The sequence below is a fragment of the Triturus cristatus genome, chromosome 11 (assembly GCF_964204655.1).
Source record: "Triturus cristatus chromosome 11, aTriCri1.1, whole genome shotgun sequence".
Taxonomy (NCBI): domain Eukaryota; kingdom Metazoa; phylum Chordata; class Amphibia; order Caudata; family Salamandridae; genus Triturus; species Triturus cristatus.
Genome location: NC_140594.1, coordinates 1,050,233,279 through 1,050,348,687, shown reverse-complemented (window position 1 = coordinate 1,050,348,687; position 115,409 = coordinate 1,050,233,279). Strand labels below are relative to the sequence as shown.

General features: G+C 45.3%; 2 protein-coding genes and 6 non-coding genes across 9 annotated transcripts; 1 reads left to right on the top strand and 7 right to left on the bottom strand.

Annotated features, from left to right (window-relative positions):
- Positions 1-18,081: 18,081 nt before the first annotated feature.
- On the bottom strand, positions 18,082-39,535 carry EIF4A2 (eukaryotic translation initiation factor 4A2). Of its 2 annotated transcripts, XR_014970831.1 has the most exons (12): positions 39,127-39,277; positions 35,840-35,885; positions 35,613-35,745; positions 35,254-35,393; positions 33,667-33,835; positions 25,136-25,245; positions 23,945-24,088; positions 22,125-22,262; positions 20,188-20,277; positions 19,971-20,050; positions 19,198-19,344; positions 18,082-18,850 (listed from the first exon to the last, which is right to left on the bottom strand). XR_014970831.1 is itself a non-coding variant. In XM_085635341.1 (11 exons), exons 1-11 carry the CDS (start codon positions 39,156-39,158, stop codon positions 18,706-18,708), a joined length of 1,227 nt encoding a protein of 408 aa, XP_085491467.1. In that variant the 5' UTR covers positions 39,159-39,535; the 3' UTR covers positions 18,082-18,705. The 2 variants fall into 2 exon arrangements, 1 of the variants encoding a protein (XP_085491467.1); XM_085635341.1 differs by lacking the exon at positions 19,198-19,344 and having other exon boundaries at positions 39,127-39,535.
- LOC146785965 (small nucleolar RNA SNORA63) lies at positions 20,352-20,479 on the bottom strand. The gene has a single exon (XR_014971287.1). It is a non-coding gene; the product is annotated as a small nucleolar RNA SNORA63 (small nucleolar RNA).
- LOC146785964 (small nucleolar RNA SNORA81) lies at positions 22,315-22,483 on the bottom strand. Its single transcript, XR_014971300.1, has one exon. It is a non-coding gene; the product is annotated as a small nucleolar RNA SNORA81 (small nucleolar RNA).
- On the bottom strand, positions 35,471-35,542 carry LOC146785963 (small nucleolar RNA SNORD2). Its single transcript, XR_014971472.1, has one exon. It is a non-coding gene; the product is annotated as a small nucleolar RNA SNORD2 (small nucleolar RNA).
- Positions 39,057-98,405, top strand: LOC146785959 (uncharacterized). The gene is made up of 4 exons (XM_085635342.1): positions 39,057-39,188; positions 71,164-71,589; positions 83,880-83,957; positions 97,476-98,405. The coding sequence occupies exons 2-4, from the start codon at positions 71,459-71,461 to the stop codon at positions 97,582-97,584; spliced, it is 318 nt and encodes a 105-aa protein (XP_085491468.1). The 5' UTR covers positions 39,057-39,188; positions 71,164-71,458; the 3' UTR covers positions 97,585-98,405.
- LOC146785961 (small nucleolar RNA SNORA63) lies at positions 91,225-91,351 on the bottom strand. The gene has a single exon (XR_014971280.1). It is a non-coding gene; the product is annotated as a small nucleolar RNA SNORA63 (small nucleolar RNA).
- LOC146785960 (small nucleolar RNA SNORA81) lies at positions 91,562-91,732 on the bottom strand. The gene has a single exon (XR_014971296.1). It is a non-coding gene; the product is annotated as a small nucleolar RNA SNORA81 (small nucleolar RNA).
- A 5,825-nt stretch (positions 98,406-104,230) lies between the features above and the next one.
- LOC146785958 (small nucleolar RNA SNORA63) lies at positions 104,231-104,357 on the bottom strand. Its single transcript, XR_014971286.1, has one exon. It is a non-coding gene; the product is annotated as a small nucleolar RNA SNORA63 (small nucleolar RNA).
- Between the last annotated feature and the right edge of the window lie 11,052 nt (positions 104,358-115,409).

Sequence of the window (115,409 nt, the reverse complement as noted above, 5' to 3'; positions counted from 1 at the left end):
TGTACTACACTGGAGGAGACAGATGTGGTTGTCTTCTCACCCATAGGTTGCAAGAGACCCGACAGAAGCAGGGGGTTCGGGAGATTCAACGGGGCAACAGTCAGTGAGTTTCCAAGGACTGAGACGTTCAGAGACTTCTATGCCCGTCTAGATGCAAGCACACCACTGTCTGCCGCAGACGGGGCTGCCTTTCTCAACTCTACTTACTTACCAGCCTTGACTAAAGCTCAAGCCGATCACCTAGACAGGGACAATAGAACAGAAGAGGTCATCGCAGCCATCTCACGTCTTAAACCTGCCAAGGCCCCTGGGCTGGATGGCTTCTCTGCCATATTTTACAAGACATTCTGTACTCTGGTGGCCCCTGTTCTCACCAAGCTTTATAACTAATTCGCCGAACCTGGAGCTATACCAGGGGAGATGCTCGAAGCTACCATAGTAGTTATCCCGAAACCGGGTTAAGATAAGACCATGTGCGGAGCTTATCGCCCCATATCTCTCCTAAACATTGATCTCAAGCTATACACTGGGATATTGGCAGCTCGCTTAACGCCTCACATGAATGGTCTGATTGACCCAGATCAGGCAGGCTTTATTCCCCAGCGACAATACAAAATGGGCCCTTCCTTTTTAACGAGAAAGCCTCACGGACTCCAGGAGAGTTTATGATGCTCACCATCAATGCCGAGAAGGCCTGCGATACGGTCCACTTGCCATATTTAGAACAGGTACTTGAGCGGGTGGGGATGGGAGAGAAGTTTCACACTCGTGTTTCCAATTGCTATAGGTTCCCGACAGCCACAGTCCGAGTAAATGGTTGCAAATCTTCCCGATTCCCCATAGAAAGGGGCACACCCCTTGTCCCGTCCCCCCCCCTTCTTTTTGTTTTATATGGAGCCCCTGGCTCATAGTCTCCGACACACACCAGCAATCACCGGGATTAAATTCAGAGGCTACACCCACACGATTAGCCTATACGCAGAAGAGGTTTTGATTTAATTGTCAAACCCCATTCTCGCACTGCCAGCATGCCTCACAGAACTAGAATCCTTTGTGCACGCCTCAGGGTTTAAAGTGAATATGGATAAGTCGGTGGCACTTGACTTCTTCCTAACCCGCGCACTTCTCCAGGGCCTTAATCCCATTCAGTGGGCAGCAGACAAGACTCCCTACCTAGGGATCCAACTAGCTCCCTCCTTTCCCAGCCTAGTGGCTACTAATTACTCACGTCTTCGGCAGACAATTCGCAAGAAGCTGCGCCAATGGAAGCACTACGCGCTTTCCTGGCTCGGTAAGATAGCGGCGGTCAAGATGACCGTCTTGCCTCAGATCTTATATTTGTTTCAAACTTGGCCTCTCCGGCCTCCGAAGGGGTGGATATAACAGACTCAATCGGACCTCGCACATCAGACAAAAAACTTATTTCGGACTTGTATAAAATGTTACTGGTCAAAAATGCACATATATGAAATGCTAGCCGAGCGGGAATGAGGTAGAACACTCAGTCACAAGGAATGGGAGGGGGTGTATCATAGAGCTCACCACTCAGCATATCACATGGGGCTTACCAAAACCCTCAAACTAGTCACTTATTGGTACAATACTCCTGAGCACCTTCACTCAATGGATTCCACACAGAGGGAGACTTGCTGGCGAGGACGCGGGACCGTAGGCACCCTGGTACACCTGTTGTGGGACTGCACACACCCCCAGACATACTGGAAGCAGGTTCTGGATGAAGTGGACAAACAGTTAGAATCCTTTGACCTACCCGCTCAAATCCCACAGCGGTCAATTGATGGCAATACCACTAGGCTCAGCAGTGCAAAACATACTAACACATTGGCGTACCGCCCAAACACCTACCCTCAATGGTTGGCTGCACCGTCTATGGCATGTTCTGGGGATGGAGAAATTTACCTCGACATTGGCAGGGAAGGGATCCATGTTTAAAGAGCTCTGGCAACCATTATTGTCCCTTCTTTCCTCCAAATTTAGGGAAATCACCTGTCCCAGGTAGCTCCCCCTGTTACGGTTATCGGACCCACAATTGGTAGGGAAGTAATGCCCACGGTCACATAATGAGATTCAGGCACTGCCTATGATCGTTTACTTGGTGGACAAGGAACGGGGGGGGGGGGGGGGGGGGGCAGTTCTGATAGGTTTCCTTTCATGATGTTATGCAATGTTTTGCTTTATTCTGGTATGTTCTCTCTGCTCACCGTGCTAGGTCACATGTCAAACGAGTATCCGAGGCCTTGATAAGGCTCTTGTAATGTCGAACATACTGAATGTTGATAAATTTCAATAAAAAGATTTAAGCATAAACGTGCATGGTGGTTGCCTGCACCACCAAACTTTCAGGAACACAGGGCCAAAAAAAAAAAAAAAAAAAAAAGTGGGGTGTTGCACTATTTGTCTATTGACGGGAGGGAAGAGGGGGCGCAAAAACAAGGCTTGGCCCAAGCCCCCTATAGGGTATCCGTTAGGGCCACATTAAATGGAAAAAAGGTCTCAGAAGAGGCCTGCCCCTGCCGAAGCACGACCTGCAGAGCAGTTTACTGGAGGTAAAGCACTTCAGCCACCACACATTACCATGGAGTATGAAGCGGATTCCTTTGTGGCTGGACCAGGCCGGGCGGGGGGGGGGGGGGGGGGGGGAGGTTCAGGGGGTTCCCATTTCAGGGGAGGAATGAAAGCCATCATACCAACTGTCTTGCGGGGGGGGGGGGGGGGCGTTTGGCGGGTGACTGGCTTAGAGGGTTCAATTGACACCGTAGGATATCCATTCAGTCATACTCCTGGTGGACTCTCAGCTCCTTGGGACCCAAAGGCAAGTCAGGGGAGGGGGTTGGCAAGGATCCAAAGAGCCACCGTTTGAACATGCAGAACTCTTCATCTGTTGAGAGTGCTGGACGGCCACCAGAAGCTCTGGTTGTTGCAGAATGAGCAGCAGGACCAGCTCTAGTCAAGTAATGCCAAGATAGAGAGCCACTGCACTGCACCCACACCAGCTCAGTGGAAGAGGGCAGAGTCCCACTTACATTTTTTTTTTCTTCTTTAACTTGTCTGACAAACCGGGCAGACCAGCGGCAGACTTAAGAAGCTGCACTTCACTGTTATGTTCCTTCTGTAAGTTTGCTAAAGTCTATAAGCATGTGCACATACAACTCCTGCTCCTGCCGTTGTTGGGTGCAAACTGCAAGGCAGATCAGGAAGTGGGTGATAACGGAGGTGCGCACCACTGGATGGTCTTTTCAAAATTATATAGTCGGACAAAATTCTTCTGTATTTGATTCCCTTTATTTCAACGATATCATAACATAGGCTCCAGCCAAGGAGATTCAATAAAGAATCAACTTCATCAGGGCTTGAATAATATATAGTTGGTAGATATTCCAATGATAGGGTGTCTGGATTAATTGGCAAGTACAAGTAAACTATAGAACGCACTATTACCCCAGTGTTCCATGTGTTGGAACCAGTATCAATTATATTAATAACTGCGGATGTATCATGAGGGGGCTCCCAAGTACGGGCTCAGCATCAATACCTGGGACACGTGCCAAGGAGTCCGCTCTCCTGTTCCAGAAACCGGTCTGACAATTTAGATCAGCGAAGACAAGCTTGGAACAGGACTGAACCTTGGACCACAACTGTTTCGTCAAGGAGTCTTCATGTCCTCCGCGATGTACAGCTTTGCAGTGCCAGATTGCTTTCAGGTACACCTGATGGAGATCTGTCAAACATTTGGTTTTAACAGTTCCTACAGGGCTTAAAACTGGTCTTTTTTGGTGCAACATCCCTTACACAGAGAAAATCTGGACAAAAATATTGAGCCAACAGTCAGGTGCATGAGCTCCAAATCGGAATCGGGTGGTGATGAAAAAAGGAACTGATGTCAGAACACACGAGTGGCACCAATCTAGGCTCTGTATGCCAGATCAGAACAACATCAGTGCGGTGGCGGGAGTCATAGCAGGAGGAGCCTGCAGCTATAAATGTCAGAAGCATAGGATAGTAAGACTTCCTTCAGAGGACTTTATAGAGCCAGGTTGTGAAGGGTCTAAAGAACTGTATCTAGGTTGGACACTGGGTAAAATCCCGCTATGTCTTGCTTGAGACACATGTGGATAGCCCATGGTGTTAACACAAAAGCGCTTTCGTCTTGGCATTGCTTTGTAAAGGAGGGGTCCAATTGTGCCTTTGTGGATAACACGGTTATATACCAGGCCCGTTGGTTGGGTCCATACAGGCTGGATACATCTCAGACAGCCAGGTCATTGAGAGGGGTACTAGACAGGGCTACCTTCTCCTGTTTGCGTAGGCTATGGAGCCTGTGGCAGAACAGTTACGCAATGCACAGAGAAGGGGTCCAGCAATGGCAGTATAGCATTTGTTACATAAACTTGGATGTTTGAGCAGCTCCCTGGCTTAAAGGTAAACAATGACAAGTCGTTAGCATCCCGTTGGCTGATTTTCTTGCACGTGTGACACTACTGAATACTGGGCGGAGGTCGGAAACTGAAAAGCAAAGTTATTTGGGAAATCTAAATCGCAAACACAGCAGACAAGCATTGGCATAGCCAATAGGTATTGCCTTTGGGACCTTATAAATGGTTAGCCAGAGCTATTGCCTTTGTTAACGTAGTTAATCTGTGTCGAGTCTGCCCCGACAAAATAAAGAGAAATGTTGGCTCCTTTTAAAGATAGGAATCATCGCTAGGAGATGCAAATGTGGCTTTGATGCAGTTGCACTTATGGGTGATGTTTAAACAACAATCTGGCAAGTTTGTACTAGCGTTAAAATAGTTTGAGAGATATGTTTTTGCGCTGTAATAGTGTTTTTGTAAACTTTAAAAAACACACTTTGACCCACTGTTTACACCTCCATGTTAACATTGAAACAGAGTGCCCCAGCCAGTTACAGTAAAATAGCTTCTATAAGCATCTTGCATCCCTTAACCAGTTCCCAATTAAAATATACACCAAAGGCAAACAGATGCTGAGGAGGGACATGGCACATAACAGTGCATAAACGTTTAGGAAATATAGATAAGCATGCACCGAAACGCAAATTATAAACAGTTGGCCTCAAAAACGTGTGCGCATACAGCAGCGACAAGTTTAAATGAAAGCAGAGCTGACTAACTTTCATGCTTCATACACAGTGAAAGCATTATTGTAATACTCTTGCGTTACATTATAATGACACAACAAAGTTTTAGTAGCCAAAAACAAAACCTTTTAAGAAGCGCTATATAAAAAACAGATATTAGCAAGGGTAATTTTTAGACAGCAGCTTAAAACACAAGAACACATTCCCTTTTGGAAGGCACGGGGAGATTAACCGATTTGCCCAGAATCACAGGATGGTGAGCCAACGCCGAGACTCAAACATGTTGCCCAGCTTCCCGCTCAGCAGCTCGTCATTACCCACATCTTTGTGCTTCAGGGAGATTGCCTACCGTTGCGTTGTGTGGCTATGCTCTGTTTGTGTACGGTTCTATTGGAGAGAGGGCTTCTGTGCCTCTAATGTTATGTGCAGTGCGCCACAGTGATGCAGTGCATAAGGTGTTGGTGTGGAAGGAGGGGGTCTGGGGACACAGTGAGGAGCAGCGGGTTACACAGTTTACAGAAGTGTGCCTGAGGTGGTGTTGTCCCCCTCGTTCCTTAGTATGTGGCAGACTGAACACTCTACGCAGGGCACCGCCTATAAATATAGCACCCCATAGATTAGCAGAACTGTTCCGATCTTAAACTCTCAAAATAAAACTCAGACAAAGTAGCGTTTCAATCTGTAAAAGTAAGACTTGCATTGTCTTACCACAGCACAAGTCAAACTTTAAGAAACAGGAGGAGCCGAAGAGTCGTCACATGCAACCAAAAAAAAAAGTTAAGAAGTACGCGCAGTAGTATCTCGAACACAAAGGGCGCTACACATTATGAATAACATAAACCGCGTCATTCCATTTCTCAGGCTGCTGTAGTGCATGGATCCTCCCTAACCACAAGCAGCTAATTTGACAGAAGTGTCTGCCTCGAAGAGCAACAGTTCGTAACAACCCTGGGTTTCCAGTAACATGCCCCCCTAAAAAAAATGTCACAAGTGAGGCGCCCTGCGTGTGTCACGGGACTCAGCGCTAGAATCGGTGTCCCGTTCAGCGAGGTCAGCCGTGCAGAGATGAGGCCTAGTGTAGTGTGTTTAGAAGCGGCGCGCGTTTGTATAGGGTCTGCCCTAGTGTGGGATTTTATTTTGTTGCTTTCATGGATCTTAAACTACGCTCATTTTCTTTTGCAACTCCCTTCAAGTTAATGGTGGCTTTCAAAATGGAATAACATAAGCAATAAAAAATATGATGCTAAGTTTAAGAAGTGAAGCAGGGCTGACTAACATTCATCCTTCATACACTTGTGAAAGCATTCTGGTTATATTATTGCGTTAGATAATAAAGAACATAAACTTAAACGAACACCTTTTTAAGAAGCGCTATATAAAAAGCATATTTTATGACCAAAGGGGATTTGTAGACAGAGCCTGAAAATCCCACCAGTGCTAGTGAATAGTTTTAGAAACACAAATAGCCCCAGAAACGTTTGCGTATGCAGCAGTGAGATTAACAGATTTGCCCAGAATTACAGGATGGGGAGCCGAGCCATGACTCGAACATGGTTACCCAGCTTCCCACTCCGCAGCTCTGGTGATTACATCAAATCCTTGTGCTTTAGGGAGATTGCCAACCGTCTTATGGGCCTATGCTCGGTTTATGTATGGTTCTGTTGCAGTGAGGCCTTTTGTGCCCCTTATGTTATGTGCAGTGCGCACTACTTAAATTCCGCGTATTATTTTACTGTGCGCTCGCAAACTCACACCGTGCAAGTCTAACTGTGCTAAATTAAGCTCACAAAACCTCTGGGATCTCAACCCCCTCATCACACGCACTCAAGAAATCCCAGCCTCTAACTGCAGTTTTACCACACTTTAAAGAAACCTATCGAGCCATGGAGTCACGTGTTACAAGAACTGGTGAAAAGTACGTGCAGTGATATCTTGAACACAAAGTGCGATACACAAATGTAAACATAACAAACTGTCGTCCCATTTCTCAGGCTGCTGTAGTGCATTAATCCTCCCTAACCACAAGCAGCTAATTTGCCAGAAGTGTCTGCCTCGAAGAGCAACAGTTAACAACCCTGGGTTTGCGGTAACATGCCCACCTAAAATAACAAACTTCACAAGGGAGGCGTCCTGCGTGTGTCTCGGGACTGGGCACAAGGAGCCGTGCCCCGTTAAGCTAATGGAATAAAACATGGTGACATGTTATAAAAGCGCGGCCTGTCATGGGACGTGAATGGCTCTTTACAGGGAGGACAGAAGATGTGCACGCAGGGACTGCCTTTACTGGCGGCGGGAAGGAATATGCTACTTACCAGTATGCATCTGTTCTTGGCATGTAGAGCTGCAGATCTACACACTTTTGCATGGATCGTCATCTGGTGTTGGGCCCAGATGTTTGCAGTTTGTTTTTCCTCTTGGAAAGTAACGAGGTCGGTGACTCCTCCCTTGGTTCGTATTGCACATGGGCTTCGACTCCATCCTCAGATTGTTTTTCGCCAACAGGGAAAGATGGAGCGTAGTAATAACAGTGAAGAAACCCAAGTGTGTTGTATCTAAATAAGATAGACTGGAACAGATACAGGTAGCCGGGGAGGCAGGTGGGAGTGTGTAGATCTGCAGCTCTACATGCTGCATACTGGTAAGTAGCATATTCCGTTCGAGGCATACGAGCTGCAGATTACACACTTTTGCATAGACTATATAGCAGTTCCCAACCTTAGCGGCGACCACCGGTATCTGCTGCAGTGGTTTGAAATAGTGTTTAGTACAGCCTGGCCCACACTAGCTTGTTGCTTGGTTTGCACATCTACACAGTAATGTGCAGTGAAAGTGTGCGGTGTTGACCATGTAGCTGCGTTGCAGATATCATCTAATGGGATATTCCCTAGAAAAGCCATAGAAGCCCCTATCTTTCTTGTAGAGTGGGCTTTAGGGGGAACAGATGGCGTGCGTTTTGCTTTGTGGTAGCAAATCTGTATGCATACAATCCACCTAGCTATCCCCGATTAAGAGATGGGGTTGCCTTTATGAGGTGGAGAGAAAGAGACAAACAGTTGCTTGGTCTTTCTGAAAGGTTGTGTTCTCTGGATATAGTAAAGCAAGGCCCTTTTAACATCCAGTGTGTGTAGAGCCCTTTCTGCAACAGTTTGAGGTTGCGAAAAAAAAGACGGTAATTCTACCGATTGGTTTAGATGAAAGGGTGAGATGACTTTGGGCAGGAATTTTGGGTTGGTACGGAGGACAACCTTGTTCGGGTGCATTTGGAGAAAAGGTTCTTGTGTATAGTAAGTGCTTGTATTTCACTGACCCTTCTAAGGGAGGTGATGGCTACAAGGAAAGCTGTTTTCCACGTGAGGAATTGCAGTTCGCATTTATGCAAAGGTTCGAAAGGCAGTCCCATTAGCCTTGTGAGCACTATATTTAAGTTCCACACAGGTGAGGTGGCACTCTGGGGGGAATTATTCGTTTTAGGCCTTCCATGAAGGCTTTAATGGCAGGCACTCTGAAAAGTGATAGGTGCTGTCTGTTTTGTAGGTAAGTGGCAATTGCTGCAAGGTGTGGCCGAATGGATGTATATACTAGGTTACATCTTTGTAGATGAAGTAAGTAGCATATGATGTGCTGTATGGATGCGTCTAGAGGGTTGATTGTGTTATGGCAATAAGCAACAAATCTTTTCCACTTGGCAGCGTAGCAGGCTCTAGTGGTAGGGCATCTAGCCTCTCTGATAACGGTCATACAGTCCGGGGGGGGTGGGGGGGGGGGGGGGGGGGGAGTTCAAGGTATCCGAATTCTAGGATCTCAGGAGCCAGATCGCAAGGTTGAGCTGACCTGGGTCTGGGTGTCTGATCTCTCCATGGTTCCGGGTTAGGAGGCATGGTGAGAGGTGTAATTTTTGGTGTGGCACTACTGAGAGTTCCAGCAGCGTGGTGTACCACAGTTGTCTGGCCCATGTTGGAGCTACTAGAATGAGTGTGAGGGAGTGCTGCTGTAGCTTTCGCACCACTACTGGAATTAGTGGGAGAGGTGGAAAGGCGTATGCAAATTTGCCTGACCAGTTCATCCATATCGCATTGCCTTTGGACAATGGGTGTGGGTATCTGGCGGCAAAGCTAGGGCATTTTTTGTTTTCGTGGGTGGCGAATAGGTCTATCTGTGGAAGCCCCCACATCTGAAAGAACGGGTGAAGAACCTGCGGGTGAAGTTCCCACTCGTGGATCTGCTGCGTCTGTCTGCTGAGCAGATCTGCCATGGTGTTTTGGACTCCTGGGACATGCTGGGCTAGGAGAAAGATTGTGTGGAATTGCCCATCTGCATATGCTCTGTGCTAGTTGAGAGAGCTGTGGAGTGTGTGCCGCCTTGTTTTTGGATGTAGTACATGGCGGTCATGTTGTCTGTGCGGATAAGGACTGCCTTGCCTAAAATCTGTGTGTGAAAGGATTTTAGGGCTAGAAAGATTGCCAGTAACTCCAGATGATTGATGTGGAGTAACTTCTGTTGCGGCGTCCATGTGCCCTGCACTGTGAGGTGTAGTAGATGAGCTCCCCAGCCGGAGAGCGAAGCGTCTGTTGTCAGGATTATTTGTGGAACCGGGTCCAGGAACGGTCGACCTCTGGAAAGATTTGTGGTGTTCCACCACTGCAGAGAGCGATGGGTGCGACCGTCTACCAACACCAGATCTGTCAGTTGCCCCTGGGCCTGGTTCCATTGGCGCGCTAAGCACTCTTGGAGTGGACGCATCTGGAGTCTTGCATGAGGCACTATGAAAATGCAAGAGGCCATCATCCCTATCAGTTGCATAAACACTCTTGCTGGGAGGGAGTGTTGAAGTATGAATTTGACGCAAAGCCTGAATGCTTGCAATCCTGGCCGGATTGGGGTAGGCTATGGCTTTTGAGGTGTCCATGGTGGCACCGAGGTATTGCTTTATGTGGGATGGTGTTAGCTGGGACTTTTGGTGGTTCACCGTGAAGCCTATTTGGTGAAGTAGTTGGATTGTAGTGGCGGTGTGGTGTACACATTGGTTGTAGGACACGGCTTTTATCAGCCAGTCGTCCAGATACAGGAAGACGTGAATGTGCTGTCTGAGATGTGCCGCCACTACACCAAGTGCCTAGCGGAATACCCGTGGTGCTGTTGTGACCCCGAATGGGAGCACCTTGAACTGGTAGTGTTGCCCGTCCACAACGAATTTGAGGTACTTTCTGTGAGCATGGTGTACCGGAATGTGAAAGTATGCGTCTTTCAAGTCCAGTGTGGTGAGAAAGTCATTCTGGGAGACGAGCGGAAGTACCTGCTGAAGTGTTACTATGTGAAAATGGTCCGAATGTATGTTTGTGTTTAGAGGCCATAGATCTAAGATAGTCTCGTCTCTTTTTGGTATCAGAAAATATAGGGAATAGACCCCTACATTTTGCTAATCGTGGGGGACCTGTTCTATTGCGTGTTTTTTGTAGGAGGGAGATTACCTCCTGTTTTAGTAACGTGGAATGTTCTTGCGACTTTGGGCATTGTCTGGGTGAAATGTTGGGGGGGGGGGGGGGGGGGGTAGATGCGAGTTCTAGGCAGTACCCTGAACAAATAATTTGGGTCACCCATTTGTCTGATGTGATGGACTCCCAGACGTGAAGGAAATTTTGTAGTCTGCCCCCGACCGGAGTGGGATGGTCTGGAGGGAGCAGGGGAAAGTCATTGGGTAGGCGGTGTGGCAGAGCGGGCGGTATTTGTTTTGCCTCTGACTTTGTTATTGCCTCTATATCCGCCTCTTTGATAACCTTTTGTGAAGGTGGACTGAGGAGGGGATTTGTAGGACGTGGACGCGCTGAGGAGTAGCCTCTGCCCGTGCCCCGAAAGGAAGAGCGGCGAAAGGAGCACCTAGGAGGGTGTGACTGTAGGGCTCCCATAGATTTCGCCGTATCTGTGTCTTTCTTCATCCTCGAGGGCCTCGTCTATCTTTGGACCGAATAAATGTTCCTGATCAAATGGATGGTTTAATATGGAGGCTTGTACCTCAGGTTTAAAGCCTGAAACTCTCAGCCAAGCGTGTCGACGGAGGAGGACACTAGTGTTAATGGCCCTGGAGGCTGTGTCTGCTGCGTCCAAGGCACAGCGTATAGAGGTATTAGTTATGGTCTTACCCTCTTGAATTAATTTATTGGCCCTATTCTTATATTTTTTTGGGAGATGGTGCATGATGGTTTCTAGTTCATCATAATGCGCTCTGTCGTATCTGGCCAATAGCACTTGAGTGTTGGCGATACGCTATATATTGGCTGCCTGGGACGCAGTGCATTTTCCTGACGCGTCCAGGAGCTTTGACTCTGTCAGGCGGTGGTGCTTCGCCTGATGCCTGGGAATTAGTGTTTTTTCCTTGCAGTGGACACCACTAGGGAATCCAGTGGCGCTGGCCCTTTGATGTATGCAGGATCTGTGGGGGGCGGCTTTATACTTTCTCTATGCGTGGGTTTAGGACCCTAGCCCTGACTGGGTCTTTAAAAACCTCTGGCGCATGTTTTATTACCCCATTGAGCATAGGTAGTATAGCAGTAGACCTATGTGCATTATCAAAGGTGTCTAGGAGGAAATCTTCCTCTACTGGGTCAGCGTGTAGCTCTACCCCGTGATAATGTGCCGCCCTCTGAAGTAGGTGGTGAAAACCTAGTGAGTTTTCTGGTGGAGAAGGCCTGGATGGATAAAGGTCATCTTGTGGGACATCTGGATTATTATAATCATCCCAGGGGTCTGGGGATCCTGTAGGGGTGGGGTCTTGTAGCACATCTGCTGGGTCGTAGTATGGGTCCCCCTGATCATCATGGTCTGTCGACGGGGTCAGAGAGCGATGAGGCAGGGGTGGAGGGGCGGAGGTGGAGAGGGTGCAGGAGGTGGGGGAAGGCACTCTGAAAGGGGAGGTAGCACAGTCCTTCCTCTTTGGAGGTGGAGCTGGTTTGTCCAAATGTCTCTTTTTCGAAGACAGTGCCAAATGTCCAGTTTTTGGATCCTTGGTAAGTGTCTTTTGCCAAGGATCCAGTGTAAAAAGTTCATGCGACACTGGTTGTTCGGTCGGTGCCGACGTTTCGGGGCCGATGGCTTTTTAGGCTTGTCTGTGCCGTGCTTTTTTGGAACCTCCGATGTTTTCTTCTGTGCAGAGACAGGCTTCGGCGCGGGAGTGTCGGTGCAGAGGGCCTTATGATGTTTGGTCGGCACGGAGGGCTTTGGTACGGGGCTCGGTGTCGAGGTAGAGGCCGATCTCTTCTTCGGTGCAGAAGGGTGTTTTTCGGCACCGCTGGCAGACTGGCTCGGGCCCGAGCCGCCGGAAGGCTTACTTGGCTTCTTCACCGGGCCCGAAGGTGGGGTGTTCGAAGCAGTGTCTTTGGTCTTGCCTAGGCCCGGAGACAAAGGCGTGATCGAAGCCTTTTTGGGTGTCGGCGCAGGTGTGGGAGGGGGTATTTTACTCACGACCCTCTGCGCCGGGGTGATGTCCTCCACATCAGAGTTGTCGGCTTCGGATGCACTGACTAGTTCCTCTTCGGTGTACTGTTGTCCCGGAGCTTCGACGTCGTCCCCAAAGAGGTCGACTGGAACAGAAGTCGAGGAGTGCGCCATTTTCCGTCTGGCCCTTCGATCTCGAATAGTCTTTTTGGATCTAAAAGACTTGCAGGCGGGACAGTCTCGAGCCTCGTGTTCAGGGGAGAGGCAGAAGTTGCACACCTCATGAAGATCAGTGTGGGGGAATTTGGACCCACATCGAGGGCACTTCTTGAATGGAGTTCTTTCCATCAGCCGGGACCGGAGCCTGGATAGGCCCGAAGGCTGCCGATGACTGGAATCGAAGGGGTGTCGAAGAAGAAGGTGATTGAGGAGATCAGTATCTAAACCATACCGCGGAGAGCGAGGATTCCGCTTCGATCGTCGAACTGGAATGTTCGGAACCGGAGTGCGAAGTATTACATCCGAGCCCGATGGCGGAAAAAAACCAATCTGAGGATGGAGCCCATGCGCAATACGAACCAAGGGAGGAGTCACTGACCTCGTGACTTCCAAAGACTTTCCAAGAGGAAAAACAAACTGCAAACATCTGGGCCCAACACCAGATGGCGATCTATGCAAAAGTGTGTAATCTGCAGCTCATATGCCTCGAACAAAATGTACCCAGTGTATCAGGCCGCCAGTAAAGCATCCAATCCCCACCTGGACATCTGTCTAGTTTGTCTCCCCGCTGGAATCATATCGATTCCAAAAGACCTCCACATGGCAGAGCAGTGCATGCGCTGCTTTCGCCAGGCCGAGACCTAAAAAACTAAGAGTGAACATGGGAGGAGTGCTCTGAGGCATGCGGCATTTAGTGGCCTTTCGGAACAATCGCCCACCTTCAGTTGCTGGTAGAATAAAAATTGCGAAAATGGTGTCTTGCCTCAGTAGGGATTGTTCTGTTCCCCAGATTGAGAGACAGGGAGATACTAAAAATTCTCCATCTACCCTCAATGGGATAGTATGTCTCTTGTACAACCCTACCAAAGTCAAAATAAGAAGAGACAAAAAAATATAATCAGGGAAGACAAAGAATGTCTCAATACTGCCCTCACACACTTTGCAGTGTCATGCTTCATCATAGGGCCGCATCATACATCCAGGTGCAGACCAACACACTGGATGGAGCGCAAGTTTTTTTTTATATGAAGAATAGTGGTGAGAGTAGGGTAAATGTGAGGAGACACATAACAAAACGCAAAGGCGTGACAACTGAAAGTAAAAACATTTTCCCCTTACAGATGGGACCAAAAGAGTGCAGATACAAATAGTTAAGACTCCCTAGTGGTCAACACTCGATTTTTTATTTTTGTTAACCACTGGCAGGATTAAAACTTAAGATCTGGGGTATTCAGGGAAGGTAACGACCCTTTTATCCCCACCGCAAATACCAACATGTTTCTGCCAGCTTTTTTTTTGTGCTTAACCAGGTCACTCTGGCTTTCGTCAGGGTGTTGGTCCCTATTCTATGGTCTTCACCCCCATTTGTGTGTTTTTACCTTTTTATTTTATGCGTTAGACCATGTCCAATTCTCGCGGACTTCCAGAGTCTGCGAGAATTGGACATGGGCTAAGATAATATAAAAGACTTGGAATTTCTGGAGTGAAAGGAAATAAACAAACGCCCAATTTAGGTCAGAGTGACCGCGTAGGAAAGCAGTAAACGTCCTTTTCATCTCAAACAAAATGGGCATCTGCATACTTTGTATACAGAAAACAGCATGTGCACATACCAAGTGTATTCTAGAGGGAGCATGCACAGATGCTAGTGTAGCAACTGAGCAACACATTGATCATTGTCCCTCCCAGGTTGAGCAATCACTCTCCTGCCAAATAGGAGTCTGAACTGGAAACAGAGCGAATAGGTACTTTAATGATAACTGAGGAATTAAAGTGTGTGCCTAGGCTCTTTACCTTCTGTGCTCAACATTAAGATAGATGTGTACACAGGACTGTGGGATGTTCACAAAGAGGGAGAATCTACATTTGGGAAAGAAGACCTTTCTAACAATGACAGCTTTATATGGCGGAATATAAGCACTCTAAAGAACGATTGTTACTATTACCTAATTTAGTACAGCATTGCTTTGCATGGTCACGGAGAAGGAGATGCATGAGGGGACAGGAGCAGTTTAATGGTAAAATTTGCACAGCCGCGGGGAGGAGGGAAGAGACTACGTAAACCACTTTACAGGCAAAGCATTAAAAAAAGTTCCCCGCAAATGGAAACAATACTTGGGCGATGGGATACTAATCAGAAGCACGCATGGTACAGGCATTAGTATGCTACAGCCAATAGAAACAGAGGAAAATTAAGTGGCAAGCACAGGAACAAATGAAAAGCAAGGGGGCAGGATGTAAGCCCCTTTTAAGATTCATATGAATACAATAGAATTCACAAGCATGCAGGCAAAACAAAAAAGGGACCACACTCCGTGAACTTGAAAACATTGCTTTGTTCAAATACAGCACTTCTCCAGAAAGCACTCAGTTGGACAGCACAATTTCAGTTGAGTTTTAGGTGGCGTTGGACCAACACAAACCAGCTAAATAAACAGAACTAATTGGTTTATAGCTTTGTTAAATCAAGACACTCGCCATCTGATTAGGTTTGCTCTACGACCACCTTAAACAAGTAAACAATCCTTGTAGTAAATCAAACCACTATGATTATCAAACACTTCAAAGAAAAACTTGATACATCAGACGCAACAGCAGCACTTTCCAACATCAAGCACAAAACAAAAAGGTCAAATGAAGGTTCTGCTCTCAATGCATGCCATTTGAAGACACAAGGCAGAGGGCAACAAATTGTAATAACCCAGACATTTCCTACAACTTGGACCCAACTTGTTAGTCGATCAGTAGTCAAACAGTATTTTGGCACCAGGTCCTTATTCGTCATAGGACGAGTGGCAAATTCAAATACTTAAGGGGTAAAATAAGATCTTACCAGAAGGAATTCCGAAAGCGAGAGGCATCACGTTAGGCCACTGCATGCAGTGTCATTAAATTATCAACCAGACCTTTCCAGTCCACCCAGAACATGTGAATTGGCAAAATAAACAGTAGCTAGGGCAATAAGTAACATTATGTCCTAGCTCGCAAGGAAGTGTCAAAAAGGCCCTTTAAACGACACACAACCTCAAACCTTCTATTCAGAAAGACCCAAACTATAAATATCTAGTGTGATCTATCACAGCAAGTTGGCAAGCCTCCCACGTGTACTCGAGGATAGAAACATAGCTGCAGCCCTCGACATTTTAAATAGTTTCATAGCAGCCAAATGGCTAATCTTGTGCCAAGTGCTGATATTTAAGATAACACTACATTTTGGGACCATTAATTCGTGCAACCTAATGATGCAAGAGAAGGCGTCGTGGCGGCGGCAACAGGACAGTTCTTTTGAACTTCTACCAAGTCATCTTATTTTTGTTGGACTAACTTTCTGTATTTTTCACAAAATTTGTAAACTGATATAACTATTGCAAGTCAGCTGTTGAGGGTTTGCTCAAGAACTACAAAACATTTGCTTTTATCATTTGATACGGTTGAGCGAGTTCCATCAAGTTAAGTCATTATATATTTTTTATTAAACAACCTTGCAAAACGTTGCAGATTTGTTGGGGGGACGCAGACATTTTCAGAAAGGAGGGTGTTAAAAGTCCAGTTGACAACAAATTCTAGACTTCGTTTAGATTACTAGTTCGCCAGAAATAATCAGCCAGAAATATTTCCAGTGTACCCAAGTGTGCAAGTCAGTCAATGATGGGGCACATTCTCGCATGAGACCAGTTTGGTCTCTAAACCACTTTACTGTAATAAAGATTGGTAAACATCTTTTGTTAGTTACTCTGTAGATGATAGCACACTTTGCTGACCCCCCCCCCCCCCCCAAATGGGCTCCAAGTCTGTAGAGCACAAGGGTTATGCATCAATCATGCACAAAAGAAACTCAGAACATCTAGTAAGTAGCAAACTGCACCCGCCCCCCCCCCTTCCACAGGTTGCAGAGGAAGTGCCCATCACATACGATTAGTAAAGCTTTAACTAGAAAAGCCCACACTGATGGACCATTGCAATGGAAATGCTCCTGCACGAGGCAGGACACAAATCACTTTCAGCAGTCTTTCGACTAGAACAGGGAGGATTTGCAACCCCTAAATCAAATAATTAATAGGATGCCCTTAAGTCCGGGACGTGGCTATCATCAGCTAGGTAACAGTAAAGCCAAACAAGCATTTTATTGACCTCAAGTCGATTAGCATTTTAACATAGGACCAATACACCATATATGCTCTGCATCACACGCAATCTGGGAAAACCTACAGCAACATATACAGCAACCTTGCTCGTTACACGTTCCTCTGCGGGGGTGAGCAAGGCAAAGCCATTTTACATGCTCTCCTGGTCAGCCTATGTGGCTGAAAGCAATAAGAAGCTCAATGAAATGATATTTTATCTAATAAAAAAATATTTGGCGTTTCCATCCAAGAGTTGGACATTGGACAGGGCCACTGGACCAAGTTGCAGAATGATATATAAATTCTAAAAGGCACTCGGTTATCAGACCATAAGAAAAACAAAGTAGTCTTTTTACACATAAGCAGATGTTTCCACAACATTAGTGGTTTGGCAGCTACACTGTTGCACTGTTTTGTATGCCTCTAATACACACAAACTACAACCAGTGACCAAAACTGTGTGTAGGGACATAGCAGAGGTGAACCAATTTGCACATAAAACCGCAGCATTTGGAAAAATGCTAGTATAGCACTGGAAGGGGCCAACAGACATCCAGTCTGGTAACCAGAATTTTGTCTGCTGTACTAGTGGTATGAATGGACTAGAAGTAGGCACACAGAAAAGTTCTTGCTGCGTTAACTCAGCAATTGTGCAAATCCAGCCTCCTTTGGCAATCACATAGCCCCAAGTGCAAGAACTCAAGTTCACTTGGAAAGAATATGGTTATAGGAGGTCTACTCAGATCAGAATCTCTACCATTTAAAACTATAGATTTGAACGGGTCTATATCCAGACACTGGACCAGACTGGTTTGCACTACACAGCAGTGACCAACACGTTTTAAAGCATTACATCTCGAATCCTTGTAAGCAGGCATATTAAACACATTTTGGGACTTGCCAATGCAAACTAGTTTGCTACCAATTCACGCATCGCATATTTAGCGACAATCCTACGAATAAAACAAATCCAAAATGGCTGCCCATGTTTCTGGCTTTAAAAGAAACCATTAACAAGCAGGAATCAATAAAGTGGCATCAGCAGAGAAATCCAGATTAAATTCACAAAATATAATTTTACCAACTGCTGGAACTGGTCATCAACATGCTAAAGTCGAAATCTTCAACAAGTCTAATTTACAACGCGAAGGTCATAGCAATGTGCAAATCACAATTATTGGACATTGAAGGTATGTTGGAAGTCAACATGACTAGTTTATTAACATTCAAACTTCATTAAGACGTGCAAAATGTGGCAATTTCACTGGGATTTACCCTAACTAAGACATAGGATAGGTTGATGGGGCTTAGCAATAAAGGGTCCAGATCACACTTAATCACTCCTTAAATACTTTGAATAAATACAACAAAAGTGAAAAAATAAATCTATATCAAGGCATTTCCAATTTAGACTAATATTCAATAAAGGCATGTATGCTTGTTTAACATAATTTGCTGATTTTATACAGCACTTGTATCTTTTAGTCCATAAGTAAGTTATTAAGTGATAAAGAACATCCAATACAAACACTTCAATAGAAGTAAGGAAAAAAAATGTAAATATGAAAAAATGTAAAGACCCCATGTCTATACAACCCACCCAACAGTCTAAACTCTGCAAAGAGCACAAAGCCAATGGCTTTCCCCCACACTAGGTCACGACAAGTCACGTTGCTTGTCAAAAATGTGTATTTCTGATCCGTTAGGAGCATTGAGACGAGATTCAATAGATTTCCGATGCAGATGCAATGCACGTCGCGACAGCCTCCGCAACAACTAGCACTGCATTCAAAAATCACAATCTCATCCAAGGGACTAAATTAGATCTGCCACATTCATAGGCATCTCCTCCACTGTAGTATTGTAGAAAGTCTCAATGTCACGAAGAATCCTCTTGTCTTCCTCTGTAACAAAGTTTATGGCCACTCCTTTTCTGCCAAAACGTCCACCACGACCAATTCTGCACATAAACAACAATTTAGAAGTTAAGATATGAAAACCGTGAAGCTTCAAGTACAGGTTGCTTCACCCCATGCACTAGGACACTACATGACTGTCAGATAGCAACTTTTTTTTCCCCCCACACACACCTTAGCTAGATTTGTTAATTGTTTGCACACGAGAAATAAAATGTCACATTAAACCTAGGCAGCAAGGGTGCCATTGCCATGCTAGTATTCACAAACAGATGCACTCAACACATTAACATTTCCCCCTCTGAAAATTTGATTTTTCTGTAGTTTACAAAAAGGCGCTTGGTCATTTCACTACGGCCAAAGAAAGCCTTGACAAAAAAAAAAGTTTTACCTTTCAAATTTAGAGTCCGTGTTGCACTGGCGCCACCATACCGCCACCAGATCAGGGTTCTTGCTCCTGGAGAGCCAAACCCCATGACTTCAGTGGGCCATTCTCAGGTGTTGAGGAATTCCTTAGATCTGGAGCAGTTCAACTTATCTTACATAATTAAAAAAAATTGTTTGGAGAGAGTATTTAATGATTTCAGCTTCTCTATAAATCATGGTGTTTATTAGCCAACTTAGATATCTTCCCAAAGAACTGTAAGAGACCAAGCATTTACATCTGTTATAAAACAGATGGGGATAGTATGAATCAAATTTTCTTTTAGCTGGGGACCGACAAAGATTCAGCAATACTGCAACGTGAATCTGCCATATGTATCAGCATGGCTTGGCTCACAAAGTGCATTGGAAATGAAGCACTGTAGTTATAAAATTGCACTGGTCTGCTAGCAATTCAGTGTTACTGCAGTGTTTACCCCCGTCGGTTGTACTCCTCTCCTCTCCCCCCCCCCCCCCCACCCCTTGAAGTTAACTAATTACTCCAAGTGACAGTAAACATACGGTAAATGGGGCGGGGTAGTCTGGGGGGCATTGCACTTACTCTTAATAGCCACTTGCCCTAAAGACTGCACAGGCACACGTTGAATCTTACAATTGCTACGTGACCAGTGCAATATTAAAATGTTTTTATAATGATGTGCCCTTCACTGCCTAGTTTTTATGTGAATGAAAAAATTGCGTATGTATTTAGACGATAATCTACCAGGAGTATAAACTCACCTGTGAATGTAATTTTCACGATTGGTTGGTAGATCATAGTTTATGACCAAAGATACTTGCTGTACATCGATACCACGAGCCTGCATAAATGAATACACATTTCGAATAAGCGACTGTACTTCAGGCACCAAAACACAAGGTTGTCAACCGCACAAGAAGGTAAAGTACCCTATAAATTGAGCCTACAAAAATGTATAACGTGCAGGCAGAGGTTTACCAGCAAATCTGTGGTGATCAGCACACGACTAGATCCAGATCGGAATTCCCTCATAATGACATCACGTTCCTTCTGATCCATGTCACCATGCTGTGGAAAGAGTTGTAAAAGCTTAAGTGCCTTCATAATTCTCGATTTGATGCCAACAAAAAACATAAAAATAAATGTCAGAGACCAAGCGTCCCCGTCTGTCGATGCATCATAACAGAAAGGGATAGTTATGAATCTATTCAATTTTTGCAGGGGGAACGACAAAATAGCACTCGTAGCTACGTTGTAACTTATCCTGCTTCTCAAAATGGCGGTTCAAAACAAACATGCCATAACCTAGGTCGTGGTGCATGTACACTTCTTTAAAAAGTAGCAGTTCAGTGACGGAGATAGAACTTGTCCCAGTCTACTTGAGGGGCAGCAGCTGGTGGGGAGGATTTACTGCAACAAGTCCTAAGACCTACCAAAACTTATTCTCTCTAGACAGGGCAAAGAAACTCATGGGACGATGATCATACATGAAATATGGAAGATGCACCATCAGTGGCTGGAATAAGTTGCCATTCAAACCGGTTCACATTCAGGAGGTAGCGAACAGAGTATAGTTACAGAAAGTGCGTCGTTGGCACACCAGGGATTTCACCCAAGGGGTCGCTCATAGTCCCCTTCTGTAATATGGAAGGAGGCATGCAATATGGCTTTGCATTACAATAGTATGACAATTCAAAGTAAATGAGGCAACATTACACAGGTGCCAGGCGAACCCATCCAATAGACGCTGCCAGTGTGGCTTAATGAGGGTAACATTAGGGAGGGGAATACCCCCCGATCCAAGTGTTTTTAAATAACCACTTTTAGTCGATGGATTAAATAAAGTGTGGGTAGGCGGATTCTAGTCGAGGAAGTGGGAAAGCCTACATAGGATTGCACCTTGGCACTAGCAGATTACAGGACAGACAACTCCACCCTTACCATCTAGGTTCTCTCAGCTCGGTGCCACCCCTTCACTGGAACTAGGGTCTACTCCCCCCCCCCCCCCCCCCCCGGCCTGATCCATTGCTGCCCCATCTAGCATAGCACACATCACTTGGCACAGTCCATGCTACTGTCTAGATAACCAACAATTTCCACTCACGTATGACACCCACTGTCAATCCTTGCTACCGTCTCACTTCCCCTCCATTAATTCAAACCTCTCCCCACATAACTACCTTTCCTCAGGCAATGCCCCTACCTCGTTACGGTCTTTCACTTCCTCTAAATGTGGCATCACCTCATGAAGCCAACAGTACTTCTGAGAGGTTATTGGTGCTGAACAGCTGACCAGACACGTGAAAGGCTGCAGAAGGTGGGAGTGAAAACGCTGTTGTACCTTATGCACCCTAAATTCAAAGAGGCAGACTACTATAGCTTTGATTCGCAGCACTCAACCCGTTCTGAAGAAGTCTGCTCTGGACCGTAAGAGACCTTCATAACAAGAAGTAATAACGGAACTCTTCCCCCCCCCCCCCCCCCTTTAAATAAACAGGTAAGTGTATTGCCAACATTGGGTCAGCCAAGCTTCCTTGAGCATCCTTTTATAACCAATTGTACTTGCGCATAATTACCTTGCAACTAAAGGGAAAATTCCTTTAGAAAGGAACTTTGACCCCTCACAGCATTCATGGAGACATCAAACCACCCCTAAAGATCATACTACATTTTTCGAAAAGCACTTACTCGGGCCAAATAAGATAAAGCCAGGTGTAAAGGCACATTTGAGGTTATACTGTACTCCCATATGGATGTCCAAAAGGAACAAATGGGTAGCTCAGATGTGTTTGATTATGCACTGCCACATACATAAAGCAACTCGATCAGAGTAAGATTAAGCCACCCTAAAAAAAAAAAAAACGTAATTTCTGCCAATTGCTGATGTTTCGATGAAGACTCATGCAGTTGCTTACCAAGGCAGATACAGTGAAGTCTCTGGTATGCATTTTCTCCGTAAGCCAATCAACCTTTCTCCTCGTATTGAGGAAGATCACCGCTTGGGTAATAGTCAAGGTCTCATACAAGTCACAGAGCGTATCCAATTTCCATTCCTGAATAGACAATGGAGAATTAATCAAGCACAGGTGGAAGACAACAACATGCATTTAAGTTTCACATTTGTCGCACCAAACTACTAGACATTAAGAAAGAGGTTAACCCAAGTCACATCAGCTCACCTCTCACCTTGCTGTGTGCACTTGCTAGCATTGTTATAAAGACCAGGAGTAAACCTGGTTTTATTAATTTTAACACGAGGCTTGAACAGGAAGAAAGCTGCATGCCCAACATCGAATTGGCCGGCACGTGTCACTAAAGAATTGCAGTTTAGCAGTACCTTGCAGGGGCCTCTATTAACCAGCTCAGCAGTAGTCAAGGTTTTAAATAAGATGGACTACATGGGACCAAGCAAAAACATGGTAAAGGAAGAATACTTCAATTTATCTCAGCCACTGGCAACCCCGGAGACGGTATGGTGTACAAAATAAAGATGTACTGGGGTGAGACCCCAAGCAATTACTAGTGGCTGAGAACAATTCAAACATTCCACCGACCACTTTAGTATAGATCAGTACTAAAAGAATCGAGCACAGACAAATCAAAATGTCAATGTCCTTCGAGACTCTTTACATTTTATACCAGTTCAATTGAGGACTGCAGTGCATTAACCACTTCCAAGAAAAAGTCCAGCATCACTAGCACTTCCAATGCAGCTAACTTTATGTACTCATTTTTGCATCCCTAAAAGTTTGAAAAATCAGAAGACATTGGAAAATTAGGTTGGGTTTACTTTCAGTGAACCATTTTCTTAAGTCATCTTATTTAGAATATGGCGCTCGAGGTTGGGTCAGTAAGGCTGGGATATTTTGCATACAAGCCTAATGAAAGAAATACTGAATAGCATACAAGAGATTGGTCTACAACAAGTTATTAATAATGGCTTAAAGTTTAAGACAAACTAAAAATTTAATAAGAGTGCAATCTGGATTTGAATTTTTATTTTCCATTAAATAATCACTATCTGAACATAGTTTCAGCTAGGATAATCTGTTTACAAAACCAGTCGATGCAATCTCAGCACACGAGGCTTTTATTGACGTGTTTTATGGACCAGTGTCCAATGTTGCTCGGATCTCACTAGTTTAGGCTGATCCAGCCTTTCCTACATCCGACAACTTAGTGTCCGCTATTCATGTCACACCAGGTGTGTATTCCACTTGTGACCGTGTAAGAATCCCAAACCTACTGTAAGCCTTTTGAATGGCTGCAATCCGAAAATCGGGCTGAAGTGATTGCGAATAGTACCTCGAATGTGGAGCAGAAAGGCTTCACACAACCTTTAATTACCACAGCACCAAAACTACTAGCTCTGGTCGAAATTACACAAAATACACGCCTAAAGGCCAAACGCAGGGTAGTACTTTCTGTACAGTACAAGCCTGTTGGGCATAAAGCATTCAACATCAGACAGCCTTTGATCAAGTGGTCCTCAACTGATGACATCTTAGGCGACGCCTACGGGACTCCAAACTGCCAGTTGCGGCTCCAGCATTAATACAACCAGACATCAAAATAAAGAGGCGCGCAGTAGAGCCATATGGAAAAGCCAGTTTCATTTTGCTTGTGAACACCATATCAGCATTGCTGCACAACTTGAATACAGTCATCAATATCCTTGCAATAGCCACTCTGCAAAATGCCAAATCCCAGAGTGAAGTAAATCTGACAACCATACCTCTCGTTCTACATTAATATAGAACTGTTTGATGCCTTCAAGGGTCAATTCTTCTTTCTTGACGAGTATGCGAATTGGGTCTCGCATGAATTTTTTGGTCACCTCCAAGACATCAGAAGGCATTGTTGCAGACAACAGAACCACCTGAAAACACAACAAGCTACTTGCTTTAGACTTGCGGAATAAAAGCAGGTTACTAATTCAGAACGTACTTCGACAAGACTGAAGTACTGGCTATTGAAAATAAGGCCTACCCCCATAGGACCACATCTGGTGGCTGAAGGAACACTGACCCACTCTAAAACCAATCGCCCACTCTAGAAGGAAGAGAATAATCCAGGACAACAAGCGCAACGTGACTGCACAGGCCAACATACCACATCCTATGAATGCTAGGCAAAATCTTCAAGTGGCTCTTGCAGTACACCAGGCGCAATGTCACGCAAGCACCCATCACAAGCAGACTACTACGAAGTGCACTGTATTCTGGAATCTGCAACAGCTGAATAGACTTCTGGCCCTTGAGAACACTGCCGCAAGACATGCTCCACTTCTATTTCTGCACCCATATCTCACCTCAAGTAACTCCACTGGCTCCCCATTCACAAATGCAGCCATTCAAACTCCTCACACATACCTACAGAACCCACTTACCTGAGCTGCATACATTTTCACAGCCCGAGACGCCTGCGCCCAGCCTCACTTGTTTGCACACACCCCCGGCATTCACAAATGCGTAACAGGTAGCTCATGCTCTTATATAAAACATGGAATGACAACACCTCAGACCCTCCTCGTTACTTGAGTTTTGCAAGAAGCTTAAGACCTGGTTCTTCAAATAATGCAGGGGGCTTCCAGTTTACACCCCTGCTCAAGCACCTCGTGGGAGATTAGTGTGCAACACGAATAAACCCAACCATATTTATGTATGCAATCATCTTGATCTGATGGACCTGCTTACTACCTGCCCTGCTAATGTGGCTGAGCAAAAGGCACTCATCGAGACCCAGCTGGATGGACCAGCAGACATCAGCATCTGTTAGTCTATATAGCTATACATACACGTTACACTCCGAATGCTGCTTTAGCCCCCCCCCTTAATTTCCTGCTTTGCGGAAGAATTGGAATACAATAGTCAATTGGTGCAGGCCAATTTGGATTAGAAGACAGTTTCAGCCGTTAAAGCCATACCTGAATGTTGGTGCTCAACTTTTGAAAAATCTCGTATATTTGATCCTTGAATCCTCTGCTCAACATTTCGTCAGCCTCATCCAAGACAAACATCTTTATCCATTTTGGAGCTATTGAACAGAAGTACAAGTTTACGGTTAAATTATCAGCTCAAGAAATTAGTTTACCAATTCCACCAGTGACATTTTACAACACTGCTTAAAGTGAACACCAAAATGTTGATCATTACACAGTCCTGAAAGTTAGAAAACAAATATTTGCAGTGCATATACTGGAGTACACTAAACAATAGAGTTAATATACCAGCATTTCCTAATTATGGGTTGCCAGCCAATTTTTGGAGGGTCAGGCAAGACCAAGCAATAGAAGATTTTAAATTATTTGGCACATTTGTGATGGTGTTTCAAACAGGTCAAAAGGGCTTTAAGTGGGATGAAAAAAACAGGGGGAATCCTCTTAAAGGGGCGTGGCGAATTGAATTAAGGGCGTGCCTTAAAACATGCAAGCTAAACATGTGCTCAGCATAGTGTCACCCAACTGGTATTTTGCCGTTTGTCATTGCATCCAACTATATGATACAACAAGGAATATTATACCTACAAGCCAGGACTTCTGGCTTTGCCAACGGTAGATCGCTTCAAATAAATGAGCAACAACTTTGGCTTATTGGATAGAATATTGAAAATTCTTCAGTTCTGAAATGATGAGCCTAAAATAACTAAAAAACGAGTCTCTGAAGTTACAAAGGCAGTGAAGGGTGGTACTGCTGCAGCGGTAAGGTTTTTTTTCCTCCATGAGGGGGAGGGCAAAAATGGAGAGCCCGTAGGGGCCCGTCTCAGTACCTGCTTTTAAGAACTGTCGGTTCTGAGTAGCGGCAGAACACAGCCCACTTAAAGCCCCGGTCAAAAGCCCAGCGATTTAGTCTGACAAACTACTGCCGATTCTTTGTAACATGGGTAATGGCGTTTAATTTTCTTTGACTGCAAAGAGACGTTTTTAAAGAGAATTATGCGACAATCTTGCTGGAGATAAGAGTGTGTGAAAAGAAACAAAGGGTGCTTGGGTGACCTAGCTGAACTGCCTCAGGCCTGTGATATTGTTGATTTGGATTAAAGCCAGGAATCCAGGTAAAAGTAATAGTCTTAGAGTCTACCCGGAATTACCCTTCTTGCCAACAGCAAAAGGCACTGGCAAAGCAGTTAGCTCCCGACAATGCCGAAGATAGTGTTAGTGTGAATGTCTTAACCATGTTGCATAGAGGCACATCTGCTGTTCAGCATGGCTGAAAGTCAAACAAACAAGCATTTGCAATGCAATAGGTCTTGGATTTACGCAAGTTTGATCTATTGGCATTATAAATGACAATGGCTTTAAAACCAAAACATAAAAGGCAATGTCATATACTATTCTAATAGCTCAAACCTGCGTTAATGCGAGACCTATTGCATTGCAAATGCTTGTTTAAAAAGCCATAATCGCTTTATTTTGGCTATCTCCCGCCTGAATTGCCTCACTTTCAATAAAAGTCAAGGGAAGAAATACATTCTCCCGATTATTATTTTATTTAAATCTCCCACTTCTCTACTGTCCCTACATCAACGAAGTTTACCTTGCGCAATTTAATGTGGCGCGCGTGTGAAGTGCTCTTGGCCTAGGTTCATGCTATAGTATCTGTAAATAATGAAAAACACAGTAAAAATAACAATTCGACACCGTTGAAAGATGGAGACACTACTTGCCCGGAACGCTCACTTTAAGCAGTCTGGAGGATGTGGCCGGACTCCCAGCAGCCTGTGCGGCTGTCAGTCGGCTGATCACTTCTCCAACCAAGTCACCTGGGAAAATAGGAAACAGCTGATCTGCCGGCAGCGCCGAGCCAGTCTCAACAGCGGAGCCTGCTGTACCAAGCTTAGGAGCCTAGACCGCAGTCCCAGCAGCGGGTCTCCCAGCGCCTGCCATGGCTAAAGTGGCCAAGAAGCTGTCCTGGTCTGGGCACGGGGAGGCAGAGAAAGAACATCGGAGGCAAGAAGAGCTACGGAGAGACGGAGGCCGCACGGGAAAACGATCAGAGCAAGCGCACCCCCCTGCTGAACGGGAGCCCGGGTGGTGACAGGAGGGCTAGGGAGGTGAGAACAAGGGTTGGAAGAGAGCTGGTTGAATTTTGTGATTGCGCCCCTGGCCTGGGTATGCACTGAAGTAGATTTGTTGGCTAAATTGTGATTTATGTACTGAATTGTCTTGGGTTTATTAGGAAACTAATAGAATGGCGTTTGGGCAGTATGTAGTAAGATTTGGGACAATTTTGGGTTTAGAATGTAGGTGTGAAAGTACATCACATAACAGTGACCCAAGTGTGTTTATTAGCAGGAAACTAACAAGTTTGGCAGGTCCACATGTGACTAGTTCACCCAGTCTGGATTATATCAGCATGACTGCCTCTCAATAGCATTATTTTACAATTACCATTTTAGGTAGAAAATAAAAAGGATGGTTTTAGACAGCATGATTGCGCCAGTAGGGAGATAACACCTGTGTGCAGTGTCTACTGCTTTACTGGTTAGCCCCGCTACCACGGCTAAATGAAGTAAATGCATCCCGTTGGCAGGACTTTTACTTCTCCCAGTTGTCTATATAAAATGAATCACAGTTGCCTGTAATCCGTGCAGACCAAGGGTTCATTTTCTGCACCCCAGGGTGGACTGGTAGAACATTCGTATCACAATCCTCAATGAGGACCATCTATTGGACATGCCACCATCAGCCCTTCTAAACAAATCCTACGAGGACACAAATGCAAGAAGAGAAACTATCCATTACAATTGGTTTCTTTAAATGAACAAGAACTCTACATTAACAATATATTGCGGATGACTTCAATATAGCCCATCTTTGTAGTTCCCACACCTGCCATTCACCAGTCGCTCGACTGGGTGCTTTGAAACATTATAAACTCTACAATACAACTAGTATTTTTGTTCAATATAGTCCATCCTTGCAAGTTACATGCCTGTCACTTGGACACTTTAAAGCATATAATGTAACGACAGGTTCCAGATTGGAGGATTAAAAATAGCCCATCCCAGCGGATCTCTAGTGAATTTCACCAGATTCTTATCTGGACTGCTGCAGCCTGTATCCAGCATAGGACGGGGTTGGTGGCTCGGCTGTCACCATAGAACTCTCCTAGGGGCCATCTGCGCACTGTTATTTTTCTTCCTAACATCACACTATAAAGCACTACGACCCAAGACAGCACCACTCGTGTCTCATCAGGAGACCAAAATGCTTCCCATATACACCACACTACAATGCAGCTCCCCTACAACCAATCACAGCCCCCACGTTGTGTGGGACTTGTCCAATAATGCTCCTTGGCACCTTTTCAAAGTCAAAAGCGCTAAATAAATGTGTACAGGGACTGAGGAGATGAGTTCCGTTTGCAATGCCTTTCTATCACAGCATGTGTAAGAATACCACAGAGACAGACCTTTTTCTTTTCACTTTGCAGTTCGGTTTCTAGCACACAGTTTTTAAAAGCCGGGAAATCCAAACTTGCAAAGTGAAGCTGCATTGGGGCCCAGTGAGGTGTGCAGGAACTTCGCTTGCAAGTTTTGGGATGCAGACAAACACTACGTGGGATTGCAAGCTGCAGTTGCTAAGAAACTGAGCTCCACAGATCTAGCCTCAAGCGGTCTGCTACAAAAAGCAGAGGAGAAGATTGTTTGCTTGCGTTGACTTTCATGTCATGGCGTACGTGAAAGTGGTAATTTAGATTGATTTTTTTTTTTAGGTAAAGCCTAGACAGCACTTGCGCCGTCTGAAGACCTTTTTTATGTACTTTGTGTGGGCTTTAGACCATCTACCCATGGCTTGTTTGCTTCCGCTTAGGGACTATGTTTTCTAGCAACTGCCTCTATTTCAACAGTCTTGATAGAAAACGACCAGCAGAGGTCACCAAAATACCAGAAACGCCTTACCCAGGATAATGTGCTTCATAGCTAAAAACTTAGTCCCAAAGGAGAGACCTATTGTATTGTAAATGCTGGTTCTCAGGTGGCATCAGAAAAAATTAAAATAAAGCGCAGCAGTTGGTTTGCACCCTTGTGTAAACGTGAAGCATGCAGGTCAAGAAACATTTTTGCTGTTTCAGATACTGTAAAATATTCCAAATGCATACAATGCAAGGTTTTATTCCTCTCAACACATTTGAGCAGGTCGGTTGCAAACCGTGTTATCTTCTGTGTTGCTTTCTGGATAAACCTTCAAATCTACAGTGCTCCAAGCCCATGAAAAAAAAAAAAAAATAATAATAATTATATTATATATATATATATATATATATATATATATATACACACACACACACGCATCTGCTTTTTAACATTTTTTGTAGTCTAGTATACAGCAATAGCCGAATATTAGCATAATGTATTTGTTTTATTAATATACTTGCTACACTAACTAGCGTTCTGTATTGCACAATGTCCACTGAGCGTTTAACAGGAGTTTATTTCAAAACACGCAGCTGGGTCTCTAGGAAGCTTTTCACGATTCGATAGAAATAAGAATTGCCTCTTAAAAGGATTGTGGGAAAAATATTAGCAAGCATGAATGAGGGCGGGAGCTAGTGAAACGAGCACTCCTAAGAAGTGCCTAAAGGGGAAGAAGCTCGACGCTCCAAAAACGGGAACTGTGGATAGACAAGTACTTGGCTCATGCTCTAGGGAAGGCCCAATTACAAGGATAGGCATGACCCGTACATGCCACTGCAAATGGGAACAGATTACAAGAGTGACATGGTGAGAACAAACAGCAAGCCTGTGGGCAAGCTGTAGCCACTGATAGTAAACAGGTCTCGAAGAGATCGCATATGCACTATCCAGCCGAGACCTAAAAAGAGTGGCTAGATGAACCACTGCTTTGATCTAAATAAGCATAAACAATGCTTTTTAATCATAAAGGGCTATAACTAATAAAGAAAACCTTTAAAATCCCTTCATGTGACAATGGAAATGGTTAACTAGCACAAACGCCATCTGGCCGTTCAGTGATCTCTCCTAAACACCATGTGTGTTATGGGAGGATTTGTTTGGAGGACGTGCTTGGACAAATTCTCTTCCTCTCAATGAATAGAGTATTAAGGCTTTTTTTGCAACACAAAGGAAATACCAGAAAGAGAAGTGTATGTACTATGCAATTAGAAAATCAACAAGCATTTGCAATGCAATAGGTCTCGCATTTGCGAGAGTTTAAGCTATTGGCATTGTAAATGGCAATTCCTTTCATTTATGTTTTAAAAACCAACACATAAATTAAAGGCATTGTCATTTACAATGCCAACAGCTCAAACTCTCGCAAATGCAAGACCTATTGCATTGCAAATGCTTGTTCTTTTTCTATGTGTGATTTGGAATGCTTTGGCCCATAGAAAAAGGAAGTAAGAAGGAGAAATAAAGATATTTCTCCATGTTACACCTGAGTCCGGGAGGCATACTATTTTGACGCATACCCAGGTTTACTACTGCTTCTGAATCTTGGAATGTGCCAAAATCCATGTGTGGGTGCCTGGGAACGCCGACACTTCACACATGGAACGGTTCCCTGCCACAAGGTAATGCAAGGCGGCAAAATGCTCTGCCTCGTGTTACCTTGAATTTACTAAACCACGTAGAGCCGAGCAAGGAGGCTTTGTGTGGCTTAGTGTATCCCAGTTAAGGAGTTGCATTGCCTTGTGTCATCTTGCGTGATGTAAGGGCAGCACAAGCCTTTTGTAAATCTGGCCCTGGGTGCACAATGGAAGAGGCTTCTGGTTCACCCTTCTGGATGAAATGTTGATGATTGTAAATACAATAGCACTGCCTCCCTGGACATAACACGTACTTCATGGATAAAGCACTGAGTCAAAGGTTTAAGGCACAATCATTTATGGAGCTGAATTGGGAAACTACGATAAAATCATAACCTAATGTATTCATAATCATAAAAGCATTGGCATAGCCAATAGGTCTCGCTTTTGGGACCTTATAAGTATTTAGTTATGCAGCACAATATCCTTGGTGCAACAACAGCTGTTGCATGGCAAAACACTTATAAGTTCCCAAAGGCGAGACCTATTGGCTATGCAAATGTTTGTTGACGTTTTTATGGTACTGCAATATATAGGGATGTTATTTGTCACAGTTTGGATTAGATCATTGATGACACTATTGTTCATAAGATCACTAGGTCTCCAGTGACAACTTCTTGCTGCTCAGGTCGTGCCGAGGGGTTCCTTTTCCGGTGGTTCTGCTGTCCTGACCGAGCCAAAGTTCCTGCTGCAGTTGTCTCCTCCATTTGTGTGTGTGGTTGTGGTTGTGTGTGTGGTTGTGGGTGTGTGTGGTTGTGTGTGGTTGTGTGTGTGGTTGTGGTTGTGTGTGTGGTTGTGTGTGTATGTGGGTGTGCGTGTGCGTGGTTGTGTGCGTGGTTGTGTGCGTGGTTGTGTGCGTGGTTGTGTGCGTGGTTGTGTGCGTGGTTGTGTGCGTGGTTGTGTGCGTGGTTGTGTGCGTGGTTGTGTGTGTGGTTGTGTGTATGGTTATGGTTGGTTGTGTGTGTGTAGTTGTGTGTGTGGGGTTGTGTGTGGTTGTGTGTGTGTGGTTGTGTGTGTGTGGTTGTGTGTGTGGGGTTGTGTGTGTGGGGTTGTGTGTGCATGTGTTGTTGTGTGTGAGTGGATCTAGAAAGCTACATCTGATAAAGTGTATAGCGCCTTTTCTAGCGATAATCTAGCAAAACCATGAAAAACTGCTGCGTTAGGCACCAGTAGATTTGGGATTTGTGGTTGCATTTTATGACATGCCTCTTCAAAGAACATTTATATCAAAGACAGAACCAGCCCCAAGCTGTGCGCCTACATTTATACTGGACTAACACTAATTCCGCACTATAATTTTGTAATTTTATTTTACAATGCTTGTAATAGGGTTCCCTAGTAGTGTGCTCAGTATAGTAGCCCGTAATCGTATTGATTGTTTTCGTTGGTGCCAATATGTGATAATCCACACAAAGTATGTCTATGGTTCGTTGTTTCCTCTATGCGCCTAGAAGTTCTTAAAATAATTCCTATCTGTACGAAGTTAGCTGCAGATCTATTTAATTTACTCAGAGCATAAAATACCCCAAACAGGATTTGTGAGGGCGGTGCACTACGGAAACAGCATCGAGTGACCCTGCCAAACGCCGTGCTGTGTATGGCACGTAAACTGTTTTCTTTTGCAGGATAAAGATGGCTGGACTCTGACCTTTGCTCTGCTCCGATCTTGACCTTTGTGGAAATAACCAGGAAATAAAGAGCGAGGGTCCCTTGCATTTTGGACGGTGAAGCTGCACTTTTTGTTGAAAAGCAGATCTTGGTGCAATGCATCAGGTCATTAAAAGCAATAGCAGGTAAATTCGAAATCGCAGGACGTCAGGATTATAATTTCGTTGCATAATGCACCTGTCAGAAAATGCTCTTTAAAGCTGCGTTGATTTACCCTGCATATGTTTTGGCTACCAATGCATCTTGCAGCCCTTCGAGGTACATATATATTAGTGATTACTGAACTGTGTCACTTGCAAAGTACAGGTTGACTGCTGAATCTGGACAAATAACTACTTTCTGCGAGCCAGTAACTGCCTTTTCCCTGGGTATGCTGTCCAGAAGGCTGGTGCTACCGGAATGGATGTGCAGCGGTAATTTCTGACACGGAGCCTTAGCTCTGTACGTTTGCAGCCCTTTGAGCAAATCGAATATGCTCACAACCCTGAAACAAAACGTTAACAAGGATGCGGGGGAAAAATGCTACCGCCGGCCACATCTTGCAGTGCCCTATTGCATTGCAAAGGCTTGTTTTAACAGTGAAGCGTGATCAAAAGATCTGATTGTGTCTTGTGACAGAAATAAAACAAACGGCCAAAAGCAACAACACAGAAAATGTATTGACATGAAAACAAAGCAGAATGAACATGTCCCAGACGGGATATTATTTATGTACTTTACTTTCGCTATAATCGCGGCACCGGCGCTTTATTTTTAACACTAAAAGTAAAGCGCCGGTGCCGATTATAGCAAAAGCGCCTTCATGAAGTACAGTACCCGTGATGGAGACTTTTGGCGGCTGCGCGCGTTCACGCACACATGCACGCAGGCTTTAGGCCAGCGGCTGCAGCACTTTGAAAATCCCCTTTACAAAAATTCGAGCAACAGCGCATGCGCTGTTCTAGGCTCGACCTAAAAACGAAGCACTTTGCAATTCTAATGTGTACTGGAAAAAGACTAAAAAAAAAAAAAATCAAAATTAAAAACCAAGACACTTGACTTTATGATCAAATGATGGAATATCCAGAGAATCCCGATTTCCACATGTGTGCGCTATGTAGTATCAACATAACTGCATGTCTGTCAATTTAGTGGCCATTTCAATGGAAAACATGCTGTCTAAATGACAATTTACTACCACAAAATGCTTTAGTTACATGTGTGCTAGGTTACATACATAAACCCCGAACATACTTACAAAGATATCGCCTATTCAACATGTCGAAAACACGGCCAGGAGTGCCAACGACGATGTGAGGTGCCTCTGCCTGCAGCTTCTGCATCTCATTGCGCACATTCGTACCACCAATGCAGGCATGGCAGGTTGCGCCCATGTAATCCCCAAGAGCCAAAATTACTTTCTGGATCTAAAAAACAGGATCAGTATTAATACTAAAAAAGGGATTGTGTGGCAAACAAACAAAAAGGTCTACCAGTCTCAGCGTCCTAATTTTACAGCAAACCTCGTGGCAACCACAAGAAACTCAAAGTCTGGAGCACTGCAAGAATAACCAAACATTTGTATGAAGGTTTGAAGACCACTTCACTCCATCCAGTAAGATCTCTAGTCACCTACAGCGCTCCAGCCCCTGAATTATGGAACTCCTATTAAGGAGTTCAAGAACATAAGAGTTGGGAGGAGAGTCCTACACTAGAATACTCTTCAGCTGCAGAGTAGTCCGAGGTAGAGATAAATTTCAGTCTGACTCTTAATCCCCACCACAGCCGATGGCACTCAACAATGAAGATAGGAATAGACTTACAGGTTTGTCAATAGTAGACTTTACACTTGGCCCCCCCACCTCCTTTGCTTACTTTCAGTAAAGAAAGGTTAGGCAAATGTAATACATAGACCAGTAAAATGGCACAGTATCATACACAAATTCACAAGAAAACCATGCTTTAAACCACAAGTAGGGAATTTGTAATTAACTGACTCCAATACACCCCGCTTCAGTTTAAACAAATGTACGTGCAGCCCAGAGTCAGAATTTATAATTGCCACCAGCTTTGAGAGAAGTTGTTGCATTTTACACAGCACTCCTTAGAAGCCCAAGAGGCCAGAGTGTAAAGAGTAAAGGAAATTTGTGGTGCGGAAACCATACTTTTTTTTTTAGATCCGCCTGGAACTTCAACAGGTATGGCAACAGTCAATAGGTTCGTATAACCCATTAAAAGTCGTTATTACGTTCTGACAACACTAGGTGTTCGGCAAGTTAAATAATGCTTTCAAGTTAAAATACAAGTGAATATGAAGACAGATCTGTGTTAATGCAAAAAAAGCACAGCTTGTGTAGCAGACAGGCCAGTTTGGCAGCCTTATGAAAGTACGCCAGAAGTATACTGTTTACAGACAGGAAGGAATGACTGCAGCAAATCTGATGCAAAACTGCAGACTAGTTTACAGTAATATACATGTATGCAGCTGAACCACTCCATGAAAGGCAAAAAAAACACAAAAACCGCTTTAAAGCAAATTGCGCGTCATTAAAAACTATATAAACATTTGTAAATTACAGTAAGTGCACTGCACTTTTCATTTTGCACAACTGCAAACAAATGTACAGTGACAAGACAACGCCAAAGAGGCACAGCACAATTAAAATATTCCAATCACCAATAAACCCACTTAGTTTCATTTCAGGAGGAGCCTTTGATAACCCACATCTGGGTGCTGGTTTTGTAAATTAATTGCAGCCCTGCATTTGTTTTTGGTTAACATTAACAGTTGTGAAACTTGAAACTCGTGCAGCACACACGTGTATGTCTACTACACTATCAATACCTGTTGAGCCAGTTCTCTGGTGGGGGCCAATACTAGAGCCTGGGACTCCTTGAGATCAATCTCCAACTGCTGCAGGATGGAAATAGCAAATGTGGCTGTCTTGCCAGTACCTGACTGAGCTTGCGCAATCACATCATAGCCTAAAAAAAGTAGGATACACATTTACTGCTCCCTCAAAGGTAACTCAGCCTAACAAGTTCAACATTTTTATTTAAACAAGTGATCAGTATTAGGAAGGTTATCTCCATTTCAGGTCAGTCCCGAAAGATGGTATGCCATCATATCACTTGATATACTACAAGTATTGCTAGTGCAAACATAACCCACCCCTCACTAATTCTCTGCAACATAGAATATACCTTTAATGCAAGGGATTATCGCTCTCTGCTGGATAGCAGACGGCTTCTCAAAACCATAAGCATATATTCCCCTCAGAAGAGATTCCTTTAAATTCATGTCATCAAAATTATCGACAATCTCATTCCAGTTGCTCTGCAAAAAAAAAAAAAAAAATAAATGTCAGGAGTGACCAAACTAGTAAGGTCTGCTTTTACTAGCGCATGCCAAGCGTCGACACAGGCCTCACCTCAATGACACCATCGGGGTCCATGCCTTCTGGGCCGCCATGGTCTCTGTAAAAAATGAAAGAAAAAAAAAAAAAAAAAATGAAGAGGGGGTTGTCGGTACGTTTAAAAATATGGTGCATTTCCAAAAATGTGACTAATACTAGCCAAAGTTCATCTGACATGCTGGACCATTTCGGCATGAAGGGTCATTACAACTATCATGGGTGGTAGAAACATAGAGACCTGTAAACACTAAGAATACTATATATTAATGGTTTAGCAATTGTTCCACAGAAGGGGCATCGTTGCTACTAGGTACAGCATTGCTCATTTTAAGAGGCTATAAATGCTAAGTAATGCTTTCAGATGTATTTAGTAGTTGCATAAATCTCCAGGTCATCAATAGGTACCCTAGAGCTTTACATAGAAAGTCTGAATATAACCAGAATTCTCTGAATAAAAGGTTGACTCTAAGGGGCTAGGGTAGGAGAAAGGGAGATCGGAAGCAAGGCTTAGTCTAACTGAACATTACTACAAATGTCTAGATTTAGATGATCGTTTGACACAAGCACGCAAATGAGCGACAAGGTAAGAAACAGGCGAGCTGCAAGCACCCCTGTTCTTGGTAAACCACAATATGCCACACAGTAGGCACTACCTAAAAGTGACGGCATAGATCCAACCAGTTGTGTCGTACTGCTAACCCACACTAAGCCATGTTCCACATGATGCAGCTCCAATTGTAAGGAGTCCCGTTTTGTAGGATTTTTTTCTTACAGTAAAATACAGACAGAAAAGCATGTATTTCTAAATGTGGATACAAACAGAAGCTTGATTATTTCTGTATTATTCTACATGCTGTCATGCATGACTGCTTGATCAATAGCTGTGCAGATTGACAGGTAAGGTTAAGACAACGAATTTTAGTAAATAGCCTTTAACAGTAGATGTGCACAACCTTGATAGTAAAATGTTCATGTTCTCACATACCTGCATTGATCTATCATGTGTGTTAATCATTGAAACCTACAAGGTGTGCAAGCATGACTGCATATGCAGCATAAGTGAGGTAATATACTAGTCTAAACTTTTGACAACCCAAAATAAATTATATATATATATATATATATATATATATATATATATATATACATACACTTAAAAAAACATAGGTTTCACACGTTATAGTTAGGTGGATATTTCACTCGTAAAAAAAACAATGAAATTCCCCCGTTATAGTTACTTCAGATAACTATAACTCGCGCCCCCGCAATCCTGTGCTCATGACGTCACATATTACATCACTCATGACATGGTCAGTGGCATCACTCTTGACATCACTGATGACATCATCCTTGTGATAGAGAGGCGGTCGCGCGAGTTAGTTATCTGCAGTAACTATAACGGGGGAATTTCATTGTTTTTTTACGAGTGAAATATCCACCCAACTATAACATGTGTGAAACCTACGATTTTTTAAATGCTAAGTTATGTATGTATGATTTTTTTTATAGATTTATTTTACAATAAACTACGTATTTAAAAAATTTTTTTTATGGTTTTTCACCTTTTTTAAAAACATTTTTAAATGTTTTTTTCTGCCTTCGGGGTCCTTCAGGGACCCCCTGACAAAGGCTAGGGGGTCAGGAACTCTCTACCCTGCCCGCTTTTCACGTTCGCCACCTTCCTTTCCACTCTCGCACTGATGACAAACAAAATGGCGGCCGACACTTCCTGATTTCGACCGATTCGAACGTTGACTGACATGTAACCACCAATCAGAATTACGCTCGCGCACGTTAGGGTGCGCGGCTATAGATATGTATGTGCTTTTAAATGCAATTTTCTCAGGCACTACTGAACAGATTGACTCCATATATGCAAAAGGCACTTCCCTGACCTGAGGACTACCTCTGCCAAATTTCAAGTAATTCTCTTCAGCCTTTCGGGCTGTACCTGCGACTAAAGGTCCTATGGAAAAATGCATGGGGAAAACGTGTTTTGAGACCCCCCTTTTTTCTCGGCCCCGGCTTGACTAATCACCCCGAGACTTTCAGGGTCGGAGCGGAGCGCCCCACCTATTTTGAAAAATTCGTCAACCAGCGCCAAAGTTATTCAAAATAGAATTTTCAGATTTCCTATGGAGACACGGTCCTAACTATAACTATCTACTGGCGACCGCCAGAAGATATATACACACACACACACACACACACACACACACACACACACACACACACACACGAAATACAGACGGAAATGTCCAAAAAATAAATACCATAAAACCGGGAGCGCTAAATAGAAGCCAAAAGGAAGCAGGGTCACAATAACCCGATTTATTCACCAGACCAGCTTTACGACGACCACACAGTTATGCAGAAGCAAGTTGACATGCCCTGGTCCTGTTCTCAGTAAGCGGTATAGTTAAACAAGGGAACCCATCTGTTTTCTTTGCGCTCTCTACTATACCCATGGAAGAGGAGTCTACGTTCCCCGCATATTAATTATTGGCATATCGTCCAGAAACCCAATACCATGTATTAGGAAAAGGATTTGCTGGGAATACCATTAAAAGACCCAGTTTCCGCAAGTGAGGCAGGCAGGCGCGGTCGGCTGGAAACCCACAGATGTCCACGGCCCCCATCCCCATCTCCCCCCGCCGCAGTTTGGTCTTTGGCACCGGGCTTGCTCTGGATCACCGCCCGGCTCGCGCGCAAGGAAGACCGGGCAACTTTCCGTCACCGGATTTGGCAGAACCGCGGCACGTTCCAGATGAGCACGGCAGAGGGCGTCCTCCCCCAGGCTCTGAACAGCTAGTTACCCCCCCGAACCCACACGCAAACAAAATAAAGAGTATAAGTGCTAGCCAATGTATGCGGCCGGCTTCTTCAATAGGCTACACCAATACAATTGCATTAAATAAACCACCAAGCATGTATACACAACACGTACCAGCACCCTTTGCAACAAATCCCTGGGTTCAACAAAATCGCAAAGACAACCAAACCCACAAAACTACGGTCACAAGTTTGTCTGCAGCCTGCCGCTGCTTCCTGCGCCCACATTCTGTGGCTCCCCAAATCTGCCCTTAGATGAGCAGTTCAATGTCATGTCACTGTGGAGAATGGAGACAGATTACTCCTTTAGCCTCCTATAAACGATACGTAAACACAACCATCTGCTATCCGTGTACCCGGACCCAGCTGTCAAACCTGCCCTCTGCCCCCGCCCCCAACTGTCATCGCGCTGGAACACTCCAGAAGGCGCCACACCCCGCTGCCGGCGCTCTCCCCACCCCGGGACATACCTGCTGTAGTCCGCGGAACCGCCTGACATCATCCGTCTCCGACTCAGCGCTCAACTGAAAAGGTAGTACGGCTATGGCGCAATGTATTTATCTCGCCGGAACTACTTCCCCGGGCCGCCAGCTCTGGGGGTGTGGCCCGCTCACCGCTCGGGCTCTCAACCGGTCGACTGCGCCCCTCCGCCTGTGCTACTGCTTCGGCCGGCATGCAGGGGGCGGGCATGGTCCGCTCCCTTAGTTTTTGCGGTGAAACGAGGTGTATAACGGGGCGGACTGCGGCGGGACTTTTTATTCACTTAAAGTGACCTACGGCGGAAGGATACTTGCAGCAAAAAAAAAAAAAAAAAAAAAGGAGTCGAGAGTGACGCGTCCCACACTAACACGGGGTTTCTAACTCCGGCCCTGGCTCGTCAGAAGGCAGATGCGCCGCCTTCCTGTGACTGGGGGCCGCTGTTTGAGTGACGTGCGCAGGCGCGCGCCCCTGACATGAGATGTGCCCTGGGTGATGCGTGGGCCGCACGTCACTTGTCGGTGCTATTGTTGCATGGCTGTGTTTGACAGTTTACCCAGGGGTGAAAGGGTAGCCCAGGCCTTTTAGGAAGAGTGTTTTCTTGGTGTCATACCTCCACACTGTGCTAGTGCACCCACCTACCTCAATTTTCTTGCTAAGCAGTGGTGTAAATGCAAAATAAAAGTATGGGAACTTTGATGCATGGCGTAAGTCCTGGGTGTGGGGGGGGGGTTGTTTGGAGGAGGGTGCTTTCCAGAAATACCACAGAACTTAAGTAATTCTATTTAAATAGCGCTTAATATACCTTGATGAGGTGTCGAAGCACCTTTCGGTGAGTAGTGCGCTACTTAGGACCCCCCCAAAAAATTAGTGGTAGACAGGGGTGCAACTAGATCCGAAATTCAGGGAGGGGGAGCTAAGACTCCTAGCCAGGGCTGGCTCAAGCACTGGTGGCGGCCGTTACGACAGTCTTTTTTGGTGCTCTCCTCCCCATAACCTCTTTCCTGATTTCCCTCATTACCACTCTCCTACAGTGAACTTCATCTCTCCATAGCCTCTCTTTGAAGTACGTTTCATTTTTTATAGTGCTACTTACAGTTTAGTCCTACTCAGTTCTGTGATCTGTATGGTACACTTTCGTTGCAGCAGGCACATTAACCCTCCACACTACTTTACAATGAGCCATAACTGACACAGGACACAATTCTGAACTCTTACTAGTAGGAACATTAATCACCAGAGTTATCTTGACATTTTATTGTTGTCTGATAACTGCCTGATGCACAAGGAAGTTCATGTACTTTTAAACCAAAAATTATTTTTAAAAACAGCGCCCCCACAAAAGTCAACGCGAGGTGCAGCTTCACCTGTCACACCGTCCTAAAGCCAGTCCTTCCTCCAGCAATGGGGCAAGAAAATAATTTCTAGAAATGGGGGCAGAGCTAACCTCATAAGCCATTATTTGAGGAAAAATATCTATGTAAGTGGTGGAGTGTGATACTTCCCCCGAAATTCCAGCAAGCAAAGCAATTAAACATATTTAGATGATTTAAGGGAGATTAGACTTCTTCCCTGAGAATTTTGTTGGAATGTTTGGGATACAATTATTGAAACTCCGCAGACCCTTATAGGACATTCATAAAATATTCCAGTGCAACAATAAAAGTGTCAAGATAACCCTGGTGATTAATGTACACACTAGCGAGAGATGGGGGTTTTGTCCAGTGGCAGCTTCGACTCACACAAGCTTTCATGGAGCACCAGAGAAGCCTGGCTTTCCTAGGAGTAGATATCATTTTTGAAAAATGTCTTAAGTCAGACATTACTTCCACCATACCACGGTCATCGTTTTTTTCATGGGTGTGCCTCTTATGGCCGGGAATACATTCAATATGACTGTACCATAATTTACCATGGATACTTCAGCCACAGTCATGGGTACCACAAAAAATTCACTCCGGTATACAAGGGTCAGCATTTTGCCATTGACACCCCCTATAAAACGAGTACAGGAAATCTTATGGCAAGTTACCTCAAATATCAGTTCCAACATTTTGAGATGAATCCACCCCATATGCTAAGAATTACGTGCATCATGTCAGGGCCTTCGGCTAGGTATGGTGGCACGTGTTCTGCTATGTCTGCCTTGTCTTTCAGGGCGAGAAAGCAAAAGACACACAGATGATGGACAGAATGCATAGAAAATCAAGCATTCACCCCTAGTCAATAGATCTGGGTTAAATCTATAGTTCTCTTGTTCACCATGCCACCCCAGTTTAGACCCAGCCAAATGCAAATCAGTCTTGACCCTGTGCCTCATGGGACCAATCCATCCTGAACTTCCAAGCCAGTCCCTCCCTGGACCAGAAACAAGCATCCTGGGACCGGTTTCGGGGCATCACCCCTCATCAGCCAGGCTAGCTTGAATCCGGGACCCACACCTGGGCATACCCAGCACACTTAGGGCGAGAAAGCAAAAGACACAGAGATGATGGACGGAAGGCAGAGCAAATCAAACATTCACCCCAGTCAATAGATCTGGGTTAAATCCATTGTTCTTTTGCTCACCATGCCTCCCCAGTTTAGACCCAGCCATATACAAATCAGTTATGACCCTGTGCCTCATGGGAACAGGCCAGCCCGAACTGCTAAGACAGGTCCTCCCTGGACTGGAAACAAACATCCTAGGACTAGTTTCGGAGCCGGGGACCCACATCTGAGCATACCCGGCACACTTAGTGCAAGAAAGCAAAAGACACATGTTGGACTAGGTCCTTTTTGGCTAAAGTTCCTTAAACTTTTTGCTTTCCCCTAGACCTTTTTTCTGACATGGTTTTGCCAACTTAGATGCTTTGGGCACTTTGCTACTGCTGATCAGTGTCAAAGTGCAAGTGCTCCCTGTGTAAAGTGTAATGATAATTGGTTGTCCATGATTGGTATGTTTTCCTTACTAGTAAAGTCCCTAGTAAAGTGCACTATGTGTGCCAGGGCTAGTAATGCAAATGCTACTAGTGGGCCTGCAGCACTAATTGTGTCACCCACACAAGTAGCCCTAAAGAGAGAACTCAGGCCTGCCATTGCAGTGCTTGCGCGCAGTTTAGTAAACTGCCATGTTGTCCTGACAAGTGGGCCCACTTGCCAGGCCTTACTCTTTCTATGCACATCAGACACCCCTATGGTAGGTCTGGGGTACCCCCCTGGGCAGGGTGCAGTGTATGTGAAAGGTAGGACATGTACTTAGGTGTATACGATGTCCTAACAGTGAAATACTCTCCATTTCGTTTTTCACTGTTGAAAGGCCATCTTGCCCGTAGGAAACACTGGGGAAGGCTGTGTAATATGTTTCCAGCCTATCTTCCCAAAGGCTTAAGATGGCGAGCTGAAGTTTAGTGTGCCTGAACTCACAATTTAAATAACTCATCTTTCTGTGAAGGTGGGGTTTTGCAATGTGTGTTTAGTAACCACTCTTTTAGAAGTGGCTGGGTTTTTGTGGTCTAACCTTTCTCTGTGTCTCTGCCTGGTTGTGGAGTGACTGTCTGGATTTGAATGTGATAGGCTCTGGGGAATGTCTTGACCCAGGGGAGGAGATGAGACAGCGCAGCACTGACCTGTATCTGGAGTGTAGGGGGGAGGAGTAGCCCCTGGAGATGAAGAGGCCTGGGTTGCTGCCATAAAACAATGGCTCCATCTCCTGCTGAGTGATTAAGGATCCAGACCCCCACTATCAAAGGAAGAAGGTGTCCCTGGCAGGGAGACACCAAGAACTGGTTTTGACAGGGGTCAGTGCCCCCCGAACACAAAGACTTCAAAGACATTTAGGGGTATAACTATGAGAGCTGAAACCCCTGGACTTTGGAATGGAACTGTTCAAGACTGTAAAGGATTGAACCTACTTCGTGGTCAAGAGGAACCTCTGCCAATGAAGAAACAGCTGAACAGACTGAAGGAAAGGACTGACCCTTGCTGTGTGTTCTGGGGCTGGCCTGCAGTTTGCTGCTTTAACCAAGGAGAGGCTAAAGGGACTTTGCTGTGTCCCCCTCCTTGAAAGGACTTTGCTGTGCTGTGTACTGAAGTAACTCAACCCCAAGGCCTGAGGAGAGCTGGCTCCCTGTTGTGGAAACTCAGGAACACAGAAGTTTACAGAAGTGTCTCAGCGGCGCTGTGTGCGTGTGTTTTGTGCAGCCTGAGACCTTCGTAAGAATTGCCCTGGGATCGTGCACACCGAAGTTCAAGTGTGTCTCAGCGTCGCTGTGTGTGTGTGCTTTTTTCAGCCTGAGACCCTCGTAAGAATTGCTCTGTGATCGTGGGCACCAGGCATCCAAGTGAGTCTCAGTGACGCTGTGTGAGTGTGCTTTTTGCAACCTGAGACCCTTGGAAGAATTGCCCTGTGATCGGGGGCGCCAGGAGCTCAAGGGAGTTTCAGCGACACTGTGTGTGTGTGTGCTTCGTGCAGCCTGAGACCCTCGTAAGAATTGCCCTGTGATGGTGGGCACCAGGAGTCCAAGTAAGTCTCAGTGACGCTGTGGGCGTGTGCTTTGTGCAGCCTGAGACCTTTGTGAGGATTGCCCTGTGATCGTGCAAACCCGGAGTCCAAGTGAGTCTCAGCGATGCTGTGTGCGTGTGCTACGTGCAGCCTGAGACCTTCGTAAGAACTGCCCTGTGATCGTGGGCACCTGGAGTCCAAGCGAGTCTCGGCGACGCTGTGTGCGCGTGCTTTTTGCAGCCTGAGCCCTTCATGACGATTGTCCTGTGATCGTGTGCATCTGGAGTCCAAGGGAGTCTCAGCAATGCTGTGTGCGTGTGCTTTGTTCAGCCTGAGACCTTCGTGAGGCTTGTCCTGTGATCGTGCACACACGATGTTCAAGTGTGTCTCAGCGACGCTGTGTGCCTGTGCCTTTTGCAGCCTGAGACCCTCGTAAGAACTGCCCTGTGATCGTGGGCACCAGGAGTCCAAGTGAGTCTCAGCGACGCTGTGTGCGTGTGCTTTGTGCAGCCTGAGACCTTCGTGAGGATTGCCCTGCGATCGGGCACACCCGGAGTCCAAGTAGGTCTCAGCGACACTGTGTGAGTGTGCTTGGTGCAGCCTGAGACCGTCGTGAGGATTGCTCTGTGATCGTGTGCACCCGGAACTCAAGTGAGTCTCAGCGACGCTGTGTGCGTGTTCTTCCTGCAGCATGAGACCTTCATGAGGATTGCCCTGTGACCGTGCACACCGGAAGCTCAAGTGAGTCTCAGTGATGCTGTGTGCGTGTTCCCTGTAGCAACCTGAGATGTTCGTTAACGCCATCGGCCCGGACCGGCATCCCCAGGGGAGCTGTGCTGCCGGCCCGAGCCCGATGTTGCCATAAGCAGGACCTCAAACCAACCCCGTCGGGGAAGGGCCTGAGTTCCACTGCCCAGAATCAACCAAGTCGCATCGGAGGCCCAAGTCGCGAGGAGAGGAGAGGAGAGCGAGTTCGTACCTCCCAGGTAACGTGTGTTGCCCTCTGATGCGGGGTGCGGGCTGGGAGAGAGACGCTCTCGTCCTCTCCCATCCTCTCCGCACGAGCCTCTGCTCAAGCTTGTATCGCGGCCTGTACCTGCCAATGAGTGGCAGTACTGGGGCCGGAGTGTGGAAATGTACTTTGGTTTACACCATACCCGTGTTGGGGGCATATGTTTGCGGAAGCTGACCGCGAGTGAGTACGAGAGGCAGAGAGACCGTCTAAAGCACCATGATCGGTGCCGAAGTGCCTTGCGCATTGCATTGTTTCTGCATAACGAACTACCTGATTGTTGCATTACACATTGCATTATTTTTGCATAACGAACTGCCTGATTGTTCCATTACATTTTTGTTGCATAACGAACTACCTGATTGTTGCATTACGCATTGCATTATTTTGGCATTACGAACTGCTGGATTGTTGCATAACGAACTGCATTATTTTTACATTGCAAAGTGCCTGATTCTTGCATTACGAACTGCATAGCATTGCATTAGGACTGCATTGGATCATCTAGCATTGCTCAATAATACCGCCAGAACCTACAAGGGCGGGCTGGCCTAATAACCGGCCAGGAGGAATATTACAAATACGCATATGTTGGATTTTTATCGTGTGGTCTCATCGTATATCTTTTTATATAAACTTGTACTTGTTTTTCTATGAAACTCATGTGGATTCCTTTTGTGGTGTCATCATTGAGTCACTAAGAGCGTGGTTGCAAATACTTTACACATTTGCCTTGAAGATAAGCCTGGCTGCTCATGCCAAGCTACCAAGGGGGTGAGCAGGGGCTATCTGAGAAGGTGTCCTTCCTTTCCCTGACTTAGAAGCGAGGGTCCCTACTTGGCCTAAGATACCTACCTCGGCCAACTAGGGAATCCCGGTTCTAACAACACACAGATGATTAACGGACTGCAGAGCAAATCAAACCCTCACCCCCAGTCAATAGATCTGGGTTAAATCTATAGTTCTTTTGCTCACCATGCCACCCCAATTTAGACCCAGCCATATGCAAATCAGTATTTTTAAAAAAAAATCTTTTTTATTAACAATGCTCGTGAGACCATACAACATCACACAATTACAGTATCGTACATCGGGGCACATTTGCAAAAAATTACATCGTGATCTTCAATGGGGAACAACAATGACAATAAACCATCACCCACTTCCCTACTCCTCCATGAATACTTCAGTCTCTCTGTACTTGCGCCAGGGTGCCCATACTTTCTTCCACTTTTTCGTGCACCCCCTACTTCTGTATACTGTTTCCTCAGCCCTTTGGCACCAATCAAGGTCACGCTGCCAATCCTCCCATCTCGAGGGTGCCTGCGCCCCTCACCCCCTAGCAATATTCCGTTTCGCCACCCCCGCTGCGAGGGCCAACCAGAGCTCAAGGTATCTGGACCAGTCATTGTCCCCCTTGATCATCAGCAATAGCCACTTTGGCTCCATTGGAACCATCTCACCGACCACCCTAGACATAATGTCGGTGACTCGCGACCAATATGTGGTGATCTCCGGGCACTCCCATAGGATATGAAAGAAGCTGCCCTCTTGCCCACAACCCCTGACGCAGATGCAAATCAGTCTTGACCCTGTGCCTCAAGGGAACAGTCCAGCCCGAACTGCCAAGCCAGGTCCTCCCTGGACCGGAAACAAGCATTGTGGAACCGATTTCGAGGCATCACCCCTCATCAGCCAGGCTAGCTTGAATCCAGTGACACAGTGAAACCGGGACCCATGTCTGGGCATACCCGGCACACTTAGGGCAAGAAAGCAAAAGACACTCAGATGATGGACAGAATGCAGAGCAAATCAAACATTCACCTCAAGTCAATAGATCTGGGTTAAATCCATCGTTCTTTTGCTCACCATGCCACCCCAGTTTAGACCCCGCCATATGCAAATCAGTGTTGCCCCTGTCCCTCATGGGAACAGTCCAGCCTGAACTGCCAAGCCAGGTCCTCCCTGGACTGGAAACAAACATCCTGGGACCGGTTTCTGAGCCGGGGATCCACGTCTGGGCATACCCGGCACACTTAGGGCGAGAAAACAAAAAGACACACAGATGATGGAGGGAATGCAGAGCAAGTAAAACATTCACCACAGTCAATAGATCTGGGTTAAATCCATCATTCTTTTGCTCACCATGCCACCCCAGTTTAGACCCAGTCACATGCAAATCAGTCTTGACCATTAGCCGCATGGGAACAGACCAGCCCAAACTGTCAAGCCAGGTCCTCCCTGGACCGGAAACAAGCATCCTGAGACCGGTTTCGGGGCATCACCCCTCATCAGCCAGGCTAGTTTGAATCCAGTGACACAGTGAGCCCTGGACCCACGTCTGGGCATACCCGGCACATTTAGGACGAGAAAGCAAAAGGCACACAGATGTTCTTTTTTTGCGTTTGTCACCCCATGTGGGATGGGTATGCCCAGATGTGGGTCCCGTGCTCGCCATGCCACTGGAGTCGAGTTAGTCTGGCTGATGAGGGGTAATGCCCCAAAACCGGTCCCAGGATGCTTGTTTCCAGTCAAAGGAGGACCTGGCCTGGCAGTTTGGGCTGAACTGTTCCCATAAGGGAACAGGGTCAAGACTGATTTGCATATGGCTGGGTCTGATCTGGAATGGCATGGGGAGCAAAACAACAATGGATTTAGGTCCAGATCTCTGTTCTGGGGTGAATGTTTGACATTGTGCAGCATTCTGGCCATCAATATTTTGCGTTTGGCTTTTAGTGCAGCTTAATAAAAACATATTCTCTATTCAAAAAAGAATAATATATTGCCTTTTCAATGCTTGTTTCAAGTATGATGTGAATGAAAACTGCACTTCCTTAAAATAGCTGTACGGGGCTTGTGTGTGGATCAAGCAGTTACAGTACTGGAAATGAATGAATCCACATTCTAACATGTAATATCACAGCAACCAACCAATCTTATGAAATGCTTGACTTCTTTGGTAACCATGGATTTCATCCAGTAACACTTTTCATTTTGGATTTTTTGAGACCCAACCTACAATATAAAAAAAAAAACGATGTGTCCCGGAATAATGCATTGTGGTGAATGGAAAGCCAGGAATAGCTGAAGGTTTCACATGATCCTCAATCCAGCACCATACCCCACAGCCTCAGCCCAATCTACCTCCATGTACCACCCCACATTCTCAGTCCACTCTCCCCTCTTGCATCAGCCCCGTTGTTGAAGATAGAATTAAGTAGGCGTCTAGTACTACGGAAAGAGCAGGTATTCTGTGGGTGCTTTTGTAGAAATATGTGTATATTCATGAGAGTTGTGTAATTTTTTATATGTGCAGAGTAGGAGGTATGCTCATGTAAGTGCTGCGTGATAGTGAATAGTGAGAGTGAGTGCAGCATGAGTGGTGCGAGTGTACAGTGAAAATGTTCCCAATGTTCAGGTGAGCTGCATAAATGCAGCTTGAGGGGAGGGCCCAAGTGAGTGTCGGGTGAGAGTAGTGCGTGCAGAGTGAGATGAGTGATTGCAGGGTGGTGTGAGAGGTGAAAATGCAGTGTGAGGGGTGTGCCTGTATGTCGTGCAGGACGAGCGGCAAGAGTGACTGGTGAGTGCATGGTGAGAGGAGTGAGTGGTGTGTCCCTATAAAACCTGTCTTCCTGTAAAACATCATCTTTAACACACCAGGAGGAATATGTCCTCAAGAAAGAATCCGACAAAACGTCAAAAAAAGTCTGTCACAAAGTGACAGTAGGGTTAGGTCTGTCTATGAATCAACTCTAACTGGTGCGGAAAGAAAATAACTGACTTCAAGTATGCTAGGTGGAGCCTATATAGGTGACGCAGACGTCACTTTCAGGGTGGACTACACGGACCGACGCCAACTAACGGTACGCAGGGGTACTGCTCACGTATATATCTTCTAGATCCAGTCTGACGCCTGGGACATTAAAAGGTAAGGAATCTGCAGCTAGATGTCTCTATCAGATATGTATTTTCAGAAAATGTTATGCTGCCGCTTGCAAATTAAATGATTCAAAACCTAAAATATGTTTGAAGCTGCTCTTTGAAAGATAGTTCAAACTGAGCTGAGTAGATTTACAACTGTTAATATTTAGTTCTGTCCAGTGGGATTTTTCTGCCATGGCTGTTATTTTATTAGTCAGATGGAGACGTTTTATACTGATAAACCTTTCCTGACATTGCTGTTAGTAACCATGTCTTATGCTTTGAAGTGGTTGTTGCTCCACTACAATATTGGGTTTTAAATATCATAATTGCATAATATTGTATCAAGAATATTGCCAACCACAAGATCATGAAGGAAGAAAATTGGTTACCACTTAGTAAAATTGAACTTCACGATACCTAGCTGCTGAGAAATCTGTGTGCTGATGAATGGTAGTTTGGGAGGAGAACGCTGTGGGATGATAGATATATATATATATATATATATATATATATATATATATATATATTATCTACTGGCGGTCGCCAGTAGATAGTTATAGTTAGGACCGTGTTTCCATAGGAAATCCGCAACATTCTATTTGGAATAACTTTGGCGCCGGTTGACGAATCCTCGCGAATTTTTCAAAACTAATGGGGCGCTACGCTCCGCTCCTACCCTGAAAGTTTCGGGGGGATTCGTCAAGCGGGGGCTGAGAAAAAAGGGGGGTCCCAAAACGCGTTTTCCCCATGCATTTTTCCATAGGACCTTTAGTCCGAGCTACAGCCCGAACGGCTGAACAGAATTATGTGAAATTTGGCAGAGAGGTAGCCCTCAGGTCAGGGATGTGCCTTTTGCAGGTCTTGTGTAAATCTGTTCAGTATTTCCTGAGAAAATAGCATTTAAATCAATATATATATCTGTGGGCGCGCTCCGTGCGCTTACGGTAAGCTTACCGTACGCGCACGGTGCCGTGCGCGAGCGCGATTCTGATTGGTTGTTAGATCAAAGTAAACATTCGAATCGGTCGAAATCAGGAAGTGTCGGCCGCCATTTTGTCTCTCGCAGTCTGAGGGGGTGAAAAACAAAGGTGGATAACGTGAAAAGAGGGCAGGCTGGACAGTTCCTGACCCCCTAGCCTTTGTCAGGGGGTCTCAGAAGGACCCCCAAGGGCAAAAAATTAGTGTAAATTTTTTTTTCAAAAAATCGCCGAATGCGCGTAGCGTACGCGCACGGCGTAAACGGAGAAATTCCGTGAGGGAAAATTCCGCGAACTTCGCGTAATTACGCGTACCGTGCGCGCACGGCAAAAAACAATTTTCAAAAAGGAAAGCTTAAAAAAAAATAAAAAATTGTGAGGTAAGGTTGGCTCTTAAAAGAGCCGTTGGGTTCATACAGGGATGGAGGAAAGAAAGAATGGGAATATTATGAGCGTCTACAAACGTGCTGGTCTATCTTATTGTTAATAAGGGGAACACTGGTCTCCCCAAAAACAATAAGACCAGAACACGTTATACACCTCATTACAACCCTCCCAAATCGAGGGTTAACGTCCAGAGGAGCAGAAGAAGGTGATGCTCCCACCTCAGAGGAAGGGCTCAGCTGAGCTGCCGATGATGTACTCGGCTGAGCTTCTGAGGTTGGGCTCTGGTGACTTACTGAAGAGTTTTCTCCAGTATGTCGAGCAAAGGTCCTGGGATGTCTATCCCTAAGGTGTCTCATCATAGAGTGATTTCCAAAGGAATACTTCTTCCTTGGATTTTCTCTAGATAAAACACGGTCACAAAGTGTGCAAGTGACCAATGGAGCATTGACCTTTTTCTCCCCCTCTTGAGGAAATATGAATTTTTATGGTCAATTGTGTCCCCTATCTAGACCCCAACGGCTCCATGTACATGCTACAAGTACATGTATGTTCCCTCCACTTCAAGCTATGAAGACGCAAATACAATTGTGTCCAACGTTAATATGTCATCTTTCAGATCTGCCATGAATGGGTCAGATATTCCGTTCCTAAGTATGCCTTGCCACCGTCTTTATATGGTATACTTTTCACGTTTTCCAGCTCTGGCAAGGTAGGCCCTGAATTCTGCCATCGAGCTTTTCCTGCTTCTGACTCTGAATGCTCCAGCCTGGACCTGTATCTGTATCCATGAACTTTGTTTTACTTCCTGTGCGGCTAACGGTGCCTAGCCTGGCCTGTTGCCTGCCAAAAACTGTATTCAACCTTCAAGTTATCTGCTCCGCTCCTCGAGAAATGCATTCCTGTCTAGTAGCTTAGGTAAACATCCCTCCAGCTGCAGAGCAAAGGGCCCGGCCTTACTGTCTCCGTGCAAGTAATTCATGACTTTCGTTACCATGGTAGGCCCATGCCCCCTCGCATCTCATGTAGACACTTAGACGCTTGTACACGCACTAGCAGTCAGTATAGAATAGGCTCTGTCCGAAAGACCTTTCCTTCCAGATAATATAGTTCCTTAACCCCTTCAGCGCTGCGCGGATTCCTCCGCGGTGCTGAAGGGTTCGAGCGCGGGCGGGGCCATGACGGAACGGTTCCGTCATGAGCACAGCTCAACCGATGCTCATGACGGAACCGTTCCGTCATGAGCATGGAAGGGGTTAAACACAAGATATTAGATACGATTTGGGATTAGGTTGTCCTGACATCCCAGACTTCTGTCTCCTCATGTAGGGCTAAATGTCAAGTCCCCTTCACCCTCTAGTTACACGTCAATCACACGTCATGCGGCTGCGTGCGCATCTCTGCCATGTATTTCTGCTGACATTGCAGGATTCTCTTATGGATCCACCCACTTGTGTCATCATCATAATGACGTTTCTAGTACATGCCTTTATGCACGCCTATTGTAACGCCTTTTTCATTACATATGTGTATTCTTATCTCTCTTCTCAGCTGTAACGCCTTCTGCATATGTCTTTACTGTAATGCATTTTACTATAAATATGATAACCTGTCAATAATGTATTGCCTATCCCTTCCCGAACCTTAGTGGTGACGGAACTCGATTGCCTGGTTCGAACCATCATTCCTTTGTAAGGAATAAATTCCCTTTTATAACCTCAAATACCACGGATTCTGCCTCTTATTTTTACTGAGTTATTCTTATTGAATTTTACCGCATAAATTAAGTCTAGGTAATTTAAATTTACCACATAATTGGCGCCCGAACAGGGACACCTCTCACACCCCACGCGCCGGAGGTGCGTTGCAGACCCGGTCTCCTGCCACAGCCGGACGGACAATTACGCGTACCCGCAGGATTTCCTGTATCTCCCTCAGGCCAACGGGGGCGACTGAGGCTGCGATCAACACCCAGACGAGGCGGTGAGGAGTGCGGAGAATCCCGACCAGAGCCTAGCTGAGAGAGCAAGATCCGAGGTATACAGAGGCCCACCAGATTCCGAGGTTCCGAAGTATCTAAGTCACGAGTCGAGTCCAGTCCAGTTTGGTCTAGTCCAGTCCAGACTTCCGAGGCCTTCCGTTCCGTGCTTCCCGGTGAGTACCGTTGCTGGGGACGCATCTAGACGTGCACATTAGTTTGTGCCGGTCAAGACGGGTTTGGGTACACAGACCTGGTCTGCACTGTTTCAGCAGTGTATCTGTACTGTTTAGCAGTACATCCAGTATATTTAGTATTATGCAGTTGACTAGTTTTATTCTAATTATTATTGTTCGTTCTAAAATGTTTTGATATGTTTTAAATGTCGTGGTATGAGTGATTGTTCGATCTTCATTATTGTGTTTATTGTAATTATTGTGTTCAAGACCGAGTAAGAATTAAGTAGCAAGGTTCAAGATGCCGTTATTTTCAAAATTAAGACAGATAAAAACTAGAAAAGGGATACTCGAGGAAGCTGTTCCTATTCCACCTAGGGACACTCCAGGGTACTTTATGTACCATAAACATGGCCTAGATGCCGTATTATATCTTGATCTATGGGTGGACTACACCAAGGATTTAGCAGAGAGTCAGAGATGGCCCGTTGCTGGAACATGGGATGCAGATTGCATCATGAGAGTAGAAGAAGTATTATGGAAAAAGAAAGCCAGACAGTCACAGAAAGATGCCATTGAATTATGGCGTAAAGAATCGCATAGACGCACAGAGAAAGCGCTCAGAAAAGAAGAGAAAAGTAGGGAAGATTCAGAAAGAGCCCGAGAAAACATATTAATTGACGAAGGTATCCGAGTAAAAACAGAACAAGTAGACGGACAACGAAACACTCTTATGAATGGTATGTATCCTCTTCTGGCCGAGGGTTTGCCTAAGGCCACCCTGGAGGTACCAAAAGATCTGCCACCTCCATTACTCCCGATTAAAGTACATCCCAAGACCGCAAAGGACATTTTCCTTTCTTCCTATTTAGATGATGCAGCCCCCGAATATGCTAATGGTGCGCAGCCACGCACACCACCTGTTAACGACGCTCAACCCCAAGATCAGCTGCACCCACCTCTGCAGCAACAAACCCCTCCTCACGTTCAAACCGTTCCACCTGTTTCTACAGTCCTTCCTGCATCTACACTCTCTACCATACACCCAACAAATCCTTTTGGACTTGGCACCTCAGGAGGTGCGACAGGAGGTTTTTCCACGCCACCGCCAGCATCTAGATTGACTTATAGGGATTTAGCATCAACGTACACCCCAAAGAGCTAATGACAATATATTAAATGAGCCTCTTACAGATTGTAGATATGATCCAGTGCCAGGTAAACACGACAGAATGTTGCTATCTTCAGTACGTTTACGACGAGTCGCAAACTATTTAATGACATTACCAGGAATGGTTGAACATCTAGACAAAATATATCGCTTTGTCCAAACGGGGCAAGGTCCTGAAAGTATTGGCGAGGCCATGGAATACCAGAAGGTGGACATGCAAAAATTATTGTTACGCTTTTTCATAAACTGCTTGATCAGAAACAGAGATAGGCCTGAGGTAGATCCGGAGGAAATGCAAGTACTTACCAGATGGGGTCAGAATATAGCAGACGGAAAACATGATAAACAGAAGAATATAGAAGTCATGCACCGAAAGATCAGAAAAGAAGTAGAACGAATACATGAAAGAAGATTAGAAGCAGATAAAACTGAATCAGAGGAAGAGGAGGAGGAACAGTCAGAAATGAACACAGGACAATTAGAATTACCAGCTAGACAAACGATAGCTTATGTAGGAAAAGGAAGATCTTTTAATAATACAATGCGTCCGATACGTCCAGAATGTAACAGAATTTTTCAAACAGCTATCTCAAATCCAAGGACCCCTGAACACTTATTCCAGGCTACTGATAAATTACTTCGAGAACGAAGGGGGTACCATGTGCTCGATTCTATGGATGAACAAGAATTAGCCAGGTCAGCAGTACAATGGGCTGACAGCTCTGAAAAATACCGTGATGATGCGCTAGCACACACGTTTCTGAATCTCACCCCAGATGAACAGTGTTTAGCTAGTAAATACATGATACAACATCTCCTTATATTATATAAAGGCCAACACTCCGATCCTGGTCCCCTACCTGATATACTGATAGAACTACTCATGGAGAGGTCTAGGTACCGATCTAATTAAAGTAATTCTAGAATACCGACATAGATATAGTGCCTTTTTGTGTCCTGAACATGATCCAGCTCCCTCCATGGAAAGAAAAACGTATTACATAGACAGACAGAATCCCTTACGCGAAGTACACCCAGTCAGGAATGATGATAATACGTTTAGACGCGTGTTCGTGTACACGCCCATAACTAAAATAGAACTATTGGAAATGAAAAAATTAGTGCCCAGCCATGACAAAGATCCAGCAGGTTTTCACCGTGAACTAAAGGACATGTTACTCATGGGTGATTATACCTATCCTGACATTATGAAAATATTGAAAGTATTATTGCCTGCCGGTATTTACGAGAAACTCAAAGAAAAAGAGTGGGAAGTGGGAGACCAAAAGATTGATTGGACCGCATTAGAAAACGAAGAAAATGCCCGAACTGCAGGCGTAGGGCTTGGGGACAAAACAAAAGCATTGCCAGGATTATTAGTACAAGTATTGCCACGTTTATTAACTACGAAAAAGGAAGACTGGGGAGCAATCTCAGCTTGCAAACAGAAACCCGATGAAGACACTAGCGATTTTTATTCCCGATTTGAAAAATGTTTTGGTATTAATAGCGGCCTGAAAGCAAGTAGCGATTCATATCCACATCTTTTTGTAACAAAACTAGTCGAGAATTCCCTGCCACAGGTTAAAAACAGAGTATTGAAAGTTGAGAGCACTTGGCAAGCTAACACTCCTTCACAAATGTTACAAATGTTACAGTATCACCAGAATAGAATTAGAGAAGAACAAGAACATGAACAAAGACGTATGAAATGAAAATGCTCGTCGCTCAGTCAGTTCCAGCTGACGGTCATAAAAAGGGTGCGACACAGTCCAGTAATTCAGCGGTTCCCGTTAAAGGGACATGCAACTACTGTAAACAGCCAGGTCATTATATAAACGATTGTGCAGTTCTGAAACATAATATCTCTACGGGTAAAACCAAGGAGAGACCACGTCCGCCTAGACAGGATCAGATCCAACAACAAGCACCTCAGAATGTACAGCCTATGCAAGCTGCACAACAGACCGTAGTGGTACCACAGTCACAGCCTATTGCCGCAACACAAAACACGACACAACAGATGTACCAGTATGCACAAAATGACTATCCAGATTATCAGCGCTACACATGAAATAGCCTAGAGAGGGAAGTTGGCTTACCCCTTATTGAGGTTCCTGTAAATCAAGAGGGTCCTTATGTACAGAGTCAAGTATTAGGGAAAGACAGAAAGTTTTTACTTGATACAGGGGCAAGCAGAACAACTATAAGTCACGACGAAGTCCCAGGGGCACCCCTCTCAGGCTCACAAAATATTTCCCTTGGTTTCTCAGGAAAGCCTACTATTAACGAAGTATCACAACCGCTTGCACTTACAGTTGGTCCATTGACACGGACTACAGATCTATTGCTTACAAAATCATGCCCAGAAAACTTGTTAGGTATAAAAACATTGAAAGCTCTAGGAGCTGTAATATGTTGTTCTCCGGACGGAGTACAACTATTTTTGCGTGACTTTAAAGGTCACTACGTGTCAAGAGACATGGATCACCGGTTACAGAATCTACCTGCACATTTATGGGCGCAAGGCCCCACTGATGTAGGTTGTATGCACATTACACCATATCGAGTCACACTCAAAGCAGGAGTGGTATTACCACGAATGCGACAATACAAGTTACCTCCAGATGCTGTAGTGGCTTTACTGCAAATCATTGACGAGCTCATTGCACAAGGAGTGGTTGTGGAAACCGACTCCAATGTATGTAATTCTCCGATCATTCTGATTCTTAAACGAACTGATCCAAAAGCACCCCCAGTATATCGATTAGTTATTGATCTGCGCGAATTGAATAAATGCATTGTACCACAATATCCCGTGGTCCCAGATATCTCTTCATTACTGACAGCTATTGATTCAGAAGCAACGTTCTTTACTGTAATTGACCTCAAGAACGCCTTCTTCAGCGTCCCAATCGATCCGGAAAGCCAATATTTGTTCGGATTTAGTTTAAATGGACGAAGTTTTAAATTCGCACGCGCACCTCAAGGATTTACAGAAAGTCCTAGCATCTACAGCCAAGCACTGAAAAGACAACTTGACAGTATCCACATGCCAGTTAACACTGCACTGCTTCAGTATGTCGATGATCTGCTGATCACCGCCCGAAGCGAACCCGAATGTGAAAAAGCATCACTGACGGTTTTACATTTTCTGGCCGACAAGGGGCACAAGGTGTCCCCTTCGAAGCTGCAATTCTGTGCCCAGCAAGTTGTGTACCTAGGGCACTTGCTGTCCAAGGGGGGGAGACAGCTCACACCTGACCGCGTCCAGTTAATTGTAAACATGCCACCACCCAAGACACAAAAGGAGGTACGGGCCTTCATAGGCCTCACTTCGTACTGTAGGCAGTGGATTCCCCAGTACGCATTTCTAGCAAAACCACTCATTCAGTTGACAACCCAGGAGGCAGCGACAACGACTGTCCTCCCTTGGACTCCAGAACATACACAAGCTTTTGAAGATTTAAAGAAAACTTTATGCCAAGCACCTGTTTTAGCAACACCATGTTACAGTAAGCCTTTTACACTCTTTGTTACAGAACGTGAAGGTACTGCCTTGTCAGTACTCACTCAGGAACAAGCAGGATCACGCAAACCATGTGCTTACTTTTCTAGCACATTAGATCCCGTAGCTCAGGCTCTTCCTGCGTGCCTGAAATCAGTCGCAGCGACAGCTCTAGCGATCAGACAAAGTGACTCCATAGTATTAGGACATCAATTGACAGTACAAGTACCACACGCAGTAGAGGTTCTCTTGAACCGGACACAAACACAACACTTGACTATAGCACGACTGACAGGTTACGAACTAACATTGTTTCAGCCACACATAGAAATCAGACGTTGTAGTACATTAAATCCTGCCACACTTTTGCCATTAAGTGGAACAGACCCACTGGCACATGATTGTATTGAAGTCATTACTATTACGACAAAACCCAGACAAGACTTGACAGACATCCCATTACCAGACCCAGACCTCACATTTTATGTAGATGGTTCATGTATGAGAACAAGTACAGGAGAGTTAGTGGCCGCTTATGCAGTCACGACAGACACCGAAGTCATTGAAACAAATTGTATTGACACATTATCAGCTCAAGCAGCAGAGCTTATTGCTCTGACACAAGCCTGTATTCAAGCCAAAAATAAAAGAGTCAACATATACACAGATTCACGTTATGCATTCGGAGTTGTACACGACTTCGGCGTCCTTTGGCGAGAGAGAGGTTATTTGACTTCTCACGGTGCCAACATTCAACACGGTCCCCTCATTCAAGCTCTGTTAGATGCAATACATCTACCTACTTCGATATCTATCATGAAGTGTAAGGCCCATACAAAAGTCACCGATATTATTTCCCAGGGTAACGATCTAGCAGACCGAACAGCTAAACAGACAGCCCAGAATCGGAATCATGCAACTGATTTGACAAAGACAATAGTCCCGACACACTGCATGACAGTTAGGGATCCCGCCCTTGATGTAATTGACATACAGACACATGCTACACCAGAGGAAATAAAGAAATGGACTGAATTAGGAGGGATCCAAACAGATCAGGGATGGATGACGAAGGGAAAATCTATATGGTTTCTCCCCGACTCAATGGTTCAAGTTATCATTAACACAATACATAGTCCAGCACATCTCGGAGAGAAAGCTATGTTAGACAGTATTCAACACATTTGGTTCAATAAACACTTACGAGCTGCCGCCAAACAGAAAGTCCGAACTTGTATGATTTGTTGTCAGTTCAACCCAGGTAAAGGCGTACCTGTAGAGCAGGGTGGATTTCAACCTCCCGATCACCCTTTTGAAGTCCTCCAGATGGATTATATCCAGATGGAACGATGTCGAGGATTCAAATATGTCCTCGTAGTTGTATGCGCTCTTTCCCGTTGGACAGAGGCATATCCTGTCTCAGATTACACTGCCCCGACTACTGCCAAACAGTTAGTTCGTGAATTCTTCCCACGGTATGGTTTGCCCCGTATCGTGTACTCAGATAATGGCCAGCCGTTCTCATCCGAGCTAATGAAACACATTTCACTCTTGTTAGGCTATCAATGGAAATTCCACTGTGTCCGACATCCCGAGGCAGCAGGTCTCGTGGAACGTCATAATCAGACCCTGAAAATTCGACTTTCCAAAGTCTGTAGAGAGAAAGGCGTCGACTGGATAATAGCCTTACCAGTTGCACTCTTTTACATGAGAATGGTAGCACATTCTCGCACAGGGCTATCCCCGTACTAGGTGGTCTTCGGTAGGCCACCAAATATGTGGGGGACGCCTATACCTCGTAAAATCACTGATGTTGATTGTAATATGCTGACAGATTACCTTGCTTCCTTGATGTCTGCACTACAATCTTGCCGTTCACAGGTAGCTGCAGCATTTCCCGACAACACCGAGGTGAAGCCCCATGAAGTGGTTCCTGGAAACTTTGTTTTCATCAGAAATTTCGACAGGAGGAGCCCGTTGGAGCCTCGTTGGCAAACACCAAAGCTGGTACTTCTAACCACGAGGACAGCAGTGAAGGTCGAGGGTCGCAAGGGTTGGTTACACTCGAGCCATATCAAGAAATTTCATGGACTACCATCTGATTTGAACTCTCAGCCCTGCCCCCTTCCACAGACTGATTCAAAACTCCCCCTGGTTGAAAAGACCGAATCTCAAGACTATAAACTGAAACTAAGGTCTAGCAAGTCAGACAATTCGATTGTTTAAGTCCTCTCCAAGGTGAATCGGTTGAATTAGTCTCTGACATGTATCCTCTAGACCGAATTAGAGAGAGAAATAGACAGAAACAGCTCAAGAAACGTGCATATTGTAAAACACTTCATAGTCACTGTATAGTGACATTGTTGATTATGTTTTTTCTAAGTCTTTTTATTATTGCTGCAAGTATACTGTTGCACATGTACTATCCTATTTTCAAGCGTGCTCATTCTGCTTACAATGTTACTGCCGAACATTCTTTTAGTGAATTACCTCCACATGAGTTGTCCTATAGATTTGCGCTGCGCAACAACACATTCATTAGTATGTTACATCATTCCCATCAGACCAGCAATGCTACAAATTGTTGGATATGTGTCCGACTCCCTCCCTATCAGAAATACAAAGGAGTTCTGCCTCTCTTTCCATACCCGTTCACACACAATGGTTCCTGTGGAGCATGGTTTAGTTTGATTAACTCTTTAGATTCAAACACTGTAGTTTACCAGAGCAACTGGGTATGGGGAAACCTGAACTTAGTTTTGCTTAAAGCCTGTTACCCTAACAAGGAGGGACTTCCCAAAAGAACAGGAACTGACCTAGAAAATGAAGTATATGGATTAGGTAATTTTACACTTAACGTCATGATTCTGAATGTTGAATCTGAAGCTGCACTAGTCTTGCCTGCTATGTCAGTATTACCAGTCAAAGGTGAATTATGTGTAAGAAAGAATGGTTCAGTACACCTGGGTCATAGTAAATGTACTACTGTGATCGAATTCAGTGATAAAGGCAAGTCTACATTTAGAGCTTCCCGTCATTCCTACTTCATATGTGGTCATACCGCATATATACGTTTACCTCTAGATTGGGATGGTACCTGTTACATTGCATTCCTTCTGCCACCTGTTTTCCTAGCCCCTCCTGATTATCATAGAAATACCAATCTAGTACACCATAGACCCCAGAGAGATATCCCGATTGTTGACTACACTGAAACAGCATGGGAACAATATACAGACTTCAATAAAGGTCTCTTTCCTTACATAGGTGTTGTCTCAAATAGTAAACTGATACGTAGATTAACCAGAACCCTTGAAGTAGTAGTGAATGAAACTACTTCCGCCCTAGGCAACTTAACAGAGGAGCAGTCTGCGATGCGGATTGTTGTTCTCCAAAATCGTCTTGTCCTTGACGTCATCCTATCAGATAGGGGCGGAGCCTGTAGGGTCATCGGATCAAGTTGCTGTGTTTTCATTCCAGAAAACGCGCCATCCGTATATAAAGCCATAACTCGTCTTCACAAGATTGCAAACCAGATCCATCAGAATGCAGGCACCTGGACATGGTCCGGTTGGTTCTGGAGCGTGTTGTCAGCCTGGGGATGGAAAGTCCTATCCTTCCTAGGTATTGGCCTTCTCATAGTATTCAGTTGTTGCCTGTGTCTACAATGTGGACCAGCGATTTGCGGCCTGTGTGCCACATCGTGTATTCCACGTTCAAGTTCTCATTCAAAATTCCGGAAGAAGAAAGAAGAGCAAATGATGTTACATGAACAGATTGATGGATTCCTGAGGATCGATATTTCATGATGGGTCCGTAGGGGACAAGGAGGGAATGAGGAAATATGAATTTTTATGGTCAATTGTGTCCCCTATCTAGACCCCAACGGCTCCATGTACATGCTACAAGTACATGTATGTTCCCTCCACTTCAAGCTATGAAGACGCAAATACAATTGTGTCCAACGTTAATATGTCATCTTTCAGATCTGCCATGAATGGGTCAGATATTCCGTTCCTAAGTATGCCTTGCCACCGTCTTTATATGGTATACTTTTCACGTTTTCCAGCTCTGGCAAGGTAGGCCCTGAATTCTGCCATCGAGCTTTTCCTGCTTCTGACTCTGAATGCTCCAGCCTGGACCTGTATCTGTATCCATGAACTTTGTTTTACTTCCTGCGCGGCTAACGGTGCCTAGCCCGGCCTGTTGCCTGCCAAAAACTGTATTCAACCTTCAAGTTATCTGCTCCGCTCCTCGAGAAATGCATTCCTGTCTAGTAGCTTAGGTAAACATCCCTCCAGCTGCAGAGCAAAGGGCCCGGCCTTACTGTCTCCGTGCAAGTAATTCATGACTTTCGTTACCATGGTAGGCCCATGCCCCCTCGCATCTCATGTAGACACTTAGACGCTTGTACACGCACTAGCAGTCAGTATAGAATAGGCTCTGTCCGAAAGACCTTTCCTTCCAGATAATATAGTTCCTTAAACACAAGATATTAGATACGATTTGGGATTAGGTTGTCCTGACATCCCAGACTTCTGTCTCCTCATGTAGGGCTAAATGTCAAGTCCCCTTCACCCTCTAGTTACACGTCAATCACACGTCATGCGGCTGCGTGCGCATCTCTGCCATGTATTTCTGCTGACATTGCAGGATTCTCTTATGGATCCACCCACTTGTGTCATCATCATAATGACGTTTCTAGTACATGCCTTTATGCACGCCTATTGTAACGCCTTTTTCATTACATATGTGTATTCTTATCTCTCTTCTCAGCTGTAACGCCTTCTGCATATGTCTTTACTGTAATGCATTTTACTATAAATATGATAACCTGTCAATAATGTATTGCCTATCCCTTCCCGAACCTTAGTGGTGACGGAACTCGATTGCCTGGTTCGAACCATCATTCCTTTGTAAGGAATAAATTCCCTTTTATAACCTCAAATACCACGGATTCTGCCTCTTATTTTTACTGAGTTATTCTTATTGAATTTTACCGCATAAATTAAGTCTAGGTAATTTAAATTTACCACACTCTGGAAAAGTAAAATACTCCCATACAAAAGAATTCTTCTGTTTCCTCCTTCTCTTGATGATGGTGGTGCTGCTAGCCTCACTCTCAGAAGAGGTCTACTGTTCTGCCATTGTATCTCAATGTCAATTCAGCTCCTTCTCCTAAGGGATCTCAAGCAGTAATGAGGGGAATGGGTGTGGTGTGGGAAGTTTCTGGAACTGAAAGTAGTTTCAACCAATGAAAAGTGTTCTTTGTGGATCACATGACCTACCGTGCGCGCTCCGTAAGCTTACGGTACGCGCTCGGAAAAAAGTACGCATGCGCGAACGTGACGCTTACGGAGCGCTTACGGAGCGCGTACGTAAGACGCACTCGCGCATGCGCATTACACGCCCCTGCGTAACCGCGACGTTGCTTCCGCGTGTACGCGTACGTCACGTACGTATCACGTAAGCGCGCTGTACTTATGACGTGCGGAGCGCGTAGCGTCAGCTTACCGTACGCGTATCCTATCACGTAAGCGCACCGTACTTATGACATACGGAGCGCGTAGCGTCAGCTTACCGTACGCGCACGGAAAAAAATGCATAAAAAAAAAAACCTTTCAATAATGCAGGATATAGTACATATATTATTTTATACATAGGTTTACAAAAAATCTCAAAAAAAAATTTGCATTTAAAAAACCGTACAAATTCACTGAAAAAACCATAGGTTTCACACATGTTATAGTTAGCTGTACATTTCACTCATAAAAAACCAATGAAATTCCACGTTATAGTTAGATCAGGTAACTATAACTTGCGCGACCGCAATCCACAATGTGTAATTTCAGATGTCATCATTGATGTGATGAGTGATGTCACTGACCATGTCATGAGTGATGTAATATGTGACGTCATCAGCAGTTTATTGTGGGCGCGCAAGTTATAGTTACCTGATCTAACTATAACGCGGAATTTCATTGGTTTTTTACGAGTGAAATGTACAGCTAACTATAACATGTGTGAAACCTATGGTTTTTTCAGTGAATTTGCAAGGTTTTTTAAATGCTAATTCCTAAGTATAACGTGTGTGAAACCTATGGTTTTTTCAGTGAATATATATATATATATATATATACATATATATATATATATATATATATATATACATATATATATATATATATATATATATATATATATATATATATATATATATATATATATATATATATTCCAAAACCCACCTTCACCAGGTGGCCGAACACTTCAGCGGGTGCTTCCGTCACGGTAGGTGACTCCGTCTTGTTCCACAACAGCTTCAAAACACACAGAGCACTCTCGGGATCTTTAAAGTGGTTTATTGTAGCAAATGCATTTCGGTATTTCACCTTCTTCAGTGCCAAAAACCATCCGATAATTCTGCTAGCTTCCAACTAATTTAAACAATCTTACACTCCATTGGTGTGGCTTCAACGAATCACTATATATATACACACACACACACATACATATACATATTATCTACTGGCGGTCGCCAGTAGATAGTTATAGTTACAACCTAGTTTCCATAGGAAATCTCAAAATTCTATTTTGAATAACTTTGGCGCCGGTTGACGAATCCTCGCGAAATTTTCAAAACTAATGGGGCACTCCGTTCAGCTCCTACCCTGAAAGTCTCGGGGTGATTCGTCAAGCGGGGGCCGAGAAAAAGGGGGGGTCCCAAAACGCGTTTTCCCCATGCATTTTTCCATAGGACCTTTAGTCGCAGCTACAGCCCTAAACGGCTGAACAGAATTACGTGAAATTTGGCAGAGAGGTAGCCATAAGGTCAAGGAAGTGCCTTTTGCAGGTCTGGTGTAAATCTGTTCAGTATTTCCTGAGAAAATAGCATTTAAAAGCATATCAATATCTATACGTGCGCACCGTGCGCGCACTGTGCGCGCACCCTGCCGTGCGCGAGCGCAATTCTGATTGGTTGTTAGATGTCGGTAAACATTCTAATCGGTCGAAACCAGGAAGTGTCGGCCGCCATTTTGTCTCTCGCAGTCTGAGGGGGTGAAAAAAAAAGGTGGAGAACGTGAACAGGGGGCAGAGTGGACAGTTCCTGACCCCCTAGCCTTGGTCAGGGGGTTACAGAAGGACCCCCAAGTGCGAAAAAAACTATTTTTATTTTTTTTTAAAATCGCGAGGTGCGCGCACGGCGAACCGTGGGTGCTCGGTGCGCGAAGCGCTGCGCGCACGGTGAAGAACGGTGAAGAACCAATGAAATTCCCCCGTTATAGTTAGTGCAGGCAACTATAACTCACGCGACCGCAATCATCTGCTGATGACGTCAGATATTACATCACTGATGACATATGTGTCTTTATGAAAAATAAATATTTGTTATATATGTATAGCTAAAGATTAATGGAAGAAGACGGGTAAATAAGTGTCTAAATACAGTGATGTAATATCTGACGTCATCAGCAGAGGATTGCGGTCGCGTGAGTTATAGTTGCCTGCACTAACTATAATGGGGGAATCTCATTGGTTTTTTACGAGTGAAATGTCCAGCTAACTATAACATGTGTGAAACCTATGGTTTTTTAAGTGAATATAGATATATATATATATATACACTATATATATATATATATATATATACACACACACACACATACATATACATATATAGATATATATATACACACACGCGCACACACACATATTATATATGTGTATATGTAATTTCATAACACTGTATTAGTCAATATTGTGGATCTGATATTTTGGCACAACAATATTATTTTGTCACTCAATATTATGACAAACATCTGGTTGGTCACTTCTAGTAATCCCGCAAGGTTTGGTGACTATCGTGATTGGAACTGACGTGGTCACTATTATACCAATGGTCAAAACCATTAGCAGCTCTGTACTATTTTCACTGATCAGAAGTAGCTGTCATGATAGAAAAGGTTGAGACCCCTACTCTAAGGTCTTCGGCACAATAATAACCCCTTTCAGCCCCACCCTCCTATTATAAAGTCTGCTGCATAAGAAGGGTACGTTTAAAAAGATATCCTTTGTGCTGGCACACCTTTCCCTGCCAAGTGCAGGCTTTGCAAAGAACTAATGAGTTGCACCTGTGAGAGTTTGCTGCCGTTCAGGAATGCTTTTTCCCATAAAGTATTTTAACGTATTAACATTAAAGAAAAAAGAACGCGCATACATGGACCTCCCGTTATAGGGGTGTATTGAAAGAAGTTTCTTTGGGAGGTTGAACAACTCTACTAACGTGTAAAACTCCATTGCTGCCAAAATTAACTTGATAAAATGAAATGTAATCAATGAAAATATTGGGAACAGATCATGGAGAGAATTATGCGAAATATAATGGCCTTCTTGGTCCCCCTGTCACTCAAGAGCTTAAGTGGTCGACGTCTAGGATCAGGGCCAGACTGGAAAAGCATACCCGCCCTGGCAATTACGTTGGAACGGCTCTGGGAGAGGGGGGTTTGTAGGGAGGGCAGGGGGTGCTGGTGGGAAACACTGCTCCTGCGCTCTTGTAACAGGAGGCCGATTTTGCAGCACTGTTGCAAAACCGGCCTCTAATAACAATAATGGCCCTCACTGGTCCAAACCGGCCCTCACCCTTCCGGCCCACTGGGAAAATGCCCAGTGCCCGCTACGGCCAGTCCGTCACTATCTGGGATTGTAGTTCATTATTGTGCTAATCCATTTTTTTCTTTCTTAAAACGTAAATTAGCTTAGTGGTTTCTACTTGGGAAACCAAATTAGTTCATCTTTTGACCTCTATACATCTTTCATTTCAGTTGGCTTCGGCTGTGAGGTATGGGCCTAGCATAAGCATGCCTAAATGAAAAGTGGATGAACATACTTATTTGTGAATGAATTATCAGTTGTGGGGTTGCAAATGCCGCACCGGTTCTAGGCAGATGACATGTTGAAGAGTAACTCTACATTGGTTCCTTTAATTTCTGCATGTCAGTTGCAGGCCTCGAAAAATCATAAACATTTTACCAGCCCAGCAGGTCTAGTGACATAAATAATCTACTTGACCTAACTGTAATGTACTTGACTTGTAAACTGGTCTCAAATTATGTTCACCTAGGCAAAGATTTTATTTCACAGAGCTGTTTTTCTTCATTATTACAAATGAGAGCACCTTCTAATATGCACGTTCAGCATTTTGCTGTACAAAAAACTCTTTTATTTGATTTTATAGACTAAACTTTTGCTCCATGTTTAATAAGAACCAAGCCTACATATAGGGTACACATGACCCCTGGCTTGCATCTTAGGTCATTAATAGCAGGGAAACAACCTTTACAACGCAGTCATTACATCACACTACATTTACAACGCAGTCATTACATCGCAACATCCTTTAGAACGCATGTCACTACAATGCAGCCATTACATTGCATGTCACTACAACGCATGACACTACAACGCATGTCACTACAACGCAGGCATTACATCGCATGTCATTACAACGCATACCATTACAACGCATAGTATCCCTACACTATCCAACCATTACCCTACTGTTGCACCCCCTGGAGTTAGAATAGTAATTTTTACCCCTACACTGTCCAATACTTACCCTACTGTTGCACCCCCTGGAGTTAGAATAGTAATATTTACCCCTATCCAACACTTACCTTAAATGCAATGTAATGGTATGCTTTGTAATGGTATAATGTGATGTAATGGAATGCGTTGTAAATGTAGTTTTAAAAATTCGGTGTAATGGCATGCGATGTAAATGTATGCTTTGTAAAGGATGTTGCGATGTAAATACTGCATTGTAATGGCATGCGTTGTAAATGTATGGGTGGTAACATCATACATTCTTAATAGCATTGTCATCAGGGCGGGGCAGAAATGTTTCCCAGTTAATGTTTAAAAACAAACTTGTACTAAATATATTACTAAAGCATGATGTGATAGCACACTGTGATATACAAACAGCACATTTTCCAATGAAACAGCCATAAGTGTCTTACTAACATTCAGTTTTACTGAGAAAGTATTTAGCATATAGAAACAAATTTTTGGAAATTGGGTTTCAATGGAAATATTTATCATTTACACATGCCCAAGTAAAGTGTTCTGGTTGAGCTGGGATCCCCAAGTTAAGATCCTCGCATTGAAACACACTCAATTAGCGGGAGCATTGACCAAGGAACACAGGCTATCATTAACTAAGCCAATAGCTCCAGTGCTCAAAATTTACACGACTAAAATTATTCCCGCTATTTTATATGGTGCTGAAATCTGGGGGTTTTGTAACCTGACCCAATTGTCCACAGCCCAGAATAAATTTATGAGATCGGTTGTGGGCCTGCCCCAATCGTCCCCCCGTACTCCACTGCTGTTTGACTTAGGCTGTCATAGTATTGAGGATACTGCCCGTTATAGGCCGTTGGCCTTTTGGAGGCGTCTCTGGATTACTCCAGAGCTTCATCTCTTTGCTAGGGCTTTGTCCGAAGTAAGGGGATTGGATCGCCTGCATAGGATTCCATGGCTGATTGGTATAAAATCTCTCCTTATTGACATGGGGATGAGGGAACTTTGGGAGAGCCCTGAATCGGTGGAATTTCCTACCAAAGAATCCTATCGAGCAGCATATTGGGAGATAATTAAAATAAGGAAGTTCTCCTCTGTCACTAGCCCCATCCTGTCTAGAGATTTTTTAGATCTAAAAGATGAACCCTGCCTGGAAAGCTATTGGGACCTTATATCAAAGCCATCAGACCGCAAGCTTTACCACCAATTCAGAGTTGGGTCATTGCCACTCCGGAAGTTTACTTGTAAGTGGCAACTAGGAATTGGTGATAAGTGGTGATTTTGCCCGGATCATACTGAAGATATTGACCATCTCTTATTTGTATGTCCGGTCTATCACAAACCTCGTAGCTTGTGGCTAAAACCAGCATGTCGGTCTTTAGGAACCAGCTCTGCGATGGCCGCTAAGAGGCTGCTGAAATCTGGCTATAATGAGATTGCAGTAATAGGAGTAGCTAAGTTCCTGAGTTGGGCATGGGTGTTGCGGATGAAAAATGGGGGGCCCAAATAGCTAAGATAGTTTCCCTTGGGGTATTGAACGAACTACGTGAAATTATGTATTTTTATGGGTTTTTTATGATGTGCTCAAAGTCTTGTGCGTGGGATATATTTAATCTTGTATTAGGAACTGTTTTAATATGTAAATATAGGTATTTATTTATTTATTTATTTTTAAACCTTACTGAGAAACTTGTAAACCAGTCTTAGGTCTTGGTATGGTATATATGTGGTTGTATCTAATTTTAATATACTGACTGATCTGTCTTTTAAGATGAATAATCGCAATAAAGTCTTTTTGAATTGAATTGCTCTGTTTTGTTTTCATCCTATTAAAATCTTTTTTCATCACACAGAGGTACAAAAAATGTGCTTTCCTAACTACTGAAATATATTTAAAAAAGTTTTGTACAACTCATTCACAAGCTATTTAAAGGTTGTGTGTTAAAAACAAACCTACAGCCTCTTTCATCCTCTTTGTACAGCATGATTGTCAGACAGTTCACATTACAAAGTCCTCTAACTTTGCAATCACAGACAAACACTGATTGTGAGAAGACTTAAGCTGACATTTGACCTCTGTCTCAAGCAGAGCAAATGTCACAAGATAAAAACAATATTTAAAGGCATCTTTATTGCTCATTCACTTGCTGGGAGAACAAAACACCTGTACATTGTCAGCTCACCAGAAGGTGCCAGTAGGCCCCCAAAATAGCTCACCCTGATACAATCTGACTCGCTATAGTGAGTGGGCGAGTAGATTTCCCAAGGCCTGATTTGCATGAGTTTATTCTGTGCCTGTCACTTGCCCCCTCTGCGAACACACACTATTCCTTTCCCACTCAATTGGACCGCTCAACACTTCATTAAACACCTGTATAAATTGTACAAAGTAGCACCAGCGTTCCTTTGCCAGATTGGTAAGCAGTAGCACCTTGTGACCTTTGACCCTCACAGGAAGAGAATAAAGCCCACTTTAATGCAAAATGTCTTGACTGCCTTGAAGGTATCAACGTAGAAGTTACAAAACCCCCAATAAGGTCAACTCAGAGTCTGATGAACCTACCCCCATGAACCGTGATAAGATCAAGTTCCCTAACTCCCAGTGCCCGATAAATATGTTTTTCTCAAGACTGATATAGTAAAGCTGCTGGAGAACAGTGGAGAATCATTTCCACTATTTATGGAGTCGTTTCTAGAGCCTTTGAGTTAGTTCATAGCTCTAAAATAAATAATCAGTACTAGGCATTCCGCACAATGCTTCATATTGGAATACAGAAGAGCAGGTACTCACTATTTAGAATACCCTGTTTGCTCTTGAGAAGTGCTGCTACTCTCCCATGTACATGTTTTGTAGCAGTGCTGAGAAGTGCAGGTACTCTCCCTTTCAAATTAATGAAGTGCAGGTACTCAGTACCGAACACTGCCTGCCCATTTAAATGTTTGGCAGCAGTGCTGAGAAGTGCAGGTACTCTCCCATTCAAATTAATGAAGTGCAGGTACTCTGTACCGAACACTGCCTGCCCATTTAAATGTCTTGCAGCAGTGCTGAGAAGTGTAGGTACTCTCCCATTCAAATTAATGAAGTGCAGGTACTCTGTACCGAACACTGCCTGCCCATTTAAATGTCTTGCAGCAGTGCTGAGAAGTGCAGGTACTCTCCCTTTCAAATTAATGAAGTGCAGGTACTCTGTACCGAACACTGCCTGCCCATTTAAATGTTTTGCAGCAGTGCTGAGAAGTGCAGGTACTCTCCCTCTCAAATTAATGAAGTGCATGTACTCATTACTGTACAGTAGCTGCCCATTTAAAGCACTGATTCAACAGAAGTAATGCTTTATAATATGAAGTGCAGATAGATATTTATGTCCCAGGTGATTGTTCCAGGTGTACACAGACCTCTCAAGTTTCTATAAGCCCTACATGAATATTTCACTGTATACTGGGACAAATATAAGCACCAGAATGGTACGAAAAACCCTGCACTGGCTCAGCTTCTCATACCCAACAAAGCAAAACGTGAGAACTCTGTTTGAAACTTAAGTGTGTCACATTAAATAGCGTCATATTAGCTGCTAAGATGCTTCAATGAGGTATTTGCTTTTGCCACCTCGGTATATGGCCTGACATTCACAAGCTGGAAACCAGGCACAGCTAACTAAGCCTTTCATACTTCTAAAGTCTATAAAGTAAGTACCATTTAATTGGGGTAACATCCTCCTATTTACAGTGTTTTGAAATGGCACAACAATGGTATGAAAGTGTTAAATAAGCACTGCCAATTAATGCAAGACACACATCATAACCTACCTTGATCTTCTTTGTCCAGTTACTCTTGCAATCATTGCCTGCCTCCTGCACCACCAGCATGCCCCTGAAAGGTAGGCATCATCTCCATCCTCTTGCCAACCATTTTTGCTTGGCTATTATATCAGTCTGGCAGTTGTGACTTTGGCAGAAACTGATGCTCTCCTGCTCACTTTCTGAGAGACTGGCTCCCTTGCTGGGGATCAGTGCGGGTGACTGTGCCCAATCAACTTGGAAAGATGTCGCTACAATTTGGCGAAGCAGCGCAATCGCTGTGCACTGGGGTTGACAACCCTTATTATCTTGTAATACGTATGGCTGTCTGACCACACACGACACAGGAACTAACACTCAAGACAATATAACATAACCAGAATACGCTTCTCTGAATGAAATATAGGGGGACATTTACTAACACTTTGAACCGGATTTGCGTCACAAAAGTGATGCAAACCCAGCTGAAAGTGTTGTATTGGGATTCACTTCCAAAACATATCCTGAAGTAGCCATAAAGTAACATATAGTTGTGCTGTGTGCTAATTTGCATCAATGGGATGTTCCTATGCAACCCCCCATGGGTTTGCCGTAAATCCCTATCTACTAACATTGTTAGGTAGGAATTTGCGCCAATCAGTTAATGCCTTCTTGAGGCAGGTGTAAAGTTTTAGAAAAAGTTTCTTTTCCCATAATATATTTACCTGTAATTGTGCTGCACCTTACAACACAAATCCTATGAAGAGAAAAGTGGCAAACTATGTCAAAGCACAGTATTTTGTATTGGAAGGTTGCCCTTCCAGTACAAAACCTATGCTTGAAATCACGCACAAACCTTTGGGCTATGGTGTAAGGGTGTGTGCGTTGGCGTAAGACAGCCTTAAGTGTGCCAGTGCAAGGGGAGACAAACAGCCCCATATCCTACTAGATATGGTGCAGTTACGCTTTCACCCTTTCTCGCAATGCAGTGCGACAACTTTGCCTGCTACACTACATTGAGTGTAAATATCATAAACCTGTCCCATTGTTCCTTCCAGTTGGCTCGTTGTCAGAAGGATTCCTGGGAAGGGCAGATTGAAATGGAAGCTCGCCAACAGGATGCGGAAGAGCCATTGGAGAAAGTCTGACGTGGCTCTTGGTCCCTGTTGATAACTGTGATGAGGAGCCCTGTGATTGGGTTTTGGAGTAAGCCCACATCCATGCAAGACCCTTCTTTCTGGAGCCCCTGGTGTGCTGGGGCACAGCCCCACATCTTCAGCCTCTTTCAAATACAAAACAGATGTCAATAATGTACTCCATGTAGTAGAGTTCAGCACAGAAGGCAAGGGTCCTATGAACCAGGAATTGGCCCTTGAAAAGGATGGATTTGAAACATCCTCTGACCAAGTAAACATGACTGATACTGACAACATGGAGGGAGGAGAAGAGAAGCCAGAGAGGCTGTATGTTACTGATGATGATGGGTAAGTAAACAAGTTCAGTATATGTTTTCTTTCCACAGTTGTCAGTTTATTGGGGCTAGCATAACATTTCTTCAGAGTGTTGTGTTTCGAGGTTGTATATTATTACATCATCTGCCACTATATCCCCAATACTTCATCGCCTTTCATTACGTCGTCTCAAGGGCTGGGGGAGAGCCCCCAAACTGTTAACTTTAAAAAAATGTAGTTACCATATTCTATTCTTAATTGAAGACCCTTTCCCATTGACTTATTTTCTATAACTTACAGTGGAAGATACAATGTCAGGCAATGTAGTGGAGGTGCTGTAGTGGGCGCGTACAGCCAGAGATTGGGAGCAGTATGTTCACCGATGCACAGCAGCTGGGTTGTCCAAGTAACATCTGGGATGGTTATTACTAAACACTGTAAATAATCGGTGATATTACTAAAAAGGTATTATTAGAGAATTAACTGGTACTCAATTTATAAAACTAGGAAAGGTGGACCATTATTATCGTCACTCCAGCATTTGCCCTCGGGAAAGTAGGCGCATCGAGTGCTTTGAAGTGGCAGTGGGAGGGAGCCACAGTAATGGAATTCCTCTTCATCAAGGTCCCTCAGGTCCACCTCAACTGCAGAGGACACCCAGCACACTCCAACTAAAGAGGCATGGTCTGTGGCAGCATCCCACGCTCAATCCCAATCAAACCCTTCCTCTAGAGTAAACTATAAAGAGAAAGCAGAGTGTGTACCACCATGAAGATCTGATAGACTTAACATCATGGAAACAGCCACCTTGTACCAGTGCTCTGAGAGGAGTCTGGGGACTGCCTGACCCACCTTGACCATCTGGGTAACCACCAAGGGACAGAAGGGCATTCACGATCAACGCACAGCCCAGGAGTTTCTGCAGGAAAACTAACTACCTACTGCTGCTTTCTCAGATTAGACTCCTGCCAGATATATGTATCCATCTAGCCCTGGACAAGAGGGAAGACTTCTGCCCTAGAACAAGTTTAAACAACTGCCTAACCCTAAGGGACATGAGAGAACCAAGGCCGTCTAAGTTTGCCGAGGAGCAGCTATAATGGGGTAGCACCATCTTTGGGCAATCTTAGAGTACCCTAGAGATCAACCAAGGGAAAGGTCTCTCTGCTACGACCAGAGGAAAACTTGACTTCCACATACTGATCAGTGAGCACACTTTGAGTGGTGGGTAAATAGAGCTTCGATAGCGCTACCCTACAGACTGAGCCGTTCCAAATTAAGTCCCGCATTGACCTATCAAAGGAGCAAAAGAAAGGAGTTAGGATATAGATAGGCAGATTGGCAAACTAGTAAAGAAGGCAGGGTAGGACCACAATCTTGAGAAGGGCAATGCGTCCCCTGACTGATAGGAGGAGCGTTTGCCAAAAATACATTTGAGACATTAGGGCTGTAGCAGTTCACTTGAGGTTATCATCCAGCAAATCTGTTGGCTGGTGATATACTCTGACACCTAAATACCGAACTTTACCCATTCGCCATGGTATGAGCACCCCATTTAGTACAAATTCTGGGTTCAGTCTGGGTTCAGTAGAACAGGAACATAGGGGACTAGGCAGGACTTGGCCCCTTTAGGCCCAGAAAGAGCAGCAATGCTGTTAAGTGTCTGAATTAGTGTGGTGAGGATTGAATGCACACCCCTAAGCTACAGAAGCAGATGGTCTGCATATAGAGAAATAGAGTGGGCATCGTCACCCAAAGGAATATCCCAGGCTGCACTCTGGCTCCCGTATGGAGACTGCAAGTGGCTCTAAGGATAGGGAGAAAAGGAGTGGGGAAAGCTTTGGTGGGTACCTCTGTGTATATGGATGGGCTCCGATATAAGGGTACCAGTCTTGAACCTAGTGAGTGGTGGGTAACTTAACTAAGCGGATAAAGCGGTTCTCGACTGCAAGTGGCTCTAAGGATAGGGAGAAAAGGAGTGGGGAAAGCTTTGGTGGGTACCTCTGTGTATATGGATGGGCTCCGATATAAGGGAACCAGTCTTGAACCTAGTGAGTGGTGGGTAACTTAACTAAGCGGATAAAGCGGTTCTCGATAGTAGAACGCAACAGTGTGGTGAATAGGAAGGACCATTCCAAGGAATTAAAGGCCTTCCCAAGGTCCAGCACTAAACATCTGGCATGAGGCTGTCGCTGCGGGGAGTATTCTAAGATACAGAAGAACCGCCAAAGATTCGGGAAAATGTTGGGGGCTCGGACAAACCCATTCTGGTCTGGTTAGATCAGTGCCGGGACCAGGGGTGCCACGTGGCCCACAAGGGTATTCACCAGCACTTTATAGTCACTATTAAGCAGGGCTAAGGGCCTGTATGAGCCCAAAGCAGTGGGATCTCTGTCTGGCTTGGGTAAGAGATGAGCAATGCTTCACGAAGGGCCTAACAAGCCTCCTTGTGTATTCTCAAAACAAAGACCTCAGTCTTGTTGGTATTCGATTGTAGGATGTTGTTACTCATTCCCTTTCCTACGACAGAGAGATTCCCAGTATTGTGCTGCATAACATTGTCTTAACCAAGTACCAATTTGGAGAATTGTGCTTTTATTTTAGCAATAACCTGAATACGCTGTTTGCTAAGTTATTGTCTTCAATAATATGTAATGTGTCTCAACCGTTAAACTAGCGTGCATTCCCTTGGGGTTCATTCTCAGGGTGTTAAATGCTAATGTTCATATTTATTTTCCTAACTTGTTGTTGGCTAAGTAGAATTCGTACTATAAAAAAGTCAATTAGTAATGTGACATTTTTCAAAATAATGTTTCTGTTTTGACAAACTGGAGAACTAATATAGTATTCTGTTTTCATAGCACATTCTGGAATCACTGTACCTTCACATTACTTGGAGGGTAATGTCTTAGCAATAGCATAACAAACCAGATTATCTGAATCACACTTGAGCCTGAAAACTGGTGGTTTCCTATCTCCATCTTAATGACTTTCCAACTATTTTCTGAAGAACCCTGGACGAACCCGCCAATACCTCAAATAAACGGAACCATGATGGAGATTATTTTTATTCTGGTTCTTAATCGTTCAGGAATCCTTGTTACATTCTAAAGGCCTGATTACGACTTGGCGGGCAGCGCCGGCTCCGCCTGCCAGATTACGAGTGTAACTCGTTTCTGTTTTTTTTTTTGGTGTTACCATGGTGGTGCCCTGAAAATGGGCACCACAATGGGAACCCCAAAAACAGTTCCTGCATGGCATGGACTGAAAAGTCCATGCCGTGCAGGAACTGGGGTGCATGCACATGTTGTGCTCCCTTGCATGCACCCCAGGGCGTAGATGCACAAGGGAGCCCTGTAGGGCCCCCTTTGTTTACTCTCCGCCAGGGTTTTAATGGAGGAGAAACTGCCATGAAATCCATGGCAAAGAGGAAACTCGTAATATGCTTGGCGAGCCAATCATATTAATGCCTCCTAACCACCGCAACACCACCAGGGAATGGCGCTTCCCTGGGGTCTGGGGTGGGGCAATGGCAGTCCGACCGCCCTAATCATAATAGGGCGGTCGGGAGACTGCCGCTGCGCCCCCACGAGTTTGTTGGTTCCTGGACCGCCAGACTCGTAATCGGCCCCTTAATGTCTGTTCATTGGCGGTCCCCTCTGGACTGATGTCTACTCTTTAAAATCTTAATGTTGCATTTTTCTCTGAAAGTGTTTCCTCTGCCAGCTCACACAAGTCATATGATCCAGATTGCTAATTTAGAGTGTATTTCTGAGTTGCTTCTTCTTTGAACTGAGCTTTGCTAATTACCTGTGCCATCATATCTTATGACGATTCCCAGTACCTGAACCTCCCAGATGAAATCCTATTGAAGCTCTGGCACCCAGCCCCCGACACTTATGGCAAGACTCTACTAGATGGGTCTGACCTTCTCTGCTCAGTGCTCTCTCAATTGGCTACTTTTGAAGCGTTTTAAATAGGCGTGAACATTTTTCTTCTAGTTGAGGCATACACGTTACTCCTGTGCCAAGAGTAGTGTTGAGATCTAACCGAAGATTGCAGGCATTCAGGGGAAAAAGGAGTGCTCCTCATGTAGCAGGTCAGCATGTACCTGAACATCATACACAATAAATGCTGAGCACTTGTGCCACCCAGACCGCTCTGGTGTCTCAGAGCTTGTGGTCAACTGGAGGGGTGCTCTGCATATTGCCTGCAGCACCAGACATGAAAGGCTATGGAAGGATCCTGGAATCCAGCGTGCAACACAGGATGTCAAACTCTGACTTCGTGTTCAGATGGTGTTGAAGTCTTTTTCTGTGATGTCATTTCCTGTTTCATCATATAGGAGGGATACAGTAACGTGAGGCAGACGGGTGCCTGGAGATCCCATGTATCAGACGAGCTGCCGCGTTCTGTAAGATCTGCAGCTTGTTTGAAAGTTTTTTTTGTAAATTGATAAACAGAGCATTGCAGTAGTCCAACTTGGACAAGACGAGAGCTGATACCACGGTCTTCTGCAGCTCCTGAGGGATGAAAGGGATCACTTTTCTGAGTATTTCAAGGGTAAAAAAGGAAGAAGAGGTAATTGCATTGATCTGACTTTCGAACAGTGGTGGCTCCTCCGCTAGGGTGGAGGAACGTCGCCCCACTGCTGTGCAGCAGTGAAATAAAGGGAAAATAAAATGATAATAACTCGAGGATATTATCATTTTGTTTTGTCCTGCTGCAGCAGCTTTGTAGGGCAGACAGGGCTGGTCTGACTACTGGAGCAGGGGGAGTTATGAGCACCCTCTGTAAGTGCGCATGAATGTTTGGCTGGCCGGCCAAACATTCATGCACCCTTTGCATGGTCTCCACCCAGGCTGCATTATAGCCTGGGTGGAGGCCATGCCCAGTCTCCCATTCCCTGGCTGAGCGCTGAACCACGGTGCTCAGACCAATCACAGTGTTGCATTGCAGTGTTGTGGTTGGCTTAGGGGAGCCTGGATGTGCTTCCTGTTCTGCTCTGCGGTGCAGAGGGACGAGGAGGAGAGGTGCGACGGTAGGGTACGTTTTCTTTTCTCCTTATTTTGTTTTCTTATTTTCAATCCCCTTACCCCCCTGCCTCTTAACCCCCGATCTGTGCCGGCTGCCACTGCTTTTGAAGGAAAGTTTGATGCCAAAACCTTTCACTACGTCCTTCTTATGCCTTTCTGTTTCTTGCTGTGGGTCAAAGTCTGATGATGAAAAATAAGTCCTGGTCCCCAGAAGTAAATGCCAGTACACACCATCAACAATCGGTGCCTCAAATTAAGCATTGGTACCAACAAACGCTTTAGAATCAATGTTCCTTGCAGATGCAGACATTGAGATGCACACACTCTGCAGCTTAGCACTGCTGATCTCTAAAATAGTCTAATCAACCACACAATTTGTTCAGACAGACCACGTTCCCATGGAAACTTTGTGTTAGAATGAGAAATAACTCCATCTTCACCCCTTCCTGTTCTTGTCTGGGTTATTCATAGAGTTGTGTTGAGAATTCGGCTCCCGAACACAAAAGCCAAATTTAACTCAAGCACTCGAGTTTGCAATTGTCTCTGTGTTCATGCTGAACTTTAATAACAAACATTTTCACTTTCTTTTGACATTTTTAGCTTGTTTTCTTGTTTTCATGTAGGAATGGACAGCAGCACACCTACCTGTGCAGACTATAATTCTTAAATATCAGTGTGAATAAAAGATAAGAATCTTGTTCCTGACCTTTGGATTGTATTGAATGGGTATTTTTAAGGCACTTTCCCAAGTCTTTCTAAGTCCTATTGTGCTTTCTCGGTGTTTGTGTACGTAGCTATATCATATGTATGATTTATAAAACTTTCCGTAGCCCTCACAAAGACATGGGTTCATTCCGATTTTTAATTGCCTTTTTGGGCGTCCTTCGACTGCATTGTCGAAATCGTGTTGTATGTTTATATGTATATGGTATTTCTACAGTACAAACTTAAGCCAAAAGGCAGCGGAGCACTCTACATGGTCAAACACCAGTGCTTAATTTGAGCCAGTGATTTCCAGTACTCGGCACCAGCACTTAGTTGTCAGCACCTGCACTTATGACAGTCACATGAGGACGCTGCCTTTCTAATTTAGGGATGGTGACAACAACAGTTGTATATGATTGAATTAATATACATTGAAAATAACTATTACCTGTTGCCCAAGCCATTGATGTAGCTTTAGGGGCCTGAAATAGTATTAATAGTCACTCTTATAGGACTATGATGGGAGTAGTTGTGTTGGGACTGACATTGACACCACTGGCAGGGACAATTGGTGGTGGAAGCTGCTGTGGCCACCTGACAATGGCCTGGTACTTTTTTTTTTTTAATTAAGCACTGTCAAAGACATACATTAAGTCAATGAGTAAGAAGAGGAAAAGCTGGGTTGTGGATTGTTAATGCATTGTCGTTTAGTGCTCTTTAAAGAGGTGAGTTTTCAACTCTTTTCTTAATTGGAGCAGCGTAGGGGCGGACCTAATGTATACAGGGATGTTGTTGCAGATCCTGGGTGCATGGAGAAAAAAAGCCCTGTTGTCTTTTCTGTTTTTTAATTTTTTTTGTTTTCAGTCCAATCGTGTCACTGTGGGTTTGCCAAAAACCACCAGAGATGGAGAGAGCGTCTGCAAGATAAGTGGGAGCGCTGGTTGCGATAGCTTTGTAGATGATGCAGCTTGTTTTGAAGATGTTGTGGGCTGCAAGGATGAGGGTGTTGTGATCATATTTCTTCAGGGCCTGGATGAGACGTGCTCCGACATGCAGTATACCCCTAGCTCTGGGAGGCCATGAAATAGGGTCATACCACCATTGGTTCTAGGTTTTCCTTTGTGGGAGAAACTGGGTGCCATGCATGAGGTGTCGAAGCAGGCGAAAAATGTTGTGCAAATCTAGATGTACGCAAGCAAGGGTGTTGCGGAGAGTGTGAGAAATAGATGCAGCTGCTTTTGCCAGAACTTATCTAATGTAACACTGATATCATTACATATGAAGTCCCCGTTGATAATTACTGCATAGTTCGCATCAACAACGCTGTATTGGTATGGCCACAAATGGTGTGGGTGGGGGGGGGCACAAGCAGGTATCCTCCAGGATGAATGTAGGCACATAAAAAAAGTGAAGTGACGCAAACCATTTCAACAAAGTTAATCAAAGTAATCAGTCAAAATGCTTGTCTGTAAATAAGCAATCTGCTAGGTGGGGTAGATGATCCTTTGGAGTAGCACGTATGGAAATATGACCTCGGGCATAGGCCTTAATACTTCGTTTAATATTCCAGAAACTCAAGTAACTCATGAACAGAATGAAAACCAGTGCTTCGTTGGCGTAGACCTTTTGTTACTAATAAAAATATGTACCCAGTAGATGCTTACACACAGGGGATTTAGGTCGCCATCTCCTTCCATTGGTGTGCTGTAGTGTCATTCACCTTCTTCTTCCATCCACCACGGCATACAGCATGGAGTACAGGGTCAGACCACTTCAGCTTACCCAACTGTGAGTGGTGGTATCCTGCTGTTGCACAGTGTGTACATCTACACAATATGTAGTACATACGTGGTAATTCTATAGCGCCGGGAATTACTGGTGCAATGTGTGCCTTTACATTAAGAAATATTTTACCTTTTAGTCAAATGCTGGTCTTACTTACTTTTTACTGACAGCCGCCTGCTCTCCCAACATAGCTATCAAGCCACTTTTGTGTCGTAGGTCTTCATACACAAGCCAGTCTCAAACAAAATAAGCAGTGGCAAAGCCAAAAGATCAGCAGGCTACGCAAGACCTTGACATTGTCAATGCTTTCTTTTGAACACCGCGGAACAAAAGGTGGTGGTGACGGACGGAGCCTAGACAGCCTTGGCATCCGGCAACCTTGTAAGAAAACTTTGGGCCCCTGCACTTCTATGTTTACAAACTAAGGACTAACTATCTAATTTGTCAGGAATTTAGGGACTTGGCCTACAGTATGATACATTATCACCTATATCACACTCTTTTGTCATATAAAGAGATGGAAGGAGCAGGAAAGATCACCTTGTGTGGTTTGTGTTGAGACAGAGGCTGAGTCTAGTAGTCCAGTTGGGCACTGGAGTGCTTTGCATCATGCAGATTAGGAAAGTTATCAGGCCATACAGACCCATATCTTTCTTTAATTTAAATCTGTTTATTGCTTTTTGTACTTTTACTTCACCCATGCAGGGTCACAATTACAAGTAAAGAAGGATGACAGGGTACAGTTGCTTTAGTGCATGAAGGCGTAGTAGTAACTTGCAAGAATGTTCACAGTGCGACCAACTGCAGGAACAATGACACTGACCAGAAACAACAAGATGATTGCAGGTAGAAGTTACATAAGCAATCCTAGAGAGTGTTTTTGCAGCTGATTTCTCGCAATAGTAGTTGGAGGCTTCCCGCGTACAGTGAGCAATAGTGAACAGTAACAGAAATAGGCAGTTGAGAACCACAGCCATTCAATAGCAGGAACACAAATGAAAAAAAAAGGAAACTTAAGAACCATCATCATGCCAGCCCCAAACCCCTACACCGCCACCAGCAAACTCCCACCCCACCATTTGTTTGTTGAGTAAATTAACCGTGCTCCCCTTCAGAGGTCTCAGCGTCCGACATGTCGCGTGTGCAATCTGCAGAGCGCTCTCCCAGGCCATCGCCCACATTGGCCGGCATCGCGTGTGCTACATCACTTGGCGGGCCGCCTCCGGGGCGACTGGGTCTCTGGGGATGGGGGAACAGCAGCCATGTCCTTATGCAGGTCAGCCATGATCCCATCTCAGCTGCCAGCCCATGGATATTTACGGAGTCCTATGGCGCCCTCCCTGTGTAAGGCAGTGCTCTCTTCCTGAGCCTAGTAAGCAGACCCATATATTTGGAATATGAGGTGCCTGGGCATGGCATCCTCTGTGAGCCTCAGAGGCCTTTCACATTGGACCACCGGGCCGGCTTTAGGGCTGTGCGACCAGTGCGGCTGCACTGGGCGCTGGCCTGGAGGGGGTACTGACCTCAGAGAGGCGCTTTGTTTAGTATAACTTACATTTAAAAGCACCTGCTGCCCAATTCTTTGTGCATACAGCTTTCAAGCAGCAAAAAAAAATATTTCAAGATAACTCTTGTGATTAATGTTCCTGCTAGAGAGAGAGAGATCTGAGTTTTGTCTATCAGCAGTTTTGACGCGTCATAAAAAAGCGCAGAGGGTTAATATGCTTGCTGCAAAGAACAGATCTGTATTTGATGTGGAAAGCAGAGTGGATTAGAAAAGCCAGCCTTTATCGGCGCTTTAAAAAAAAATGAAATCTATGTGAGAAAGGGGCTATGAAGTGATGAGGGGCACTTTTTCCCCAGGTGGGAGTGAGGGAATTCGAGGAGGTGGTAATGAGGGGGTAAGGCAGAGGGGGCGCCAAAAAAAATTGTCTCATAGGGCGCCCTGTTTGTTGAATTCTTAACTTTACCAGCGCAGGCCCAACATTTGTCCAGCTGGTGTTCTCCTAGACCAGGACTGTAATTTCTGAAGCCTGTGCCTTGCTCGCCACAGGGAACTGACCAGAGACAGCCAAGATATGACACACCAACCAACAGTTTTGGTTTCAGATTGAATTGTTGTGAGGTATTTTAAATATCCAAGGGCAGATTTACAAGCCCCTTGCGACAACTTTACGCGGCCGTTGCTTCACTTCTGTGATGCAGCGGCAGCGTAAACAATGCGCTACGTTGCGACATATTTACAACGCGACGCATCTAGGGAGATGCATCACGTTGTAAAGCCGTGCGCTTCATTATACCTGCGTCAGGTATAATGCATGCAGGGTGTGTGTTCCGACGCAACAAAAACCTCGTAAAAGTGACGCAGTGAAATTTACAAGATTTCACTGAGTCACCTTTACGATGCCACTGCGTCAAAACCTTGCGCCTGCTTAAAGCAGGCATAAGGAGTGACGCAGCATGATATCAATGGGCATTGCCGGAGTTGCATCGTGCTTGCCACACAACTCCAGCAATGCGCTGCCATTACGCCAAAAGATGCGACACGCATCTGGCTATCCTTGCGCCGCATTGTAAATGAGACGCATCCATGTTGGCGGAAGTGTTTTTTTACGGGACGCAAATTAACTGGCACATCTCTGCTAATATGCAGATGCACCAGTTCTTGTAAATTCCCCCCCCCTCGTTCGCCTTACCGGTGTACCGCAGAATGCAGACGTGCAGCGCGAGGGTAAGCTCACTGGAATGCCCCCTGCACTGCAGACAGCACTGATGCCAAGCGTAGTTTAAGGCGCCTGGCAGAACCTCCCCAGCAGGAAGATGTTGGACACCTCTGGAATGTGAAACTTGCTGGCATTCTCCCGGAAGAACAGCTGGCATTTCGCCTGCCGTGCACTGTTTCGCCATAGCTGTTATTATTAAATGCCAGCGTCCTTGGCACGATTTGCAAAGTACTATTTTGTACTTGGCATGGGAATGTACACAGTGTCTGCAATATTTGCATCGGAACAATATCCCGGGGCTGAGTTTAGCGCTATTAAGGGTGACGTGCAGAGACGGCCATAGCATTGTAAACGTCCACGTGATGAATTAAAACACACACAAGTGTCACATGAAGTCGTTGTTTTGTTCACGGAGGGCGCAGAGTTGGGAAACCTGTGACCGCTCTGAGAAACTTGAGTTTTTTTTCCATGAAGAAACAGATCAATTTACCCGCGATAAGGTTAATCCTAGATTCAGTGAAAGGGTTTTTGCTGCCTTAGCAAAGTGACATTTTGCAGCCCCATTTTCATCAGGTCTAAAAAAAAAAAAAAAAAAGCATAGGAAAAACCAAGAGAGTTGACGTTCACACTTGAAGGTTGAAAAAACAATCCAAAAATTCTGCTGCACTGAACATCAATTTAAACAAGCATTGCCAAAGCCTACACGTCTGACTTACACCTTTGAGTCCTCAGTAAAACATTACCAAAAAGCCTGTTGCAGTGTAAAAACAAAACAAAAACAATTGGTTTCTGTATAGGATGCATCTATGAGATAAAGAATTTAATGGGCGAGGATTCAAAATACCCTTGGGATGTAAATAGTCCTAATGCAGCGTTTTTCAAGCACTGGTTAGGAGGAATCATACATCTAACACAGCCAAAAGCATGAGGTGAGAGATAAATACTCATCTGGGTGCAGCCAATGGCCACTGTACATTTAAGGTTTTGGTAATAATAAGTCAGGCACCTATGCTGTAAAGTCTGACCTAAAAGAGTATACTTTTCAGATGAAAAACAGTATCTTTGTGCATACCGATAGAGGCTAACTGCCATTAGAAAAGGGAAAATAAAATACTACGGCCCGATTCAAGATGTAATTGACAATGGGCCGAATTACGAGCCGGGTAGAAAGCCTCCGACCATCTGTCGGAGGCTTTCCGCCCGACATCGTAGGTTTCAGCCCAATCGCCATATTAGGATGACGGCATTTGGAGTGAAACCTGCGCGGGATTTCCAATGCACTTCTGACAGGCTCAAGGTCTATTCAGGATTATGATGGCACTTTCCGCCTGCACTTTCATGGCATTCCGCCCGCAATTAAAAGGCAGGTGGAAAGTGACTTTGCGGGCCCCTAGCATAGCCCCCTGGCCCCCTCCACTATGGGGCCTGTGCCCCCCTAAACATCCATTTCGCTATGGCAGCTTGTGCTGCATGCCTTTTCCACTGGCCGCACAAGCTGCCATCGCAAAATGGATGTTTCCCACAGCCCTATGGGCCGTCACATCCAAATTGTGAGGTTGGAATCGCCGACCTATGGTCGGGCCGTTCTTAGATGAACTCCATGGTTTAGGGAGCAGATAGGAGACTTGTCTGCTGGTTCTATGCAATTCTTAAGCGGTTTTCAATGTAAGCAGCCTCGGGATTTGCCAACATATGCTCTCTGACTACATTAGGTATAGAAGCACCAGCACCAGACAAGTTCACATCCTTTTTAGACGAGTTACCTCAGTTCTAACACTCCCACAGCATGGTTACTTCAGGCTTTCCTAAAAGGACATACTATGATCCATACCACTAAACATTCACATAGGGCCCCTTGCCATTCTCATTGACAAACACATCTCAGTCCACCAGTATGAGACTAACTGTATGCGAGTCTCCTCAAAGTAAACAATCAAAAGCTCTTAGGCTTGTGTGACCGACTTGAAAGAAGTAGAGGATTTGTGAAATTCTTGTAATTTGCCTTTGCGTAGTTGCGCAAAGTTTCAGAAAAATTATGCAAAATGCAAAACTGACATTTGATTTTATATTTTAGGATGAAATGCACACTTGCATCCACGTTGGACTTAAGGATTCATTTCATACGAGAAAAAGTGCAAAAAAGCCCACAAAGGTACTTTGAACAGCAGCTCCTTACATTGTTCTAGTATGTTTGCCGTCAATTTTTACCATGAACAGCGTGTAATTACAAGATGTGGCGAAAGTGTCTTTTGGGGAATTTGATGCAACATGAGTAATGCAAAATTTAAAAAAATTACACTAGATTATGCCAGCACAATACAAATTTCACTTGGGGCTAGTTATAAGATCTCCACTTTCCTGAAACAAAAGTATTCAATTCAAAATTAGATTTAAAAAAAAAAAATCATAAAAGTCAAACAGTAAAAAAAAAACAATTCAGAAATGTCGAAGTCAGCAAAAGTTACATTTGAATTGCTTTAAGACCCCAGAAAGACAACATGATAAAAAAATAGCACACTGTTGGTGTAGTTAAAAACTGTAAAAACATTAATGCAGGTATCACTTGACTGAAATTCATGGGCTTCAGAAGTGGATGTATGAATTTAAAACACAGATAGTTATATTTTTGACAGGTAAAAACTACATGTAGAGTATCATCAACAGAGACATTATTACAACCGCACAAAGACAGCATAGAATCTTTAAAGCACCCATGATTAAGAGGAAGTAGCAGGCGAAAAAAATAAAACCTAAAGAACGTCAATAAACTTTGCTGGTGGAGAGACATATTCCAAGTAAGTTAAGGCTCTAGTCCACTAACAGTTTTTACCAGTGTCGCGTGACGTACTAAGTGTTTATTTAATGCTATAGCCTCACAATCTGCTGCCATCTTGTTTCTGAACACTTCTTTAACCCAGCTATGATCAGTTTTAGATATACAACTTAGATTAGTTCGAGTCACTCTAAAGTTTTCATGTTAGAGGAAACATAAACCAACCAGGGGATCAAGAAAGAGTTGTCTCGGTTCATGTAGCCTTGCATGAGCAGTCTGTTGAGATCTAACTTCACCTTTGTCCAAACCGAAAGCCAGAGCTTCAAGGACAGAGCTGAATACTATCAATAACATAGCCCATGCCCAGCTCTTCATGCACAACCTCAGAGGGTATACTTTGTGCAACCCCCTAGGAGACCCCGGATAACTTGTTTTCAGCTATTTGAATTGGGGTAACAGGCCTGTATCCCCAGATACCACATCCATAACTGGTCATTGGAATGCACTTAACCTTGAATATGTCCAACACAGTATTTATATGGGTGCGTCCTAGCCGATGGGAAAGGTCTCCTATGCTAAACATAGCCCTGTTGAAACCAGTCACGTTATTAGAGTGCGCCAATTAAGACCAAAGTCCAGTTGAACACCGAAATAATGAAACTTATTAACCTGGCTGATATGGTGGCCTTCTACTTAAAATTTCATGATTTTTGCTTTGGGTGGGCCAAATCTCATCACGTGTGACTTAGAAAAATTTGTGGACAAATCAAGGCTGTTCATAAAAATCAATAAAAAGATCTAAGTCTCTGTAACCCCTTGGCTGTCCGGGCAAGTAATACAGTGTCATCTGCGTAAAGCAGAGCAGGGACAGGGCAACCACTAACTATAGGGACATCCAAAAGGGGACCGGTCAGTGCCAATTCTAATTGATATAGAGAATACATTTTTTAAAAGCGCTAAATTGCAGCCCTGATGAACCCTGGATTTCAGTTTAAAGTGCATTAACCATTAGGGCCATAGCTTACTGATGCCAAGAAGTCCTTGTGCAAATCATGCAAAAAATGAACTAATGTGGGCTCTATTCCCATTTGGACAATCATGGACCACAGCTTGGAGCAGTTAACTCTATCAAAGTTTACGCGGAGGTCCATGGCGGCCAGATGGAAAGAAATACTATTTCTTATGAAAGCCCTCACCCACCAACCTAGTTGGTGGCATGCTTCAGCATCAGGCCCCACCCAGTGGCACTGAGCGTGCCCAGACGCCCGTTTACAGCAGAGCGAGTATTTTGGTGATTGAGTGTGCAGTGATGGTGTGCAAGTTAAAAACTGTCCTAGGGTCCCCCTACCCACAAGGGTTATTTTATTGGTGGTCCCTTGGCAGTGTTAAATACAAGGCGGCGGATGTGTGCGGAGTTAACTATGGTCTCCCACATCCATTGTGGTCATGTTTCAGCCAGGCCTTGGATGTGATCTGGCATTCTTCAGGACCTTTATGTGTAAAAACTGATTAAAGTGAGGTCAAATAAAGATGCAAGTGACCCGATATGTGCTGCACTTGCTAAGGTGCAATATGGAGAAGAGGGGAGTTCCCTCTATGGTTTTATACTCTTGTAATTATCAGAGAAAAACCTCATTAGTATGCAGCAGGGGGGGGTCTGACTTATAGTCACACTTTTGTCAAAGCTCAGGACCAGAGTCAAGACCTACTTGGTTGCATCGGATCTCCGTCAGATACTAAAAGCCAGAGCCCCCTGCTGGATACTCATGAGGTTTTTCTCTGATAATTATTAGAGTATAAAACCACTTCTGAGAGGGACCAATCCAGCAAACTCTGCGAACCAGAATAATCTTGTCTATCAGTAACTGGGAGAAGGCCTTGCGCATGTTAGCCCTGGACGCGAGCCAATTAACTACTTTGTTCTGGAGTTGACCATAGTTTATGGGCCTCCTTCCTTAAGGGGAGGGGATGTCCACCAAAATTAGAACATAAGTGGTAGCAGTTGTACGACAGAGAGGGATAATCTGCAAGGTGGACAGGTGGGCCTTTTGTGGTAAGCTGCTGCTTTGGGGTGGTTAGTCACTGAGGCCGATTGGCAGAATAGGAGGGAGAGCCATCAGGTGAGCGGAACCACCGGTGTGTTTAGTTAATGACGATGATCGTGGGGTGCCCTGAGGCCTCATGTAAAGAGACTGGAACCACATCCCAGAGACCTCATGTGAAGAGACTGAACCACATTAGCTGCCTGGGGCAGAAAAAGCTCAGGGCAACCCAAGGAACCCCTGGTAAGACCTTCAGCGAGGTCAGCCTCCGTTACAGTAGTAAGGTCGCTAGCTCTAAGGGCTGGGATACAGGACCCATTCTTAATGTATGTTTACATAGTATCCACAGCGCCTTGTAGCTTTCCAACTAATAATTCGAGGTCAGTGAGCAGAGTTCCAAAGACATCAAGGGATTTCAGGGTCTTGAGTTCCAAATTCTAAAAAAAGCTCTACAAAGTTGATCTCCGCATTGTCAATGAATGGCCATCATTCTTTTGGCTTGGCAGTTTGGGCTGGACTGTTCCCACAAGGAACAGGGTCAAGACTGATTTGCATATGGCTGGGGTCCAAACTGGGGTGGTGTGGTGAGCAAAAGAATGATGGATTTAACCCAGAGCCTTGCGACTGGGAGTGAATGTTTGCATTGTCCAGCGTTATGTCCATCAATTATTTCTTTTGCGTACTTTGTAAAAGTGGCATTTTCAAACAATTTAAAACATCTTTACTAAAAGATGTGTTAAATTGAGTTCAGAGAGCCTAGACGTTATTCCTCTATCTTGTCCCAATGGGAAGTGGTACTCGAGATGTTTACCTACCAGCCCAGGGTCTGTACCCTGAAACTGGACAAGAGACTGGGATGAGCTCTCCCACAACCCCATCCTCCTCCCTGGGGCACAATTCTCCCACCAGTTCAGGGGTACTACTGTGGAACTAATACACCAGCCTAGGGTCGGAACCCTTAAGCTGGACAAGGGTCGGGGGTGAGGCTTCGCTCTCCCTGCCTGCCCTCCGGAGGCTCTGCACCCTCACACTCCGAGCGGTACCCCCAGAAGACAAACCGGTAGGGGCACCACTAGCAGTTGCCCCTTCCTCGAGTTCAGGGGGGACACCTGGATCCTGGCCCGACAACCCTGGGTCTGCACTCTTGAGACTGGACTTGTGCCTGGCAAGCCAGTACTTCTGGGGGAGCACACCCACCTCCCCAAGAAAAACTTCTCATGAGTGGAGTCTGCCTGGCACAGGTCTCCAGCCACCTGTCCACCTGACAGTGCTTGAAAATCACCCAGGCCAGAAGTGCCCTCACCAGGTTCAGTCCTGGGGTGCTCTGACCTCAGCTGGCAACCCCTGACCCACTGGTCCTTCCACTGACGTCTGCCCAACCCCCTCCTCCCCCCACCATTCTCTGGACACCTGCACCCTCCCAACTGGAGTGATGCAGACACACCAGAACTGGTGGATTGCTTTTTACAGCAACCCTCCCCCCAGCTCACCTAACCCTTTGGGATCCTCCTCAGGGGATGGCCTCCCGGTACAGACTAGGACCACCTCCTGGTGTTCACTCATGGAACCATCCAAGCTCTGGGACTGGGTTTCAGGCAAATGAGGACTCCGCCCACCCCCACTCCCTCTACTCAGACTGGACATGGGACCCCTCACCTATCCCACAATGCTGGAAACTATCCGAATCCTGAATCCATTCTCTGGCACCCAGAACTCAGATCTCTATGGACTGGAAAAGGGACCAAAAGAGGACTGCGTTGCGGCAAAGAGGCTGCACCAGCATGGACTGCTGGCTAGCAAAGGAGATGGGACTGTGCCTGCTTGTGGAGAAATCATCTCCATAGCCCAGCTGAGGTAAGTCAAGTGTCAGTTGGCAGACCTGTTCACAGCACAGGGATACAAAAGCTGAATAAACCTTCATGGCTAGTCACCATGAAGCACCAGAGACCAAAGGCCAATGCTTGAAGTTGCACCAGAGGCTGCTGGAGCCAGGAGAGTGAACAACCCAGCTTTGTCACCTAGAAAGTGAATTATCGTCCGAAGAAGCATTCCACCGTGGCCATGATACTGGGTGAGTGGTAGCCCAGAAGCAACAGGACTTTAGAAATAGCAAAAGTGTCTTCAGGAATCCCATTGAAAGCCGGGGATTCAAAAAGGTCTGTGCAGTCACTGCTGAAACCGTAAATGGCCTTCAGTGTGTTTAAGGCTGAATCTAAGAAATTTAAGTTGTTCTTTGATATCCAAAACTGCTACAATCCAAGTTCTCCTCTAAAACTATTGTAAGGAACTGGAAGTCAATTAATTGAAGATAGTGCAGCAGCACAAGATGAATCTTCAGAGGAAACTGAAGAACCCGAAAAGCAAGGAAGGGTTTGCACCTTCAGACTGCAAGAGAATATAATGGAGCTTCTAAAAGGGTGGAAAACAAGAGCATAAACAAAGGCATTAGATGGATGGGGAATTAAGGGTGCAGGGATGGATGGAATGATGGCAAGGTGGATGGATGAAGTAAAGATAATGAACCGCGATGGGGTGGATGAAGAGAAGGATCGTTTTGTGACCGGATTGAAGATAAAACTGACAGCAGGCAGAGATAATTTGACCAAAGTGTGCAGATTTCTGTAGGGAACCGACCCAGTGAGTGCAGGCCTTGCTCGCCTCATCCATGCAGTGTCGTTAGAGATATGGTACAAAATTGGGGTAATAGTTTTCTGGTTTCTCCCTTGTCCCAAGGGCACTTTCCTGAGCAGTAGCTTAGAATATTGTTGCATGAATTGCCAAATACCCCTATAGAACAGAAGCCCTTGGAATTCCATACAAATGTCCTTGCAAAGACAATAGGGAAGTCCATATGAAGTGAAAGGATTAGGATTAGCTAAACCCCTATCTGAGCAAAAATGAGCTACAACTTCCTCTAGTACATTATATTTACGCGCTGCCCCTTTTGCCATTAAGCAAATGATGCAATCGCACAGCAAGTCAACTGCTTGATTCCCAATGCGGACCCATGTGCGCATTAACACATGGTAACCCGTTTGCTGTTTATACCAGCACTAGTATTCCCTACACTAACTTATTACTACCATATAATCTCATGTTGTAGACCTGTAGTCGAACTGTTAGTAAAGCTAATGTTGGCACAATAAAGTAATGAATGCAGCTCCTCAGAGTTACTTGCTTCACATTAAAGACTTCCAACACGAATAACCTGGCATCTACCCAGTAGTGATCAGACTTGTTTTGTCACGTTGCCTCTATTCACTTGCACCAATATAAAATATGTATAGGTTTTTGCATTACAATCTCTGATTAAGCGTGAAATTCGTAAAAAAAAAACGCAATAGCCTTGCATTAAAATCAGGTTATACTTTAAAAGGTTAGCTATAGTGGTTATCATTTCCAGTGGGAGCAATGAGTTGTTGGAAGGTAAAGCTCGTTGAAGATAGCGGAATGGGGCCTACGGCACAAAGTAAGTGAGCAGGAAACTGGTTAGGATTAGCGGGGTGGATGTTCTAGCTCAGGTGCACTTACTGGTGGACAGATTGCAGCTCCACTGGAAAAGTCAACTAAAGTGCCATAGAAACTAACACCCCCAGTATACATTGTGGACTAAGGACCTGGGTTAGAACAAAGAAGACTTGACCCATCCGACTAGACCAGTCCAATTTTTGGAATGTGGAGTGGACAGGTGATTTAAGTGGCTATGCACTGGAGGAACCAAACTTCAGTCTGTGTGAATGAGGGGACCAGAGTAAAAAACGACTTGAAATGGAGCAATAACTTCAGACTTCCACAATACCTACTTTAGGTGAAACCATGTGAACACTACAAAATATTAAACTTCACACAATTCTTCTTGGAAATGGTTTATTGAACATTTAAACTGAGCAAGTCACAATGCTAGACATGTACAGATGGGTAAATTTTGGAATGTCTGCTTTTAGACATGTATTTCAGCATAGGTGGCATGCTCTGAACAACCAGGAGAGTTAGAGGAACATAGCTAAATTTGAATACTTCAGATGGTACATGTGGAGCTACACACCGATGAACGCCACCTTTGAGCAAAAGAAATAAATAATCAAAAGCCAAACAAGTTAGACAGTCAAATCCACTAGTCTATGTGGCAGTTGGTTCTGCCAAGTACAACTTTGAACGTCTGTACAGTCAGTCGAGACTTCAACACCAGTGCAATCTGTCTATATTGTGGTAGCTTTTCAACATAGCTACAGCAATGCAGAAGCCTGTATTGATTGACATCTCCAGTAAGGGCAAGCTGATCTTCATCAAGTGTGCTTCCAGTAGATGGGCCAAAGCCAAAAACTCTGCAGAAAAAGTAAAAACAGCTCAAGCCGCATTGCAGACTCAAGACCGGCTGCTGAAAGCATGGCAAGCACATTTCAGTGAAGAGATTGTGGCCCATGCTTCACTTTAATGCACTAATTTACTCTGGGCAAACCCATATTATTGGGGCACTTGGTTATACTGTACAAAAACCAGTAGTCGGACATTAACTTTCATTTTAAATCATGCACTATTAAAGTAAAATCAACTTGTGTACAGTCAGTTTCAAAGTTGTGGGCTCAGTATTGAAAGCCGTTGCCATGTATGAGACCAAGCGTCCCTGTCTGCCGTGGAGACAGAACAGACAGGGATAGTATGAATCAATTTAATGTTTGCAGGGGGAACGACAACGAAGCACTTTGAGCTACATTGTAACTTATCCTGCACCCCAAATGGGAGAAGGACACAAGGTTAAATTAGGGACAAGCACTGGTGCCATAACAGACCCAAGGACAAGAGAAAGTGAACAAAGGCACCGGCAAGTGAAGCAAGCTACGGCCATTCTTACCAAGAAGTTTGTGAACGTCCAAAACGCTACCCGTCCTAGAAGAAAACGAGACCATTGCCATCAAAATCAGCCATGTGTTCATGGTACACAGGTGTTGCACCACCTTCTAGACTTGGACACTGGACATTAAGAAAGAGGTCCGCCCAAGTCACCTCAGCTGGTGCTTTTACTCTCCTTCCTGCGTCTACCCTGCTAGCATCATTAATAAGCCAGGAGTAAACCTGGTTGGTAATTTTAGCACAGTGCTTGAACAAGAAGTCAATCTTTAAAAACTCAATCACATGCCTTCCTCCCTTTACCAAAACAGGAGTTGATAAATCTTTGTGCCTGTGGAACTGCACAGCTTATCAGTACAATACCCGGTATAAGAGCTACCAGGCTGTACACAAAAACAGAGACTATGCCCTTGAGAAACAAGGACAGGTGTGCTCCTGGGCTTCAAATACGCAATAGTATTAACTTCAAAAGTGGTGCTTCCATCTTACCCACCCCTCACACAAAGCCAAGCATGAGAGTAGATGCAAATACACCCCCCTTTATCCCATTTTACAAACTGAGCCATAAAAATATTGAAGGGATCCAAGGACTATTACAATCTTATCAGGCCAACATTGGTCACCAACACTTAGGGCATGTCCGATTAGTCAAATTAGCTACCTGAAAGTGCGTACTCATTGGTTCAAAACTTCAGTATAACAGCTTCACTTCAGGGCCTTGGGAGAAGAAAAAAAAAGTTGCCATAAGATATCCACATAATAAAGCATTTTAGTGTTGAGGGACCTTTACAGAGGAGGAAAGGCCTAGTGGGAGTGATGTTTTACACAAGCTGCAACTGCTTACTACCTAGTAGTCAAGACCTAGGTTCCCATTTATGCGATATGGAGTCAATGATCTTTTTAAAAAAGTAGATCAAATCACCTGTGGATGCATAATTAACTTGTAATTTTTGGCAAGATGGCCATGGTTTCCACCCATCTCCTAAAAGTCATTAGCCTGTCCCGATTACAAAAGAGAAAGTTGTGTTAACAGGCGAGCTAGACAGGCCAATTAGACCACCCGCTGTCCCAAGCAACAATCAGACTACTGGAATACACTTACCAATCCAAAGTGATGAGAAAACAAAAAAAGTTTGCAGTGGCAGGATATTCTGCAAGCATGCACTACCACAACATGCTTGCCAATTCACCAATGGTCTTTCATGACAACCCACCCCTGAATCATTAGTGTTTGACCTTTACATCCGAGGAGGGGACTTTCATGATTGCATACATTTTATGTAAGCTGCAACAACTTACTACCTAGTAGTCAAGACCTAGCTTTCTAATGAGGAGATATGGTGTCACACTGATCTTTTAAAAAGTAGATGAATTCACTAACTTACTGCGGAATAAACATGTAGTAACATTCGACAAGGTGGCTAAGGTTTCCATCCATCTCCTAAAAGTAACGTCATTGGTCTGTCGAAATTACAAAAGAATTAAAGTTGCGTTAACAGGAGAGCTAGACAGGCCATGAAGTGCACCCACTGTCCCAAGCAACTGCCACATACTTCTGAACAAATTTACCAATCCAGGTGACAAAATAAACATTCCAAGCATGCATTGGCAGAACATTCTTCAAGCATGCACTACCTCAGCATGCTTGCAGAACGCAACCCATACACCAATGCTCTTTCATAAGAAAAGCAAAAAAGCATGTATATATAGTGGGCCCGATTCACAGAACAACCTTAAGACAAAATCCTAAACTTACTACCATTTTGGTATTCACAGAATGCACTTACTACTTCTGGCATTCACAGAATGAACTTACTACTTTTGCTATTCACAGAATAGATTTACGAATACTAACTTTACGTCCGCACTCGGGCCGGAATTTCCGCCTCCGAAGCGGAAGGTCCGCACCCGGAGCGGAAAGTCCGCTCTTGGGCCGGAAGTTCCGCTTACGGGCCGGAAGTTCCGCTTCTGGGCCGGAAAGTCTGCTAACAGGCCGGAAAGTCCGCTCTCGGGCCGGGAGGTCAGATTTGGGGCCAGACTACATTAACTGTGGCCATTGATCATTTGAGCCATGGGTAAACACCTGTCCAAGTCCCTACCATCCCCCACCATGCATCAGCTGACACACTCCAGCCAATCCTAGCTTGGCAGCATGTATAACTGCATAGCAGACACACACAAACCCTTTCAACATGTCACTGAATGTGTTTGTTGCAATGCCCCTTGCCATGCGGCAAAACTACTGGAGGAGGAGAGCAGAGAGGATCTTCAGACAGAGGATCAACCTATTTGGAATTTCCAGCCAAGATGTAAGAGCCAGGTACCGTTTCCCTCCAGAAGTCATCTTGGATACGGTATGTGAGTGGGAGCAGGAACTGGACTGTGACCTGCTGCTCACATGCAATCCCAGCATATCTCAAGATCCTTTCTGCGCTCCATTTCTTTGCCACTGGGTCTTTCCAAAGGGTCTCCAGTGACCATGTGGGCATATCCCAGGCGAGCCAGACGCGGTGCCTGCATCAGGTACTGAGATGCATCACTGCAAGATCCCACAACCACATACAAATGCCACGTACACCGGCCCTGAGACAAAGGGAAGCACGAGATTTCTATCTCATTGCACAACTCCCACGTGTGCTGGGTGCAATTGATTGTACCCATGTGGCCCTTCAGCCACCCCGCCACATTGCACACATCTTCTGTAACAGACACCGATGGCATTCCATCAACGTGCAAGCTGTCAGTGATGTCAGTGGGAGGTTCATTAATGTGCATGCGGTGTTCCCGGGCAGTACCCATGACAGCTTCATATTTCCCATGTCACCTCTTGCCCGGCGGATGGCTGCGGGAGAATTTGGCAACATGTGGCTACTGGGTAAGTACCAAGCATTAGAAATTAGGAAAATGTGTTTTTGAAATGTCTGAATGCCCCCCAACATTAACAATTGTACAATAAGAATCATAAAGCTACATACATGGCCCAACAGATACTGCATGTAATACAGTATAGATCATGTCCTGTGCAATTCAAAGAGGGAAATGTAACCAACTGCCCTTTCCCCTCTCCTCAGGTGACACTGGGTATGCACTCACCCCACATCTCCTCACCCCTTACAGGCGTGCAAACACTGTACCACAGCGTAGGTACAATAAGGCACACATACGGACTCGAGCCATCATAGAGCGCACTATTGGTCTGTTGAAGTCGCGATTCAGCGGTCTCGACCGTACAGGGGGTGTGCTGCTATACTCCCCAGAAGTCGTGTGCAAGATCATATTAGCCTGTTGTGTCTTGCACAACATTGCCTTAACGCATGGCTTACACATACCGCTGGAACCTCGGCTAGCTCTGAATCTGGGAAACCGGGCCATTGCACATAACCGAGGTCAGGGCATGAAAGTCCGTGAGCAGCTCGTAGCCACATTTTTCACATGAGCAACCTGTAGTGGAATGGACTAAATGTGGATTGCCGTCTGTTGCCAATGATGAAACTTGTATACACGACTGCGTCAATAAATTCCTTCCCGAGACAACTTTGCAAGCCACACTAACTGCATGTAAATCACAGCTGTTGACAGTAGTCAAAAGGTTGAGCGTGCTTCAGCTCATGTGCCCATGTCAGCAATCAGTGTAGTGGATGTCCCTAAAGAATCTATTGACGCAGATGGAAAATGATACATGTACTGAGAGACCTAGCCGGACCTCATGAGGATGGGTCACAATCAGAAAAGGCCATAACCATAGCATTGTTGGGCCTGTGCCCTCAACAGATGTGACTCCCCCACAAATGATGCGCCCACAATGTGAGGGATGTCATGGGTGAATCAGTCACCATGTGTCTGTGATATATCCACACTGCTCCACCCCAATGTCACGTAACACATCACACAACTCTGCCAATGAGCACCCAATATGGACTACATGTACCATAATGCAAAGTAGGAGAAACTGAAACAGGGGTTTGATGTTGTCAGCCCCCCCCCCACCCCATCCGTGCAGAAATGTCATTACATGGTCTCTTCCCCCTCTTGTTACCTTGTTACATTTTCATAATTCTCACATGCACTGTCATTTCTTTTTTATCCACAACAGAACAGCAGGATGGCAGTAGATTTGATTCCTGATTGTGGATGGATCTGGATGAATACAAAATGGCTGCCAACTATTTCCTGTGATGTATTTCCTGCCTCCCACTCGCTGTAAAACATATCCTGTATGAAATAATATGTTCCGGGTCATTTTCGGAGTTTACGGCCCGAAAGCAGAAGTCCCGATTACGGAGCGTAATGCACGTGTGCGGACCCTCCGCTCCGGAACCTGCGCTACGGGCCGTAAACTCCGAAAATGACCCGGAACACATTATTTCAAACAGGAAATGTTTTACAGGAAGTGGGAGGCAGGAAATACATCACAGGAAATAGTTGGCAGCCATTTTGTGTTCATTCGGAGTCATCCTCCATCAGAGATCAGATCCTCTGACATCCTGCTGCTCTCATCATCCTTATTTTTCCCATAATGGCTGAGGGTTACGAAGAGAAGGCACCCCCTTTCACTGTAAGTGAGTTAGACATCTTGGCTGAGGGGGTGCTGGCCAAATATCCTCAGCTATATGGGGACCCTGAACACCAGCTGAGCAATGCAGCCCGAACCAGGCTGTGGGCCAACATCGGTGAGCGCTGCAGTGCAGTGGGAGTCCACACCAGGAGTGCTAGGGCATGCTGCAAGCGCTGGGAGGACCTTAAACGGTGGTCCCGGCACAAAGCTGAGGAGCTGGTGGGCCAGTCTACCCAGCACCATGTGCATCGTCCTCGCCTCTCCCCACTGTACAGGAGGGTCCTGCGAGCAGCTTGGCCGACCCTCCATGCTCAGCTGGAGGAGCCTGAGCAGCAGGGACATGGTAAGTGCATCATATGCTAAATGTGTCTAGGAGTATGATGCGAGTGAAACAGTGCTGTACCATTGTGTGTCCAATGCCTCCATTCACAGATTCCGTGTCCATGCAGCAGTCACCAAGCTTAAAAAGGCACACTGTGGCATATGGACTGTACAGGGCAGAGTGCATTTTGGGAGTTGTAGTTTCGTCATGACAACTGGCTAAATGAGCCACAATTGTGCATTTATACTGAAATCTGCTCTTCCCGCACCACTACAATTGGCACTAGGAAATCATGTGTGCATTGGATGAGCAATGGTACAGAACCTGTCCAGTGGGCGCATGGCAGGCCAAAGGGTATTGGATGCTATGACTTGCATTGCATTTGTAGAGTTTGGGTTCCAATTGTGACAAATCATCATGTGCCATGGAGTCAAGACAGACTGACATCCTCGCATCACTCTTAAGCGCTTCTAAATTTGCAAGGTGTGTCCACTGACAGACGTCTCACCCTCAGTGGCCTGTTTGACATTTCACATGTACAGGTAGCTGTCACAACAATTCCCCACTGTTCAGCGGTGTACTACATTACCATATCAGTCACCAAAGCAAATATGTGCCACTGGATTGTCAGATCATGTGTGGGGACAGCAAAAGGCTAGACTCACAATGTAGCTACAGAAATAGCCCAGAGCCTCTGTGGATGTGTGACCCACATTCGCCACTTGTCTTGTCCCATACAATGCTACAAAGCAGATGACACTTGTCCAGACGTTAAATAGCTGCGGCTCCCTATAAATGGCCAAAATCCAAGAAATCAGGACTCTTCATGTTCTCCATTGGTGGACTGCTTTTGGAACCTGCACTTGTAGCAATGGTAGGACACACAGATCACCAGAATGCCAGGCTGAGGGTTGCCCAGTACAGTTGTGTAAGCCACAAACTTCCACGTGAGATGGCCATGTCAGACTCAATCCAGTAAATGACAGTGAACATACACGTAATGTGAGCTCTTAGACACTGACAACTATAGAGTGTGATCAGAGGAAAATAAGTCTGACCTTGGCTCCTCTATGTATGTGTCTCGTCCTCCATGACACAGCCATAACATTAGGATTTTGCTTACATTTCAGCAGGCACAGCTGGCGACACGGAAGGGCAGCAGGATCAGATCCGGAGCGCGAGGCCACCAGCGCGGCGGCGGCTACACCCTCTTTCCACCAGCGAGGAAGAGGAGGATGAGGAGGGACCCTCAACATCAAGAGGCAAGGGGAATGTGCCCACCCGGACTGACAAGGGACACCCTGATGCTGGTGCTACATCCCCGGTGGAGGCTGAGGACATTGAAGGGGGGGGGGGGGGGTGAACGAGACACCTCGGCTCATGATGTGGTGGAGAGCTACTCTCCCCAAAACTTATCACCTGTGGGCCCTGAAGAGGTGTCCTCGGGGCAGGCCAACACACAATCTGTGCCTGCCATCAGCCCCTCCCTACCTCTAGAGTCCCCCATTCCATCGGGGGCTCCAGCTGCATCCCCTGCAACCAGTCCCCCTCATCGTAGCCGCCAGCTCGACAACATCATTGGCTCCGGACCTCAGGCACCACATCCCTCCTGTCCCCCCCAGGCCCCTCCCGGTGTTGTTCCTCCTGTGGCTGTGCCAGTGGACTTGAATGGATGTGTGAAATCCCTTCTCATACCACCTTCAGTGTCTCCCCCTGTCCGTTGCCCCACACTGTTTTCCCCCCATACTCCTCGTGTGTCACAAACACAAGTGGTGCCTGTTCCTTCACCCACCAGACGTGTGCCTGCATCGGACTCAGAGGATCTGGACATTGTGGTCCTAGAGGATGACCAGAAGGACACTTGATTTGACGTTGACGTGAACTATTATTTCCATTTCCCCTTGTAAATAGACTGTTCCCTGACGCGTTATATTTTTTTTGCCCCACCCCAATCCAGGTTCCCTTCTCCCTCTGCATCAAGACCATCATTTGTTTTCCTTTCTCTCTTCCAAACGGATGGTTGTTCTTTTGTACCTTCATAAATTTCAATGAGGAATTCTAATTACTTCCACTTGTTTGACTTCATTTTGAATGTCTGGTTCAGAATATGGACACATATTTGGTGAGTCATCTGCTATGCACATAATGGCTTGTTGCAATGATGGGTTACACTTGTAACTGTCACACACACATACATACCTTCTCACATCTCTAGGCCACCTACATCGTTACACAGGACATGATACACAACAGAATCTTTTTTTTGTAGGTCTTATTTGTTCAACACACATTCACGTGGTTACATTGTCTTGGGTTCCTGTCACTGGTGATCGTGCTTGCGACATCGCAATTTTGGGGATGACCGCTCGGAGTGCTCAGGTCTGGCTCGTCGCCTACGTGGAGGTGGGTATTGTCCTTGGGACTGTCCATGGGACTCTACATGTGCTGGGGCAGATGGTGTATGCACACTTGATGTTTGTGCCTGGACAAGGGCAGGTTGTGCAGGTGGTGGCAGTGCCTGTACAGGGGTTGGCGGTGGTTGTGCAGGTGGTGGCAGTGCCTGTACAGGGGTGGGTGGTGGTTGTGCAGGTGGCAGGAGTGCCTGTACAGGGGTGGGTGGTGGTTGTGCAGGTGGCGGGAGTGCCTGTACAGGGATTGGTGGTGGTTGTGCAGGTGGCGGGAGTGCCTGTACAGGGATTGGTGGTGGTTGTGCTGGTGGCAGGAGTGCCTGTACAGGGATTGGTGGTGGTTGTGCAGGTAGCAGGAGTGCCTGTACAGGGATTGGTGGTGGGAGTGCCAGTTCAGCCCGCTGGTGTGGAGGGCTCCCTTTGCTCTGTTGCTGTGCAGTTGGTACAGGTGTGGTGATGTGCTGTCCTGTGGGCAGATATGATGGCTCCCCTCCCTGCGTTGACCGTGAAGGGAGACTTTGGATCACTTTCAATATGCCCTCCATCATCTTCATGGCCAAGGCATGGTGTCTTGCACCCTCTTCTCTTTGGATGGATATCATGTCTCTCATATTTCTGGACATGTCCTGCCAAGTCCTATCCATCCTATCCAAAACTTGGCTCAGCCTGTCCACCACCTGAGGGAAGTGGACCATGTCCTGCAGGGATTCCGACATGTCGGACAGGGTAGCCCCTATGGCACAAATGTCCTGCCTCACATCTGTCTGCTGTTGGTAGAAGTCCTGCTCCCACTGGCCATCATAGCCAGGTGCAGGCCCTCTCTGCAGCGGTCTGCCATGGATGGGACGTGCAGGTCCAACAGCAGGGGAGGGGGTGGCAGGTGGGAGCCTGTGGGCAGGAGAATGGTGCCCAGGGGATACCGGCACCACAACAGGGCTGGTACTTCCCCCAGATGGTGGAGAGGATGGCAGGGATACACTGTCTAGGGAAGAGCAGGTAGGGGGAACCACCATGTTGGTCCTGGACGTGAGGGCTGTGAGGGAGTGATGTCTGTGTTGTGATGCGTGGGAGCTGTGGCTGGTTTGGTCGATGCTGGGGACAGGCCATGCTTTGCTTGGGAGGAGGCTGACGAACGTTGCTTGGCAGAGGATGTTATGCCCTGACCGATTTTGCCAATCTGGCACGAAAGCTCGCATTGGCATCTGCATCGTCATCAGACATGTAGTCCTCATCATCCACCAAGTAGAGGTCCTCAGGAAATTCATCCTCCTCTTGAGAAGTACTTGCTGCCGACATCACTGCTTGGAGGATCAGGGGATTCTCCCCTCCGATTCCCCGTCGGCCCGCACTGGTCATAGGCCTGTCCTCTTCATCCTCAGCATCCCCTGGAACAGAGGTTGCAAACGTATTAGGGTTTGACCTGGTATAACATGTGGTGCAACACAAGGGTTTGTATTAACTGTACTTTGCATCAACAGATGAGGATCATGTGACCTGTGTAGGGTACCACCACAAATGACAGCTCACACCATAGCACTGAAGTGTTACACAGAGATGTACATGATACAAGCAAACTCACCAGCTCCAGCCACAACTCTGTCCCTTGGTGTTTCCCCCTAGTGTCATCTGCTGGACCCGTCTCCTCACAGCTTTTGTAGACATAGCTGTCCCTGATCCAGCAGCTGTAGAGGGAAGTGACAACATTCTCAATGATCTGCATCACTAATTGACAGACAGGCACATGACACTCCTGGTTTGTATTTCACTTTGTAAACAACAACTGCTGATTACGTGCAGAGGGGAATCTGGTTATGCTCACACATTGTGGATAGGCTGAGAAGCTTTGATGCCTTCCGCCTGCACTGGATTAGCGTGTTGCTCTTCAGCCAAGTCATTTTGCAGGTGTAACTGCATGAAGATTCACCTTAGCAGCCCCTACATCCATCTCAAAGGTACACAACTGGCATCAGTGTTGGCCTCAGCCATGCTATTTTCATCATGGTGTTCCCGATCATTGAATTGCAAGCCGGTTGTGTTTTGGTCACTTCATATGACACATTGTACGATCGTTTGTCTATTCTGCACTCACTTGGCATACATTTTGTGTCATCCTTTCATTAGCCACCAGGGTCTGATCTTGCATGGGTTCAAATACCATATGTGAGCATTTTGTGATGCAGGAAAACAGTGTTGTACAACACATACAACATACGGTGGAGGTGAAAGGCACATTTAATGAGCATTCAGCCTGATTTATTCTTGGGTTTACTTCCCTTGGCCCAGCACCAGAACAGTGTGTGGGCCCTGAACAGATGTCACAGCCAACCTTGTAGCAGAAGTCAGTGTGTGTCTTTGATTCTGGGAGGACCTCATTGTACCTACAATGATAAGTGTGTTTTGCTACTTTACATTTCTGCCGCCACATGTGAAGCACTAGATTTCTGGCACAAAAGGATGAGCACAAGCAGTTGTGGGCACCAGCGTTGCTGAAGTGTGTTATACTTAATATCATGATTGCTCCCACATAACTTCGAATGGGCCCACTACCTGGATGTAACCTATATCACAATGACATGTCTACGGATCATGATGTGAGGTCCACTATCGTGTTTTGTTGATGGACAACACAAAAGCCAGCCAATGTAAGTGGTACATGACCAGCTGTTTGGACTGGGCATTTGATCTATATTGGAAACATTCAAAGTTGGACCATGTATGCATTGTCAATACTACTGACCCTGGTATCTCACTTCTTGTTCATCATTGCCATATTTCTGCAAATTAGATTTATTGATTAGGTCTACAGACACCATTACAACATAGTGGGGACACCCTTTTGACTAGTTGTGGCACTCGATAACAGGATTGGATTCCCAGGTCTGGGGCTGTTGCTGGAAAACATGTCATGTTCCACAATTACAAAGGTTTGATGAGCCAAGACATTTAATATTTTGTCTTTCGCTGTTCGCAATTATAATTTGCTAAAGGTGGATGTCCATTGACAACTCCAATAGTAATGCAGCTATTTTTTCATCTCTGGTTGACTTTCATATGTGGGCACTATATGTCCCTCTGTCACTCCTGACAATGTATGCTTTTTGACCATCTCCTGGCCACTTGGACTTACCAGGTCGGTGAGGGTGGTATGCCTATCACTGTACGGTGGCGATTCCTCCCAGTAGATGCAGGGACCTCTGCTGCGGCAGTTGTATGTGCTCTGGCTGAATGTGTCAATGGGTGAGAAGAGAGAAAAGTAAACAAATGGGAAATGTGCTTGTGGGACTTTTCTGTGATTTCCCCATTTCTTCTGCATGCTAACAGTGTTGTGCAGTACTGCCGCAAACTGGGCAGGTAGGAGCAGTGGTGCATTGGGGATGTAATGGCATGGCAGGGTGGGAAATGTACAACAGAATAGGTGTATGACAATTTTGATCTGATGATTCTCTCACCTTCTGCTTTGTGCTTTAAGCTGGCACAGGGCGATTTACTTCTTGGATATTTTGTGGCAGGTTTACACGCCCCTTGTAATACATTTACACCGCAGTTGCGTCACTTCTGTGACACAGCGGGGGGGCGAATAAAGGTGACATATTTAGACTTATTCACAACGTAATGCGTCTATGGGGATGCGTCACGTTGTGCAGTCCTGCGCAACATTAAACATGCATCAGCTGTGATGTAGGCAGGGTGTGCGTTTCTTTTGTTATGCCTCGTACATGTGATGCAGTGTAATCAACGAGATTTCACAGAGTCACTTTTCATAGGGTGGTGCTATGCAAACTTACGCCTGCTTCAGGCACATGTAATGAGTGGCACAGAACGTTAGGTGTAGGCGGTCCATGGACATTGTTGGATTTGCGTCACACTTGCGACACTACTCCAGCACAGCACCCCCCTAATGCCATCAGTTGCGACACACATCTGTCTATCCCTGTGCCACAGTGCACCACATTGTAAATGTGACGCATCCGCGGTTGCACAAGAGTTGGATTGCGTGTTGCATTGTTACTGGCGCATCTCTGCTGATATTAGTCAATTGCTTCTTAGCAGGCTGGTGTATTACTGCAACAGTACAGTGCTCATGTTTTCTAAAGTGGGGGAAGGGATTTGCCATTCCCCTCGCTAAGGCTTGTGGGACTTGTGGTGCTACATACAGAGGGCGACACATGAGTCTGACTGACTATAATTTTTATATACACTTTGGACTACTTCCTTATTCACAATGACAGTGCAACACAGACAATCTTTTCATGCACTTTTTCTTTTCATCCCACTTACCTGGTACCACGTAGCAGACGTCACTAACAGGCAGCCCATGGACCTAGTGGGGGTGTATCGTGGTCAGGATATCCTCCTCCAGTGGGGTGAGGCGGATGCGGGGTCCAGAGTATGCATCAGGGAGGATCCGGTGTAATTCAATTCAGGAGTATTTCTCCTTCACCCTCTGCCTCTCATCCTGCCACTTTTTTTTTTTAGGTCCTGGACTGTGCGCCTCTCCTCCCCAAATGCTGTGACAGCAGTGGATAATTGCTGCCACAGGGCTGCCTTCTGTGTCCCACTGGTGCAGTAGGGGGGAGTCCATAGAGGCGTTTGTGGTGCCTCACTATGAACTCCACAAGCATGGTGGTCTCCTCTGCTGTGAAATTCCTATTCCTTTTCAGTAGCTCCATTGTTCTCAGCCAGCGTCCGCTTGCAAATACAAACTCTCTGTGGCCAAACCTGTTCATTCACTGTGTGCTGCTTTTAAATGTTTATTGCTGCTGGTCAATTAATGGTAATTGGCTTCAGCTGAATCATGGTGGGGGATGGTAGGCACTAGCAACATCACGGCAAACTGGAGCGGTTGGCTGGTGTGTCAGCTGATGCATGGTAGGGGATGGTAGGGACTTGGACAGGTGTTTACCCTTGGCTCAAATGATCAATGGCCACAGTTAATGTAGTCTGGCCCCAAATCTGACCCTCGGCCCCAGAGCGGAACTTCCGGCCCGAGAGTGGAACTTCTGCTTCGGAGGCCGAAATTCCGGCCCGAGTGCGGACGTAAAGTTCGTAGTCGTAAATCCATTCTGTGAATGCCAAAAGGAGTAAGTGCATTCTGTGAATGCCAGAAGGAGTAAGTGCATTCTGTGAATGCCAGAAGGAGTAAGTGCATTCTGTGAATGCCAAAAGGAGTAAGTGCATTCTGTGAATGCCAGAAGGAGTAAGTGCATTCTGTGAATGCCAGAAGGAGTAAGTGCATTCTCTGAATGCCAGAAGGAGTAAGTGCATTCTGTGAATACCAAAATGGTAGTAAGTTTAGGATTTTGTCTTAAGTTTGTTCTGTGAATCGGACCCAGTGGGCCTTGAAGCAAGTTTAGTTATATTCTTATTCAGCGATTACCCTGTTCAGATCCACCTCCCCGCCCCCGGTTTTGCAGTCCAATGAACAGTAACTACAGGTGTGCCAAAATGTAATCCACATTTGTTGTATAAGAGCAAGCATGTTTGAGACCAAGCATCCCTGCCTGCCGTAGCATCAGAACAGGCAGGGATAGTAGGAATCAATTGCTTTGTGCAGGGGGGAACGACAACACAGCACGTCAAGCTGGGCTGTAACTCATCCTGCATGGGTCATTCAATTCCAAGTTTAAAGCTGCTCAGTAGAGAGATCCAGAGAGCAGATACTTGGCAAGTTAAACATGGAACACAAATGTAACCTAGAGTCTCCCACAGCAGTTATCCCTTCGGCATACATGGAACATGATTAAGAACCAGCTTGCCCGGAAAAATGGATGCTATGTCTTCTTAAGCCAAATTCATAACATCCTCCACTTCTGAATGTAGGATTCAAAAGTATAAGCGCCTCACAAATCTCTTGGGTTGGTATGAGAATATATATATAAACATAACAGGTGTAAGAAAATATTATGGATTTTATTTGTTTGATTTTGATACGCTTTACCAAAGTGTCTTTCTTTGCTGTCTTTATGCTTCATGGTAAACCTTTCTACCAAAAGTTCATTGAATTGTGCAGGTTTCAGACCATGATCTACGCCGCTGCATCCAAAGCTGCAGTTCCATTTTTGTTTTTGCACTTGACTGTTGTACCACTTATTGTTGATCTAAATACAACTTTTTGCCTTATTTACTCTCGATTGTAGGCATAAATGCACTGCAATGTGGTACTGTAAGACCAGGCAGAAGCTAGAGGCCTATTTTACAAATAGATGAGGCTTTAGTGATTGATTGCAGATTAGCCATGGAACAAATAGAAAGGAAAGAAAACATTTGACCAAGTGGCAGTTTTTACAGACAGGGTTATTGACAGGGTGAGGGCCTGTGTATAACTGTGCACTGTTCACAACGTGCTATCTGACACTGTGTGTTTGTTTACCCAATTGTGCATTTATTTTCCAACTTTACATCTGGTAAATTATATGCTTAAACATGCCATTCAGTGCATGACAATTTTTCAGAGATGTTTGAACACTGACCAATACAGTAAATATTAACTTCATGAACATCTGTAGTACATTGACATGTATAATGTGCTTATTGACATCAACCAATAAAGTTCCTTGACATAAACAATTTCAAAATAACATTTGGGTCAAAGCCCAATCAGTGCCCAATGCATTTCGGAACCTTGCGGTTCCTTCGTCAGGGGCCGATCTAAAAAGAAAAAAACAATGTCTGAATGAATAATAGTTTCTGGCTCAATCTCACTGTGTATTCTGTCGATGTAGGGATTGGGTCTGTGTTGTGTGATAGGGTAATGATTCTAAATGAAACATGACATATCAAGCCTATCATTCAACCCCTTTGGGTGCATTGTGTCTAGATATTTGATCCAATATACCTCTCTCTGCAAAAGTTTAAGATGAATGCTTACTCCATCTTTTGGCATAATGTGTTCAATGATTTGGAACCTGATTTGGGATATTGAGTGACTAGCCTCGTGCCAATGTTGAGCCAAAGGAGAATTTTTGTTTTTGGTCCTGATCCTACTTTTGTGCTCTGTGAGGCGTACTTTGGCTTTGCGCAAGTCTCTGGATAATCCACCTTTCAGGCCTATTGTATCAGGATGCGGTTCCATATTTGACTCCATTGGTAAATACTTGGACCATTATCTACAAAAAGTCGTACAAAACTGGTGGTCATATGTCAGAGACACCACAAACTTTCTCCAAAAACTGGACAGTATACAACCCAACATCCAACCATCCTGGTTACTATGCACAATAGACGTTGTTGCACTTTACACCTCAATTCCACACTCCACAGGTTTGGAGGCAGTTGAATGGGCCATCTTACAAAGAGAAGACATTGACACAGATAAAGTGTTCTTATTACAACTTTTGCACTTTTGCCTACATCACAGATATTTCCAATGGGATGGAAATTACTATGCACAGCTATCGGGAACCTCTATGGGTTTTCCTGGGGCGCCTTCGTACGCCAATATCTTCATGGCTATGTTCGAACAAGCACACATCATGTATGTTCCCCAATGGTGGTCTAACATTTACACATATTGTCGTTACATTGATGACATTTTTTTAGTTTGGACTAACTCTGAACAACTCCTAGAACAGATGATCACTACATTGAATTCTCACAATCCAAGGATCCAATTCACCCACAAAATTCATAAACAGACTATTCAATATTTGGATGTCAACATCATTAAAAATCCTTCAGGTAATGGATTGACAACCACAGTCTATACTAAACCAACAGATCGCAACAATGCATTATTACACTCATGTTTCCATCCAAGTAACCTCATCAACAATCTTCCGTACTCACAATTCATCAGAATCAAGCGCATTTGTTCAGATACACAGGACTGCACAGCTAAAATCACTGAGTACAAAGAAAAATATCAGCAACGAGGCTACCCTACTAAAACATTACAATTGTGTGAACAAAGAGCAATGCAAAAATCACGCAGCGACCTACTTACAACGATTAAGCCTGAAAACAAAGCTAACCTAGTTTTCATTTCCAAATTTTCTTCGAGTTCCAGAGCAATAAAAAAGATAATTAATACACGATGGGAACTTTTATCCAGCGAACCGAAATGTAACAACATCTTCCAACAGTTGCCTTTGCATGCTTACACTAGAGGCCAAAATGTCCGAGAATTGCTCACAGCCACCAGAAGATCCAAAAACACTATCATTTACAAAGGCGCTATGAAATGTCAAAACTGTTCGCATTGCAACAACATTATTGTGGGAAGCACCTTGACACATCCGTCTACAGGAAAAGAGATTCTCCTCAGACACACCAGCGATTGTAACACTACCAACGTCATATATGGAATCAAATGCCCATGCAGTAAACTATACGTGGGAAAGACTGAACGCAAAGCCAAAGTACGCCTCACAGAGCACAAAAGTAGGATCAGGACCAAAAACAAAAAATCTCCTTTGGCTCAACATTGGCACGAGGCTAGTCACTCAATATCCCAAATCAGGTTCCAAATCATTGAACACATTATGCCAAAAGATGGAGTAAGCATTCATCTTAAACTTTTGCAGCGAGAGGTATATTGGATCAAATATCTAGACACAATGCACCCAAAGGGGTTGAATGATAGGCTTGATATGTCATGTTTCATTTAGAATCATTACCCTATCACACAACACAGACCCAATCCCTACATCGACAGAATACACAGTGAGATTGAGCCAGAAACTATTATTCATTCACACATTGTTTTTTCTTTTTAGATCGGCCCCTGACGAAGGAACCGCAAGGTTCCGAAATGCATTGGGCACTGATTGGGCTTTGACCCAAATGTTATTTTGAAATTGTTTATGTCAAGGAACTTTATTGGTTGATGTCAATAAGCACATTATACATGTCAATGTACTACAGATGTTCATGAAGTTAATATTTACTGTGTTGGTCAGTGTTCAAACATCTCTGAAAAATTGTCATGCACTGAATGGCATGTTTAAGCATATAATTTACCAGATGTAAAGTTGGAAAATAAATGCACAATTGGGTAAACAAACACACAGTGTCAGATAGCACGTTGTGAACAGTGCACAGTTATACACAGGCCCTCACCCTGTCAATAACCCAGTTTATCCTCGGTAGAAGGGGACATACTTCTACACAACTGGTGCACCATTGTTAAAATTCACAGAAAACAGCAGTACAAACCACAAGTATTGGAGTGCTCTCCTTTCTGATAACTTATAAGTTTTTACAGACAAGCATTGGCAATTGGCAACCGATCTCGCCTACCTTTACATACAAGAGAGCACAATTTGCATTGCCAATGCTTATTTATAGTAGCTTATCTTCCACATTCCTGCTGCAGTTTTTCTAAGTATCACTAGGTGGCATGGAAAGGTAGCAAACTAGTGTTTCAACATGGCTGTGTTTGCAATGCTGTGCTCAGAGAAGGAAGTATAGCGACTCTACAGACAGTAAAACAAAAAAGCTCCGGAGGGCGGATCAAACACAGGAAGTGATGAAAGAACAGTGCCGGTTCCTCTGCTAAGGCAAAGGAGTGTCGCCCACTGCTTTTTAGCAGTGAAGGTAAGGAAAAATAAAATGGTAATAACTCACGATATTATCTCTTTATTTTGTCTTGATGTCCGCCAGGCTGTTCTCACGACGGAAGTGGGGTAGTGAGCACACTGTGTGCACATGAATGTTTGGCCGGCCGTCTTGGGTCAGCCAAACATTCATTCGCACTTTGCATGTTCTCCACTCAGGCTGCATTACAGCCTGCGTGGAGAACATGCCCAGGTTCCCAGTCAGCGTCTGAGTGCCGAACCACAGCGCTCAGACCAATCACAACGCTGCATATAGTGATTAACTGACTGAGAGCCTGAGTGGGCTTCCTGTTCCAGCAAGAGCGAGGGACTACGGGGAGAGATGCGGCGAGAAGGTAAGTTCTTTTCTTATTCCATTTACACCTGCTTCACCCGCCCCTGCACCCCCCACCTGCTATCCGTGCTGGCCGCCACTGTGAAAGGAACAAATCGGAGCAAGGCAACTGAGAATGACGTGAAAGCCATCCAATCTCGAGCAAGGATTCGCTTTTTGGAGTATGATATACAATGCTGTCTCCCGACAGACAGCTAGAGCTGCCTGTAGTGAGACCGCAGGGGAAACAGAAGATGAACAAAAGAAACAGCATGATAAACCTGCTACTGATGTAAAGAAGACCAGTGTGTTAGACTGCTGTACGCACTTTGCAGTGGGATTGAATATAACCTTCTATTGCTCCGAGAGGTCACTGTACTGTCGCCAAATGGGATTTAATCAAAAGGCATCAGGGAGGCCCAAAAGAAGACAGACAGCTGTATTCTGGTTAATCTGCACAGACTAAACACAAGGTGCATTAGGAGACACCAAGGTAAAGGGCATTGCAATCATTGATTCTAGACAGACCCTCCGGGATATCACGATTAGCAAAACAAATTGCGAAATCGGGACTTTAATAAAAATCTTGCGAATTTTACAAAAGCGCCTGCACCAGTAAAGGGAAGGTTAGCGAGAGGCTAGCAGGCGACAAAGCCCCCTCATTAGCCCGCAGTTTGCCTCACACATTTCAGTTTATCCCTGCAGATTCTGCAGGCCATTGAAAGGCACTCCTGCCCCCTCCCTCCACTGCACTCTTTTCCATCGGCCCCCCTGTCTCTTTTTAACCCCTAAACCCCACCATGTCCTCTTTATGTTTTATTTGTTGCCCTGAAAACGCAGGTTGTCCGATGACAGATAGGGTAGGTTTCATATTGTAATCTGCTCTCTTTGGCATCAGACATCCTCCAATTTGAGGCGCTGTGAAAGAGAACAGGCATTGCTGTATTTTTGTGGTAGGCACATTTTTTGCCTACTGCAAAAAATATATCGGATTTTAAGGTTGTGGGCTGCAAATTTCATTTTTTGACCACAAACTTTGACACCCACAGCCGCAAAACCCTGGCGGGGTCTTTCTAGATTATAAAGACGCCTGTATAACTAGACATCTTTCTCTCAAAATGGAGAAAGGGAAGGCTTTCCTCAGTGATTTAAAGAGGCAAAAACAAGTTGAGTTCACCTCATTAACTTGAGGAGTGATGGACAGGGTCAAGATCCTGATTCTGGTTGCTGGCATAAGGCTGGAAAGTGAAGGGAGAGGATGAATGGGGGAAGATGCGGAGTAAACAGATGGAAAACCCTGCTTAGCTGCCTGCTGCACTGCCCGTTGCCCAGAAAGAGCAATAAATCCACAACTGGCTGTGGTGGCTCCAGTGGAAAGATGAACAGAAGAACCAGTGGAGGAGCACGGTGTCACCCCTCCATAGGCATCCTCACTTGAAGATGAGTGGGCCTGAACGGCAGCATGTGAGAGAAGAGATACACAGAGGACAGTGAGTGGTGAACTGGTCTTTCACCCTTGTAAAGGAATGCTGAGGAGATACCAGCTGCTGGGTCCCAGGGGCAAAAGTGGCAGGTTTGGGCACTGTTGGCATATGCACCATAGATGGCCATAAGTGAGGCGATGTGTGCAACAACACCGATGGAGGAAGAACTGGCCTGATGTACGGATGTTGGGTGGGAAGAAAGTGCAGAATCGCCCCGCAGGCAGCGGAGACAGAGTAATACATAGTCATGTGAAAAGGCAGCTGAAGTAATGAAAGATGGGAACGGTCATTGCCTGCACTCCAGCCGCTTCCCCTTTACTCATTTTCAACCTTGCCCCAAGACCCAGCCATGGACAGTAGTAAGTAGATGAAGACTGAGGAGCATCAACCCCTATTCCCCCCCCCCCCCTCCCCCGAGGGGGAGTCTCATAAAGCACAGCGGGGAGGGGTACAAAATGGGTTAATGCACGTGCTGGGTGGGAACTGCAGCGGTGATGGCTGCCAAGGGAACGCCCTTGGCAGCCATAGAGTAAGACAATCACCTGAAAGAATGGAAGGGACTAAACTGGGACATAGCATGCCCAACAGATCACGGGGAGCCTGGTCAGACCTGGTGTGGTGGGCTCTAATGTAGAAGATACAGCAATGCGGATAGAAAACACGAGCCAGTAATTTAACCATGCTGTTGTGCTCCCCATTCAGAAAAAACTTACTATTGACCCCTTGATTTTGGACAACCTCAGACCAGTGTCTCTATTGCCCTTCTCTGTCAAAATTTGGGAAAACGTTGATTATCAACTCACTCGCTTTATTGAAGAAAGAGAACTACTTCACCCCTCTCAATCAAGTTTCCGGGCTGCCACTAGACAGAATCTGCCCTACTTCTCGTGACTGAAACGCTAAGTCACAATGCAGACAACGGTCACACCTGAGCCTTAATACTTCTCGACCTGAGCGCAACCTTTGACCCCGGATCCCACAGCCTCTTGATTCAGAGGCTATGGGAGTGCAGTGTTGGCAGCCTGGCCCTAGGATGGCTTTCTTCCTTCTTGTCCAACCCCACCTTTCAAGTCGCTCAGAAGCCTTTCCTCTCCGAGACACCGACTCTCCCGCAAGGAGTTCCCAAGGCTCCATTCTGAGCCCCACTCTATTTAATATTTGCATTCGCCCCCTAGCAGAGCTCATTGAGAGACAATGTCAAAGTAGTATCACGTGCGAACGAGACGCAATTGATCACAATTCTCTCTCAGAATGAGGACGGTTTGGTTCTCCAGTTTAAATCCTGCCTGGTGGAACTTGCCTCTTGGATGACCGAGAGCTGCTTAAAGGTAAACGCCAACAAAACAGATATAGAGATCATTGGCAAGACTCATCTATATGGTCAACGGCGTGGTGGCACCGGACATCCTCGGCCAGTTCCCTGAACCACAGCTGAGAGTCAAAAACTTAGGAGTTTGCTTCAATTCTAATCTTTCGAACCCCAAATTAGCTGTGTAGCTGTGAAGTACTTTGGCACTCTGAAAATGCTAAGAAAGACACTGGACCTCCTCCCTATTGAATCACTTAAAATGGCGATTCATGCGCTGGTTATATCCCAATTAGACTGCTGCAATTTGCTCAACCTGGGAGCTACTAAAGGAAGCTTAATTTAAAAAAAAAAAAAGCTCCAAAGAGTACAAAATGCTGCGGCCCGCCTGGTCCCCATCTCCCCAGGAGGGCTTCGGCTATAGCGGCTTAAGCCACTCTCCACTGGCTTCCGCTAGAAGAGAGAATCCGCTTTAAGGCTCTCCGTTGCCGCCACAGGACTCGATCTTCGAAAGGATCCAAATATCTAAACCCCCAGATACAGCCCTATCCCACGTAGCGCAATTTGAGATCCTCGAAGGCCAATCTTGTGCAAGTTCCCAAGATCCTAAGGTCCAGCCTGGGGGCACGCTCCTTCTTCCTTGAGTAAAGTTTGGAACTCCATCCTGACACCGTTAAGAGCCGTACCCTCCAAGACTTGGTTTAGGAAATTGTTAAAAACCTGGCTCTTTAGTTTCGCATAATTGCCCTCTTGACCCTTCTCTTCTACTGGGCCTTGCAGATGGTATAGAAAAACATGGTCCTAGACTTATTTAAGCTACAGTTTAGTTATGAGAACCTTCATTTTACAAAAACACATCAGATACGTATATGATTAGCATAGGGTCATTCATGCACACAAATTTCTCAAATATGCAAGTATGTACATCCTCAAATGACAACGGCACCCAGTGTAGCTTCAATAGTGACTTTGTTATTTCTCAAGAATTTTTATAACAGATCACCATATTAAATGCTTCAACAGAAAGGTTGCTCCAAAGGGAGTGTGAAAGGGAAAACATGCTCGTGAATAGAACAGATATGAAAGAGTGGAATCAAGTCAGGATAGAATTCAACAATACAAACTGGCTATGGTTTATAATGGCATTAGTTCACAACTAGGCCTGTCCCTCATAAATTGTTCCAAAGTGTTGTTTTTCGATTTTCTGAAGATGCAGAGTTTATCATCTGTGAAATGGGCTGGGGTGGTACAGGTACAGGCCCACTCGGGGAGAGTGTCGACGTTTCGACCCTGGCGCATGGAGGGTAATTTACATCCTCTGCTGACGGGTCTTCTTCAGGACAAGGGGAAGGGAGGCAACCTGGGGGTGCAATAGGTTTACTAGTTAGAAACAATGAATGAAAACTAGTAACTGATATAAACGAGGCGTGCTTACTCACTGACCTACAGTTAGGTAAAGTTAGGTAACAGCCCCTCATGCGATGGTCTGTAAAAATGAAGATGTACATATTAAATTATTCATGATAAGTAAAGAACAAGTTACTTACCTTCGGTAACGCTTTTTCTGGTGGATACAGTATCTGCCTGTGGATTCCTCACCTTGTGAATATCCCCCTGCGCCAGCAACATTCGGAAACTTTTGTAGCACTCCGCACCGATGAGGTCGAAGACAACGTCACAGAGACACAGCTCCGCTCGCAACTCTGCACAATCAACCAATCAAGGCATTTATACAGCGCACTACTCACCCGGAGGGTCTCAAGGCGCTGGGAGGGGGGGGGAGGTTGCGGCTACTGCTCGAACAGCCAGGTCTTGAGCTTCTTCCTGAAGGAGAGGTGGTCTTGGGTCAGACGAAGGTCGGTCGGGAGGGTGTTCCAGGTCTTGGCGGCCAGGTAGGAGAAGGACCTTCCTCCAGTTGTTGCTCTTCGGACGCAGGGGACGGCGGCGAGTTCGTGGTTGGTCGATCGGAGGTGGCGTTTGGGAGCGTAGAAGTTGAGGCGGTTGTTGAGGTAGCTCGGGCCTTGGTCGTGTAGGGCTTTGTCTGCGTGGGTGAGGAGACGGAAGGTGATTCTCTTGTTGACGGGGAGCCAGTGCAGGTCTCTCAGATGTCCGGAGATGTGGCTGCGTCGGGGGATGTCGAGGATGAGTCTGGCTGAGGCGTTCTGGATCCGCTGGAGTCTCTTCTGGAGCTTGGCGGTAGTTCCAGCGTAGAGGGCGTTGCCGTAGTCCAGTCGGCTGGTGACGAGTGCCTGGGTGACCGTCTTCCTGGTCTCGGTGGGGATCCACCGGAAGATCTTCCGTAGCATGCGCAGGATGTTGAAACAGGACGCGGAGACGGCGTTGACTTGTCTGGTCATGGAGAGGGAGGAGTCCAGGATGAAGCCCAGGTTGCGTGCGTGGTCTGTCGGTTTTAGTGCGGTGCCCAGGGCGGGGGGCCACCAGGAGTCATCCCAGGCGGAGGGCGAGGAGCCCAGGATGAGGACTTCCGTCTTGTCTGAGTTCAGTTTCAGGCGGCTGGTCGTCATCCACTCGGCTACGTCTTTCATCCCTTCGTGGAGGTTGGTTCTGGCGGCGGCGGGGTCGTTGGTCAGGGAGAGGATCAGCTGGGTGTCGTCGGCGTAGGAGATGATGTTGAGGTTGTGTTGGCGTGCGATGGCCGCAAGGGGGCTCATGTAGACATTGAAGAGGGTGGGGCTGAGCGAGGAGCCCTGGGGAACGCCGCAGATGACTTCCGTGGCTGCAGATCTGAACGGTGGTAGGCGGACTCTGTGTCCTTCCAGCGAGGAAGGAGAGGATCCACTCCAGTGCCTTCTCCTGGATTCCGATGTTGCTGAGGCGCTGCACTAGGGTGGGGTGGCAAACAGTGTCGAACGCTGCAGAGAGGTCTAGGAGGATGAGGGCCGCTGTTTCACCGTTGTCCAGCAGGGCTCGGATGTCATCGGTGGCAGCGATGAGGGCGGTCTCGGTGCTGACGTCACTGGATCCATATGAAGACCTCATCAGCGTGATGACGTCAGTTCAGCCCTTTTTTCCGTGCCTTCGAGGCACACGGACGGACTGACAGCAATATTTACACAGTATACACAGTACATAACATACAAAGCAACACACAGTGTGGAGATAATATAGGAAGGCAAAAGAAATAAAACACTGCCTTTGACAGTAACAAATAAATTTTGAAACACCATCATTAGAATTGTAGGTATACAAGGGTGGACAACGGGGAGGCGGGTGGGTCAGTGAAGAATCCACAGGCAGATACTGTATCCACCAGAAAAACCGTTACCGAAGGTAAGTAGCTTGTTCTTCTGATGGATACATCTGCCAGTGGATACCTTACCTTGTGAAAAGATTCCCACAGCAGTCCCACTCCCGGAGGAGGGTGTCCACCCTCCTTCTATACCAGAAAGTCCTGAAGGACAGAACGAGCAAAGTGTTCATCCATCCTCACCTCGGAATCCAAGCAATAATGCTTCGCGAAAGTGTGGAGGGAGGCCCAAGTTGCCGCCCTACAAATGTCCTCCACAGGAACACCTCTAGACAAGGCAGATGTAGAAGACTTAGCTCTGGTAGAATGAGCCCTTATACCCTCTGGAGGTTCCTTACCGGCCAAAGAGTAACAGATCTTGATGCACAAGATAATCCATCTGGAAAGGGTGCGCTTTTGAACCGCTCTGCCTTACCTGCAGCCAACAAAGCCCAGGAACAGCTGGTCATCCACTCGAAAGTCTTTTGTCCTACTGAAGTAGAAGCTCACCGCTCTCTTAGGGTCCAAGCGGTGAAGCCGCTCCTGCTCCTTGGAAGGGTGAGGGGGGAGGGTAGAAAGGGTAATGGATTGCCCCAGATGGAAAGGAGTTACCACCTTTGGCAGAAAAGCAGCCCTGGTCCTGAGTACCATTCTTTCAGCATGAATGGTCAAGAACGGGGGGGTTTCGAACTCAGAGCTTGAAGCTCACTTACCCTCCTAGCTGAGGTAATGGCAATGAGAAAGACTGTTTT

Bases quoted from the DNA above. Each gene is read 5' to 3' on its own strand.
- EIF4A2 (XM_085635341.1), bottom strand. From the start codon at position 39,158: ATGATGTCAGGCGGTTCCGCGGACTACAGCAG. The intron at 35,394-35,612 runs GTATATTCTATG...TACTTTTTTTAG, and splicing joins GATAATCCCTTGCATTAAAG to GCTATGATGTGATTGCGCAA. The intron at 20,051-20,187 runs GTAAACCTCTGC...TCATTTATGCAG, and splicing joins TGATCACCACAGATTTGCTG to GCTCGTGGTATCGATGTACA.
- LOC146785959 (XM_085635342.1), top strand. From the start codon at position 71,459: ATGAACCAGGAATTGGCCCTTGAAAAGGATGGATTTGAAACATCCTCT. The intron at 71,590-83,879 runs GTAAGTAAACAA...TTTATATTTTAG, and splicing joins TATGTTACTGATGATGATGG to GATGAAATGCACACTTGCAT. The intron at 83,958-97,475 runs GTACTTTGAACA...CTTACATTTCAG, and splicing joins GTGCAAAAAAGCCCACAAAG to CAGGCACAGCTGGCGACACG.